Genomic DNA, 133,521 nt, shown 5'->3' with positions numbered 1-133,521 from the left:
CTCATTTTGTTTTTAAGCTAGTTGGCGCCAAGAAAGCATATGTTCTGCCAGTGCTGAGCTAATCTCTAGGAAAGCCTTTGCATGATGATTCAAGAAACTGGAAGCTCTCCTGCACTGACCTATATGCTTAAAAATGTATCCAAATATTTGTCAACACAGTTCAAAACTTATTAAAAATTATTTTCCAGATTTCTCTTTATTTTTTAAACGAGACTATTCGAAACTCAAAATCCCCAGAAAACTGTACCTCTTCCAACAAGCAATAATAAGATATAAAATCCTTGAGCTCTTATAATTACTAGAGTCTCGGATACATTACTCCGGAGTTCTCAATTTAACCATAATGTCTTGGTTAAATTATGATTGCAGTTACATGGCTTAAACATTTTCCTTATGATTTCAACCGGCTGTAATACACAACTTCCGTCTTAAACAGTTGTGCAGTGTGGTTACTAAACCAGCTGTCAGCTGCGCTTCGGTAGCTTCTCTTCTCTGTACGTCCGTCTAGGTCGGCAAAACGCTTTGAGATCCTCTAGGATGACACCACATTATCCCTTAAAATAAGATCTAAGAACGTGACCGACAAAGAGTGTTCAAGTTCACCACTCAAATGGACAAAAGGAAAGCAACTGAAAAGGATTGCACAATGCCCGATACATGTATTCGGCACTTAAAAACAAGGTGGCTGCTCAGTCGCTGTTTCCCTTTCTCCTGGAAAAACCCATGTAAGAAGCAGTAATTTCCTCTTCTTCCTACATTCACGTCCTCTCCGCACAACTCCCAGACTTGTTTCCCTCCCCCTCCCTGTCACCTCCCTTCGGAAGTAGCACCCGGTGAACAGACAAGCCAATATCTCCACTCCCCTCTAGCCTCCCGCAAAGCTGTCTACAAACACCGGCGGGAACGAGTGCGCGCGCCCGGGCACCTCCCTTCCCGCCTCGGCACCTACAGGCGGCGCCCTCTCGGAGCCACAGACACACATAAACACACACTCACACTCGGAGGCGCGCGCGCACCCACACACACATGCACGAGCACCATCGCTCCTTCCCTCCCCAGCCCCCGCCATATTACGGAAGGCAGCAGCGCCGGGAAACCTTCCGAGATAGGAGAACAGGGTAGCGGGGAGGAAATCCCTCCCAGCCTAGCAGCAGCCACCCCGCGGTCCTTCTCCTCCCGCCCCCTGCCCCGTCCTCTTCCCCACCCACCGTCCTGGACCCTCCCAGCACCGCCCCCCACCCCTCGAGCCGGCACAGTGACAGCCGCCGGTGCTTTGGCGGCCACACACACACACACACACACACACATACACACAGACGCAAGCGGCTCAGCCCTTCGCAGTCAGTGGCGTGAAGAGGGCGTCAGGAAAATACCGATGGGGAGAAAAGGGGAGATGTAGGAGAAGTGAGCCAGGGTGTTGTCGGGGGCAGGAGGTCCGGTAACGGTCACCCTGTCACTGCCCTGCCTACCACCGCCTCAGTTCGGCCCCATCCCCGCTCCGGGGACGACGAGCTAAATCAGTCTTGGGTTGGGATGGACCCATTGCCGCGGCTGAGAAAGGTGGGAGAGGAAAAGGGGGCGCGTCCTTTACCTTGTGCAGGAGAAGAGGGGGACGAGCGGCGTAGCAGGATTGCGGGGTCTCCTCCGGGGCACCGGGGAAATAGCTCTCAGTCGAGCTCCTCCTTCCTCCTCGTCTCCTTAGTCCCCGCCACGCCCCCCCTCCCCTTACCCACTCCTATCCAGGTTCTCGTTCCGTGCCCGAGGATTTAACCTCGGAGCCGGAGGCTCAGAGTGGCCGCTGTCCTGGTCGCCGTCACCGCCACAACCGCTGCTAACACCACTGCCGGGGTCGGGTTTGAAAACATCTCCTGTCTTCGCCCGTCCCTCACCACAACCTCCGAGCTCCCAGGATCAGCCCGGCCCCACGATTGGCTGCGGCTCTGACATGTGACTCACCAGCAGGCACGGGACACGCGGCGTGACAACCCCGCCTCCCGGCTGCCCCGCCCCCACTCTCTCTTCCTTCCCCTCCACTACCCTCTTATCCCCTTCCCCTACATCGGTACAGATAACAAGAAACGAACGCTGCGGCAGGGGGAGGGAATCGGAATATACCAACTGTAGAACCATGGCTTGGGCTTGAGGTTGGGGCTTTAATTCTTCCCTTTGTGCTTATTCCTCTCGCTGGGGAAGCAAGTAGTACCTCTCCCCGTCCTCCCTGGGGTGTCACCCGCCTTTTTCCTTATCCATTCCCTTTCTCCTCACTCCCCCCTATCTCCCCGTCTTTCGACACTAGGTGGGAGGAGGCGATCAAAAGGAGGGAGGTTGCAGCGCAGGCGCCGCTGACGCTGCGGCGCCAACTGCCTCCATTCTCGCTTTCCGGGGCTGCTGTGGCTTTTGCTGCGATTGGAAACTTCTGGAAATGCCAGCAGCAGCGACAAAGAAGAGCTTCTTTATGGGGTATACGTGTATGTTATATTTGAAGCGGGGGTGTTGTGGCGTGCCCGAGCTCCGGGAAAAATTGCTAAGTGACGGGGAAGGTGCGGGCTGAGAAATTCTCCGCCTCTGAACTGCCAGCTTTAGGCTGGGGCGGGAGGGGGTGAGGTGGAAGTCGATTGCGCAGTGAGTATTTCCACACCCGGCAGTGCGCCTGCGCTTGTATTTAAAGCCAAGTTAATTGGCCCTGGCTAGTGCCGAGGGGCGGAGGAGGCTGTAATAGCTCGGAAAGAATGGAGACTGCTTGCCGTGCCTGGGTAGTAATGCACTGTTGCGCCTGCGCCGTTCCCAGGCCAATGGGAGGAGAAGTGAGACCAGGAACTCCATTATATGGGAGAGGGTACTGCCCTTAGAAGGTTCGGGTGGAGTAGTTAGAATGATTAGGCGAGCCCAGTAGACCTCTGGTCAGCCGAAGTAACTTTATATTATTGATTGGGGAGGAAGATTTAAGTACACCCTTCGTAAATGCACTTTAAGCCATTTGGAAGCTAGATTGATGCCACATTCAGGTTAGCCACTAGAGGTGAATGTATCGAGGAAGATTTACTCTAACGAGGTCAATACTTTAATTTATTGGTTTTAATTATGGATTTAAAACATTTAGTCTGATGTAAAAGCCTTCTCTTCCTGGTTTTACTTCTGGTATTTATTGTAGTACTATTCATGGCACTTAGCCTATCCTAACATTGCAGTGCCTTCCCCCCCACCCGCCAAAGGGCAAGTTAAGTTTCCAAATAAACAAAGACCTAAGGATAAGGACCCTCATTTATGCTTTGTTATTCCCATGCACGTGCACTGTCACTGATGAGGTTGAGAAAAATCGGATGTGTTATATTACAAATCTTTATATAGAAACTACTGGTCTGCAGAACTATTTTCTCCTTTTATAATGTACTTTTCTCATGCCTACCTTATGACAATCACTGTGCTAAAGGAGCACAAAGATGAAGACATTTAATTTTGTACACATTCCTAGCATATCCCTAAGCATCCTCATAGCAATTTTTGAAAATGAAAAGCTTTGATGATCTTCTAGTCTAACCTCCTTAGAGGTCATTTTACTTAAAGCACAGAAAATCGGGAGCAATCGCTTACACTTTTGTTATTTACTAATCTGTGTACAGGCTGTATCCCTCAGAACAAAGGAAACAACTTGAGGCCAGGAACTGAATGTTTTTTAATTCTTTTTTCGGTCTTAGTATCCTCTGGACATAGATGTTTGCCTTGCACTGCTAGTAGATGTATAATAAATCTACATTAAGGATCAAAGAGACATAATTTAATGTTGATATGATTATAACGTTAAACTTTTGTAATCAATTACTTCCACAAAAGTAGTGCACTATTACAAAATTTACTGTTTTTTTGGTTGAGCTGTAAAATTGCCAGTGTGCAAAAAAAAAGTAGAAAATCAGGTTGTACATCTTAGTTGACAGCCTGAAGCTTCCCTTTGCTGCTAGCTAGGCTGTTGAAATAGTTGTCACAGAGAGACTTTATCAAAGAAATAGACAAAATCAATTTGCCTGTTTATATTTCTAGTTTTAAAAAGTATTTTGACTTAAACTGAAATGAAATCTGACAAAGTGAAATGAAAAATGAAGTTGAAGAAATATCTGTGGATTTAATTTATACTATCTTTAAACTTCATAATAGTTGGTTAGTGCTTGAGAGTTTAAAAGTAGATACTCTTAGCTCTATTTTAGAAATGAGTGAACTGAGGCTCAAAAGTAACTTGCCTAGGAGGGCACACAAGCTACAATAAGGAGGTGCCTGTTACTTAGTTCTCAAATCAGTATCCAGGGCTCAATCCACTACACATTGGTTTAAGAACAGTATAGCCCTAGGCATTATATGATACATACTCATTTAGTGGATCCAGTGTAGAATTTGTACACACAAAAAAGTAATAAGAAAATACTTAAATTAATGAGGGATCGTCATTTGAGGTTTGCATTAAACTAATAATGGCCTTAGTAAATGGAAGCTATGGAGACTTCATTTTTGTCAGTGAAACTCCTGTTTTATTTTTCATTGTGAAACTGGGATTACAAAACAAGTAATTTAGTAGTAACAGAAATTAATGCCAGACTTAGATAATAAAAAGTATAGTTAAATTCAACAAAGCATATTAAGTGCCTGGTCTTTGAAGAGCATTGTTGGTAGGTCTTGGAAGATACTTTTGCTAAGATAGTTAATAGAGGTATGTCTGGCAGTAAGGGGGCGATGGGGAAGCTTTTATTCCTCATTTGTACACTGCAATAGCTGATGACAGACAGTAGTGCCTTTCTTTGATAGAATCTTCTTCAAGGATTCTAGTAAAGACCTTTTTAAAAAAATTCATTATGTGTGCTAATTAACATTCAGAAACATAATATACCAAATACCTGATATACTTAAGGTTTTTCTTAATTGTAATTGAATTTTCAAGACATTTTACTGAATATATATATAGTCATCCTGATTGGGGAACTCTAACACAATCTCTAACAAATACAAAGACAGAAACTGGACCTGTGGTTTAATTCGTATAAGGAACTACAGAGTGACACCTTCTTTGCACTTATAGTCTGAAGAGTTGCTTAGAGCAAGTGATTTGTCCAGGGTTACTCAGCCAATAAGTATCAGAAATAGTATGTGAAGTGTAATAATTAAAATTATGAGGCTGATAGTAGCTTAATAACTTTATGTAGTAGTAGTAGTAGTAGTAGTAGTAGTAGTAGTAGTAGTAGTAGTAGTAGTAGTAGTAGTAGTAGTAAAGATAGGGAAAGATAGGAGAGAGGTAGAGAGATAACTTAGCTTTCCAATCTATTGGCCACCATGATGTGTGACTAAACTCTGACAAGGATTCCTTTAGCTCTCCACGTTCTAGCCAGAAGACCTCTACTTCCTCCTGGACTCTCCTTATAAGCTACTTTTTCCACCTACTCACTAGCTCTTACATGTCACATCTAAGGAACCAACCATAGTTCCTTAATTTGCCTGGGCCTCCCAGGGGTCAGTACCAGTGGAATCAGTTTCCTGAGGGCTTATCTATACCTGAATTTACTCAGTGGTCTTTGACTTCCAAGTCACTGAGAGATGCTATTAAAAAAAGGTGACATAATGGAGAGAGAATTTTGCTTCCAACAGGAGTCTGAGTTGGAATCAGTAGGATCCGGGATTCTTCTTTTTTTATTTTAAACCCTTAACTTCTGTGTATTGACTTATAGGTGGAAGAGTGGTAAGGGTAGGCAATGGGGGTCAAGTGACTTGCCCAGGGTCACACAGCTGGAAAGTGTCTGAGGCCGGATTTGAACCTAAGACCTCCCGTCTCTAGGCCTGGCTCTCAATCCACTGAGCTACCCAGCTGCCCCTTCTTTTTTTTTTTTTAATGTTTTATTTTTTTAGAAAAATTTTCCATGGTTACATGATTCTTGTTTTTACTTTCCCCTTCACCCCCCTTCAACACCCCCCCCCAATATCCAACTGGAATTTCCACTGTTTTAACATGTGTGATCAATTGAGACTTATTTACATATTATTGATAGTTGTATTGGAATGGTCGTTTAGTGCCTACATCCCCAACCATGTCCACATCAACCCATGTGTTCAAGCAGTTGCTTTTCTTCTGTGTTTCCTCTCCTACAGTTCTTCCTCTGAATGTGGGTAGCGTTCTTTTCCACAAATCCCTCAGAATTGTCCTGGGTCATTGCATTGCTGCCAGTACAGAAGTCCACTATATTCGATTTTACCACAGTGTATCAGTCTCTGTGTACAGTGTTCTTCTCCTAGTTCTGCTCCTTTCACTCTGCATCAATTCCTGGAGGTCTTTCCAGGTCACATGGAATTCCTCCAGTTTATTATTCTTTTGAGCACAATAGTATTCCATCGCCAACATATACCACAATTTATTTAGCCATTCCCCAATTGAAGGGCCCTTCCTTTTCCAGTTTTTTGCCACCACAAAAAGCTGGGCTATAAATACTTTCATACAAGTCTGTTTATCTATGATCTCTGTGGGGTACAAACCCAGCAATGCTATGGCTAGATCGAAGGGCAGGCAGTCTTTAGAGCTCTTTGGGAATAGTTCCAAATTGCCAGCCAGAATGGTTGCATCAGTTCACAACTCCACCAGCAATGCATGAATATGACCCAGAATTCTAATAAAGATTCTAATCCTGCCCCTGACACTTAATTATGTATGAATATAGGCTTATCAAAGTAAAACAAAAGGAAATCATAGTATATAGTTGAAGTAACTATAATTTTCCCTAATCTAATGAGATCTAACTATAAACTCCAATCCCCAATTTCTTTCCCACAAGGGAATGCTTTGTCCTTGGAAACCAAGGCTAGCCTCACTCCCTCTCTTATCTATTGAATTAATTCTGACTAACTTAGCCAAACTAACTTATACCTTCATTAATATAAATTCCTTATCAAGAAAAACTTCTCCAGCAACCACTCTGCAAAGATCAAGTGAAAGTTCATTTGTTTCACACAGCAGGGGTCCCCTCAGGTAGCTGAATTTGGAACTTCCCTGTCTGGGGAGATCAACTCCACCTGTGTCTGCTTCTCTACCTGGCAAACTCTCTCACAACCGGACTTCTTTCTTTTCAGGCTGTTGACTTTCCAGCTCTTGTTTTCCAAACTTTTCCCAAAGGGATTACTGGGAAAATAGTGCTACTCCTCTCTGAGTGTCCACCTCCCAGAGCAAAGTGACCGAGAGATCCAGAGCAACTGGTAAATTTCCAACTGTTCCTTCCTTACAGGTTTTCTTGGAATTCCATCCCTCTCTGACCCTCTTTAGAATTCCACCCTTAAGGGCTCCTCCAGTACATTTCCAATTCTCCATGCTAAAACCTTTACTTTTGACTAACCATCTATTTTTAATTAACCAGATTATTTAATAAGCTCTTAATTACCTACTTAATCTATCCCTCTGTCTCTTTAAGAGGCAGAAGAAGGGGATTTCTAGGTGGAGCAGAGCTGACAGGAGTCTCAGCCAGAGCTGACTATTCCATTACCAGGGAGATGAGAAGAGATATATAAGGAATCAGTTGGCAGTGGAGGTGTTTTGCCCTCTTGGTCTCTGCTACTGGCAGTTTTACTAATGACAGCTGAAGGATAAAACTTTTTTAAGGAGGTTGTAGGTGGTGGCTGTTGATTTATTAGTGTAGATAGTTAGTGAATCAATTTTAGGTAGTGTAGTTTAGATAGGCCTGGTTTGGCTAGGTGAGATGGACCTGTCCTGAGAAGACATTAGTAGGGTTTTAGAAATTTTAGTTAGTATTAGGAATTTAGGTATAGTCACAGGGTATTAGAATAATGATCTCTCTATTTTCTTTCTGTCCTACTTCTCAAATTAAACTAAGTGTTTTATTAAACTCCTACCATTTAACTCTCACTGTACTAAAGAGAATTCTGTATAGCAATTATTTTTTATAATTAATCTAGTCACAAAGAATAACAAATAATTCTTTTTGATAAGATTTTTTTTTAAATTTTCATCCTTATAATGGTCATTGCCCATGACAAATACTACAGTGTACTAATAGGGAAAAGGGGGGGGGGGAAGCTGACCTCTTTTTTTATTTTTTACATTTTTAAACCCTTAACTTCTGTGTATTGGCTTGTAGGTGGAAGAGTGGTAAGGGTGGGCAATGGGGGGGTCAAGTGACTTGTCCAGGGTCACACAACTGGGAAGTGTCTGAAGGCCAGATTTGAACCTAGGACCTCCCGTCTCTAGGCCTGGCTCTCAATCCACTGAGCTACCCAGCTGCCCCCCTGACCTCTTTAAATGACTAATCAGTTTACTGTTAAATAGTAGTAAATTCCCCTTTAATTCTCCCACTGAAAAAAACAAGAAAAATATTTAAGGGCAGGAAGTGCATGATGACTCCCTACTGGTTTCATAGCATCTTTCTTACCTAGGCCAATTTGCTACATATTCACTGGGGAACAGTTCTCATTATTAGCTTAGTAGTTTAGAAACATGATTTCCTGTTGTTTTGGGGGAAACAGTATAGATTTGTTAATTGAATTTACTCATATCAGATGATTTATCTCAACAAGCATTTATTTTAGTGCCAACTGTATGGCAGGCACTATTTTGCTGGGTACTGAGAACACAAAGAAAAGCCACAAGTACCAAAAGAAAGCACTTCTTGCCAGCAAAGGAACTTACATTTTAAATAAGTATATACAAAATTAATAAAGAGATCTTTTAAATTGGTGGCCTGTCTTTGGCAATATAAAGATGTAAAATTCAAGTGATAATCACATATGGTATGATAAAATGTGCAAATTGGGAGTTTTTGTAGTTAGAAAGCAGACTGTGATCTAAACATATTGTAAGCAAGAATTTTGCATTATTTTACACAAGTTGTGAGTTATCTGAAACTTTCATCCAAACAAAATTATCATCATATATATTAAATTATCTTTAGCATGTTTTCTCAATTAAAATCCTGTGATGCCTTATCATAGAGGTAGCACCCTAGAGTCCTGAAGGCTAAAGCAAAAAATAAATTCTATAGATCCTACCAAACCAGAAAAGCTTTGGGTATGGCTATCTGTATGTCTGTAGATTAATTCGGGAAGCTTGGACTAGCTAACCTATAGGATGATGAACTTTTTAGTCACTGGAACTCTTAAAAGACTATCTGCTAAATTATTTCATTGGTGAAAGACAAAATTACAGATCTTTAGATCACTAAGGCAACGGGGCATTTATGTAAAATGCTTTGTTCCATTCCATTCACGTTTTAATAAAGATTACTGCCTAATATACTTTTAGTCACTTGTTATATTTTGAGGTCTCTGTTGTTGCTTTTATTTTTCTAATTTAAAAACTGATGTCTGTATATTAAAGCATTAGACATTACTAATAAAGAAATTCAAGTATTTTTAACTTTCATTTAGGAATGGGTTAAGAAAACAGTTTTCATTTTTAGCTATTGTTGTTATGAAGAACTAGACAATTTTGGTAGTGAGGAGGGATAAGGTGATAGGATGGAGGAATGAATGAGGGTAGCTGAGTTAAGGGAATGAAAAGGCAATTTTTGGTATAGGGAAGAGTAAAGGGGTTAGGTGAGTAATGAAGGGATGAATGGGTTGTATATAGGAAGGTAAGGGAATGAATGGGAGTACAGAAGGGGCTGCTCAAACAGGCTAATCACTGAGGCTAGAGACAGAAGGTACTGGGAGGAAATAGGCAGGATCCTTCAGGCAGGGAAGGTATTTCTATGATACAAAAGAAACTGGGTCAGCTAGAAATGTTTAGATCTGGCTGTAGGGTTTCTATTGTTAATTTCTCAAGTCCCTGGAAGGAGGAGTCAAAAGGCTCCTCCCTGTACTTCCTGCCAAGATGGATGCCTAAGTTTCCCTCAAGAAATAAAAAGGAAAGTAATTTCTTCCCTCTTCACACTTTGCCTTAATATTCAATACAATGATTCACCAGAGGCTTTTGTAAAGATAAGGGGATTTATTAATGGCTGGGATAAATTGAGAGAGAGGGTTTCAGGGTTTATAGCTGCTGCTAGGGAGAAAGCTGGTGTTGGGGGAAGGGTCACAGGGAAGGTCAGACTGAGAGAGACCGGCTCTCCCAGTCAGGAAGGATTCACTGCTCTGAAGTAAAGTATTTATCTGATCACTAAATAATGGGGTAGCTTGATTTAAGGATGTTCTGCTTGTCTACAAAAGCTAAACCCACAATATCCAACCAACCACCAAAACCACCCTTCCTCCCAGGGCCCAATGGGAAAAATCAGGAAAACAGTAGGGATAGAAATGGAGAAATCAGGCTAGGTCCAAATGCCTCAAAAGACAAAAGCACAGGCCAAGGCAAAACCAAAAGCCAAAGCCAACAGGCAAAAGCCCCTCAGTTGGAGCTTCAGGATTATTTATACTCAGGCTCCAACTGCTTTTCTGTTAACATTCTAAACTTCTAACTGCCAGGTGTGTTACAGTTGAATTTGCAAAAGCAAAAAGCTCCTGCTGCAACCCTGCACTACAATGTTTGCTAGTAGAAAATTCAGTTAGTCTATTAAAAATAAGTGATTCTGAGGAACCCCCAAATAAATATAATAGATATTTGCTTGTGTACTCCAAGATAGAAGCTAGCTGTTGTAAGAGGGAGATTTTTAGGTATTTTATAAATATATATTTAAAGTGTGGCCGCCAGGAATCAACAATTCAGATTGATTCCACAATTAAAATAGACCCAAGTCAGCATCCAGTTTAAGGTGTAGTTTATTTACAATTAGGAAGGTAAAAGGTAGGTAAATAGAGAGAGGGAGAGGCCAGTCCAGGCCTGGAGAGGCCTGGAAGGAGAGAGAGGCTATAAACCTACTTAAGGCAGAGTTTGGAAGCTACCTAGGTAGGCCAAGGAAGTCAGCCTAACTTACCCACGTGACAATTCAGAGTAGAAGCATTCTGAGGTCTTGAGCACCTTCAGCACCAAGTCCAAAGCGTGAACTTCTGAACTCCCGAAATCCTAAACTCCTTCCAACTCACTGAACTAACTTTACCAGGTTGTAACCCACGCATTTAAAAAGATAGCGTCTCACGTCATTTCCTGTGGGCCACCTCTAATTCAAGTGGACCAATGGCAGCCTCTACACTGATTTTTTGGGCAATCCCTTGTTCTTGATTTGATACTTATTGTCCCGTGTTGTTAGCTTATCTCCACTTCCCCTGAGGGAGGTGGAGATGATATAATCTAGATTGTTAGGATAAATAGATTTTTGACTATGAATGGGCTAGAGTTAATTTCATTTACACACTGTTAACTTTTTCAATTCTGCAAAACTAATCTAATTGTATTTGTTAGTTTTCACTTGATTACAAAATATACTTTGTGTTGTTTTCTATACAGCTAACAAGAATGTATGACTTGCTAGTGATATTTCAGAGTCAAAAGAGCCAAGGACAACATTAGTGTGTCAATACATGATAGCTTTCCTTTTTAAAATGATGGCTGTAAAAACAAAGTAAGACAGTTTCCTTATCCCTCACCTGAAACATTCCTGGAGTGCTAATGTAATTGTTAGCTATCATCATCTTCATTATTATTAATTTTATAAACTGAAAGAAATGTTGCCATGAATAAAATTTAGCAGACATATGTGTTAACTTAAAACAACTAATTATAATAGCAATGGAATATAACATACAATTTTAAAAACTGAAATGTGATAAAACCATACTTAAAAAAATCTTATGACAGTTACTACTATTATGTCAAATATGAACTGAATATGCTGCTGAAATGGATATAGTTGGAAAAAATGTTTCTACTTAAACTTAAATAATAATGTCTTGGTAGCCATGGAACCCAAAGGTTTTAAGAGAATGTTTTGTGGTTTTTACAACTATGAATGTTATGTCACCACCGAGGTCAAAACAAACCAGAATATACAATATTAAAAATTTGCATAGTTGGGACAATTAGTTTTAATTTATTTTAAATATATGAGAAATATTTTTACAGAATTGTTTGAGATTTTTAGACAAATCCATACAAATCCCTTAGAGGCCTGACTGCACACCAAAACCAGGTCCTTTGGGCGGCTCAGTCAAAGATGTAAGACCACCAGCTGGCTCACAAGAGAAACGTCCACTCCTTGAAGAAATAAAAAATAAAATAATTTATTCAAGAGATTTACTAATAAAAAACCCCAAAGAATTTCAATAGTCTCAGCTAAACTACAAAGCAGAAAGATAGGAGATAATTTATTTCTAGGATTTTTGAACTTGGAAAAAAAAAATCTAACAAATTTTTATTGTTCACACATTTCAAAGTGAAGTATGGGATAAATTCTTACTTTACCACAATTCTACAAGGAAAAAAATGGTAGAAATAGATTAAAAATGGGAACAGACAATTATTATTCAAGGGATTAAAAAACAGTGGTAAAAATAAATTAGAAACCCTTTTTTTAATCCAGTTTGAAAACTTATAACATATATTAAATATGCTCTTAACTAAGCTGTCAAAACAAATCATTTAATTTTACTATGTCTTGGTTTCTATTTTTGTCCTTGGGATTCCCGAAGGTTGCTTTCAATTCTAAATCTATGATGATAGGATCTTAGTTTTGGAATTTAATTTAAAGTGAGACCTGTTACAATGAAAAGGAAGTATAATTGCATATACTTCTCTTTACAGTGATGATATTTGGACAGAAGTAATGGATTCTTTGTAGCTTTGAGAACATTTTCTGGGTTGTTTAAAAATAATACCTCTGGGTCATAGGAAGCAAAGTCAAAGCATACTTGTAATTTGCACTTTTTGATAAGAGGATATGTTGGTGTTAGGATTATCTAAAAATATCCATTGGATGAAGAGTACAGCTACTGGAGCAAGCAAGGTGACTAGCACAGAATTAAAAAACAAAAGGACACCGCAGATTCCAAAGAAGCAATCAATCAACCATCATTTTATTAATCATCTGCTAGGGGCTAGACCTGAGAATACAAATAGAAAGAATAAAATAATCCCTGCTCTCAAGGACCTTATTATTTTAATAAAGAGCTATACATAGAAAAGTGTTCAAGAACAGAGGTAACATGTCTTACTCCATTTTCAATTCTCTCCTGCCCCTAAAATCATTTTTCCAATCTCAACACTGTAACTTATACCCTATTAACAGATCCCAGTTCAAAATCTGCCCTCTTTCATCTTGCCTACTCGGTGACACTGCCTTCATCTTGGAAAGGCTTAGGGATACTGGCCCTAGGTTTGCTAAATCATATACTATCACTATCTGTGCAGCTCTCAGCTTTTTATGAATCATCTCTCCCTTAAAGGATACTTTCACAGGAGAAGGCAAGACGTATCTAATTTTAGTGTTCAGGTTTTCCAAAGTACTCCCTTGTTAGTTGATTTTATGCCTCTGTTCCACTTGGAGAAAAAGTCATTGACCTTTGCAAATATGGATTTTATCAGTTTCTTGGTACATGTTTGTTAACAGAAAAGAAAAAAATATTTAAACCAAGGATCTGAGACTCAATCTATTTATGCATCAGAAAAGATCAGAAGTTCCAAGAGGATAACAAACATAAAAGTTGACAATGTTTTTTGATTTCTTCAGTTTATGCTAGAATTTTCCCACATTAAAAGCTGTGTAAAATTGTTTCCTTGGTGTGCATACTTAAAATGCCATTTACTTAACAGTATTTTTTATTTATACCCTATTTCTAAAAGTAAGTTAATTTCCTCTCCCACTGACACCTTGACCTTAACTTCAACATATCCAAACTCTAAAATTTGATCTTTTGGGGACCAGAATAGTATAGAAAAAATAACATTTCATATCTAAGTACCTTAATTGATGACCCTTTGATGCCATTGTAGTTTCACCAATCTTATTTTTTACTATAAAAAATTTAAAGAGGTGCCTAAGGCCAAATAAAAGTAATCAAAAGGAGACTGGAACTCTGGTCCCCTGGTCTTAAAGGTTCTGTTCATTAATCCCCTTTTTCTTACTTCACAAAACAAGATTGGTGAAGAATTTAAATAAGATTTCAAAAACTTACTCCCTGACCTATAGCTAATAATCTTACAAAAGCTCTTTTGTAAGAGTTTTGATGTTTTGGAATATTAATCAGTATTTCTGAATTCACTTAAAAAACGATCAATCCAGAATTAACTTAGTAAACACTCTGAATATAATAGAGGCTCAAATGTTTGTTGCTTTGGTTTAAAAGTATTTACCTAAAACAAAAGAGAGGTCATGCTTTTCTATTTCTCTTGTGAGTTTACTCATTTACGAATAACCTAAAGGATCATAGATTTAGAGCAATAAGATCTTTTAGGTCATATAGTCCAACTTTCTCACTTCATAAATAAGGGAACTGAGACTTGTCCAAGATCCTATCAAGCAGTAAAGCAAGAGACGTAAAATTTGAACCCAGGTCTTCAGACTGGAGAGGCAGTTAAATGCTTTTTTGGGTTAAGAAGGATAATAGTTTTCCATTCTCAATGGAAACCCCCAAAATTTATTATTGTTAGTCAATTTAGAGGTGGTCATAGACCAAAAGAATGAGTTTTCACTAAATTTCAAAGTTTGGGTGTTTTGGGTTTTTTTTTAAACTCTTACCTTGCCATCTTATTAGCAATACTGTTTGCTGATTCTAAGGCATAAAAGTGGTAAAGGCAAGGTAATGGGGGGTTAACTAACTTACCCAGAGTCATACAGTTAGGGGTGTCTAAAGCCAAATTTGAACCAAGGACCTCTTGGCTCTCAATCCCCTGAGCCACCTAGCTGCCCCCACCAAAGATTTAAAAAAAGAAAAAATAAATAAACTTCCAGCACTGATATAGCCAAAGAAACGGTAATACCCAAGTTAGTGAATTTTGCTATTTAATTCTGATGAAAGATTTAGTAGGAATTGAAGTTTGGAGATTTCTGTACCTGGATTTCATTTATCTTTATGTCACATTACCATCAATTGAAAAAGCAGGTTGTTGAGGGGGCAGCTAAGTGGCTCAGTGGTTTGAAAGCCAACCCTAGAGACCAGAGGTCCTTGTTTCAAGTCTGGCCTCAGGTACTTCCTAGCTGTGTGATCCTGAGCAAATCACCCACTGCCTACCCCTTAACTGCTCTTCTGTTAAAAAGCAAAAAAGAAAAAAAAAGTTGTATATATTGTAAAACAATAACTATATGGGATATACTACATGGAAATTCACAAAGGACTATAATGTAAATTACCTGTAGTATAATAACTTAGAAGGTGAAGATTTCCATAGCAGTTTATCAGGGAGCTCACAACAAAATGAAAAAATCTCAATAAAGGTTATTAAAAAGAGGGGAATAATTAAAGAAACAAATATGCCTGAACAGGGAAATTGTTTTAAAATGACATCTCCAAAATATGAAATAAATACACTTATTCAAGAACAAATAACAAATATAGAACAAATCTATCAGAGCATTATCATAAAAACTAAATAAAGAATCCAGAAGGAGGAGGAGGTAGCTGGGTGGCTCAGTGGACTCAAGAGCCAGGCCCAGAGCCAGGAGGTCCTGGGTACAAATCTGACCTCAGACACTTCCTAGCTGTGTGACCCTGGGCAAGTCACTTAACCCCCATTGCCTAGCCCTTACCACTCTTCTGCCTTAGAACTAATTCTTAGTAATACTAATGATTCTAAGACGAAAGGTAAGGGTTTAAAAAAAAAGAATCCAGGAAAAGGTGAGACATGGAAAAAATAATACTCTAAAAGCTCATTTTTAAAGCTATGTTCAGAACAGTAAGAAAAGGAAATGGGTCAGGCCCACTGTTTAAGCCAGACATTAACATTAACAGATGAGAAGGAAAAAACCAGAATTACCCAGTTACTATGCATTAAATACTTTTAAAACTGAAAAAGGTAGAACCAACAAAAAAGAAAATAAAGTCCGACAAGGGTAAAGATGCAGTATTGAAAGCACACTACCAATTTTCAAGATTCAGATAAATATCACAGTGTACTGAATTTAGATGATCCTACAGAAAGGTCATGGAGGAAAAGTGACAAAAGACCAGAGATAGGTATATAATGTTTGTTTAAAAAAGAAAGCAAAAATATAGATCCAAACTAATACAAATGTTGGAATTAAAAATGACAACTAAGAAATTTAAAAACCCTGATATATATTAAAAAGTGGTTTATGAGCAATTAATGAAAGTTGGTTATTTTTTTTCCCTAAGAACATGTCATATAGAACTAATGTTTCCTTTTTTGGTGATGCTACTAGATATGATAAACAAGAACAAATCTTGATTTTTAGCAAGGTTTTTGGTGGTTTCATGATGTCCCTTTGGACAAGATAAATAAAACTACATAACAGTGGACTCATAGATAAGCTCTTTGAGCAATAAAACTCAAAGAACATTGATGAATAGATTGCTATCAACAGAAAGGACAGGTAAGCCCTATCTTATTCAACATTTTTACAAGACATGGAAAAACATACTCATCAAAAATGATGAGACAAACCTGGAATGATACATTAGTTGGTAGAATCTGAAGTCAAAAAGATATAGAAAAAATGGCCTTAAAGGACAGAAACTTAACAAAAAGAACTTTCATGTTTTTCATTTTAAAAAATCAACAGAAATACAAAATATTAGGCTAGCTTAATGGCATTCTACAGGAAAAAGATCTGAGAATCTGATCACAGATTCAGCATAAGCCAATAGTATGAAGTAGCTGAAAAAGTAAAACCAAAAAAAAGTAACCTGAAGTTCATTGGATAATGTATCCAGATCAAGGGAGGATAACACAGCTATGCTGAGCAAAGTACAATTCATAAGTTGTAGATCTAAGGCCATTTCTAATAATGTCACATTCTAAATATCCAGAGAAGAATGAGGAGGAAGTACTACTGGTGTTATGAAGGTGTGATAATTATGCCATATGAAAAAATCAAGAGGTACTTAGCATGGAAAAGAAAAAATAGAAGACTTAAGGAGAACATAATAAATGTTTTGAAATGCTGCAATGTAGAAAGAAGCAGGTTAAATATTTTGCATTGCTTCTAATGGTAGAATAAGAATCAGGAGACAAAAGATAATAAGGAAGGATATTTTGGCTCAAATAAGAACTTCATATGGGTTTCCTTTTAAAACAACATGTTTCCTATTACTGTTTTCAAGGAGAGACTGAATCTGATCGGAATATTAATTGTATTAAGAATTCCTACTTAGAGGAGAAAGTTGGATTAAATGGTCCCTAACATAATATCCTATGCCTATAAACTGAGGAAACAAATGTTTCCTTTAAAGATAAGTAAATGTTTAATTGTGTTATATAAATAAAAACATACCTTGGTCCAGGTTTTGGAACATTGCCAGCTTTAAGCTCATCAATTATCTCTTCAATATCCTTTGGTGTCAAATCTTCCTATAAGAGAAATATGAAAATTTTTAAATTCTTTTTAGTTGTTAAATATTTCATGATTACTATATCAACTATTTTTAATGAATACTTCTTTTGCATCAGATGAACAGTAAAGGCTATTTTCTTTTGGGGTAGCAGAAAACACTTCTACTGGCTTTATCAAGTGTACATGAAGGGGCAGGCAGGCAGCACATGAGAAAGCATACTGGAAGGAAAGTCTAGGAGAACACTTATCTGACCCCACTTCTTCCTCATCTATAATGTAGGGTTATTACACAGACACAAGTGTGACCTATTACATGAACATTTAGGTTGTACTGTTCAACAGACAGCTTGAAGCACTTGGCAACTATTTCTAATGCATGTGAAGATGGGATTAAACTCTCCCCTGCCTAATTTTAATCACCAGAAGTATATACACCCTACTTAACTCCTAAGTGGGAAAGGTCTACAACCCATGTGCTAAAGTGGGTGACAACTCAGAAATGACTGGCTGGCCCCTGGGCAGTCCTAAGCAAAGTTATAGATGGCAATTGGTTCCCTTAGAGTGGAGGAAGGGACAGGAAGTGATGTGGAAAAAGCACTATAAAAACCCTGAACTTCGTGTCCAAACACACTTTTTCTTTCAAACTTGGCTTTGGAGGAGCTCCAGCTTGGGGACCTTGGCTTAGACTGCTTCTGGGAAAACTGTTCTTGGATTTTCCCTTTGGACTACAACAAGGGTGAGTAAAAAAGGCTGACTCCTTTCCTGGCTTCTGGAGAGACCAATTGCTGGAGGAGGCCACACGGTTTTTCACCACCAGGTCCTCCAGCTAAATGGCCCTCTGGCTGAGGGTCCACCCGATGGGAGGGTTAACAAGCCCTGCCTGGTTTGAACCAGGATGGAATAATTATCTACTGTGATAGGATAGATACTCCCCCCCTTCTCATTTCTCTACTCTTTCCCTCTATTTTGTAAATAAAGATGTTTAAAAAGTCATCTGACTTGAGATATATTAATTTCAGCAATGACATTCTCTTACATTTAGTCCAACCTTAATTTTTAACTCTTACATGCATAATAACATTGTAAGTCACTATAATATATAATACACTCTGTCCTCAGACAAGAACGGCTTGTGAGCCCTGGTGGTACTTGAGATTGCCATATATAAGTTTCAATTAATTCTCTGACAACTTCCAAGTCTCTCAGTTATTTTCAAGAACAAATGTGTAGCAAAAGCAAGAATAAATCAATCACAGTAACTGAAACAATAAATATTAAGAGTCAGAACAAGTGAAGATCATTTATCAAAAATGGATAAGAGAAATGGACAAGTATTTTGGTCAACTGAAAACTAACATGTCATTTGACAAATAAATTCAAACAAATAAATTCAACATATAACATGATTTAATTTTTCTGAGAAAATGCATTTCAGTGTCTCACAGTGAATCTATAGCTTTATAAACATCACTGTGGGGTGCTAGAGGTATAAAGAGCTGTCAAACTGAACTTCAATGCTGACCCTTTGACTATAAAAATTCCTTTTTGGAAAACTATAACAAAGCTCATTTGGAAGAACAAAAGACCAACAATATCAAGGGAAATAATGAAAAAAATATGAAGGAAGGTGGCCTAGCAGTACGAGATCTTAAACTGTATTATAAAGCAGTAGTCATCAAAACAATATAGTAATGGGGGCAGCTGGGTAGCTCAGTGGATTGAGAGACAGGTCTAGAGAGGGGAAGTCCTAGGTTCAAATCTGGCCTCAGACACTTACCAGCTGTGTGACTCTGGGCAAGTTACTTAGACCCCATTGCTTAGCCCTTACCACTCTTCTGCCTTGGAGCCAGTATACATTATTGACTCCAAGACTGAAGGTAAGGGTTTAAAAAACAAATAAATCAATATAGTACTGGCAAAGAGCCAAAAGGGACGATCAGTGGAATAGACTTGGGATAAGCAACCTCAGCAAGACAAATCTATGATAAACCCATAGAACCCAGTTTTGGGGGCAAAAACTCACTAATTGACAAAAACTGCCAGGAAAATTGGAAAACGATATGGGAAAGACTGAGTCTAGATCAACATCTCACACCCTATACCAAGATAAATGCAGAATGGGTGAATGACTTGAATATAAAGAAGGAAACTATAAGTAAATTAGGTAAGCACAGAATAGTATACTTGTCAGAACTCTGGGAAAGGAAAGATTTTAAAACCAAGCAAGAGTTAGAAAAAATTACAAAATATAAAATAAATAATTTTGATTACATTAAACTAGAAAATTTTTGTACAAACAAAACCAATGGTACCAAAATTAGAAGGGAAGCAACAAATTGGGAAAAAATCTTTATAACAAAAAACTTGGACAAATGTCTAATTACTCAAATATATAAGGAGCTAAATCGATTGTACAAAAAAAAATCAAGCCATTCCCCAATTGATAAATGGGCAAGGTACATGAATAGGCAATTTTCAGATAAAGAAATCAAAACTATCAACATACAGAAAAGTGTTCCAAGTCTCTTATAATTAGAGAAATGCAAATCAAAATAACTCTGAGGTACCACCTCCCACCTAGCAGATTAGCTAACATGACAGCAAAGAAAAGTGGTGAATGTTGGCGGGGATGTGGCAAAATTGGGACATTAATGCATTGCTAGTAGAGTTGTGAATTGATCCAACCATTCTGGATGGCAATTTGGAACTCTGCCCAAAGGGCTTTAAAAAGACTATCTGCCTTTTCATCCAGCCATAGCACTGCTTGGTTTATACCCCAATGAGATAATAAGGAAAAAGGCTTGTACAAAAATATTTATAGCCGCGCTCTTTGTGGTGGCAAAAAATTGGAAAATGAGGGAATGCCCTTTAATTAGGGAATGGCTGAACAAATTGTGGTATCTGTTGGTGATGGAATACTATTGTGCTGAAAGGAATAATGAACTGGAGGAATTCCATGTGAACTGGAATGACCTCCAGGAACTGATGCAGAGTGAAAGGAACAGAACCAGGAGAACATTGTACACAGAGACAGATACACTGTGGTACATTTGAACATAAGGGACTTCTCTACTAGCAGCAAGGCAAGGATTCAGAGGGACTTACGAGAAAGAAAACTAGCCACATTCAAAGGAAGAACTGTGGGAGTAGAAACACAGAAGAAAAACAACTACTTGAACACATGGGCTGATGGGGATATTATTGAGATGTAGATACTAAACCAGGAGTTGGCAACCTTTTTGGCCGTGAGAGCCATAAACGCCACATTTTTTAAAATGTAATTTCGTGAGAGCCATACAGTGCTCACAATGCGCGCTCCTGTAACAGCGCCTGAAAAAAAAATGACTTTATGGCTCTTGCAGAAAGAGCCATACGTAGGAAAAACTATAACAAATTTCATTTGGAATAACAAAAGATCAAGAACATCAAGGGAAATAATGAAAAAAAATGTGAAGGAAGGGGGCCTAGCAGTACCAGATATTAAACTATACTATAAAGCAGCAGTCATCAAAACAATATGGTACTGGCTAAGAGACAGAAGGGAGGATCAGTGGAATAGACTTGGGTAAATGACATCAGCAAGACAGTGTATGATAAACCCAAAGAGCCCAACTTTTGGGACATGAATCCATTATTTGACAAAAACTGCTGGGAAATTTGGAAAACAATATGGGAGAAATTAGGTTTAGATCAACATCTCACACCCTACACCAAGATAAATTCAGAATGGGTGAATGACTTGAATATAAAGAGGGAAACTATAAATAAGTTAAGTGAACACAGAATAGTATACTTGTCAGATCTCTGGGAAAGATTTTAAAACCAAGCAAGAGTTAGAGAAAATTACAAAATGTAAATTAAATGGTTTTGATTATATTAAACTAAAAAGCTTTTGTACAAACAAAAACAATGCAGCCAAAATCAGAAGGGAAACAACAAACTGGGAAAAAATCTTTATAACAAAAAACTCTGACAGGGGTCTAATTACTCAAATATACAAGGAGTTAAATCAATTGTATAAAAAATCAAGCCATTCCCCAATTGATAAATGGGCAAGAGACATGAATAGGCAATTTTCAGGTAAAGAAATCAAAAGTATCAATAAGCACATGAGAAAGTGTTCTAAATCTCTAATAATTAGAGAAATGCAAATCAAAACAACCCTGAGGTACCACCTCACACCTAGCAGATTGGCTAAAATGAAAGAAGGGGAGAGTAATGAATGCTGGAGGGGATGTGGCAAAATTGGGACATTAATGCATTGCTGGTGGAGTTGTGAACTGATCCAACCATTCTGGCTGGCAATTTGGAACTATGCTCAAAGGGCTATAAAAGAATGCCTGCCCTTTGATCCAGCCATACCATTGTTGGGTTTGTACCCCAAAGAGATCATAGATAAACAGACTTGTATGAAAATATTTATAGCTGCACTTTTTGTGGTGGCAAAAAACTGGAAAAGGAGGGTATGTCCTTCAATTGGGGAATGGCTGAACAAATTGTGGTATATGCGGGTGATGGAATACTATTGTGCTCAAAAGAATAATAAACTGGAGGAATTCCATGTGAACTGGAAAGACCTCTAGGAATTGACGCAGAGTGAAAGGAGCAGAGCCAGAAAAACTATGTGCACAGGGACTGATATACTGTGGCAAAATCGAATGTAATGGACTTCTATACCAGCAGCAATGCAATGACACAGGACAGTTCTGATAAAGAATGCTACCCACATTCAGAGGAAGAACTGCAGGAGAGGAAACATAGAAGAAAAACAACTGCTTGAACGCATGGGTTGAGGTGAACATGATTGGGGATGTAGTCTCGAAACTACCACACCAATGCAACTAACAACAATTTGGAAATAGGTCTTGATCAATGACACATGTTAAAACCAGTGGAAATGTGCATCGGCCATGGGTGGGGGAATTGCGGGGGGTGAAGAGGAAAGTAGGAGCATGATTCATGTAACCATGTTAAAAATGAATATTAATAAATGGTTAAAAAAAAAAGAGCCATATGCTGCTGACCCCTGCACTAAACAATAACTAGTCCAACTATCAATAATATGGAATTAGGTCTTAATCAATGATACATGTAAAACCCAGTGGAATTGTGCGTCAGCCTAGGAGGGGATGGGCAGGTTTGGGGGAGAGGGAAAGAACATGAAACATGTAACTATGGGAAAATATTCAAAATCAAAATTAAAACAAAAAATAAATAATTAATTAAAATTTAAAGATTTAAATTCCTTTTTGGAATAAGTCTATTATCAATGTATATACTTGTCTCTCATGAAGCAAAGATATTATTCCTTCATATCTAAGGGATCATCAAGAATACAGGATAGCTGCCCAAATTACAATTGAAAAACAAACTGCTGTGATTGCATGTGGAATTTTTAGCCAATTGGCTATCATCCTCAATATAAAGCTTAGACACATCCTTGTGGTAACAACTGCCCACACTTAGTTGAACATAAGTTAAATATACCCTATATTTCAGAATTTTCTAAGTTATTCTGCAGAGAAAATTGGAAGAAAAAATTGGATAAGTTCTACATTTATTTTTTAAGATTTTCTATTTTAAGTAGTTCTAAAATGTCAAGTTAAAGACTGAAGAAAAAGATTTTTGTTTTGTGATGAGATAGACATGGATAGATTCTAATAAAAATCAGGGGTAGTAAAAAAAAATCAGGAGTAGTAAATTGAAGGCAACCTTATTAAGAAAGACACTTACAAAGATTTTTTCCCAATTTGTTGCTTCCCTTCTAATTTTGGTTGCATTAGTTCTGTTTGTACAGAAACTTTAATTTAATGTAATCAAAATTATTTATTTTATATTTTGTGATATTCTCTATCTCTTGCTTGGTCTTAAATTCTTTCCTTTCCCATAGATATGACAGGTATACTATTCTGTTCACCTAATTTACTTATAGTTTACTTCTTTATATTTAAGTCATTTACCCATTCTGAATTTATTTTGGTGTAGGGTGTGAGATGTTGATCTAAACCTAATCTTTCCCATACTGTTTTCCAATTTCCCAGCAGTTTTTGTAAAATAGTGGGGTTTTGCCCCCAAAGCTGGGATCTTTGGGTTTATTGTACACTATCTTACTGAGAGCATTTACCCCAAGTCTATTCCATTAAAGATTTGGAACACATCTGAAAAACAACAAAATAAATCCTGAATTTAATAAAACCAATAAAAATTACATGATCAATTTAAGACGTTTTTATGTCTTTGACCTAAATATCCTGAGTTATTTATATAATAGAGTTAAGCAATATCCAAACCATGCATTAAGAAAACCTAAAGTGCCCTTCTAAAATAATCATGTCCCCTTCAAACAAGAGAAATAAAACTTAAAAAACCCTTCAGACTTAAAAGGTTATTATGCAGTAATTACAGCACTTCAGTGTTGAAAGTTCTCTTTGAGATCTTTTAGTCCAATGATGTCAAACTCAAATAGAATCAGATTCCTGTAGTTGAATACTAAGAAAACTATAAATTAAATTATCCATGTTGTAATTTATTTTTATTTTATTAAAATATTTCTCAATTAATCTGGTTCTAAGAACACTCAGGAATTTTGTGTATTTACAACTAATTTTAGTCTATTCCCACCCATTTTCAGATGAGGAAACTGACAACTCAAGGTTAAATGTCACAAAATTATTTACTGGTAGCATAAGGACAAAAACCTAGGACTCTTAACATTTAATTCATCTTCTGATACTGTACCACCTAAGAAGGGTAAGTATATACTCCACCATACTACTTTACCATAAGAAGGTGACAAAAAAAGTAGAATGGAAGGATATGGAACTTAAGAGAAAACTTCTGCTCGCCTAAAGTAGGCCATAGGTATATTCAAGTTAAAATACTAGAGAGTCCTGAGTTTAATAAGTTAAATCTACATGGGACAGGGAACTAGGTGGTTCAGTGGATTGAGAGCCAGGCCTAGCGATGGAAGGTCTTCAGTTCAAATTTGGCCACAGACACAAGACCTTGCTATGTGGCCCTAGGCAAGTCACTTAACCCCAATTGCCTAGCCCTTTTGCCTCTTTTTGCCTTGGAAATGAGACTTTGTATTGATTCTAAGAATAAGGTATGGGTTCAAAAAATCTACATTAGATACCTAATTCAGTCTTAGGAGAAATTGAGGTTTTTTTTCATAGTATGGGTTATGGTATATTTGTTACACTTTATACAAGTCTTAGCTTCATGGGAGATTAATCATCAATATTACTCTAAACCTCCTTTCCTTAAAATGTATATTTTACTTCTCTCCTTTCTGGCTAACCTACCAAGATTCTCTTCTCCTTTGATGACTTATTACAAAATCTGTGTGACCCTACAAAAATCACTTAACTTCTCAAGACCTCACCTCTAAAATGGAGATGGTCACTAGATAGATTTAAAAACTATGACATTATGATCCTTTTTTTCCCTTCACATAGATTCTATCCTAATTCAAGCCCTTACTGCCTTTCCAATTCATCCCCCAAGTAGCTGCCAAATTCGTGTTCCTAAAGCATAGACCCAACTATGTATGGCTATCCCTAACCAAGCCACTCAACATCAGACTTTCTTATGTCTATAGGATAAAAGGTCAAAACTTCAGCCATCATCTTGTTCCAGTCTATTTTTCTAGTCTTATTTCATACTACTATTCCCTTTTACAATCCCTTCTTTTCCAGTCTTTGATCTGCTAGCTGTTCTCTGTTCATTTGCACAGGTGGTATCCTAAGTCTAGAATATAGTCCTCCCTTCCACTCATCTCTACCTCACAGAATCCTTAAGTATCTTTAAAGAATAGCACAGGTGCTACTTCTCCATAAGGCCTTTCCTCATCTCCCTGAATGATCTCTTGTTTATAATTACTTTGCATTTAATTCAGTATATGCTGTATCTCCTCATAAAAGACTGTAAACTCCTCTTTTGGATTTCATTACACTTCTGTCTTCTGGTTTTCCTACCATTTGAACCATTCCTCAGTTGCTTTTGCTAGATGTCCTTTACAGTCATGATTTGGATGTTCTCCCAAGGCTATCTTTGGTCTATTTTTCCTTCTATACTAGCTCAGGTTTGGGAATTTTCAGTTCCCATGGGTTCTCATATTTACAGAGATGATTCCTAGATCTAAATAGCTAGCACTAGACTCACCTGAATCATCATGCCTTTTAGGGATCTTGAATTGGATATCCCATAAGCATATCAAACTCTCAATGTCCAAAATCTCTGTCCTCCAATACTACGCCCTTTCCCAGCTTTCCTATTAATCCTGAAGACACTATTATCAAATTTTGTCATTTCTACCTTCACAATATCTTTCGTATGTTCCATTTCCATTACTCACAAAGCTACCAACTATATTGTAGTCCCTGATCATCTCTCACCTAGATGACTGAAATAACTTTTTAATTCTGGGGTTTTAAATTGGGGGGGGGGGGCCAAATGAGGGGGACAGCTAGGTGGCACAGTGGATAAAGCACCAGGCCTGGAGTTAGGAAGACTCCTCTTCCTGAGTTCAAATCAAATCTCAGACATGTACTAGCTACGTGACCCTGAGTAAGTCACTTAACCCTGTTTGCCTCAGTTTCCTTAGCTGTAGAATGAAAGAAATGGTGAGCCACTCCACTATTTTTGCAAAGAAAATGCCCAATGGGATCATAAAGGGTTGAATATAAATGAAAAACAACTATACAACAATAAAACTTTTTTGAATGTCATGGTTCCCTTTTGCAACCCAGTGAACTATGGAATCCTCAGAATAATATTTTTAAATGCCTAAGATACACAAGATCACAAAGGAAACCAATTACATTGAAACAGTTATCAAGATACCTAAAAAATGGGTTCACAGACCTAAGGTTAAGAACTCCTGCTCTAATTCATCTCTCTGCCTCAAGTCTCTCCTAACTAACTATAATCCATTCTCCATTTAGTTGCCAAAATGATTATCTTACAAGTATAGGTCTGACATGTCACCCCCCCACACACACACACACACAAACACACTCCTGCCCACCCTTCTGTTGCAGGCCTTACAACTTCCTAAGTGTTTTCCCTCTGAGATTACCCACCATCTTCTGCACATATCTTCTCTCTCTATTTTAAAGGTGAAAAAGAGGTTTTATGGGTTCAATATATTTAAGATGGTCGCCAGGGGATTGAACTATTATCAATCCTCAATTAAGAATAATCTCAAACCAAAATTGACTTTTATGGAAATTTATTTACATAAGAAGAGAGAGAGGAAATATGGAGATAAGAATCTATCTCACTAATTAATCCAGGTAGATCTTAACCCTCAGCGGAGGGTTAAAGGGCCTAAGGCCTGGAGGTGAATGGAGCAAACTTCATTCACAGAGTCTATAAAAGGAAGTTTCTTAATAGAAGTTCCGGAAGATTCAGTCTTTAAACTCACCACATGGAAGAGTCTCAGTCACAGTCACAAACCAGCAAAGCTCCCTCAGGTCCTCTTCCCGAAACCAGCCACAGCCTCATTCACCCCACTCCCTCCTTGGAAGCGGCCACATATGCGTAGGGGGCGCTCTGTTTATTCTGATTGTTACTCACTCTAGCACATTGTGGGTTAGGACCTCCCAGAATTGGAAGGTGCTCTCACCTTTGGTGATTAAATCTAAAGATGGGCAGTGTAGACTTAATTTAATTATCACAATATCTAGTGTATACCTGGTCATTTGCACATTGGCTCCCATTAGAATGAATTCCATGAAGCAAGAGCAATGTTTTTGCTTTTGCATCTCTAGTGCCTAGCACACAGCGCCTCCCACCCACCAAATACTTGATAAATACATTTTCATTCATTCATTGTAGGTGTTTAATAAATACTGAATTACTCAAAGCAAATTATGGAAATCCAAGAAGGGGAAAAACTTGTCATATTTTAATTTCTAATTGTCATTATGAAGCATAGGAATGTGTAAGGTGAACTTTTGAACTTATTTTGTTAAACTACAAATGAAGTGAAAATATTTTAGGAAACACTATTCCTTTTTAAACCTTCAAGAACTAAAGTTCCTTAGGAATTTAAGACCGGGAGCAGCTGGGTGGCTCAATGGATTGAGAGCCAGGCCTAGAGACAGGAGGTCCTAGGTTCAAATCTGGTGTCAGACACTTCCTAGCTGTGTGACCCTAGAAAAGTCACTTAACCCTCATTGCTTAGCCCTTACCACTCTTCTGCCTTGGAACTAATACACAGTCTTGATTCCAAGATGGAAGGTAAGGGTTTAAAAAAAAAAGAATTTAAGACCAAGCAAGAGATAAAGAACATTACAAAATGTAAAATGAATAATTTTGATTACATTAAATTAAAATGGTTTTGTACAAACAAAAACAAAGCAACCAAAATTAGAAGGGAAGCAACAAACTGGGAAAAAAGTTTTATAACAAAAACCTCTGACAAAGATTTAATTTCTCAAAGTTATAGAGAACTAAGTCAAATGTACAAGAAATCAAGCCATTCCCCAACTGACAAATGGTCAAGGGACACGAATAGGCAATTTTCAGATGAAGAAATCAAAACTATCAATAATCACATGAAATAGTGTTCTAAAAGAACCTCCAGAATTGATGCAGAGTGAAATGAGCAGAACATTGTGCACAGAAAGTGAAACATTGTGGAACAATCCAATGTAATGGACTTTGTTACTATAAGACAATCCAAAGGAACTTATGAGAAAGAATGCTGTCCACAATGAGAGAAAGAACTGTGGAAGTAGAAACACAGAAGAAAAACAAATGACTTATTTGTTTATATGGATATATTATTGGGAGGGTTTATTTTAAAAAGATTGCTCTATTGCAAAAATGAATAATATGGAAATAGGTATAAGTGATTAGCATTTGTATAACCCAGTGGAAGTGCTTATTGGATCCGGGAGTGGGGAGGTAAGAGGAGAGGGAAAGAAAATGAATTATGTAAACATGGAAAAATATTTTTAAAATAAAATAACATAAAAAAAGGACTAAATTTCCTTTCCAGAAAAAAGTTACCTAAAAAAAATTCATTTAAACAGGAAATACATTCATTGGTAGTTCAGCAATACTACAAAAACCATTGTAGTCATTTTTAGAAATTTCTCTCCTTTGCAAGTTATATAAAAGTTTCAAGTTCTAGTCTAAACTACCACCAAGTACAAATCTGTTTTCAGTATTTTCACCCAGTCTTAGAAGTATAGTTCAAGACTTTGACTTTTTCTTTTAAATTTTTTTAATTCTAAGATTTTTCCCATGATTATTTGATTCATATTGTCTCCCTCCCTTCTTCCCTCCCCCCTCCCAGAGTTGACAAGCAATTCCACTGGGTTATATATATATTATCACTCAAAACCTATTTCCATAGTATTCATTTTTATAATGGAGTAATCTTTTAAAACCAAAACCCCAAATCATATACCCAAATCAACAAGGGATAATCATGCTTTCTTCTGCATTTCTACTCTCACAGGTTCTTTCTCTAGATGTGAATAATATTCTTTCCCATAAGTCCTTCAGAATTGTCCCGGATCAATGCACTGCTATTAGTAGCCAAGACTATTGCATTTGATCATCTCACAATGTTACATTTACTATGTACAGCAGGGGTTTCCCAAACTTTTTTGGCTTACCGCCCCCTTTCCAGAAAAAATATTACTTAGTCCCCTGGGAATTAATTTTTTTTTAATTTTAATAGCAATTAATAGGAAAGATAAATGTATCTGTGGCCATCACCGCCCCCCTGGATCACTGCAGCACCGATCAGAGGGCAGTAAGGCCCACTTTCAGGATCACTGATATACAGTGTTCTCCTGGTTCTGCTTATTTCACTCTACATCAGTCCTTGTAGGTCTCCAGTTCTTACAAAAATCAATCAATTCATTATTCCTTATAGAACAATAGTATTCTATCACCATCATATACCACAATTTGTTCAGCCATTCCCCAATCAAAAAACATCCTCTCATTTTCCAATTTTTTGCCACCACAAAAAGCATAGGTACAAATTGTACAGACAGATCCTTTCTCATTTTTTTTGTCTCTTTGGGATACAAACCCAGTAGTGGTATTGTTGGATCCAAGGGCATGCATTCTTTTAAAGCTCTTTAGGCATAATTCCAAATTTCCTTACAGAATATATGGATCAATTCACAACTCTACAAGCAATGCATTAGTGTCCCAATTTTGCTATATCCCCTCCAACATTTATTATTTTCCTTTACTGTCATATTAGCCACTCTGCTGGATATAAGGTGGTATCTTAGAAATGTTTTGATTTGCATTTCTCTAAGAGGGATTTAGGACATTTTTTTATAATTATTGATAGTTTTGATTTCTTCATCTGAAAACTGCCTGTTCGTATCCTTTGACCATTTGTCATTAGGAAGTGATTTCATTTCTTATAAATTTGACTTAAGTTCTTTGTGTATTTGAGAAATTAGACCTTTACCAGAGAAATCTGTTATAAAATTTTTTCCCACTTTGTCACTTCCCTTATAATTTTGGTTGCCTTGGTTTTGTTTATACAAAACCTTTTTAACTTAATATAATCAAAATTATTCATTTTACATATTATAATGTTCTCTATAGCTTGCTTGGTCTTAAATTCTTCCCTTCTCCATAGGTATATGATTCCACATTCACTTAATTTATTTATAATATCACTCTTTATGTTTAAGTCACACACCCATTTTGAACTTATCTTGGTAGAGGGTGTGTGATGTTGATCTAAACCTAACTTTTCCCATGCTGTTTTCTAATTTTCCCAGCAGTTTTTGTCAAATAGTGAGTTCTTCTCCCAAAAGCTGTGATCTTTGGGTTTATTGAACACCAGACTGCTGAGGTCATTTACCCTTAATCTATTCCATTGACTCACCCTTCTATCTCTTAGCCAGTAACAGATTGTTTTGATGAATACTGCTTTATAGTATAGTTTAAGGTCTGGTACTGCTAGGCTACCATCCTTCACATTTTTTTTTTTAGTTCCCTTGTTATTCCAGTTCAAGACTTTTTCAAAGTTTTCAGATAGTCTAGTCCAGCCCCTTCATTTTACAGATAAGGAAACTGAGGCCTAGAAAGAAGTAATTTGTCCAAGGTCATAGAGGTATTAACCTACAAAACTAGAATTCAAACCCATGTCCTCACTCCCAACCTTGTGTAATTTTCATGGAGCTTCAACACAGTGTATTTTAAAATCAGGATACACTGATAACCTTGATACCTGTAAATATCTGTTTCTCCACCTTAGCTTAATACTTCTAAGGTTGAACAATTATACATCACTGTCCCATGCTCATCATGGGTGCTGGCCAAACTTTTCCATGATAAAACTTATTGGGTAAATTATGGTAAACTATTCCATGATAAAACTTATTGGAAAGTATGTTTTAATATAAGTTTAATCTTTGTATGAAAAAGAAAATTTTTTCTATGAAATTGCAACCTTATAACATGATATGGCAGAAGATTAAGGATTATTTTTGTATTTTTTTAAATCACCAGGCATGTTGCAGATTCTGTCCAAAGAATGAAATGTTAATGTTACCAACAGAAGAATATATCATCATTGTGAACTGGCACTTGCTAAGAATATGAAACAATGTTTCACAACTAACATCTTCAAGTATTTCAACAGTGTTTTTGCACAGATTTGGAACACAGGAAATCAAATCTCTACTTATTTAAAATCATCTCAAAATACCATTTCCCATAATTCTAAACTTAATGAAAGTGAAATACTCACGTAATAATTATCATTTATTTGAACCATTGGCGCATTTACACAGGCACCTAAACATTCCACTTCTATTAGTGTGAAAAGCTTGTCAGGCGTAGTTTCCCCAACCTTAATACCTGAAAAAGAGAAATGATTACATATTTTAACATAAAAATTGGCCTGCTGGGATTTGACCAGTTTTTAGTTAGGTTTTTTTTTTTAACCCTTACCTTCCATCTTAGAATCAATACTGTGTATGGGTTCTAAGGCAGAAGAGTGGTAAGGGCTAGGCAATGGGGGTTAAGTGACTTGCCCAGGGTCACACAACTAGGAAGTGTCTGAGGCCAAATTTGAACCCAGGACCTCCTGTCTCTAGGTCTGGCTCTCAATCCACTGAGCCACTCAGCTGCCCCCTTTAGCCAGTTTTAAATACTGAACAAAGAACATTTCAGAGTATTATAATTCTTAAAAAGGTTAAGTTTTAAAATAATAGCTACTAATATCAAGTAAGGTTTTTTTAAATTAATTTTAAAATTGTGTCTACTGTACACAAAAATCTCAAATTTATCTTTGCTGGTTTACCTTGTCAGTTAGCAATATAGCAATAACCCAGAATTTTTAGTACATAACTGTGATTAAGAAATTTAATGTGAAAGTCTGAGTCAATCAGAATCAGGAGATCTGGGTTCTGGTCCCCAACTATTTCACCTGGGGAAAAATCAATTAAATAAGCACCTACCACACACACACAGTATCATGTGCAAGGAGGCAAGGAAGGTGAAAAACTGTCATTGCACTCAAAGACCTTACTGTTAACAAGCAGCTTAAGATAAGTATAGAAAGGAATATGATGTAATGTAGAATATGATATGGGTAAAAAAAAATAATCTAGACAAGAGTACTAGGAAAATCTAAGGAGAGATCATTTTTAAAAAAAAATTTTTTTTAAACCCTTACCTTCCGTCTTGGAGTCAATACTGTGTATGGGCTCCAAGGCAGAAGAGTGGTAAGGGTAGGCAATGGGGGTCAAGTGACTTGCCCAGGGTCACACAGCTAGGAAGTGTCTGAGGTCAGATTTGAACCTAGGACCTCCTGTCTCTAGGCCTGGCTCTCAATCCACTGAGCTACCCAGCTGCCCCCAGGAGAGATCATTTTTAACTCAGGATGGGGGATGAGTAGGTTGATGACAATCAGGGAAAGCTTCATGAAGAAAGGTGTATGTAAGTTGGGTCTTGAAGAAAAGGATTTCAAGAGTTAGAATTCTGTTTATAGCTTCAGTGAGACAACAACAGGAGAGAAATGAAGGTAAAAGGACAAGCAGACATAACTGTTGAGGTTGAAAAACAAATTATCAAGTGGAAATTTGTGACAATACAAGAAGGCTCCAAGTCGGATGGACCGAAAGAAAATTTTGAGGAGCTAAAGTGGAATAGAGGAAGAGGAGAAAGCAGTCAGTAAGACATGTGATAAGGAGCTATGTAGGTAAGGAGAATTCTTCAGGAGATTTTGCTAAGAGAACTACCAGAAAGACAGAAAGCCAAAACCTTATTTCAAAAAAACATGAAAAGCAAAGAGGATTTTGCAAGTTTCTGCTCATATCTGATGTTTGTCTTTCTGCCATGGCTATTATTGTGACCTAGGTTCAAAGTGCAGGCTGATGTTTTTCCCAAAAGAGAACGTAAAAAGGCTCAAAGGACACCTCTCTCTACTCTGCAGGTTTATCTAGTCATTCCAGGACATATAACCAGGATCAAATAGAGAACTCCCAAGATTTTCAAACTGGATGACTACTAGTCACTTCTGGCAATTTAAGGAGGCACAAAAGATTCTGCTAGCAGGAACTTACAAAGTATCACTAAACATTAAGAACTCCTGGGCAAGAAACTGAAGTCCTCAGGAGCACTGAAGATATTTTAATTACTATGCAAAAGCTTCAGAAGAGAAGCATATTTAAGAACTGAAGTACTGATGAAAAAGATGATATCTGATAATAGGATTTGAATTCTAGACCCAGTTTGAAATACAGAAATAACTGACCCATGACCAGGGTCTGTTAAGAATATATTTGCCTGAATGTTAATAATATGGAAATAGGTCTTGATCAATGGCACATGTAAAACGCAATGGAATTGCTCATTGGCTACAGGAGGGGGTGGGAGGAAGGGAGAGAAAGAACATGAATCATGGAATCATTGGAAAATATTCTTAATTAATTAAATAAAAATTTTCAAATAAAAAAAAGAATATATTTGCCTGGAGTCTTAAGGACATCATTTAAAAGGTTATTAAATAAAAAGGCAAAAGAGGGAAAGAGCCAATATGTATTTACTAAGCTAGAGGGTGGAGCTAAAATGTGGTTTAATAGCAGTAGAGAAGAATGTGACATTCACAAAGGGAAAAAAATCCAATAAAGGAGCCAGAAGCAATAATGCTCATGGCCTTAGATGTAGATATAAAAACACAAAGTATGACTAACAGGGTGAATTAAAGAGATTCAAGGAGTTAAACTTGACTTGAGTTAAACAAGTATCTCTGAAACTTGACAGGGTAAGAACCATACTTTCAACAGGGCTCTAGAAACATATACTTTATTCAAAAGGAGCAAGATTAGGGGACTGGAAGGAAGATAACAGTAGTAGTGTATCTTCAGAAAATACAAAACTGAGGAAATAAGAGAGACACAAAAGTAGGAACAGAAAACACTTGGGTAAAAATGGACAGAGGTGAATTTAGGTTTGATGGAAGAGAAAAGTCTCAACAATAGAGCTACACAAATATAAAGAGGGCTGCCTTAGAAGGTACTGAGTTCTTCCTCACTGGAGAACTTCTAGCAAAGAAGTTCTTATCAGGGATAAGAACCACTTATCAGGGATGATTTATGGCCTCTCAAGTCCTTTCTACCTGTGACATTCCATGACAAGTGGAGAGAATGTGAGCAAAAAGCATGGTGCCAGGGTATATACACAGATGCTGAAGAATACAAGCAGTCAGGTAAGAGTTTGGTGAAAAATTAAAGTGCATAAAGGGACATGAGGTAGGGAAAACAATTTAAAAGATACCTAGTTGGGGCAGCTAGGTGGCTCAGTAGATTGAGAGCCAGGTCTAGAGACAGGAGGTCCTAGGTTCAAATCTGGCCTCAAAACCGTTCTCAGCTGTGTAACTCTGGGCAAGTCACTTAATCCCCATTGCCTAGCCCTTACTGCTCTTCTGCCTTGGAACCAATACACAGTATTGATTCTAAGATGGAAGGTAAGGGTTTAAAAAAAAACTAAACAAAAAAAAAAGATATCTAGATTACACAATGTCTTACACAAAATGTAAATGTTTTTATAATTAGGGAAGTGGTATAGTCAAATCTCTCTAGTAATAAACCTGCTTCTGCAGTTCTGTGAAGAACCTAGGTAAAAAATAACTAGGATGGTGACAGAAGCTTGAGCAGAGAGGAAGAATGGATATGAAAAGAATTAATATTTACTAGCCAAATAGATATAGGCAAAAGAAAGAACTTTTCTTAGCATAAGTTCTTCCATCCATAAGATTAAGAAGTTGAGCCAAAATTCACTTTAAAATATGTTTAGAGCAAATTTAGTTACAAATGAATTTATTGTGTAAGCCTTTTTATGGAGCATGTGACACTGACATAACATTTCAGATTTCTCTCATTGAGGCAATCTAGTGCTTATTGAAATACACCTATTTCATTTGTTCAATGGTTCCTTAGGTAATGCTATGGAGAAAATGATAATGTAATAATTTCTGAGATTTTAGAAGGGGAAAAGTTTTGAGGCTGAGAAAAGGGCAAAAATAGGGCTGAGATGCGTGCTCTTTGTGGTGGCAAAAAATTGAAAATGAAGGTGTCCATCAATTGGGGAATGTATGAACAAATTGTGGTATCTGATGGTGATGGAATACTATTGTGCTGAAAGGAATAAAGAACTGGAGGAATTCCATGTGAACTGGAATGACCTCTAGGAACTGATGCAGAGCAAAAGGTACAGAACCAGTAGAACATTGTATACAGAGACTTATGTAACAGACTTTTCTTCTAGCAACAATGCAATGACCCAGGACAATCCAGAAGAACTTATGAGAAAGAATGCTATCCACATGTAGAGAAAGAACTGTGGGAGCAAAAATGCAGAAAAAAAAACATATCCTAGATCACATATGTAACTGTATGGACTGAATTTTGCAAATGAGAGCAGGCAATTGGAGTTGAAGCATGAGTTTCTGTTTGGGAGGGGCCAGTGAAGGAGGGAGTTTGGTGAAGATTTTGAAGATTCTAAACTGTCAATGGCCAACTGCCAAAAACTCCTGAGAGGACATTCAAGCTCTTGGGTGGGCATGGGGTTGATGGTTGTGGGTGGCTGGATCTGGACAGGAATTTAGCTCTTCTGAACCCAAAATTCAGGGGCAATTTGGAGATTTCATCACCTAAACCTTTCTACTGACTTTAGTGCTAATGAAGAAGATACTGAAAGAGTTGTGCTCCATAACTGGCCATAGTGCCCAGACTCTGGAGGGAGTGGACACTTAGGGGACCTTCCTTGATCCATCTTGTACCCTTTCCTTTCAGTTATTCCCCTGTTTGTTTGCTAGTGTTAAGGATAGGATATTATTGTAAGGAGAGGGAGAGTCAGTTTCTGAGTCCAAGCTACAGAAGAAACCAGAACTGCTCTCTTGTTGAGGGGTTCATAGATGGTAGAGAAGTTATCCCTGTACCCTCCTTCCTCAAAATCCATAAATAACCCTTACCCTGTTATCATTCCTTTATTCCTTCATCCTTATAATAAATTTTTATTAGTTCATTAGTGGTAGCTTGGGGCTGTTACTTTAAGGAGAGGAAGACCAATCTTGTGGCTGAGGGGAAGACGAATATCAAGTACCATCTTGAAGGGCAAAGCGACTAGAATTTAGGAGTGTGGAGGCTTGTCTCAGCATTACTGGCACTGAGGGTGGGATCCAACCCACTAGGGTCACAACTGAACCCCAACACCTTCCTTCAACATCCCCACTATAGCTTTGCCAGTTTGGGAATCTCTTTGAGTTTATTCACTCATGTTTTCCCTGGGGTGGGGGTGAGTGATTAGCTGCTCTGGCCCACTGAATAGCTATCGGGTGGGGGTCCTGATAAATACCTCCCACACCATCAATACTCGCCCCCATACACATAGTTCAATAGGGATATAATTAGGGTTTTGATATTAAAAGATCACTCTACTGCAAATATGAACAACAAAGAAATAGGTTTTGAACAATAATACATGTATAACCCAGTGGAATTGCTTGTCAGCTCTAGGAGTGGGGAGGGGAAGGGAGTGGGGGGGGATCATGAATCATATAACCATGGAAAAATATTCTAAATAAAAAATTAGTGCTGACTGAGATGAAGAGAAGCACATTACGAAAGTAATTTATTGGAAAGAGATATTAAGTAGAATAGGCTAGTGTTATTATGAAATCTGTATTATTGGGTTTGATTGTCTTAGTTTAAAAACTTCTTTAAAAGCTAGTTTATGCTTTATTTCAACAAAAATATAATGTTCATTTTTTTTATACCTGCAAATTATATTGTATACCAAATTACATCAAATCTCTCCCAAGTATATCTTTTCTTTTTTTAATGGTACAAATAAAATCTGTCCCCTACCAAGCTTTTTCTTAATGGCCTCCAGTATGCTGTCAGAATCTCGAAGCATGCAAGGTGTAGTGGTACAGACTTGAATATGATACTTTCCAACTGGCTTTCGATTATACATTGTATAAAAAGTTGCTACTTCATACACTCTCATTGGAGGTACTTGCAAAACTTCAGCAACCTAAAACATAAGAAGAGCATTTTAAGAAAAATCAACAAAATATTTATTAATCATAAATTAATGCTTTGAGGTCTGTCCAAAAGTTCTTGATTTTAGAATTGGCTTAGTTTTACAGCAGCCAAAAAGTTCTCAAAGGCCAATGGTTATGTCTGTTGATTAATGAGGGGAAAACTATTCACTTCAATTGTTAGTAAACTAGAAAAAATTTACCAAATATATCTTACTATGTCCCTCAATGGGCTTCATAGTTTCTTTCCTCAATTTTTAATTTACTATTTACTCTTAAGTTTTTGTATCTTTTATGCTTAAGGTTTGGTTCATCCTTCTTGACCTCTACAGAATTTGAAACCAGGCAGGTGTCATAGTGGATACTGCACTCTTTGAGTTTTAAATTTGGCCTCTGGGGCATCTAGGTAGCATAAGGGAAGAACTCCAGGTCTGGAGCCCAAAGGATATGGGTTCAAATATGACTCAGACATGTATCAATTCTAAAAGAGAAGATAAGGGTTTAAAAAAAATTGGCCTCACATATTTATTGGTATCTTGGTGATCCTGTGGTTCCTGTCCACCTCAGTTTCCATATCCCAGAGTTGTTTTGAGAATAATGAAGTATTTGAAAAGCACTTTTTAAACCTTTAAAGTGCTAGCTAATGACTACCCACAGATATTCCCTCCTAGTTGTTCTTCCTACCTGACTCCTCCTCAGTCTCATTTACTGAATCATTATCCATGTAATACCTACTCTTCAGTATCTCCCACATCTCTGTCCTAGGTATTCTTTTTTTCTATATACTTCAAGTCATTTGATCTTATCAGCTCCTATGGATACAACTATCTCCATGCACAATCTAAGATCCCCAAATCAGAATGTCCAAAATAAAACTTACCTACTCCTCAAAACCTATCCCTCTTAAACTTCTATTGCTATTGATAGAATCAGGTTTGCAACTTCAGTGTTATCCTCTTATCAATCTCATTCACCTCAAACATCCAATCAGGTGCCAAATCTTTTAAGAGCCTCCACCTGTTTCCTGTTACACAGCTATCATCTTATTTCAAGACCTCATATTTCATCTGGACCTATACCAACTGTCTAATGAGTCTCCTTGAATCAAGTTCCTCCCCATACCCCACCATAGCTGCCAAACTCATTTTCCTGAAGTATAGATCTGACTATACCACCTCATTTTTCAAACTCTAGTAATTTGCCTCATATCAAATATAAACTCCATAGTTTGGCTTTTAAAGCTTTTTACTACCCAATTCTTAACACATTATTTCCCTCCATACAACTCCACAATCCACATAAACCTCTATAAACCCTACTTACTACTACTTCACTCCATATTCCATTTCTACAATAGTGATCCCCCATTCCTGGAGTAACCTCTTAGATTCTCTAGTTTCTTTTAGACTCAGTCTGCAGGGCTGACCCCAAGCTCTAAGTACCTTTCCTATGGCTAGCTTCTATTTATACTATTCGTCTTGTATATATTAAGTTCTTTGAGAAAAGGGACTAACTTTTTTTTTCTTTGTAACTCTAGGAATGAATAAATACTTGTTGACTACATACTACTTACACTGTTAAGATGTGAATCACAAAAATTCACCTACAATATTTAAAGCAGTTATTCAGGGTCTTTAAAAAATTTTGTTCCTTTTTAAACCACAGCACAGTGAAGAATTCTGAATGTAAGAATCAAAAGTCTTGGCTTTCAATCCCTGTCTGCTTTTTAATGTGTGCAACTATGAGGAAGTGACTTCATTTCTCTGAGCTTGTTTCCTTAACTATAAAATGGAAATAATGATAATAGTTATAGTTCCAACTCACATAGTTATTATGAGGGAATTGCTACATAAAAAAAATAAAACTTTTAACAACTTTTTCAACGGAGCCTAACAATTTCTTATGAGAAGAGATATTCCAACTCACATATGAGAGGGTGAAATTAACACACCTCTTTTTTCTAAAAGGAAAGTTTTGAAAATCCAATTTGGTCTCAGCCCCAACCTTTGATTGGGTTGGGAATTTGAGACTTATCTGTATAAGGAGAAGCCTCTGGCTCCCTGGCATCCTGGAAGATGTTTGCCTCTTACCCCTGGTGTCCCAGAAGATTCCTTTGGCAAAGCCTGCCTCTTGTTCCATATGGCTCCTGGCATTGAGAAAATTAGCCTCTGACCTAGACTGAGGTCAAGTTTGTCCAACCAGAAAGACCCAAAAGGGGTGGCATTACCAGGGTTACAAGTTATGGATCAAGGAAATTTGTGAGCTCTTGGCTAGGAAGTTTCGGGAGTGAACTGGACATTCAGGAAGCAGCTAGCTTAGGTTAGTTAGGCAACCAGCCATGTGATTATGTGCCTTTTCTCTTTCCAAACCACTCTCACTATCTAATAAATAATTACAAATATAGTCTCCAGAGAATTTTAATCCTAACATAAGAATACTCTTACCATCTCTTCACAATTTAGATTCTCATTCCAAATGTTCTTTTGAGTCCAAGAATGTGCTTATTACAACCTCATTTAGTTTTAGTTTTGTTTTTTAAAACTCTTACCTTCCATCTTGGAGTCAATTCTGTGTATTGGCTCCAAGGTATCAGAGTGGTAAGGGCTAAGTAATGGGGGTTAAGTGACTTGCCCATAGTCACACAGTTAGGAAGTGTCTTGAGGCCAGATTTGAAAATAGGACCTCCTGTCTCTAAGCCTGGCTCTCAATCCACTGAGCCACCCAGCTGCCCCAGCTCATTTAGTTTTTTTAAAGGGACTCCTTTATTTTTTTTTTTGTACTTCTCACTTCGATAATCCAAAACATCTGCATTTCATACAAAATGAAACTAGCTTTTTATTGTAGTTTAGTCATCTCAAAAACTGCCCCAGTGATCTAATATTATTAATTTAATCTATTAAGTTTCATGATTCAACTCCAAGCATTCTATATCCTATCATGTCAGAGCTCAACAAGATATTTAAGGTGAAAATTATGGCCTTTTCCAGTATTAAAGATACTAAAAGAAATAAAATCAAGTGGAAATTTCCAGACCTTGAGCAATATATAAGATAGCTTTATCATCCTTTTGTGTGCCTATATCCACTTTGTGAAAGAGAATTCTTTACTCTATTGTCTATCCTCAGTTAACACTAACTTAAGTACTTCACTAGAGACTGAAGTCAGGATTAACTCTCCTTTGTCTACCATTTAAATTGAATCAACAAAAGATTGAACACCTTACTTAGTGCTAGGTGAGAAGTCAGCAAGATACTTGGAGAGCTCCACCCATTTTTAAAACTCAGTCAGAAACTTGTGAATTCTTTTAAGAGTTCACACAAGAGTTCACACTCTTAGAAACTGTTCAACCAGGAAACTGTGAACCTTTTTGATGAGAATTTGACCTTCAGAAGGTGAGAAGTCAATCCCACAGACACTGCCCTCCAGGCAGTGCTAGGCAATTTGGAAGCTGTGACTGGCCCTTGTGAAAAGGGGAAGGGTCAAGAAGCCGCTTATGGTCCTTAATTTCTGGGGCTAGGGAAACTGACTCCAAGAAGGAGCTGGACTTCAAGAAGGAAGTCAGCTTAAGGAAGAAGGTCTGCTCAAGGAAGAAAGTTGGCCTCAGGAGTCACCTTCAGCTGAAGTCATTGTCCTGACCTGCCTCTTGGAGGGAACTTGGGTGAGTAGATAGCTGGCTTTCCCTTCCTATCTTCTGGAGAATTTGATTCGGGTTGAAGGTCAACAAGTCCTGGCTAAGTGGAGCACTGGAGCAATCTTTAGTTAGATAGGCTAATGTCTTCTCTACTCTTTTGTATTTCTCTGCTTTCACTCTTTCTACCTCTTTTGTAAATAAAAGTCATTAAAGTCATTTCAACTTTGAGTAATAATACTTTGAATCAGCTACCACCTCAATTATTTATAATCTTCATATATTTCAGTCAAGCCATTAATTTTTAACCCTTACAACTTAGAAGCAATCACCATGGGCATAGTTAAAAAGTTTGTGAGGGTTAGTTAAGGAAGTAAACAACCCAAAGCAAAAAAAGCATGAATAATCTCACTTTTGTAGCTCTTTTGGACCTATTATAAAACATGCTTTCAAATGTTGTGCCTTATTTTCTCTTTGGAAATCAAAAAAAAGTACTCCTTTTCTCCAGAAGTGTTTCTATGTTCACCTTCATGTTTGCATATTTCTAGCTTAATTTTCAAAATTACTCATTATGAAGTGGTAGTGAAATTAGAAATCTTGATTCAAAATAAGACAAAGCAATATTTTAATGTCTTCATATTGTCAGATGTAATTTTTAACTTACCACATCCAGTTACTATACTTGAGTAAATTTCTGTCTTCAGAATATCATTGTCAGAATATCTGAATGTCAATATAGTTTATATCTTCTGTATAAGTTTTTAAACTAAGTATATATTATAATTTTTTCATATATTCTATAACTTTTCTTCCATTATATATTAAAACATAATAACTTACATTAGGAAGACTATCATCACTATTACATCCCTATCAGAGCAAAAAGCCACATCTTTCCAAGGCCTGTGAGACCAGTATAAGTACAAAAAAAATTGTCCCATGGAAATTCAAATTATAAATTTGAATTTCTAGTCTGACACTAACTTTTATCACATAAGAGTTTCTACATGAAAGCTACTACTTAAATCCTACTTATAAAATAAAGCAATAAAATTGTATTTAGATACCTTGTTCATGGCAGAGACTGGCAACCATCCATTCTGCCTCTGGGCTAAGTCCAGTACTGGAAGCACAGCTGCTGCTTTATGTCCCTCTGGGTAACTCTTTACAATTGCTTCTATCCTCTGCATGAAAGAAAAAAGAACTTGTTATATCCAAATGAGTCAATGTTTTCTATACTAAATATCTTGTTATTTATTCATACCTTGTAGTTTTCTGGTGTGAAATCAAATGGAGTATCTGGGTTATTTTCAGGAGTGTCTCTGTGCTATATATAGAGAAAAAATTGTTTTTAAATTAATTATTTAAAGCATAATTTTCTCAAGAGTATTTCAAGATTTTAAAATTCCTTATAGAAGAAACTATTTTAAAATTTAGCTTTGACACACCAAAAGATGACATGTTCTTCAGTACCCCTTCCATTCATTGATAAAACTCTCAAATACTCCATACCTTTAGTAAATAAGTTGCCAAGGCCAAAAAAAAAAAAAAAAAAAAAAAAAAAAGAAAAAGAAAAAGAAAAAGAAAAAAGGAAAGGAAAGGAAAGGAAAGGAAAAGAAGAAAATCATCTAATTGGCTAAGTTTCTACTTATGAACTTTTTTTAACTTATCTAGGCTGCTCTTTGGACAATAAGGTCCATACTTAAAGAAAGCCTTCCTTCCTAATATTGTAAGAACTTGCCAGAACTTTTGCTTCACTGTGTAAGAAGGGGGGCTGCAGATCATTGGGATGTGTTTTGGTAACACCCTGAATGAAGATTAAGGGCCAATGCTACTCACACACCACCCCTCTTTACTAGGGAGACACTTGAGGTTGCTAAAGGAGTGGAGGTTCCCCAATATGGATATGTAAGGGATGAAAGGTTAGAGGGAGATGTTGTCTATTGAAGGGGACCCAAGGGACCCCTGTCAATTACTCAGAGCCAATGTATTTTGACACAAGCCTCCCTACTCTCCGATGCTGTTTAAAATGGAGAGCTGCCTTCCTTCCACCCTCAACCTACAAGGATTCTGTCTCCCTCCCAAAATAACTGTTCAGATCTGACTTGAATCTCTTAACAAGGGTTTATTTAGGAAAACAGATAAATGGGGATTGACTGAAATGGGTACTGGGGAAAGGGGGTACAAGGGAACCCTGAATTCTTATTCAGTCCTTGACTGGAATAGGTAATAGCAGAAACACATCTGCATTCCCCAAATCCAGCTTCTCTGACCCAAAACCCAAATAAGTTATCCTCAATCCTAATATTTTGGCTATCTATAAGGGCAGTTTGATAAAGAAAAGGTTCAAGCAAGGTGGTGGCCCACAGGGGCCAGCTCCCCCCACACCAGAGTCCAGGCCCCCTGGCCAAACTGAGGAACCATGATATTAGGTCTACCAAGGTGTTCAAGGATGTTGATGAATCAAATAGACTGATTGAAGCAGCTGAAGGTTTCTGGGAAACTTCTGAAGGTTTCTGGGAAACTTCAGATTTGGGATTTGAGGGTACTGCAGGTCCCACAAAATCTCTGCTTCCCACATCCCTGACCCTCCAGAGCTACAGAGATAGAGTTGAGTCCCGATTGCTTTCTTCCTACAACTCTTGTCCCTTAGGCCAACTGTCATCCTTCCTGGGTCATTCTGTGTTCCATCTGAGAATTTCAAAACGCAGGCTTGTTTGACCTCTTGCCATATCTTGTCTAGTTTGTTACAACTGACATAACCTTTTGAGAATCATCTTCATAATTAAGTATCCAAGTAGAATTTTCATAGAGATCATTACTATCCTCAAATTAGCTATTTCTTTAAATCCACACAACACTCTGGTCAGTATATACCTCTTCTTACTTCACAAAGTTCTTATTTTCCAACTAGACTAAGTTCCATGAGGACAGGATTCATGTCTTACTTTATACATTTTTCCTTTCAGCATATAGCACACCAAATGCAACTCTTTACTCAACAAATGTTTGTTAAACTAATGTTTTTGAATGCAATATATTTAACTATATGAGAGAAAATCTCCTGGTGTTAATATATTTCCATTAGCTTATATAGCAATGACAATGGCAGATTAAAGCTTTTATTAGGATGAAAGGGATTCCTCATTTAGACTGACTGAAAAATTAGGACTGAAATCTAGAAACATGGAGAGTATGATTTTACCAGTCTATAAAATTATAAATGGCATAGGTTAAACAGATTCCAGAAACACTATGAACACTCCTTAAATTTTGGAAGTTCATCTCGGGATAAATGAAAGAAGCTATTTATCTTAAGAGAAAATGGTTGGGGAAATCGGGTCTCTAAAATGTTTAAATGTTATAAAGCATATTTAGTATTGCTATGAAATTATTTTGAACATAATTTAGTCTTGCTACTTTAATTGTTAAAGAAATAAAATTTTAAATCTGATAAATCAAAGAGTAAATTTATGAAATTATGAAAAGAAATAAAAGAGGTTTGTAGAGAAACAGTTTCAGGAAACATTTAGATTAATTCATATATGGTAGAGGTTTGTAATGAATGATTACAGAAACCCAGGAATTTTTTGGAATAGATTCTTAACTTTTAAAAAGCAGATGCTATGAAAAGCTATATTGCCCTCGTATGAAAATAGGGAACATCCCCCTTTGTGCTATAATTACAAACTGAATACTGGGCCTGACCAATGAATCACAAAATGTTAAGAGGCAGATAGTATCTCAAACACGTCTAGTCTATCCTCATTTTCCAAATTGGGAAACAGATTCAGAGTAAACTGAGGACTATAATAAAGTTCTCCTGATTCTTAAAATCGATATTCTTTCCACTGTATACCAACCACACTATTCCAATGATTGGCTGAGTATGATACCTGTGTCATTAGCATCAGATAAGAGCTAGAAGGGATTCTAACAACTGCCTCATTTTACAGATGAGGAAAACTTTGTCAGGGGAACTTAAGATTATTCATTTTATTTTATCTGAAAATTTTAGACATTTAGGCATAATGACATTTTTCTACATAAGAATTTTAGTTACATGGCTACTATTCCAATACAAAAACCTCATGGCAAAAATCTTTTCTTTTAACAGATATCTCATTATTTATTCACTCAAGTCCCCTTTTCTTTGTCTAAATCCTATCAGAATTAAACTCTCCAAATCCTTAACTTAAATTATTTTATATGATTTTTGGCTGAGCTGCTAGATTCTTCCTTTCTCTTCTTGTATCTGAGTGACTAATTTTAAGGAAAAAGAAGTCAAGAGGGAGCCTGGATCAAAATGTTTGTTTCTATAGGGACTGGTACATAGGATTGATGAAGTGTATTGGGAAGGGAAACTAAGGCCCAAGAAATTTAGGTGACTTGCCAGTAGACACAAAGGTGATTTAAATGTTTATATTGACTTTTCTCAATTTATTCCATTCCCCATAGCCCAAATCTTTGATTGAAGTAGTTAAGTAATTACATACTCAAAATTTCTCAGGAAATAGCCTTTTAATTTTTTTAAACCCTTACTTTCCAGAAACTACAAATCAACAGGAAACAAATCTCAATTGAGCTTCACATTTAAATGGCACTACCATCATATACATTTTTTGGATGGTGAATATAACATCCTAATGATTCACTCAAGACATAAATTTTTAAAGGTTTTAAACTTTCATGGAAGGAAAGAAGCATTTATTAAGTGCCTATTATGCGCCAGGCACAATGCTAACCCCTTTACAAATATTATCTCATTTAATCATCACAACAACCTTGGGAGGTAGGTGCTGTTAATCCTCACATCATACAGCTGTGGAAACTACAGCAGACAGATGTTAAGTGACTTGCCCAAGGTCCCAAAGCTAGTAAATGTCTGAGGCTGGATTTGAACTGAGGTCTTCCTTACTCCAGGCATAGCACTCCATCAAATGTGTCACCTAATTGCCCTTCAAGAAAGGGAGGGAAATGGTGCTTTGGACATAACCACATATTTGGCATTTTTAATACATACAAATGTAATATATTGAGTAGCTAGTTTTTGGTTTCATGGAAAATTACTTAGGGATATGGGAGGAAGCAAGACATGAGGGAGGAGTATTTTTATCCATTAACAGTTCAAGAATCATAAAAATACACTGATTTAAATAATCTCTATGTTAAAAATATAAATTGCATATGTACATGGAGATTTATGGATACTTAAAGCTCTTTCTCCAGGAGAAAGGATTATAGTCTTTCTGAATGATAAATTTACTAATGTAAAATAATATTCATAATGTTGTGGGAGAGAGCTTTAAGGTTAAACCTTGGATCTGGACAGATTGTCCTTGTCAAGAATGACAACTCCAATAGCTAGTTTAAAAATAAAAGAGATGTATTAATTTGAATGTAAGTGAAATGGGATGGCTGAGGGAGGCAGAGAGGGTAGAATGCTGCCTCCTCGAGGAGATGTGTTCTGGGCTTTATATATCCTTTGGACAACAGGGTCTATGGGACTAGAGATGGGGTGATGATGACATGTTACTGGGTCTTTGGAACCTGAGATGGGTCATGGGTTATGTCCTATACCTCAAAGTAAAAAGGAGGTGAACAGTTCAGTTTAGAGGATAATCAGATATCTGGGATAGAAAACAGATGCTTATCAGGAGCAAGCTTGGAGGAGCCTATCTGTGCTCATCAAGAATGAGGGAAGAGGCCAGAGGGGATATTGCTCTCAGCTCAAAATCACCTTCCCTTAGCACTGCAGGAATGCAAGGAAAAATTAATACTCTCTGACCTGGGACACTTTCTGGGATTTTGGGGTGTCTAGGGGAAGCCTGTACCCCTATATCAATAATAAACAGGAGTATTTTGAAGAAGGGTGTCAATTATGAAGACAAAAAGACCTCTGTTATAAAACATGGAAATAAATCCAAGTCACACGACCACTGGACTAGAGACATTCCTATGCTGATACAAACTAAAATTGAAGAGTCCAACTAAGGCTGCCTCTAGTAAAGAGTGGTCCAGTAGGCAGTAACTTAAGGGTAATAAGGAGGATAAATGGTCAATGTAAAAAAAAAAGGGACTACAGTTTCTAAAAACCTTAGGAGTTACTAATGAATGCTATGGGTTTGACCTAAGTTTCAAATATTTGTCTTTACCTTTCTAAGAAATAATCTAGGAAATGACTTACCACAAATAAGGCTCCTCCAGCTCCACTTTGCACAGCTGTTTTGTGTAAACCTCTCATCTGTCTCCCCTACAAATAAAATTAGGTTTCATAAATTGCATGTCTCGGGCATAATTTTACACTTTTATCAGACCCAGATTAGAAACCCAATCATAGAATTAAAAAAAAAATTATTTAGAATATTTTCCCATGGTTATAAGATTCATGATTTTCTCCTCTTTCTTCCCCCCTCCCCAAAGCTGACAAGCAATTCCAATATGTATCATTGTTCAAAACCTATTTCCATGTTATTCATATTTGCAGTAGAGTGATCTTTTAAAATCAAAACCCTAATCATATCCCCATTGAACTGTGATGGATCATATGTTTTTCTTCTGTGTTTCTACTCCCACAGTTCTTTCTCTGGATGTGGGCATCATTCTTTCTCATAAGTTCTTCTGGATAATCCTGGGTCATTGCATTGCTGCTAGTAGAAAACTCTATTATATTCAATTGTGCCACAGTATATCAGTCTCTGTGTTTGGCTCCTTTCACTCTGCATCAATAAATACCTGGCGGTCTTTCCAGTTCACATGGAATTCCTCCAGTTCATCATTCCTTTCAGCACAGTAATATTCCATCACCAACAGATACCACAATTTGTTTAGTCGTTCCCCAATTGAGGGACACCCTCTTATTTTCCAATTTTCAATTTCCAATTACAAAGAGTGCAGCTATAAATACTTTTGTACATGTATTTTTCCTTATTATCTCTTTGTTTGGTTTATACAAAACCAATAGTGATATGGCTGAGTCAAAGGGCAGGCATTCATTTAAAGCCCTTTGAGCACAGTTCCAAATTGCCCTCCAGAAACCTGGACCAATTCACAACTCCACCAGCAGTATACTGTGTAAGGTTGGGATTTGTGCAAGGGGGATGGGACAAAAGGAGTCATAGAAGGAGTTGGTAACAGTTACTGACATTTGAAGGTAGCAGAGAATTCTGGGTATTTCTCCAAAAAAGAAGGAGAGAAGACCTTAGTCCGCAGAGGACTGGGAGGAGAGAGGAGGAGGAGACCCTAGCTCGGATCCAGTCCTGAGGGCTTCCTGAGGATCTTTCTTTGGAAATTGAAACCCTGATTCCCTGCTCAAAGCCATTCCATCGAATCTCACCCATCAAAACTTCAACCATCGAGTTAGCTAAATTTTTGGACTCCATTTTGGGAGTGAACTCTTAGTCTCCTTCTCCTATTACCCAACCTTGCTGAGAGACCCTTTCCGGTCTTACTAACTTACAGAAAAGGATAGAAACAGAAAAATAGAAATAGAAACAGAAGGAGAAGAGGTGAGGGAAGATGCTCAGGAGTGGGAACCCCAAAGGTTCCCACCCTAGTGACAGACCCCATAGAAATAGAGAAGAGGGCACCCCAAAATCCCTCTGCCCTTCACCCCTTTCCCCAATCCCTGAATTGTGAATAATAAAAGCCATTCATTAGTCGGATAGCATTCCAGAGTGCCTGAGAGACAACAAGGAAGAGGGGAACCACAGCTTGTTCTGGCTGCCTCCTATCTTGAAGCCAGACCACCCGCTGTGAAGTTGACTGACCTCGGGGGAGGCTTGTGTGAACCCCACCCTCATTCAGAATTGGACTGGGGTACCACATACCTCATCTTATAGGGAAGCCTCACCCCAACTCCTGTGGGGCGGCGCAACCCATCCAGGTCACCCAGTTTCAGAGTGACACCCTCTCGAAATCTCCCAGAGTATATTCAGCAACAGAGGAGAACTGGAGGAGAGAGTCACCAATAGACTTTCTCTCCCTTTCTATCAAACATTGCTTACTGGCTCCTTAATTACAACTGGTGTCCCAATTTTGCCACATCCCCTCCAACATTTACCACTTTCCTTTGCTGCCATATTGGCCAGTCTAATAAGTATAAGGTGGTACCTCAGAATTGTTTTAATTTTCATTTCTCTAATCAGGAGGGATTTAGAACACTTTTTCATGTGCTTTTTGATAGTTTTGATTTCTTCATGTGAAAACTGCCTATTCATGTCCAATCATAGAATTATTTTTAAGTTGGTTGCTGAATTCAAACATCAACAATTATCTATCAGTGATGGGCAAACTTTTTAAAGAGGGGGCCAAAGGAAAGGAAATGCTCATCTGTCAGTATGCTTCTAAGGCAACTCTTTTGAAGTTTCATTATATTGTATCCTACTCATTGTATTCGTCAGATTAGGAATAATGTCCCTCTGCCAGATAGAACATTTCAGGCGGCCGGAATCTGGGCAGTGGGCCGTAGTTTGCCCATCACTGATCTAATCTAATTCCTCATTTATCAGAAAATAGAATGACTAGTCAGTCATTTTCCACCACAATTTGTTATATAGAAACCCAATGTATCACTGACTTGTAACTTCCCTTTATGATCAGTTTAAGGGCCAGTTTCCCCCAAATAAATAATGAAGCTTGGAGCACTGTAAACGTGTCTTCATTACATAATAAAATAGATATTATTTTGTAAGTTTCAACTATGGTCCCCTTCAAATGAATTAAGTCACTCAGGTTTAGAAATAGTGCCTATAAATTAGCCACTACACTAATAGATATTTGACATGTGGATTTGTTTTGGAAGTTATCAGATGGATTATTCCTTCCTTCATTCCTCTAAGGCATAAGCAGCAAAGCTATTGTTATTTCTCCAGCTGGTGAGACCTAGCAACAAAGATTCTTAATTGCAGTTACCTATACGAGATTAAGGAGCAAACTTTAGCTTCATAGATACAGACATAAAGGTTGTATTGTGTAAATTCAAATTCAGTGAGTTTTAATAGCAACAGACTGCAGGCACACTGGTTTCAACCTAACAGTGAAGGGTTGTGTAACTCATCAAGGATAAACAGAAAGCAGAAATGAAGTAAGAATTACTAATTACCAAGAGGAAAAAGGACTTCTAGGTCCAAAAGCTTTTAGCTAGGAAAAAAATAGAAGGATGTAGGATTAGTATTTAGACAGACCAACTGGCTTTATTTATATCTAGAATAACTGAAAAAACAACAACAACAAAACCTATGGTATACAGCGGAAGGCACCGATTTATAATTAGATTGTCTCTGTCTTAATAGTTTTTAGATTGCCTACCAAATTTCTTATTTCTTTCTCTTCCCACCAAAGTTGTCATTAACAGAATCTGGACCTCTAGAGTCAAACAAAACAATAGTTTAAGTAGGTTGTAGAGTTGAAGGTTCAATGAATAGCTAAAAATTCTCTCAATACTATTAAAAAACCAAGCCTTCCATATCTCATTGTAAACCAGAATTCCCTTTGCTATAAAAGACTACCACCTGACTCTTTTTATACAGATCAAGTTGTTCAACAAACATTTAGTGAAATCCTATCAATGCAGGGTCTGTGCTAGGCCTCAGGGGAAGAAATGGCTTTGAATAGAAAGTTGAAAACCTTACCCAAGTAGCATATGCAGTAAAAAATTGAATGAAGCAAAAAGTGCATTAACTCCAAGAGGCAAGAAATTTTTTTTTATAAAATGAGATGAAAATAATAATTAAAATTAGGAAAAAATATTCAGACCAAAAAAGTAGCACTGCAAAGTGGTAGCAAGTCAGATCAGCTAGGAAGACCTGGGTTCAAGTCCACTCTTTGACCATAACTGTGTGACTGGTGAATTCACATATTTTTAGTATCCAAGACATCTATAGAACATTTTCTGCCCTGGTACGGGAATTATCCTCACCAAGAGTTCTCTATGTCAATGAAATTGAAGATCTGCTGTAAGAAAAAAATTCAAACAATTGCAAATATTCAGGAAAAACAAAACACTTTGTCCCTTGCTGAAAAAGCTATAGTGGTTTCTTTCCACCTATTTCATCTTCACATGCTCTACAATGGGACAGCTAGATGGCACAGTGGATAGTGCCAGGCCTGGAGTCAGGAAGACTTCTATCTGGCCTCAGCTGTATGACTCTAGGCAAGTCACCTAAACCCTCTTTGCCTAATCTGTAAAATGAGCTAGAGAAGGAAATGGCAAACCATTCTAGTATCTTACCAAGAAAATCCCAAATGGGGTCACAAAGAGTTGGATACAACTAAAAAATAACTACACAACAAAATACTCTACATTCCAATAACTTACTTTCTGTACACATTTTTTAAATATCTTATCTACCCCTCCTGGCCCTTATACAGCCTATATATATTCATATATATATATATACACACACACACACACACATCTATATATTCATCTGTGTATAGATATACACACATACACCACCCTCCAGTATCTATATGCATCTATATATCTATACCTATATCCATAGCCCCTGTCTAGAAGGCTCTTCTCATCTCTGTCTCTTATAATCCACAGCTCTCTTAAAGGCTCAGCTTAAGTATCACCTATTGCAAGACAGGTCTTTTCTGATGATCTCAGCTATTGGCATGCTCCTTCAAAAATATTACTTTGTTTTCACTTGCTTGTATAAATACATATTGTTTCACCTTCTCCTGAATGGACTGTTTTATTTTTGGCTGTGCATCCTCAGTCACCTAAGAACAAAGCCTTGCTTTATTGTAAGAGCCACTTAGTAAATGATTATTGAGTTGAACTGATAAGTGCAATGGATTTTTAAAAATTTGGTTATAAGACACATTTTAAGCTGCTCCCTCCCCCCCATTTACAGAAAGAACAGACCATTGAAATCTTGCATTTGTACATTTTTGTGTAGGATGCTTTGCAACCACAAGGGTCTTAAAATTCTTTTGGCTAAATCATAAGTTATTTGGATAATAGCTACTTCCTAATGTAATTCATTCATATTGCCACCAACATAAAGATTCCAGGTGCTGGTATACCACCTGAAATAAGACAATCTCCCCATTATATTGTGAGCCCCTCTAAGGCCAAGATTATCTTTTGCCTTTCTCTGAAACCCCAACACTTAGCACAGTGTCTGGTACATAGTAGGTACCTAATGTTTATTGACTGAGATCAAAGATTCAGTGAAGTAGTAAAGTATACATCTCATTTCTTGGATAGCTGACATTGCTAGATGAGAAATTTATAAATTTATACCTATTAATATATACAAAATATTCTTGGATAACCTGAGATCTAAAGGTTTCTCTTCCTTAATATCCAGCTGAGTTCCAAAGCCCCTGCCATAGACATCCCCTGCTTTTCTCCACTTTCCTCTAACATGAAGCTCCTGGATTATCTTCCTCCCTCCCCTAAGTAGAATAAGTTAAACTAGTGTAATCTACCTGGAATAATTAATAACTTTAGTAGCAAGAGAAAGGAATAACTTCTAACAAAACAAAAAACCTGGCACTAGCTGCCTCTTAAAAGTAGCTCCAAATATTTATTCTGAGAGGCAGACGTGGTGCAGGGGATAAAAAACACTGTGTGAGAAATATGATTAGCAGGCTCCTTAACCTAATAGAGCCTCAATTTTCCCATCTGTAAAATGGAGACAATACTATTTTTTGTTTTTCAGTCATTTTGGATGTGTCTGACTCTCTGTAACCCCATTGGCCTTTTTAGCAAAGATACTGAAGTGGTATGCCATTTCCTTCTCTAGCTCACTTGACAGATGAGAATACTGAAGCAAACAGGGTTAAGTTACTTGACCAGGATCACAAAGTTAGGAAGTTTCTAGGGTCACATTTGAACTCAGATGTTCCTGACTCCAGGCCTGGCATTCTGTCTAGCATGCCAACTACTTGACCCATAACTGTATCACCTACCTCAGAATTGCTTCAGGAAAAAATCTATATAAATTTGAGTTATTCAGAAATAGTGACAATAGCTACCATATCTATACTACTTTAAGGATTATACAACAATTTACATGCATTTTTATTTATCACAATAACCCTACATGTAAAAAAGATTGGCAAGCTTTCATGCCAGGTGCTGCACTAAAAGGTAGTATACGTATAACAGCATATATGTGCCCTCTCTGCCCAGAAGGTGGTCTTTATACTCTTCTGGATTTCATCGTGACCACTGGTTCTGGAGTAAGAGGACTTAGATTCCAATCCTTATTCTGAAGCTTACTATCTATGTAACCATGGGCAAATCATTTAACCTCAATGGACCTCAAGTTCCTCAACTGTTAAATGAGGGGCTTGTGCTAGATGAACAACTGAATCCCAGACCAAGGTTATTCCTGATTCCAAGACAAGAAAATATTGTGCCTCTCAATCTGATTATTTTGATAGCTTCAATGTTCCTGTAGAACAAGATAAATCTGAAAAACTAAAAATATTATCATAAAAAAAACTAAGAGGCACGAGGGATAGGAAGATAGTTTAGATAGATAACAATAGGTTGGCCTTTCTTGAACTATGTTGTTCCTGACAACGCAAAGTACATATCATCTACCGTTTTTATATTATTCTTGATGCTGCTCTTCCATTAATGCATACAATCCAGAATGTTATTAAATAGAATACATCTTTCCAAGAAAGGACTGGATCTAGAGTGATATGGTTTGTTCACTGGTACTACATCTGATCGTTCTGACACACCTAAATATAATTTAAGTTTACCAAAACTGACATCATCTTTCTTTAGGAAACTGTATTAAAATTAACTTCTGGGAAATCATGCAAATAAGCAAATGCAGTTATACTATTGGAACAAAAGGAAATTTTATCAAAATTCTCCCTCTTTTCAGCAACAGAAAAAACACCAGAGACATTTCAAACTGAAAGAATCAAATTGTATAATCAAGGAGAACAATAATTCTTCCAATTATCTGATCCTGACAACACAAGTTCCAGCCTCTGTGTTTTTGAAGAGATAATGTACTAATAGAGATTCACAATTTCATGCACAATCTTCATCTGCACTACTTTGTATATGGAAAAGATCACTTTCACTTTTGGTATTTACATTTAGAATAAAACAATTTTTGAAAAAAATTTTGCAACAAGCCATTCCCCAATTGATAAATGGGCAAGGGACATGAATAGGCAATTTTCAGATGAAGAAATCAAAACTATCAATAAGCACATGAGAAAGTGTTCTAAATCTCTTATAATTAGAGAAATGCAAATAAAAATAACTCTTAGGTACCACCTCATACCTAGCAGATTAGCTAACATAACAGCAAAGGAAAGTGGTGAATGTTGGAGGGGATGTGGCGAAATTGGGACATTAATGCATTGCTGGTGGAGTCGTAAATTGATCCAACCATTCTGGATGGCAATTTAGAACTATGCCCAAAGGGCTAAAGACTGTCTGCCCTTTGATCCAGCCATACCCCTGCTGGGTTTATACCCCAAAGAGATAATAAGGAAAAAGACTTGTACAAAAATGTTTATAGCCACACTCTTTGTGGTGGAAAAAAATTGGAAAATGGAGGAGTGTCCTTCAATTAGGGAATGGCTGAACAAATTGTGGTATCTATTGGTGATGGAATACTAGTATGCTCAAAGGAATAATGAACTGGAGGAATTCCATGTGAACTGGAATGACCTCCAGGAATTGATGCAGAGCGAAAGGAGCAGAACCAGGAGAACATTGTACACAGAGACTGATACACTGTGGTACAATCAAGCATAACAGACTTCTCTACTAGCAGCAATGCAAGGATTCAGAGCAAGGCTGAGGGACTTATGAGAAAGAACGTTATCCACATTCAGAGGAAGAACTGTGGGAGTAGAAACACAGAAGAAAAACAACTGCTTGAACACATGGGTTGATGGGAATATGATTTGGGATGTAGACTCTAAACGACCACCCCAGTGCAACTATCAATAATATGGAATTAGGTCTTGATCAATATAACATGTAAAACCCAGTGGAATTGCCCGCTGGCTACAAGGAAGGTGGGAGGCAATTTGGGGGGGAGGGAAAGAACATGAATCATGTAACCATGAAAAATATTTTAATAATTTTTTTTTTGCTTTTGCTTGACTTAAAAGCAAAAAATAAATTATTTGAATTCTCATTTAACTAAAGAAAAACTGATATCCTAAGCATCTGAATAGCATTTTTTGATGGACAGTGGTACCTCATGAAGGTAAAAGAATAAGTTAGAAGAAGGTAGTAGGCTTTTGGTAGAGAAAAAAGCCTAGACAATCTGGGTTAACTCCAAGTATATAAAGTTTCTTCTACTAGACTATGAAATGTTTACAATTCACTCAATAAGTTCCAAATAAGAGAAGTATAAATGTTTACAGAAAATCCAAATAAGTTTCCTAGTAAGAACATGCCATGGTATAAAGCAGAATAATGTAGGCTCCAATTCCAGCTTACTCACTTTAACCAGACTGCCTCATAAGGAATAAAGAAAATTTTAACATTTCTTACAGCAGTGATAGCAAACCTATGACACACATGTCAGCACTGACATGCATAGCCATTTTCGATGACACGCAACCACATGCTGAGGATGAAACATTTGCTGTAGTGTTGTAGACACTCTGTGCACTATGGATGACAATTCTACCTATATTAATTTACCTATTTTGGGTTATAAAATACAGTTATATATTACAATTATAAATTTTTGTTATTTAAACTATAAATATTGTGAAATTATGGTTTTTTTCTCAAAGTGACACACCACCTGAATTGTGCTCAGTTTTTTGGTGAATTTTGACACACCAATCTCAAAAGGTTGCCCATCACTGCCTTACAGTATATACTGTTTGCAGCAATATGTTCTTTGGAGAGTGTATTATTTTCTACTCAGGATTAATATTCTCTCACAGCAAAACTAAGAGCTTCAGAAAGGACAAAATTAATTATATTTTAAAGTAAACTATTTCGAGTTACTAAAATTTTTTCTGTTCTTGCTTAAAGGAGCTATCTCTACATTCCCTTCATACATTTCACTAACTTCATATTTAGGATTATAGATTTAGACCTGGAAGGTCCTTTTAAGATCAGGTAGTCCAGGGGCAGCTAGATGGTTCTATGGACAGAGAGCCAGTTCTAGAGACTTGGGTTCAAATCTGACCTCAGATACTTCCTAGTTGTATGACCCTGGGCATGTCATTTAATCCCCATTGCCAACTCCTTATGCTTTTCTGATTTGGAATAGACACTTAGTATTGATTCTAAAACAGAAGGTAAGGATTAAAAAAAACCAAAAAACCAGTTAGTCCAAATTTTTTTACAAATGGGAAACTGAGACCTGGAAACATTAAGTGGCTAGCATATGATCCCACAGGTGGCAAATGGCTGAGTTGAAATCTGAACTCCAATCTTCTGACTCCAAATCCAACATTCTTTTCATTGCTCTATATCACACTATTGACTAATACTGAACTTGCAGTCCCCTAAATTCCCTAGTTTTTAAAATTTGGCTAATATGAAATGAGAGCTGTCCTCACTCAGATTAAATTTAGAAATCAAAATTTTAAAAACCAAAATATAAGCAAGACATTAAAAAAGATTTTTTATCTTCAGCCTAATATTCTATCTATAAAGTCAAGATCTTGTCAATCATCCAATCAGCAGTTCATCCTAGTTTTGTGTCATCTGCACATGTGACAAGCATGCCAAATATAACTTATCCAAGGATCTGATTAAAATGGTCAACAACACAGAAAGCAAATTCTTGGGACACTCTCTTCAAAACTGCCTTTGAAATTAACCATTTAATGACTACTTTGAAGTTTGACCACAATGCAGAGGTACCTGAGGTAAAACTGGAAATAGCAGCTACCCAAGTGTTATTTTTAACTTCCTGACACTACACAATTTTTTCATCCAGATCTTAGCAATCCTTACTATGCCTCACCAAATGTCACAACATTTATATTTTATATAGACAACTCTTGGTTTTCAAATATAAAAACAATAGTAATAGTCATATTTTCATTATGATTTAGTAAAAAAAAATCTTACAATAAAATGCCTGTGATTTCATTCAAGTACATACTCTTTCCACCAATACAAGCTATAATCCCTCCATTCTTCTGTACAGGATTTCATATATTACTGCTATCAAAAAATTATTAATCACCTGGTGACCAACCATTTTGTGATGATTAGTTCCAAATTTAGTTAAGCTGGTCTTTCGCAGGAAGCATAGTAGAAGCCTTTTCAATTTAGTGAAATCTGCCCAAACTTGCAAAGTCCTTTTAGAATCCAATGAAGAGAGATTTTAAAATATTTTAAAATCAACATAAACTAAAAAATTAATAATAATACCGAGAAAATGACTTTTGTATTTGGTCAGGAGATAAAAATGACAAGTGTTTGCATAAAACTACTATTATACTCCAGTCTTGAGCACTAATAACCAGGATAAACATCAAAACTTACAATCCCTTAAATAACTCATTCATAAATTCTAATCTTTTCACCATCATATGAACATAGGAAGCCTATCCCTCCTCCCCTAAACTGTACCTAGGTCCTACAAGACTGCCAGAAAAACAGAGCTAGCTTAAAGTAAACAGGTGTATAGCATTCAATCCACTGATTCCAATGGTACCATCTTTTCTGATTATTTTCTTGGCTGATTTTCATCTTTACTAGTAGTTACTGGTTTGTGTCAACCACATTCAGAGTTCTAGAAAACTACATAATTATCTAAAGAGATGTTAGTCTAAGTTGAGAAAGCTTCCTCTTGAGATACTTCTATACACATAGGGAGAAAAACTGGCAAGATTTTTTTGTGTGTGTCAGAAAAAAAAAAGATAACTGACATAAAAAAAATATGTTCAATTTTACATTCCTTTCCTGGGAACAGGTGGCAAAAGATACCAGGTGCTGTGATCTATATTACATCTCTTTTGGCTACTACTGACCAGAACTCAATAATGGCAGAAACAGGAGGATGTGCCTATTTCTAAAGAAGCAAAAATTAAGCAATTATCTTTTCATTATGACCTTTTCAAATAAAACTTTTGATTTTTTAAACTGAAAATTTGAAAAATTGTTCTTTGATTTCGTTGATTACTCTTTGGTTGGTAAAATATTACATTATATTTACCTGAGTTTGTCCATCTATTAAATGAGGTGCTAGGTGTACTCTAAAAACCTTTCTCCATTTTAATTCTTCTAGTTAAGAACATCCATTAAAATCCTACTCCAATCTTATTGTTATGGAAGTAACTCTTGACTCTCCAAAATTATACCAGGAGAACAAAAGTCCAGTTACCAAACTGGAAAAGCAACATATTAGGTTAGTTATCTGAGAAACAGCCTAAATTCAAAGACCTCAAATACCAAAAAGTTAGCCACCTGATGGTATTTTTTTCCACAATAACTCAGACTACTAAAATGTAGAGTAGTTATGATACAAGCTCATGAATGGAATAATCCCATTGAATACACCACAAATATCCAATGAGTTGTCAAATCTTGTCTTATTTTCTCACCTCTCACAAATGTCTCTCTCCCTCTCCCACAAATAACTATCACCCTAGTTCAAGCTATCATCACTTGGCTTACGATGGTTTCTTCTTTCATCTCAATGAAATCAACCTTTCCTTACTTGAAATTCTCCTTCACACTATTGCTAAAGTGATCTTCCTACAGCACAAGTCCAATAAAGGTTTAATCTTGTCTTTACTGAGAAAATAGAAATCATTCAGCATAAGCTCCTCCTTTATCCTACTCCTGCATCTCAAAACTCTGACATAATCCCCTACTCTCTCCTCCTTTACTACAGTCTATAACAGCAATTGCCCCTTCTCCCCACCCCCAAGGCCAATCCTTTTACTTATATCTTAGATCCCATTCTCTTCCTCACTTCACCCCAATATGGATTATAGGATCCTAGAGATTTGGAAGGGACTTTGGAAGTCCTGAGTCTAATCTCCTCAGTTTTACAGATGAGGAACTAAGGTTCAGAAAGCTTAAGTGGTTTGTCCATGGCCATACAGCTAACAAATGTCAGGCAGGATTTGAATCCATTTTCCTTATTATAGATCTAGCGCTTTATCTAATACACTGTGCTCCTCCTTGAGTTCTTATGTTGTACCTCCCCCTAGTCCCAGTCAAAATTCTAAAAAATGCTATCTATGGTTATTGCTTCCATTCCCTTTACTCTCACACATGTTTCAACCCCCTGCAGGCTTGGCTTATGACCTTATAACTTAACTGAAACTGTTCTTTCCAGTCAGTAATGATTCTTTCCTTAACTGCCCTCATAGCATTTCTCAGTCTTTATCCATCTTGATTTGTACTCAGCATCTGACACTGTTCAAATGGTCTAAGTTACTGGGACTCCTCTTCATAAATGCTTCTTCTCAGCCTTTTTTGCTGGATCTTCTAACTTGTGGATATATTTCAGAGAGCTCTCTCTGTTCGGATCCCACATTATCAGGGGTCTAGTGCAGGGGTCAGCAATGTTTGGCTCTTTCTGCAGGAGCCATAAAGTCAATTTTTTTTTCAGGCACTGTTACAGGAGCGCGCACTGTGAACACTGTACGACTCTCACGAAATTACATTTTAAAAAATGTGGTGTTTATGGCTCTCACGGCCAAAAAGGTTGCCAACCCCTGGTCTAGTGAATATCTAACACTGGGTCCATGACAGAACTCATTATCTTTCCTCCTAAACCCACCCTTTCCCCTTATTTCTCTATTTCTGTTAGTTATTTCTGTCAGTCCCACCACAATCTTTGTAGTCAAGTGAACAAGTATTTACTAAGCACCTACTATGTATCTGACATTGTGCATGGGGATAGAAAGTAGTACACTCACTGCTCTCAAGGAGCTCAGTCTAATGAAAGAGAAAACATACAAACAATAATGTACAAACAAGATATATATAGGACAAATTGGGAGATAATGATAGAGGGAAGACACTAGTATTAAAAAGGATCAGGAAAAGCTTTTTATAGAAGGTGAGATTTAGCTGGAAAATGAAAATAATCAGGGAAGTCTGTAGATAGAGTAGAGGGAAGAAAAAGAATTCCAGGCTTGGGAACAACCAGAGAAAATGCCCTAAGTCTGGAGATGGAGTGCTATGTTTGAGGAACATCAAGGGGGTTGAAAAGGTAATAAGAGCCCCAAAGGCCAAACTTGATCCTAAAGATGAAAGGGTGATAGAATTTAGGTGATGTTGTGGTCACTTTTATTTTCAATGAATGGAAAATGGACCAGAAAGGGAAGACTTAAAGCAAGGAGATCAAACATGAAGCTATTTCGATAATCCAAGTCTGAGGCAAGGATGACTTGGCCAGTATGGTGGCAGTGTCACAGGAGTAAAGGCCACATATATGAGAGATATTACAAAAGTAGAAACAATAAGACCAGGCAACTGATTGGATATATAGATGAGAATACCAAGGAGCCAAAGGATGGCACCTACTGAGTCTGGTACCTGTCTATAAAACATCCAGGTAGAAAGGACCAATAGGCAACTAGAGATGTGAGAATGAAGGTTTAAGAAAAAAATTAGGGATGGATAAGTAGAACTGAGACTTGCTAGTACTTAGTTAACTGAATCCATAAGAACTTATTAGATCACCAAGAAAAGTAGCATTGAGGGAGGAAGGCCCAGAGCAGAGCTTTGGATACACATCGTTAACAAGCATTACCTGAAACAATATATAGCAAAAACTACTGAGAAGTAGTAGTCAGTCAGGTAGAAGAACCACGAGAAAACAGTGTCATATAAACCCAGAGGAAAGGGAGTATTGAGGAAAAGAGGTTGACCAACAGGTTTTATAAAGGTCAAGGATAAGGATTGTGAAAAGGCCATCAGACTTAGCAATAAAGAGATCACTGGTAACTCTGGACAGTAGTTTCAGTTGAATAATGAGGTCAGAAGTCAAAATACAGAGTTAAGAGGAAAGTGAAAGGAAAGGAAGTGGAGACCTCAAAAATAGATAGCTTTCTCAGAGTTTAACCATGAAGGGATATGACTTAAGCTTATAGGATATGACTTAAGCTACCACTTGCCCAGACTATTGTAAAAGTCTCATGATTGATTTTTCTGCCTTTAGTCCTCCCTTCTCCAATAATTATAATTTGCTAACATAGAACTTTGGGGTTTGCAAAGCATATGATATATATTCTCTCATTTGATTCCCAAAATAATCCTAATGAACTATTATTATCTCCATTTTATGGATGAGGAAACTAAGGGTAAAAACCTGAGGCTTCCTGACTTCAAGTCTGATGCTACGGCACCATGCTACCTTTCCAATCCATTCTCTATTCACCTGCCTGTCATAGTCCTAAAGCAAAAATCTGACCAAGTTATGCCTTCCTCAAAATCTGATACAAGTTAATAAGTAAAATATAAGCTCCTCGGAATTTAAATCCTTTCATCACCTGACTCTGGCTTAGCTCTTCAGGCTTATTAGAGAGTACTCCCCTTCTCACAGTCTACTTTCCAGTCAAATAGCTCTCACTATTCCTCACACGTTTCATTTCCTGTCTATAGGCCTCCGGGCGGACCGTCTCCATATCTGCAATGTACTATCTCTTTATGCTTCTTTGAATCAATAGCTTCTTTCGAAGTTCAGCTCAAGAGCCAGCCTCTATATAAGACCTTTCTCAGCTGCTAGGGCACTCTCTTCCTGAAATTATTTTGCATATATATATAGTTAGATGTGTATCTCCCCCCAGTAGAACTTAAGCTCCTTATTCTGTTTGTTTTTTTATCCCCAATGCTGGGCACAGTGCTTAGCACATAGTGATAATATGGTTTCATTTCTAATGCCTTCCTGATAATTCCTAAATATTTAATTACCTAAGGAAAAAAAACAGGTAAAAAAAGATGACCTTTTCTTTTAAAACATCAGATGGTATCATTTCACACCTCTCAGGCTGGCTAAAATGATAAAAGGGCAAAATGACAAATGTTGGAGGGAATGTGGAAAAATGGGGACACTAATACACTTGTTGGTGAACTGATCCAACCATTTAGAAAACCAATCTGGAATTATACTCAGTTATAAAACTGTGTATACCTTTTAATCCAGCAAAACCATATTAGATTTATTTCCTAAGATGATCAAGGAAAAAGTTAAAAAACATATGTTCTAAAATATTTGTAGCAGCTCCTTTTGTGGTGGCAAAAAACTGGAAACTGAAGGGATGTCCATTAATTGGGGAACTGCTGAACAAATTATGGTATATGATTGTAATGGAATACTATGTGCCATAAAAAAATGACAAACAAGTTGATCACAAAAAATCCTAGAAAGGCTTATATGAAGTGACTCAAAGTGAAATTAACAGAACCAGAAGACTGTTGTACACAGTAACAACAATCATGTATAATGATCAACTGTGAATGGCAACTATTATCAAGAATGCAAGGATCCAGGACAACTCCAAGGGCCCTATGACAAAAAAGAATATCCACTGCCATGGAAGGAACAGATAACATAGACTGAAACATGAAATTCCTAATTTTATTCCCTTCATGAATTTTTCACTAGGGTAAGTAATATATGTCTTATTTCACAACAAGACAAACAGGAAATATGTATTAATATGTAGAACCTATATCATGTTACCTGCCTTCTTTGGGAGAAGAGATGGGTGGGAGGGAGAGAAGAGAACATAGATTGCAAAACATCAGAAAATGAATATTAAAAATTGTAATGTAATTGATGTATAATCTGGAAAAAAAATTAAAAAACAAAACAAAACACCACATACCACACCCCCCATCCCCCATCCCAAACTGCAGGGTATAGTGGAAAGAATTTTGGATTAAGTCAGAAGACCAAGATACTAATCCCAAATTATGTCTCTTCCAGTTATCTCCAAATCTAAACAACTTAAAGAAGTCATAGGTGTTTGAGCTGGAAAGGACCCTATACATCATTTTTAATTGAAGCCTTAATTTTACAACAGCTAAAACGTAATCAAAATAAACCCACCAGAGATCAGAGTAATAGGCAAATCTCAACTCTGTGAACTTCAGAGACCTCTTTTATAAAAGGGAGAGAGAAAACTACCTGAATTGATGGGGTTGCCTTTAAGATTAAAAATGAAATAATGTCTCTCAAGAGCTTTGTAACCATAAAATCCATATAGTCTTCTGTTTTCTCTTGCGCTAACAATTATGCATAATTTTATGTTCTACATCCCTGAATCAGAATCATGGATTTTTTCCTCACTAACCATAATCTTTTATCTTTCAATCTCTCATTCTGCCTTACCTTTCCTAAATCTCACTGTAACCTCTAATTCTTCCTCCATTCCTATCCTTGACTCTATGATTGACTAATCCAATCATTACCTATTAGCTACTCTCTGAATCCCTTGTCCTCTTGCCCTAACTCCTGCTATCCTCAATTCCTTTCTCATCTCCACTACGACATATTTCCTTCACTCTCTTTATCTACTGGCCCCTACTCTGCAGTCTATATAAATAACCTACTGTGCTATCTTGCTTCTCCCTATTCCAACCAAACTTCTAGAAATGATTATCTGGATTTTCTGATTCCAGACACACATCCTCTCCTTTAATTCATTTCTTAATTCCCTGTAGTCTGGAATCTGAACCAACCACTGCACTGAAACTGCTTCTTCCAATATTACCAAAAAATCTTTGAGTTGTCATCTTTCTAAACACCTACTCCTCCTGGATACTTCATTGATCTTTTTTGATTCTCTTATTACCTGCCTCATAGCTCCTGCTGCCATTAAGTATGGGCATCTCTAAGCCTCTTTTACTAGGTTCTCCTCTCTATTCAATCTCTTTTGGAGATCTCATCAGGTCCCACTTAATTTTTTAAAATTATTAACTCTACCTAGAAAATTCTCAGATCTATGTAACCAGCCTTAATCTCTCAAAACTCTAGTCCTGTATTACCAAATGCCTGCTAGACATCTCCACATTTATGTTGTCGTAACATGTGTTACAAACTCATCATGTCCAAAATGAAACTCCTTTCCCCCCCAAAACCTATCTTTCCTTCACATTTCCCCATTTCTGTCTATGGTAAGACCAATCCTTCTACCCACTCAGTTTCAAAAACCTGAGGCAAACCCTTCTGGGCTCTTCCATCTCCTTGACCTCTCAAAGCCACTCAGATGCCAAATTTTATTTGATATTATCTCCATATAGCTTAAACATATTCTCACCTCTCCATTCACAGACCATCACACTAATTCAAGCCCCCATCTGTTCTATAATAGATTCCTAATTGGTCTCCTTGCTTCCTTATCCCTCCCCAAATCACTCTCCACAAAACCATCAATCATATTCCTAAAACACAATTCTGACCATGTTAAGCTATTATTAAAAAACCTTCAATGAAGCCCTATTACCTCTAGGATAAAAATTGAAAATTCTCAAGTCTAGCATTTAAAACTCTCCATGATCTGGCTCCCACCTACCTTCCCATTTTTGTTTCATTTTACTTCCCTTCACATATTGTTCAAGTCAAAAATGGCCAGCTAGCAACATGACACTGTTTCACACTTCCATGCCCTTGCACAAGTAATCCCCCATGTTGTGAATGTCCTTCCTTTCACTCGTGCCTCAGAGTCCCTGCTTTTAAAAGCTCAGCTTAGGAATCTAAGGGGCTCAACTGATCTCTTTCCCCTCCTTTTTAAAATATACTTTTTTCTTGAAGCTACTTTGTACTTATTTGTCTATATATGGTATCCTCTCAGAATGTAAGCTCTTTTAGGACAGGGTATTTCAGTTTTTGTATTTGTATTCCTAACACCTAGCACAGTGTTTTCTTTGTACATAGCAGGTGCTTAAAAAATTTGGGGGGATCAAATTGAGTAAAATGAAAAATTAATATTGCTCCTATTTTCAGGGAACTGATAACTATTTACATTTCTCCTGCTTGGACTGCAAATTTTAGCTCAGACTTTAACATCTCATAAACATAATTCTTGTTATTCTTCCCCTAGATTTATTACTTTGCCTTCCTTTCTACTGAAGTTCATGTGCTCCTTTTCTGCCCACTCACACAGCTGGATGAGATAATTTTGTTGTGGTCCCATTAGCTATGCATTATTCCTCTAACTGGAAGAGCTTAGTATCATCTACAAATATGGAGATTTCATATTTCCACCCTCACCCTCCTAGATCATTTATAAAATGTTAAAGTTGCTCCCAGAACTGATCCCCAGAGATCCTAACATGTCTTCATTCAAATAAATGTTCCTTTATCCTATCCTTTGTTTTGTTTTTTAAGCCAGTTTGCAGTTTATGACAAACATCCTCCCACTCCAATTCCATAACTCAATTTTGTTTTAAGAATCATTGGAATTACACAAAGGGTTCTCTTTTGCCCACATACTGACTACCTCAAATAACTCTAAGAGATTAGTGATTCAAGAGATTCTTTTTACAAAATATTGTCCTCCAGCAAGTTAATATTTTTCCTATAATTCATTATAATTAAAGAGAAATAAAGGATTTGAAAGAACTGCAGGCTCAATCTGACAAGTTAACAGTATCTTAAATTGCACATAACATTAGAGGTCATCTAGTCTAAATTGATCAAAATTCTTTCTACAGCATTCCTCACAAGTCAAGGAGTTTGAACACCTCCAGTGACAAGGAACTCAATACTTTTCAAGCAACCTAATCCATTTTCAGACACCTCCAATTATTGTTATTCCTTATGTTTTAGTTAAATCTATCTTCCCCTATCTTCTAGCCATTGGCTCTGATTCCTCCTCCTAGGACCATACATAAGTCCAACATTTCCATCTTCCACAAAACAATCCTTCAAACATGAGTCAACACAATCATATTCAAGGCACAAAGAGACTGTTCCCTTTTCCAGGATGATAAACCATAGTTTAATGAAGTTCATTTATTTGGTATAGGTGTATACAGTTAATATAGGTCTACTAAAGACTACACCAAAAAAATGCTGCTGGTGTTTTCCTGCATCTATGGCATTTATTTGCAAACAGCCAGGTGACAACTGAGGATTCAACGATCTCGAAGTACCCGGTAAGGTCAAAAAATTCCCTACCAGATACAACCTTTAGTTATCTTCACATCTCTGACCTTTGTTTCTCGCCAATCCTTCTGCAAGATAAAGTGAATCCCTAGACAGTCCCCACAAGTATTTTTCAAAAATAAGGCACAAGGTCACCCACGCTTCGCAGTACAAGGACTACACAGCTAGGACGCCCCCACTGGGACGAGAAGAGACTGAGCTGGCGTGGGCCTCGGCCAGCCGGGGAGGGGAGGAGAGGGGAGGAGAAGGGAGATGGGTTGCTCGGGACGTTCGATTGTATACCTAAGATGATGTCGAAAAATTGGGCCAGAGAGGTAGCCCCTGCATGGTCAATCTCCCTCCAAACAGGAAGAGGGGGTCCTCGGGGCGCCTCCGCTACAGCCCAGTACTAAAGGCCGCCCGTCAGCCCGGCCTGCGGCGGCAGCCACCCTCGGGAACAAAGCAAGGCCGCTACGTCCTTGCCGGGATTGCGGACCCGCCCAGCGCTCGTTAGGCTCCAGAGCCCAAGCTGAAGGGAGGGACCGGAGGGCAGAGGACGGGCGGCGGCTGTGCAAGAATCCATCCCGAGCCTCCTTACCCAGTGGGCGATGAGACCGGCGGCCCCCGCCCGAAATGATGAGGAGAGGAACATGGCGGCTCACACTCTTCGGCTTCCCCCAGTGGAGTCCCAGGCCCGCAGGCACGAGCCTGGAACGCACGGCGTGCGCGCTCTCGACACCTAATCCCGACCACCGAACGCAAGGGCCCAGGCGTGGCGCCGTAACCGCTCCCAACGCTGCGGGAGAACGAGTGTCCCGGGCGGGGCTCCACAGCAAAGGACCCCGGCTTCGCCGGGAGGGGTCTTTCAGGTGGGGGTCAAGGTCACCAAAGATAGGAGGCGCAAAGTGAAAATGAGCTCTGACCAGAGCGGCCACCTGCAAACTCGCGGACAGACCCAGTGAAGAGTTTCCATGAAGCCTTTAAATCTGAGAGCAGAGGATTGTTGTTCAGTCCTTTCGTTGGGTCCGATTCTTCCTGATTCCATTTGAGGTTTTCTTGGCAAAGATAGCAGAGTGGTTTGTCATTTCCTACTCCAAGTCATTTTATAGATGAGGAAACTGAGGCAAACGGGGTAAATGGACTTGTTCAGGGTCACAGCCACAAAGTGTCTTTGGCCAGATGAATCTTCTTGACTTCAGTCCTGGTGCTCTATCCACTTACCCCTCTCTGCCCCTAAAGAGAAGAGGACCTGGTGCATTAATTTTAAAAAATGATTTTCATTATGGCTTAGAGTAACACGTAGGTCTCACTTCTCTATGTTAAAAAATCAAAGCCAAAAGTCTGGAAACATAAAAAATGGAAATAACCCTTGCTTTCAGAGAATGTGATATTCATTTGGAAATCAGTTTACCTTTCAAACAGATTGTTAAATTCTTTTCTTTTGCATTTTCACTTTTGGAGTGGACCTTGTTGGAAGAGTTATGATTGTTGAAAGGGATGGGAATACAAACTTCTTATTGGATTATTCCTTAGAGGAAAGAAAAGGGAAGTTAGATAACTAGTGAATAGGTAGTATTATGAATGAAGTGCCCATCAAGCTAACCTACAATAAGAGAAGCTTTCTGATTGCCTGAAGGCAAGCCTAGGATTTAAAAATAGAGCATATAGGTGAGAAACTCCCAATACTGGGTTCATTCTGTGTGGAACAGGCCATTCATTTCTCTGTAGGCCACTAGGAATGAGGGGAAAAAATAAAAAGGAACATAGGCACTGGAATCAGGAGTTCATATGGAACCTCAGACCCTAACTGAGTGACCCTGGAAAAGTTACTTAATCTGTATGTCTTGAAATGCTAGAAAAGGAAATAGCAAACCATTCTAGTATCTTCATCAAGAAAACCTCATAAACAATATGATCCACAGGGTCAGAAGAGTTGGACACAACTGAAAAACAACTGACCCAGAAAAAATTCTAAAAGTTGAACTAGGTCTGGGGACCTGGAAAGATTAGTGTGGAAAGCATTTGTAGTATTCAGCCTGGGTTTGTACAGTTGTCTTTTTATGTTCTTCTTATTTTCTATGATATATGATTTTTGAATTTGTATATTTTCTTTTATTGTGTGTTATAAGGATGATATTAGAAAATAAGTATTGTTTTATTAAAGATAAGAAGTGGAGAAGCTGGCTTGAAAAAGAATTGGAGTTTCAAATAGAGCTGAGAGGGAGTATTAATTTCAACTGCTGGCATTTATAACCATTATTCTATGACAGTTTTCACTGGCTAGGTGTAGCATTCCAGGAGTGGGTTTCTGGCAGTTGACAGAACCACATGTAGGTTCTTTCTCTCTCAGGGCTAGAGAAGGTAACATCTTTGCCTCTCTCTATCTCTGTCTGAGTGAAAAACTTGAAGGAGTAGAGTGTTTTCTTTTCCAACTTGGGAAACACTATTCATTTAACTGGTACTGTTTATAGATTGGTTAAACTCTGAAAAGACCAAACAAAACCTGGTGTTTGATTTGGACTCTGAGTCTGTTAAGGAACAGAGTCCTAAGTTGATTCTTGTGGAGTCTTAACCAGCTAGCCTTGGTTATCTTTAAAACTTAAAGGTGAAGTTAAGAGTTGGAGTGGTTAGGTTTATTTAGAATAATATAAATTTGGTTAGTTAGATCAGGGAGGATTAGTGTAGCCTGTGAACCACAGGAGACAGTGGTTCCTTGCAGGACCTGGGAGTTTATTTGGGTGGAGTTAGAATCTCTTGGAATTAGAAATCCCTTTTCTCTTATATATATTTAAATAAATAGCTTATTTTTCATAAACAAGAGTCTCTTTAGCGTTCCTTGCGCCTGGCCCTGAAGGGAAGTTCATCTTTGAACTTCACTTCACTTACCACAGAAGATACTTTGATAACATCTATCAAAAGTATCTCAAAACAATTTTGAACCTTTATTTTCTAGTGCTTTGTCCTTTATTTGTGTGCTCGCTATTATTATTTTTACAAAATAAACCCTAGAAAAAGAACTCTAGGAGCAGACAGGGGTATGAAGAAGAAAGAATGGATGCCAGAGGAAGTAAGCATCCAACTTTTTTTTTTTTTTTTTTTTTAACTAACGGTTAAACATTAGATGAGGGAGATCTCTGAACCCAGGGTATCATGCTCAGGGAATAAGAAGGTCAGAAGACACAAGTGCTGTGAGCTAAATTTTAGAAATTTACAATCTGATAGAAGATCCATGAGAGAGTATCAAGAAGATGTGGATCTGCAGTATAAAAAGCTGCAGAGAAGTTAAGAAGAATGAGTCCTGAGAAAAGGCACTGAAGATAGCAGTTATGAGATCATTATTAACTTTGGAGAGAACAGTTTCAGTGGAATGATGACTTTAGAAACTAGAGTATAGGGAATTAAAGTGAGAGAAGAGGAAGTGGAAGCACTTATTGAAAGTTTTCAAGGAACTTCTCAAGTTGTTTAGCAGGGCAGAAGAGAAATAACAAAAGTCAGCTGGATTCAGTGAGCATTTTTTTGAATAGGGAGGTAGGATCATGTTTGTAAACAGAAGGAAAGGAGTCAATAAATGGGGAGAAATTGAAGATAAATGAGAGAATAGGGAAGACAGGGAAGGCATTCTGGTGGAGGAAACAAGAAGTAATCATTTTCAGGATCACTTGTGAAGGTAGAGGGGTTTGCCTCTGTAAGGAGTAGGATCACCTCTTTGTGAGACAGCAGTGAAGGAAATAGTGGCAGAAGACATCTGAGTGATATGAAGAAGAAAGCATATGGCAAATGGCCTTAATTTTTTTTTTTTTGGTAAAATATGAGGCAAGGTTCACAGATGAAAGTAGGGGAATGAAGGAGAGCCATAAGAGGTTTGAGAAGGGATGAACCACTGTGGATAGTGGGATAGTGGGTTGAGCAAGTTGATACAGTAGAATGGCAGCAGTGAAGGCTCAGTTGAGAATGTTTAATATAAATTTGTAATGGACCCAGGCAGAATGATTACATGAATTTCTTTCAGTCAATAAAACATTCACTTTAAGAAAGAGGTAGACATTAAAACCAGTGGAAATGCGCATCGGCTGTGGGGTGGGGGTGAAGGGGAAAGTAAGAGCAAGAATCATGTAACCATGTTAACTTTTCTAAAAAATAAAAATTATTAAATAAAAAAAAAGAAAGAGGTAAAAATTCTGTACCTTAATATATACCATATTATATACCAGATGGCTTCTTTATACATCACCATTTTCTTCAAATATTATGACATTATTGCAAGTACCCTCGCTATTTAGAAGTTTCCTTCTTCTGGGTAGATTTCAGTTTATCAATACTCTCCCCAAAATGCAGGGACCAAAACTAGAACAAATCTTCAAATATAGCCTTAACTACATTATATTTCTGTCATTCATACTTTAGCTTTCAGTTTCTGCCTCTTCTGTTTTGTTTTGTTTTTTAACCCTTAACTTCCATTTTGGAATCAATACTAAGTATTAGTTCCAATGTAGAAGAGTGATGAGGGCCAGGAAACTAGAGTTAAATGACTTGCCCAGGGTTACACAGCTGGGATATGCCTGAGGCCACATTTGAATCTAGGATCTCCTGTCTCTAGAATCTCCTGGCTCTGTATCCACTGAGCCGCCTAGCTGCCCCTATTTTTTTTTTTTTTTGAAGAGTCAGATATGATTGGAAAAGAATTGAATTAGAAATATAACTGTTTGCAGGTGTCATTCAATACAACTTTACCATGGTGAGGCAAGCTATCACTTAATGTTTTTAGTTTTTAATTTCAGATTTTACAAAAACAAATGAAACAAGCATTTTCATATACAAAGAAAAAGAGGATAGTACACAAACGAAATTGTAAAATGTTTAGCTTACTTTTCTTCATATCTACATAATAAATCCCACCCACTAGAGTCCAAGGTTCTCTCTACCCTCACTACATAACAAAAGATATTGTCAAGTGTTATAGGGAATGAAGCTGTCCCTCCATTCTGGTTACCATTATTAACATTCCCTACAACAACCTGACTATACTTTTGTCTTTTCTCCAGTTCTTATCCAATTCTGAATTATGTTGATACTAGGGGCTTGCAAGCTTTGGCAGCATGCATTCTGGCACACGAAACCATTTTGCTGTCCATATCCACGAATATTGTTATTATTACTATTCCAATTATTTCTCCTATTGTTGTTGTTATAACCATAATTTTTATTGTTTCTTTGCCCATCAACTGTCCCTTAAATCTGCATTCACAAACAAAATGCCCAATTCAGTTACATAAAAAGCATCTCTTAGGCCCTTGGTATCTATTATTGTTGTTACCATTAGTATTATTATTGTTTCTATAGGTGGTATTCTTTTGGTCCACTGGTTGTACTGCTCTTAGTGCCTCCACTGCTTTTATCTCTCCTATTTCCTTCTCCGGTATTTCTTGACCAGTCTGCTTTGTCTGCTCAAATTTTCCCTAAGCATTTGGCCAATGGGAATTGTTCTCCATGACCTTCAAAACTGACTTCTGTGTGTAAGAAATAAAATTAATATAGAGTGATAAAATTTTAAATATCATGATTTCAAAGGGTTTATTGAAAGCCATTTAGAAAAATGAAGCCATGTGCCTGTTGAGTTATTTTAAAGGGACCCACCATTTACCAGCTCCTCGCATCCTCCTGCTGCTCCACGATCACAGAAAAGAGGAAGTACCAACCCCGTCCTCAGTCTTTATACTCCTCTTTATATTATTACACTTCCTGCCCACCTAATTATGCAAGAGGAATCATGGGAAATATAGTTTGAAAGAGATCTAACTGTCCACAGGAAGTTTAGATCAGGGACCTCAAAATTAGTTCAAGGACTCCCAAATTTCCAATATCACATGAGCTTGTTTTAGAACTCTATAGTTGGCAATGGAATTTAGATCTAGCTCTCTTCAATTCTCTGGCCATGGTGTCAATCCCTGTGTTGTTTATGTGTCAGCCAAAAACTTGTCTCTTTCTCTCTTAGTTAAAACTTCGCCTATCCAAATCATGCATCTTGATCACGGTTCTGAGCTCTTTTACTACTTTATTTGGTTCATCCAAGAAGGTAGGAGTTCTGCGTTTAATGGCTACTATATCCCCTGCACTAAACTGTGTTGTTTCAAGTGGAATATGTCATTGTCCATTGTAATCAGCATGTCTCATAATAGCAACAGTGTAACTGGTTCTTTATCATTATTCAGAGCACTTTGTTCTTTCTCTAATTTAGTTTCATTATTGGTATAACCAGAAGCTTCCTCTAGTTTCCCTTTAGCTTGACCATAAGTATTGCCATGTTGTATATATAGCACCAGATTATCTATTTTTGTTTGAATTAATTTCAACAACATTTTGACTTCAGAATCTTTGCAACACCAGGTAATCATTACTTTAAAACAATACCCTCAACAAAAAAATATCCATTTGACCTTATATTCCATGTATCCACTTAATATAACAATTGGCATGTGTGCCAATATATCCAATATAATGATAGTAACAGTTGTGCTATTTCAAAATTAATTGCTATTTAATAATATTTGGGTATACACTTAAACCAAACGTAAAGTATGAACAGTATACCTTGCCGCAGAACAAACAGCAAGTAATCAATAAACTCCTCCATTACAATCTTGCCAATCATTGACACAACTAACAAATTAGACACAAAAACAGTGGAGTTATTAACCACAATGGAAAGACTAGTTCAAATGCAACAATTCCTTAATACAGTAGCAATTTACAAAGAAATTAGATGACAAAAGCAGCAAAAAGAAAAAAGAAAAAAAATCAAGAAAAAAACCTTGTTCAGGGGCTATTTTATGCTAGATACTAAAATTGGCTTCATTCAGGGTTTTGTGAATGAATGTGGTTAGGGAGTAATCAACTCTGAGTGATGCAGCTCACTCTCAGGACCTTCAATCAGGAGCCAATAGCTATTACTCTCCACGGAATGTTCACCTCACTGCTACTTCCAATTACTCTTTTTGCTCTCAGGGAATTCACTCCTCCTCTCCTGCTTAACCAACCTATCTGGGGTTGCCAACTGAAAAAAGTAAACTATGTGGGAAAGGGGACTTGATTGACAAATGGGTGCCAGCCAGGAAATACACAAATTGGGAACACACCCACACCCCACAAGGGAAAGGACTGACAAGATAACACTGAATAACCACACAGGGGATGTGGGGAATGGGGAATGACAGTTGACAGTTGAACTGTCCACCAAATAGCCAGGGATACTAGTGATGTTAAGGTAACTCAATAGTGGGTCCTTGTTGGTGTAGAAGAGACAAAGGAAGAATAATAAAACAGATTTTAATGTTGGTAAAGAGGGAAAGTGGGTGGAGGATTTCTAAAACTAAAGAAATAGCCCAACTGGCTTAGAATGTAAAGGATTAGCTGCCTTTTTTCTTATACACTAGCAGATAGCTCTAGCTATATTGGAGAGGGCTGGAGTTTGAGATTCTCACTGCTCAGGATCAAGCTGCTCCTAGATGATATCAGAAACCAGGAACAAATACTTGAACAACTATTAAGTCCAAAGGAAGCTCTAGGGAGAATAGGCTATCTAAGAGCTGTCCACCAGCTGCAGATCTGAACCATATCTCTACCCGGGCTGAGTTGATTGATGGTAACTTCAATCTTCTGCTAAAACCCCAAACTTTAGCTTGTTGAATCTCAGCAAGCTGGACCACAGATACACTCTCCTTATCCCAGCTTAGCCAAGAAGTTCACTCTCCTTTTCAAACCTCTGGCTTCATTCCATCCTGGAATGTCCATGCATTTCGCCAAGGCTTGCTTTATAGCTGTCAGCTTTCTGTCCCAACTTAAATCTATGTCTACTCTTTAATTTTCCTATAACATAAGGCATCCAACATGTGCATAACAATTAAGTCATATTTCACCTTTCTGTTTGGTTTCTGAAGGTAACATTCATAGTTTATTCTTCTGGGATTGATTCTGTGGCTTTGTATAATGTTTTCAAGGTTCTACTTATTTCACTGTTCATTATCTTGTGCAGTTCTTTCCAAGTTTTTTAAAAGTCAGTGCTCATTGTGTAATGCAGGGTTGCAGCAAAAGCTCTTTCCAACTGTCAGGGCTGCTGTAGCAGCCCTGACAGTTGGAATGGGTTAGAATGTTGACCCTGGGCTCATGGGAAAACCATTAGAGCCTGAGACTATAAATATCCCTGGAGTACCAACTGAAGGGCCTTTTGCCTTTGGGGCTTTTGAGCTTTGCCTGATTTCCCTGGACCTCTCCCTAGACCTCTCCTTTGACATCCTGCTATTCCCTGGATTTCCCCATTGGGCCCTGGGAGGAAGGGTGATTTGGTGGGTGGAAATTGTGGGAATTAGCTTTATAGATAGGCAGGAATAACCTACACCAAATCATCACTTCATCTAACAATCTGCTGAATCTTTACATCAGGGCAGGGAAATTACCTTTAGCTGAAGGAGCTGGCTCCCTCTGCCTGATCCCCTTTTTCAGTGACCTCTCTCCCAGTACCACCTTCTCCTTTTGCAGCAGTTACCAAACCCTAATCCCTTGTCCCTTCAGCTTACCCTTGGCAATAATAAATCCCTTTGATTTTATACAAAGAGTTTCTGATGAATCATTGTATCCACTAATAGGGCAAAGGCTGAAGAAGGAAAGGAATGACCTTTCTTTATTTCTTGAGGGCAAACCCAGACATTCATCTTGGACAGGAAGTGACCACCTGTCACTTCCTGTTAGCTTTCAGTTTCACCAGCAGGGAGGGGCCTCTTGACTCCTCCCTCAAGGGAGCTTAGAAAATAACAGCAGGAGGCTGAAGAAACCCTTGAGCCAGACCCATACTATCTCTGGCTGACTCAATTCTTCTTATATTATAGAGAATAACCTCCCTGCCTGAAGGACCCAGCTTCTTCCTCCCAGTACCCTCAAGTACCTAGCCTCTGTGATTAGCTTGATTGAGCAGCCCTTCCTATATTTTCCTATTCATTCCTTAACTTCATATCTCCACTTTCATTCCATAAAAATTGTTCCATTTGGCACAATAGTATTCCATCACAATCATATACCACAATTTGTTAAGCCATTCCCCAGCTGATGGGCATCCCCTCAATTTCCAATTCTTTGCTACCACAAAGAATATTTGGAACATATGGGTTCTTTTCCTCTTTCCCTAATCTCCTTGGGAAACTCAGGATATATACAGTTTTATAACTTTCTGGGTATAATTCCAAATTGCTCTCAAAATGGTTGGATCAGTTCACAGTTCCACCAACACTGCATTAGTGTTCCTGTTTTTCTATACCCCCTCCAATATTTGTCACTTTGCTCTTTTGTCATTTTAGTCAATCTGATAGGTGTGAGATAATATATCAGAATTGTTTTGGTTTTTGTTTCTCTAATAAAAAGAGATTTAAAGAGAATGTATTTCCCTCTTGATGGAGGTATCTCTTGTCAGTCTGTGATGTTCCTAGCCAGTATTAGCCAGACAAACCTCCCCCAGAGCACCTCCCTGTTTCAACTGAAATTCAGTTTACAAGATGGAGGAATCTTCTCAGGTAAAGCAGCAGGCTTGTTCACTTCCTTGATTACTTTGCTAGATGGACCAAAAGCTATATGAGGGAAGGGATGTATGACAAAGGGAAGAGGGTATAGGAGACAACTAATGATTATTGCCTAACAATAATTTTTGTTGTTGCCTAAGGAGTCCCTGGCTCAGTTAGGGCAAATTGCCCTAAACTGAGCTTCTCTCCCCTTCCCCACTAAAATCCTTGTTACTACCTGTCTCAAGGTAAAATTATTGATCAATGGAGGGATTATTGAAAGGGGGCAGATGATGATATCTGTGGTAGAGAGTCAGGCTCTCAAATGAGTCTCTAAATCTCTCAGCTGTTGTAATAGAGCAGGGTCAGTCCTGGCAGGAATCCAAAAATGGCCACAGGAACCATTGGCTTGGGACAACAAGGCTTTGAGTAGTCTTGATCCAGGAGTTGCAGGTTTTCCCTCCTTCTCCTTCCAGCTCCCCAAAACCAACTCCTCATGTTTCTTTTATACTCCTGTTTCCAATAGACTTCAACTCACCCTGCTTTCTTAGGGTTCCACTACACCGCAGTAAAATATCACCTTTACAGATATTGGTCTAAATCTAGTTTCTGCCAAACTAGTTTCTAGTTACCTCAGAAATTTTTTTCCAAACAGTGATTTCTTATCCCCCAAACCTGGATCTATGATTTTCTCAAATAAAAGAATCTTTTGCTGCCATTCGTTGTGTGTCTATTCTGTTCCACTGACTGTTAAGATGATTCTCAGACTGCAGAATGATTAGCAGCTCCACAGCTCAACCTGCGGGGATTGGGCAATCTTAGGGCCAGTTATATCAGTCCCTCAGTAGGCAGGAACTTAGAGAAACCTTAACAAAGAGGGCCCAAGGTCAAAGGCTCCCCTGTGGATTTCAACTAGTTATCTTTTCAGATGTTATATATGGCTAAGATGATATACTGCCAATAGTGTTGATATATCAAATTGATAGGGAATAATTCACAGGCTAGAACTTGTGTGGAAAGCCTATGAGAATCCCCCACAGTAAGGAGACTCCCCCACCTGCCAAATTCAAACAGTATGGAGAAATTCTCTTGAAGGTGAAGGATCAAACAGCAAGATGACTAAAGCTTCTTTAAATCAGGTAACTTCTTTAATTAACTAAGGAAGGTATAAACTAAGGATACTGGGATCTTGGGTAAGATGGGGAAGGAGGATTAAGGGAAGTCTAACACTAAATTTAAATGAGTAAAATCTAGGCTGTCCCCTTTCAGAGAAAGCCTTTGTGGAGTTCCACACTCAGCTTGGTTACAGCTTCTGTCCACTAGCTGATGGATGACTGAGCTAGTTAGGCCAGATGATGATAAAATAGCTGATGTTGGTCTTCTGAGATGATTTGTTAAAGTTGTTGTAGAATATAACTTGATGATATATATATATTACAGAGTGCAGGTTATGACAGAGATTGACTAGAACTGTAAGACATAGCACTATGGATCAGGCTAATCATGATCCTGGAAAGGATTACTAGGGTTCAACAAAGACCTACCCCCAAAACCTCCCTTCCACCCTTTCACCCAAACTCAGGACTGAGTTGGTTTGCCTGGGATTCACTTCCTTTTATAGTGCTGCTCTAATGGTCTTTCAACTGACTCCTGGCTTCTTTGGGGTTCTAAACTCTGAACCCCAACTGATGTTGCTTGTAGAGAATGGCCACTTGTAGAAAGATGGCTACATGACCTACTGTTCTATTTCTTAGCCAGTACTAGATAGTTTTGATAATTCCTGCTTTTAATACAATTTAAAATCTGGTACTGTTAGACCTCCTTCCTTTCTGTTTTTTTTTCATTCATTCCTTTGATATTTTTGATCTTTTATTCTTCCAAATGAATTATTGGTTTTTTTTCTAATTTGATAAAATAATTTTATAGTAATTAAACTGGGGTGGCATTGAATAGATAGTTTAGCTTAGGTAGGATTCTCATTTTAATTATATTAGCTCTGCTCATCCATAAACAATTAATATTTCTCCATTTATTTAGATCTGTTTTGTTCATCTTGTTCCTGGGTTTGTTTTGGCAGGTATACTCTCAGGTATTTTATTCTATCTGCAGTTATTTTAAATGGAATATTTCTTTCTATCTCTTCTTGCAGGTTTTGTAAGTAATATATTAAAAATGCTGATGATTTATGTAGATTTATTTTATATCCTGCTACTGTGCTAAAACTGATAGTTTTGGCTAACTTTTTAGTTGAATTTCTAGGATTTTCCATATATATCATCATGTCATAAACAGACAGAGACAGTTTTGCCCATTCTGATTCCATCAGTTTCTTTTTCTTTTCTTATGGCTATTGCTGGCATTTCTGATACTATGTTAAATAATATTGGTGGCAATAGGCATTCTTGTTTCACTCCTGATCTTATTGGGAAGGCTTCTAGTTTCTACCCATTATAAATAATACTTCATGATGGTTTTAGGCAGATGATTCATATCATTTTAAGAAAAAATGTATTCATATCCATGCTTTCCAGTGATTTTAATAGGAATAGAAGTTGTATTTTGTCTAAGGCTTTTTCTGCATCTATTAATATAATCATATGGTTTTTATTACTTTTGTTATTGATATTATCAATTATGTTGATAGTTTTATTCCCTGCATTCCTGGTATAAATCTTCATTGGTCACAATCTATTATCTTTGTGGAATATTGTTGTAGTCTCTTAGCTAGTTTTATTTAGAATTTTTGTATCCACATTCATTAATGATATTGATCTATAGCCATGATGTTGAACCTATGGCAAGTGTGCCCAAAAGGGCACACATAGCCCTCTCTGTGGGCTTGCCTGTAGTCACTTCTCCTCCCACTCTCCATGCATCTAAGGACATTCCTCACTTCCCCCACCCCTCTGCCCAGCAACCAAAAGGAACACTTCCTCTCTTCCCTATTTGGGGTAAAGGGGAGGGCTCACATACTGTGTGAGGCAGACAACAGCCTGTTGAGTCTCTGGTGAAGGTTATTCTTGTGGTGGGGTTAGAGAGGAGCTAGGTTTAAGGGGAGCAGAGCTCTTAGTATGACAAATAGCTAGAGGGGAATGGAACTGGAGAGGAGCAGAGTGCTCAGGTCACTCTCCTCCCCCTCTCCACACCCAACTCTCATCATTTAAGGTGGGGAGGGGAGGGTGGCAAGGTGGGGGGCAGGGCAGGGCATTTGGTCTCTGGTGGGTGTTAGGATAAAATTAGATTTGGGATAAGTTAAGGAAGTTTTAATAAGTACAGAACATAAGGGAATTCTGCAAAGCTGCCCCAGGCTCAGCTTGGAACTTGAACCAGGATTCTGTGGAATGTTGGTGTGGGGGCTGAGAATTTAACTGTCACTTGTGGGAGTTGGTTCTCTGTCGTTCTCTCTGGAGCTAACTGGTTCTTGTGAGGTGATAAACCCAAACTCTATGGTGTATTTCCTTGTTCAACTTGTGAAAAAAACAAATCTACAGTTTGGGAAGAGCAAGTCAATGATTTGATAGTTGTGGAAGTAAGAAGACTGTAAGAAAGGAGCAAGATCTTTCTTTCCTTGTCTATGTGTACTTGACTGGGTGGAGACAGACTCTTGGCCCAAAATGGCCCACTAGGGACTACCTTGGAGGCAGCATATAGTTTGATCAATAAGGATATTTGGAAATAGGTCTAGATAAGATAGATATTGGGAATTAAGATAGAATAAGGAGCATAGGAACGTATTGAGATTACTTGAGACATGAAAATAGGCCGTGAGGCCCAAAAGGGAATAGGAAAAAGCTTAGTCTTAGGTAGGTCTTAAGTAACCCCTTATCCTTCAACCTTGTTGTCTTTTAGTTCTTTACTACTTTAATATATTAAATATAGATATTTTATATATCTGTCTCTGAGACTTTGTATAAGCCCAAGAGTGTATCAACTTACCAACATCACCTGGCCCTTATCAACAAACAAGAAGAAATTATATATAAGTAAGGATACAGTTCCAATATTATCCTTACATGGGGTAGGCACAGCACTTGATGGGGAGGGGGGGGGGGACAGGGCCCAGGCCCAGTACTCTGTTACTGGCCAGCAGTAAACATTAACATGAGTGGGTTCTTGTGACTTGTGGAGGGAAGCCGGGGACTCAAAATGAGAGGCAAAGTAAAAGAATAAAATGAAAGACCTATAGAGAAAAGACACAAACACATAGTTTAGAAAGCTGCCTAAGCCAAACTGCTTCCATCCCCAACTGCTTAGGATTTGTATTTAAATGTTCACATTTAAATTCACAAAACAAAAGAGAAAACAAATGTTTTCATACTGGTGTTACAAGATTTTACAAAGGTTTACAAGATTTGTGAGAAAGGAAGCTGATTTCTAAGGTTGTTGGTTGAAAAGTCAGATACCTATGTAAAACTTATTTCCTGGATGTTGTGACTTTGTACCTATTCAGGGATCTTCATGAGTCTTATCTTACATGCAGGAATTCTTTTCTGCTAACCCAGAGAAGTGTGAGAGTTTCCTGTGAGCTTTTAGAATTTTATAAATTAACAGTCTCTTTGTCACTGTAGGAAATATAAAATGTCCATGACATATATTATAGGTCAAGATAAGTTCAATTCCTTGCCAAATAATTTAGCCCAAATATAATTCTCTGATATAAGGATCCAATACAAATCAATCTTGTGAATTATTAAATATATAACCACAACAAGAAAATTGCTATCACTGATCCTGAACTCTTGTTCATTGGAATCAGCTTTGACCACATATTCATAATTCTCAGGATTCGTTTTATCTGATTCCTTCACACTCCATCTCTAAAAGGTTTGCCATCACTGGTCTATAGTTTTCTTTCTCTGTTTTTGTTCTTTCTGGGTTAGGTGTCAGCACCATATTTCTTTCATAAAAGGAGTTTCAAAAAACTCCTTCTTTACTTGTTATTTCAAATAACTTTTTTTAAATATTGGAATTAGTTGTTCCTTAAATGTTTGGTAGAATTCACTTGTGTATCCATCTGGTTCCAATGCTTTTTTCTTAGGAAGTTCATTTATGGCTTGTTCAATTTCTTTTTCCAAAATAGAGTTACTATTTCTTGTTCTGATAGTAATAGCAATTTATTATTTTTTTGGACGTATTCTTCTATTTCTCTTTCACTGTTAAATTTACTTTTAGGTAATTGAGCAAAATAACTGCTAATAATTACTTTAATTTCATCTTCATTGGTGGTATATTCACCCTTTTCACTTTAATGCTAGTGATTTTGTTTTCTTTTCTTTTTAAAAAAAATCAAATTAGCCAATGATTTATCAATTTTGTTGATTTTTTTCATAAAACCAACTCCTAGATTTATTTATAAAATTAAATGGTTTTCTTATAGTTGATTTTATTGATCTCACTTTTAATTTTTAGGATTTCTAATTTGGTATTTAATTGGGGATTTTTAATTTGTTCTTTTTCTATTTTTTAAACTGCATTCCCAATTCACTGATCTTTTCTTTCTCTATTTTATTAATATAAGCATTTAAAGATATACATTTTCCTCTAATTACTGCTTTTGTTATATCCCCTAAGTTTTTATATGATGTCTCATTATTATCATTCTGTTTAATAAAATTATATTGTTTTATTAATTTGTTCTTTAATATATTCTTTCTTTTTTAATTTTTTAAATTAATTTTTTAGTATTTACCACCAATACCAGAACAAAATATTTACCTATATAAATGCATAAAATAACCACAAATTACACATTGTATACAAATATAAATTATATTTACATTATATTATATTGTATACAAATATAAGTTATATTATTGAAATAAAACCCTTCCTCCAAAGGGAGATAGATTGTTTGGGAAAGGCCTAGATGGATGGGAGATGAGAAACACCCACCTAGGGACCTTCCCAGGACCAGCAAAGCACAAAACCCTTGGGTTTTTGAAACCAAGTTTATTTTGTTAATTTAGGTAAAGGGAAAGAGTAAGAAGGGACCTAAAACTACATATCTAAGCTCCACCCAACTTCTAAGTACCATGAGAGAGGTACTTTTCTGTTGTTTCTGTAGGCCCTGCCTATCCACTCCCTGCTCTTACTTAAAACCCAAAAGCTATCTGACTATCTACTAATCTAACTACCCAAATTGTCTTTAAGAGGGATAAAGATAAGAAGCCTGGGGTTGGCTTCCTAGGTAACCTAGAGTCCCAGATAACAAACCATTGGATTACCTTAGGCAGGTGGATCTCTGACTGGTAGCTCTCAAACAGGTGAATTTCTGTACTCCAGGGAAAAGACAGTTTGCTCCAAGGCAAATTCTCCAACCCAGGAATCCCTAACCTTCCACAAGAATAGGTCTTCCAAGGGATGCCAGAGCAAAGATCAAGCTTCCAGCTCAGTGGAAAGCTAGCTTAGGAGTGACAGTTAAAACCAGTCAAATTCCAAAAATCCTCCTCTCCTTCCAGAATCTTTACCCACCAGGGCTTGTATCCAAATTCTCCTCCTTTCCTCTTAAAAACAATCCATACTTTTCTTATCCCTTACTTACTTTCCTACAGTATGCTAATACAAACATCTGTTTTTGACTTCCATTTGGATTTATTTTGCTTGTATACTGTAAGAAATAAAATGAATATAAAAGGATAGTTTTTTAAATAGTATGGTCTTAAAAGATTTATTGGTAGCCATTAGAAAAATAAAGTCACATGCCATGCTAGCTTAGGCTATTTGAAAGACCTGGCATTAACTGCCACCACCATGCTGCTTCATGAGGAAAAGAGGAAGTGCAAATCCAGCCACTTGATTTTATCCTGTCTACATCATTACAGAACTGTCTATGTCATCATGCAAGACAGGAAGCCAGTGAGCTCATGGGAAATGTGGTTTAAAACCCCCTAAACTTCCATAGGAAGCCAATGAGCTAATAAGAAATTTAGTTCAGAGATCCCAAAATTTCACACAACATTTTTTCTCTTGACTTTATGACTATTTTTTTAAAAATGTAATCATAGTATGTATATTCTTATGTTCTTTGCTTTGCTTTTCATCTCTTCATGTATTTCCATTATTTTCTTTATATTCTCAATATATGTCATTTCTAATATCATAATACAATTCATTGCATTCAAATATCACAATCAATTCAGTCATTTCTCCCATCCATCAATTTGTGTTATTTCCAGTTATTTTGTCATAACAAACAAAGTTTCTTTGAATATTTTCATATTTACACAGCTTTTTATCCTCTCAATATTACCCTTAGGACCTGACCCTAGTAATGAAATCTCTAGTTCAATGAGCATTTTTTTAGAAAAAAAGATGGAAATATACATTAAGAGCACTCATTCTTTAAGATTAAGTTATTTAGTCTCCAATTAACTTTTATTCTTTGTTTCCATGGTCCCTTATATATAATTTTTATTGCATGATGGTCTGAGAAGATTGCATTTAAAAGTTCTGCTTTTCTACATTTAACTATAATATTTTTGTGCCCTAATATATGGTCAGTTTTTGTGAAGGTGCCATGTACCTCTGAAAAGAAGGTATAGTTTTTTCTGTTCTCATTCAAATATCTCCAGATATCTATCATATATTTTTTTGTTACATTTATCTAGTTGTGAGAGGGAGAGACTAAGGTCTCCCACTAGTTTTGCTTTGTTAACTATTTCCTCCTGTAACTCACTTAATTTTAAAATTTGAATGCTCATTTAAAAATTTGGATGCTATAAGATTTGATGCATATAGATTTAAAATGGATAATGTTTTATCATCTATGGTAACTTTTAACATAATATAGTTTTACTATTTATCTCTCTTAGTTATAACCATTTTAGCTTTAATTTTATCTGTGATCATAATTGCTACCCCTGCTTTCTTTGTATCAGCTGAAGCATAGTATTCTAGAATAAGTTAGGGATGCCCTGGTTTTTTAGGGTTAGTTGAAAGAAGGGTATTTTGAGATAAACTCTGGGAAAGGATTCTGGGTAAGAAAGGAATTATGGGTCTACAACTGAAAAATAACTGAACTTCATTTCCTTCTTGGATTTTGACCAAGCTGGAGGGAGGTTTTGTCTCTCTACCTACAATTCCCATCAAGCTGAAGGAAGGTTTTTCCTCTGAGAGATTCTTCCTGGAAAGTCAGGATTTCGTGGAGAAATCCTTGGCATCTAGGTAGAGGATTTACTTGGAGGAAACAAATTTCCCTGAGTCCAGTTTTCATCTGCCAGTGGTCCAACTGCCAGAATTCCTATTGGTTAAGGTAATCCAAAGCTTTCCATTTATAACTTTGGTTACTTAATACAGCAGCCAAACCCAGGGTTTTCCCCCTTTCTTTCTTATTAATTATTGGTAGTAAGTTTAGATTAAGTCAGATAGCATTGTGTGTGTGTGTGTGTGTGGGATTTCTTAGATAGAATAGGGAGCTGTAAGCAGGGCCCAGAGAAGAAACATAGGCTCTCCTTAAGCAGGAGACTTAGAAGTTGGGTAGAGTTAGTTTGGGTAGTACTTGGGTCCTACCTACCAGTTTCCTTTATTCCCTTTTAAAAATAAACTTTATTTCCATAAGCCAAGGGTTTTTGTGCTTCATTGGCCCTGGGGAATTTCTAGGTGGGTTGTAACATCTAATATCTGTCTAGGATACTTCCACAATACAGTATATTCTCCAGCCTTTTATTTTTACTCTATATGTGTCTCTAATGTTTAAGTGTGTTTTTTGTAAACAACATATTGTTTTGGGGGGCTTTTTAAAAAAACACCTCTTACCTTCTGTCTTAGAATCAAGACTGGGTATTGGTTCTAAGGCAGAAGAATGGTAAGGGTTAGGCAATGGGGATTAAATGATTTGGCTAGGGTCACACAGCTAGGAAGTGTCTGAGGCCAGATTTGAACCTAGGTCTTCCTATCTCTAGGCCCAGCTCTCAATCCACTGAGCCACCTAGTGGCCCCATGGTTTGGGTTTTTGATTAATTCAGCTATCCATTTCCATCTTATGGGTAAATTCATCTCCTTCGCATTCAGCGTAAAAATTACTAGTCATGTATTTCCCTCCTTTCTGTTTTTCATCAAAACCCTTACCATTCTGTTTCTTTCTTTTTGCTTTAGATATCCAATCTCTTCTGTTTACTCTCTCTCTAATTTGTAGCTCTTAGAAATTTTCTGTTATCCTCTACCTTTGCTGTTGTAACTCCAAATTGGCCCCCTTTTATGAGTGTTCCTTCCTTGTCTTTCCCCCCTTACCTTTTAGTTTTTATTCTATACACCTTTCCAAAAGTCCCTACCTAGATAAGAGAAAAGACAGAACTTAAGGAGGAAGTCAAAATGGAGGGAAATACACAGACAGTAATCATAACTGTGAATGATAATGGGATGAGTTAGCCAATAAAAAGGAAGCACATAGCAGAATGGATTAAAAAACAGAATCCAACTATATGTTATCTACAAGAAACACACTTGAGGCAGATAGATATACACAGGGTGAAGGTAAGAGGGTGGAGCAGAATTTACTGGGCTGCAACTGAGACAAACAAGGTAGGAGTAGCAGTAATGATCTCAGACAAAGCTAAAGCAAAATTAGATTTCATTAAAAGAGATAAGGAAGGTAATTACATCTTGATGAAAGGTGGTATAAATAATGAAGAAATATCAATACTCAACAGATATGCACCAAATGGCATAGCAGTCATATTTATAAAGGAGAAATTAAAGAAGCTTAAGGAAGAAATAGATAATAAAACCATACTAGTGGGGGATCTTAACCTTCCTCTATCAGAACTAGATAAATTGAACCAAAGAATAAATAAGAAAGAAGTAAGGGAAGTGGATGAAATGTTAGAAAAAATAGAGCTAATAGATATTTGGAGAAAAATAAATAGGGATAAAAAGGAATATACCTTCTTTTCAGCAGCTCATGGCACATATACAAAGATTAACCACATACTAGGATGTAAGGGTTAAAATTAATGGTTTGACTACAATATGAGAGAATGTGGTCACTGAAATTATAACTCAAGTAAAAAATGACTTTTCAGCAGCTTTTATTTACAAAATAGAGGGAAAGAGTAAGGTAGAGAAATGTGAAAGAAGGCAGAGTGAGAAGTCTGGCTCATCACTCTAAATATTTGCTCTGGCCCCTGGCTCTACTCTAGTAGGGCTTCAAAAGCCCCAGCTGGAGGGCCCAGAGGTAAATTAAGCAAGGATTTCACCCACATGGCCTCCTCTTAGAGGGAGGCCTATCTGGTGTTAAATCTTTCTGGAAGTCAGGAAAGGAGGTTCAGCCTTTTTCCACTCATCATTCCAAAATCTAAGAGGAGAAGATCCCAGAGCAGTCCTACCAAATGCTAGAGACCAAGGTCCATGCTGAAGAATATGATCCTCCACCAGCCTCCACAGCTTCAAAAGAGCTCAAAGACTTCCTCACAGGAAGCTGCCACCACTTTTAAAGATGCTTCTTTTTGTCACTTCCCGTGCCTTCCTTCACTTTATGGGGACCAATTGCAGTTTGTAACTTTGCTTAGGACTGCCCAGGGGGTACTCAGTCATTTCTGAGTTGTCATCCACTTTAGCAAGTGGATTGAGGACCCCTCCCCATTTTTGTGTTAAGTAGAGTGTATATGCTTCTGGTGATTAAATTAAAAATAGGGGAGAGTTAATCTCATCTTCACAAGGCCATAAAAGCATTGCAAGTAAATGTAGGAAAGCAGAAATAATAAATGCAATTTTTCAGACCATAATGCAATAAAAATAATAATCAATAAAGGCTTATGGAAATGCAGATTTAAAACTAATTGGAAGCTAAATAATCTAATTCTTCAAAACGGGTTAATCAAAGAACAAATTAAAGAAACAATTACTGATTTCATTGAAGAGAATAAAAATGAGGAAACAACTTATCAAAATCTATGGGATGCAGCCAAAGCAGTACTCAGGTAAAATTTATATCCCTGAGTACATGTATCAACAAATTAGAGAGGGAAGAGGTCAATGAATTGGGCATGCAAATTAAAAAACTAGAAAGAGAACAAATTAAAAATCCCCAAATAAATATTAAATTGGAAATCATAAAAATCAAAGGAGAAATTTAGAGCATCCAGACAAGATCTAATAGCAACCTGAGTCAGATAAACCTTTCACCCTTAGTTCTCAGCATTTCCTAACCCTCTTTCCACTGCCTTGTTTTCATTACTCCTGTTGTCAATGAACCCCTTAGCCTTAACCTGAGAACTTTGTGGTTTCTGCCTACTATCTAAGGCCTCTGTTTCAGTCTCCCCCTAGAGCATTTTACTCACATTTGCTGGATAAGTTATTCTTGGTTGTAAGCCCATATTCTGGAATATTATATTTCAGTTTTTCCACTTCTTAACAGTGATGGCTCTGAATTGTGTGTGATTCTGACTGTGGCACCTTAGTACTTGGATTCTTTCTTTCTGATCATATGCATTATTTATTTTTTGACCTGGAAGCTCTGACTTTTGACTATGATGATCTTAGGAGTGTTCATTTGGATGTTTCTTTCAGGAAGTAATGAGTAGATTCTTTCTCTTTCCACTTTGCTCTCTAGTTCTAAGAGAGTGATACAATTTTTTCTTTAACAATTTTCTGAAATAGGATGTTGAGGTTCTTTTTTTTATTTTTGTCATGGCATTCAGGTAGTCCAATGAGTCTTAAATTTTCTTCTCCTTGATCTATTTTCTAGGTCAGTTGATTTTATTATGAGATACCTTACATTTTCTTCTATTTTCTTTTCTTGTGGCTTTGTTTAAATATTTCTCATTGTTTCATGGCTTCTATTTAGTCCATTCTAATTTTCAGAGGGGTTGTTGCTTGGTCATGGTTTTGTGCCAACCTGTTAAAAATCTATTTCCACTTTTTTTTTATGGCTTTCATTTCTTTTCCATTTTCCCCTCAAGTATTCTCATTTCATTTATAAAAAATACTTTAAAACTGTTTTAAAAACTTTTGCTTCATCTCTACCAAAAGTTCTAATTGAATTTCTGTCTAAGTCGCATTTTGTTTTTGAGATTTTGTTTGTACTTTTGGATTTATGTTTTGAGCATCCCTGTCACTACAATAGCTTTTTAATAGGTTCTTTTTTTTCTTTTTATGTTTATGTGCTCAGTCTTCTATCCTATCTAACCTCTTACTTTAGTTCTGAACAATAAGACATCTGCTGTCCTTAGCCATTATCAGTCAGGTGGGAAGTTCTTTGCTGGTTAAGAGACAGAACTAAAGGCCTCCACTTAGGCTGTAATTTTTATCTTGGGTATTCCTCTGCAGACTGTGTCAGAAGCTGGAACTGAGGCCCATTTCTTCCCTTAGGGAAGTGGGTCCTAAACCACATTGCTGCTGCTACTTGCTTCTGAACTTGCCTTTCTCACTATACTTTCTAGGACCTGCAACTGCTCCTTACTCTGGAATGCCTCCCCTGGACACAGTTTCTGCCTCAGTTGGCCCCAGGTCTGTGACCCATTACTGAGTAGTGTAAGCATTACTGCAAGAGAGAAGCAAACAGGAGTTCAGACTTTGGAAACCCAAGAACCTGAAGGTAGTTGAAGGGCAGTTAGAACTAGACTATATAAGTGGGTGATTCCTAGGCAGAGGAAGCTCATTCTGGGTTTGGGTCAAAGGGTAGTGGGAGGTCTGGGCAAGACTCTCCATTGAACCCTAGCTGATCCATACCAGGAGCACCATTAGCCTATTCCTGTTGTTCAGATTCTAGCTGTGTCAGTCAATCCCCATATTAGCCTGATCTCTGCTGCAGTTATAAATCCTGTTAGTTGAAACCAATATTTAACATCACCAAATCACTTCAGAAGATCTTCAATCAACATTTGATATCATCCTGTTAACCTTATTCATTTATTTATTTAGTTTAATGCTTGAGGCAAAAGTTAGGAAGAGAGAGAAACACTGTGAAGAGGCCTAGTGCTGTTGGGGGTGAGGCTAGCTTTTGGTCCATCTTGATTAGTTAACAGAGATCCCTTCATCCCTCTTACCCAACCTTTCAAATCTATACCCAATATACCTTGCCTGATTATACCTTCCTTGATTTATTAAAAGAAGTTACTTAACTGTTTCAATAGCCTTTGGATTATACAGTTGAATAGGCCATAATATCTCTTATCCTTGTCAGAATTCTTCCTTCACACCAAGGATTGACAGTTGGTGGTGGGGACCTTCATTACAGGGAATCCTGTTGATTTCCTTATATATCCTTGTCAAGTAATCATACCCTGATTGCCAGTAACATCCTTTCTAGTGGAAGAGCACCTTCTTCCAACCAAATCACCAGTTAGAGGGATTAGATCAGATTCCCTCTGAGAAGCCATTTTACTGTATCCCCTCTGCAAGGATCTGTTTCTCCAACCTCTTGTGGGTACATAAGAGCTGCTGACCTGAAGACTGCCCATCTCCTGAAAGAGGTCTGAGTGACTACAAACCAACTTCAGCCCTGAATCATCCTTACAGTAGTGAGCAACAAAGTTGCCAATGGGCACCTGTTTCCCTTTGCAGATCCCTAGTAGGGTCCTGGGTCCTCACCATCCCTGGTTCACAGACTCTCCTTGGGCACTGTAAAACTTCAAAACTTCAAAAACTTCCCCTGGCCAGACCCTGCCCCTAGTGACTGCACAACTCGTTTCCTGTCTCTCTGTGTCAGTACGCTCTGGAAAAATGACCCGTTGTAACATTTTCTTGGATTCCCCATCAAGGATCCATCTGACATATTCTCCAGATTTTGAGTTTTTTGGTAGAGGAGTTCACCGTACATATTCCTGCTGCTATTCTTACCATCTTGGCTCCACCTCTGAGATATGTTTTGTTTTGTTTTGTTTTAACACTTATCTGCTGTCTTAGAATCAGTACTAAGTTGAGGCAGTTAGATGGCTCAGTAGATTGAGACCCAGGCCTACAGTAGGGAGGTCTCAGGTTCAAATCCAATCTCAGACACTTCCTAACTATGACCCTTGTATTAATGGCCCAAATAGAGAGGGGTTAGGTGAGAAAGAGAGATGGGTCAGTGTGGTAATTTTCTCCTCCCTCTGTAGTGGTGCCACTATTACTCGAGTAACTTGAGAAGGTTTCTCCCATATGGTGGCCTTCCAGGGAGGGTGTGCCAGCCCTCAAAGGTTAGAGGAAAGGCTTCCACGCAAGATAAGGTATAAGAAGACCCTGTCCAATCTGGCCTAGAACCAGGGTCCCTAAAAGTCTCCCCCTATCCAGTTGTGGCTCCACAGGGGGGGTCTGGCTTTGAGTTGGATTCATCCAGGCAAATGCTATGAGATCCCCTTCCCCTCTTGTCTTGAAATAAATCTGGAATGCTATCTTACTGCTATTGTATTTATTAAGAAGATCACGGTGATTGATGAAGGTGGTGGTCAGAGGGAATTAGGTTGCCCTAAATGTCTAGCCCAAGGTCCTTCACTTTGGGGAGTCAATTCAGGCTACTACCCAAAGCTTCTCCTTCCCTTCCCTCTATCTTTAGTTCTAGTCTGTATACTGAAAAATAATCATGTTGAATAGTCTCTCAGTAAGGCAAGGGTGAGGATGGGGAGATTTGGGGGTCTGCTCCCAGATAGAGTCCAGACTCCCCAATGGACAAGATATTTTTAGTCTTGGTCATGAGAATATATGTCTGCTGACAGAGAACAGGGTTTCTGGATTCAACTCTGATTGGGGAAAATCCACAGGTTCGACTTTGGTTCTTTCAGAGCAAATTCGAAGCTTCCCTCCTTGAGCTCCACAAACCGAAGACCCCTTCCTCAGGAATCCTTCCTAGAATTCTCCGCTATCTCCAAATGCCACTCTTGTCTCATGCTCCTCTCGTGCAATATTCTGTCCCCCCAAAATTCTTTTTCCTTACCCTTCATCCTTACAGTCCCCAAAATTCTTTTCTTCATCCTTACACCCTGGGCAAGTCACTTAACCCTCATTGTCTACCCTTACCACTCTTCTGCCTTGGAAGTATTAATTCACAGTATTGATTCTAAGACAGAAGGTAAAGGTTGTTATATTAAGAAAAAACCACAAACACAAATGATACTAAATATTATTTCCAAGGCAGAAGAGTGGTAAAAGTAGGCAATTTGGTTTAAGTGACTTGCCAAGCTAGGAAGTATTTGAAGCTTGATTTGAACCTAAGACCTCTGGTATATAGCCTGGTTCTTTATCTACTGAGCCACCTGGCCCCACCTGTGATATGATTTTAAAGACATTCAAGGATCTATTTTCATGGTATCTAAAACTGGTGAAAATTACAAAAAGAATTGAAAAGATAATGTATAGTACTTACACTAAAAAGTAAGAGAGCATCTGAAACTATACATCATGACTAATTTTTATACCTATTTTTGTAAAATCTATGTACATTTTCTTGATGAAAACGCAAGGGGAGAATGTATGGGTTTTCATGTTCAATTTTTATTAAACATATCTTCACTGTTAAAATAACTGGATGAAAGGTGCACCAATGTTTAAAATATGATGTTTACTATGTTTAAAATATGATTTAATTTGAATTTTTATCAAATACCATCTAATAACTGAATTGTTGCATAAAACAAAGTATCTCTACCTATGTATTACAAACAATTACATCATCACTTAGGCTGTGGGATTAAAGTAGTTATTAGGATAGGGTAAAGTTACAGACTTTGAAGTAAGAGCCTAAAAGAAGTAATGAAGAAGTATTAAAGAAAATGCAAAAGTGCCAGGTAACAATATTCACTGGTCTCATAACCTAGTTTGTGCTAATGTATTAGCAGGAGAAGAGTAAGATGAAGTCATCATCTTTCCCCTTCTCAAGTAACATATTCATTCATTCAGTCAGCCAACAAGCATTTATTAAGCATTTCCTGTATATTCTAGAGGGCAGCTAGGTGGCACAGTGGATAGAGTGCCTGGGGTCAGGGAGACTCCCCAAATTAAAATCTGACTTCAGATACTTACTAGCTGTATGACCCTGGACAAGTCACTTAACCTTCTTTATCTCAGTTTCTTCTTCATCTGTAAAATGAGCTAGAGAAGGAAATGGCAAATCACTTCAGTATCTTTTGCCAAGGAAATCCCAAATGGGTTCACAAAGGGTCAGACACAACTGAAAACAACTAAACAACAATAACATACATGCTAGGCTGTGGGCTAAGGTTGGGAATTAAAATAAAGACAAAAGAAAGGCAATTCTTGCCATCAAGGATCTTACATTAAAAATTTTTTTCCATGGTTCCATGATTCATGTTTTCTCCCTCCCCTCAGCCCTCCCCCAGTCCCAGATAAGCAATTCTACTAGATTATATATAAATATGTTATCACTCAAACCCATTTAAATATTATTCATTTTTGTAAAAGAGCGAGCCTTTAGAACCAAAACCCCAAATATAAATGAGTGATGAATTGCATATTTTCCTTTGTGTTTCTGCTTCCACAGTTCTTTCTCTAGATGTGGATAGCATTCTTTCTCATAAGTTCCTCAGAATTGTATTGCTCCATTATGCTCCATTTACTTAGTAGCAAAGTCATTTGATCGTACCACAAGGTTACAGGCTCTATGTGTAATATTCTCCTGGTTCCGCTTATTTCTCTTTGCATCAGTTCATGAAGGTCATTCCAGTTCTTATAGAAATCCATCAATTCATCATTCCTCATAGCACAATAGTATTTCATCACCATCATATACCACAATTTGTTCAGCCATTCCTCAATTGAGGGACATCCCTTCAGTTTCCAATTCTTTGCTACCACAAAAAGCATAGCTATAAATATTTTTGTACAAACAGTTCCTTGACCAGTTTGTTTTAAGGGATCTTACATTCTAATGAGGAAGACTATATGAGGAAAAGGGGATGGAAAGTAGAGATTGGGTACCCTGTTTGGGGGCTGGGGATTGAAGGGGTTTTGGTTGGCTGACCTGGATGTCTTCCTTCAATGGAGGTTTTGAGCCTCCACCCTCCATTAAAAGGGAGGGACTGAGAGGCAAAGGATATGGGTACTTTTGAAATGTGAATTTCAAGGCTAAAGTGATTTTCCCAGTTGAAAAATTTGGTGAGAGCATGATGAAAACTCCAGAGGAATGTAGCCAGGTTAGAGAGCAGCATAACAAGTTTCATTTGGAGATGTGCCTCTCTAGTATCTTTCTGGGAAGAGTAACTGTAAAGCCAGTAGACCAATCAATGTTGTTGGTAATGATGGCATTATTTTTAGGCCAGATAGGGAGGTATGACACCATGGTACATAAAGATGAAGAAGGAAAAGAATTTCTAAGTGAATTTTGGAGTAAATGTAGTTGGATAAGAAGTCAATTTTTTTCTTCATAGCCACAAGTGGGACATGCTTTGGAATTGTAAACTTAGAAAATTGGAGTGGATTTTAGAGATCATCTTACATTTAAACATGAAAAAAAACTGAGGCCTGGATAGAGATGTTAGGCAGTGTGCTGAAGAACATACTGTGTAGCCATCTACACTGATAATTATTAAATATTAATATGTAATGATACATCATTATATTCTGTAATAAAATTTCATAGCAAGTGACTCTGGTGCATGTCTATAATAAAGAAACAATGTTTTGGTTTCTGCCTTCAGCTTATCTATAACTGATTTATCTTGGCAAAGTTAAGCTACTAGCTAAGACACATTTGTATTTTCTATAGCTTCAAAGTCTTTTTTATGACTTTCAGGGAAAAAAAAGTTCCATTTATTTAGGACACCTTCTTATATGCTCTGCTTGTACCTCTTGGAAACCCCACTGTGGTCCTCATGGAGTACACAACCTGATTCTCTCTCAGTCTTCTAAGAGTGCTGTTCTCAGCCATCCCTGAATGATTTAAATCATCCAAAGCAGGGCAATCCACGATCCTGAGTTCTGAAAAGTATAGTTCTTTTGGAGAATGAAGAAAGCCATTCTTTCCCCTTCAGACAGATAACAAGACAGCTAAGTGAGCCAAAGAAGATATAATATATTCCTTTCCTTCTCAAGAACCAAGTGTAATAAAAGGTAATAAGGCTTCAGGAGAGTACGAAATGCTGAGACACAAGAGGATCAAGAAGTGTTTTGTGTTAGTAGATGACTTTGGTATGATGCAGTAGCATAAGATTTCATTCTGTTGCATTAGAAAAATTACATCATCTCTGGTCACTCACAATATGTTCCAGATTGAGTGTCATCATTAAACTGTGTAACCATGGGAACATAAAAGGGGCACATTTTATTATGATGTCAAAAGGGGTTGTGTCTTCAGGAAATCCTAATTTTGATTTAGGGGTTTCAGATTTGCAGTCACTAACATAGCCAGTTTTGTCCCACCCTAAAATGTTGAAAACTCATGAAGAGCAATAGGGACAGCATCTATTTATTCTCATTCAAACAGTCTGGTTTAGCAGGTGGCATTTATTTGTAAATATTTTCTGGCCTAAACATCATATGTGTTTGTTATGGTCAAAGAATGGCTTTAATAAACCTGTTTTCTTCCATAGTATTTCCCAGAAAAACAAAACACATTTGTGAAGTGATTGTCATTTTTAGAACTAGACAACCAAAGCAAATAAGAATTGGAACATTTGGGCCAATATTGTATTAAATCAGTTCCTGGGCTTGGACCTTCATTTTAAGACTTAGATTGGAATAAGCTGAAATATCAGCAATTTGTTGTCCATCTGTACTTTTTCTCTTCAAAAAAGTCTCTCAGCACAAAACTGGAATGTGGAAAAGATTCTCAGTTGTGAGACTCAGCATTGATTTCTTATAAGTGATTCTTCCTATGTGGCTAGTGTTTCCTCTGGGACTGTTGGTGAGGTGCCAAATATTTTCTTTAGCTGAAGTTCTGAATTTATTCAGGCATTCCAAAACTTACACTTCAGAATGACATGTGGAAACTACTATATTTGGGATCAGCAGATCTGTATTTGAATTTCAGGCCTGACACTTAGTTTTGGGAGCTTGAGCAAGGCAACTTATCTGGGCTTCATCTGGAAAACTAAGGAAACAGACTGTATCATCTCCAAATTCACTTTCAATTTTTAATCTGTGATTCTGTGACCATTGCTGTACAACTGAATTGATTTAAAATTTTAATAACTCTCCAAATGCCAGAAATCCTGAACTTTCCTGAAGCCCTGGTTCCCAGAGCAGGACAAGGCTTTCTAGTTGTAGAGATTTAAAAAATTTCCCTTCCTCCCTCCTTCTCTCCCTCCCTTTCTCCCTCTCTTCTTTCTTTCCTCCCTTCCTCTCTTTCTTCATTCTTTTCTTCCTTCCTTCTTCCCTTTCCCTTTAAAAAAAAGCTCTTACCTTCCATCTTAGAATCAATACTGTGTATTGGTTCCAAGGCAAAAGAGCAGTAAGGGCTAGGCAATGGGGGTTAAGTGACTTGCCCAGGGTCACACAGTTAGGAAATATCTGAGGCCAGATTTTAACCCAGGACCTCCTGTTTTTAGGCCTGGCTCTCTATCCACAGAGACACTCAGCTGCTGCCACCTGTGCCGCCGCCCCCCCCCCCAGAAGTTACTTTTTTCATTTATTTTCAAATTCATTTATTTATTTAAAACTATTTTTCATAGTTACATGATTCAGGTCCTCTCCCTCCCCTCTTCTGGAGCTGACAAGCAATTCCACTGGGTTATATATGTATTATCACTTGATACCCATTTCCATATTATTCATTTTTGTAATAATCTAAAAGAAGTGATTTTACAAAGAGACTTTTGCACATGAAGATAACCTTTAGTATTTTAATGTTTGTTGTTGCTAATTCTATTCAGATTTTTATTTCTCTTTGGATGCATGCAGAGATCAACCCAATTTGTGAGTGAAGAATGTTTTGCAGCAATACCTAATATAGAATATAAAGAAAAAATAGAAAGGAATATAGAGAAAATATACCCAATATATAGCCATTATTGTCTGTGCTCCTCACTGGAGACTCATCTCATACTCCCTTGCATTAGAACTTGTCTTTGTTTGTGTGTGTGCTTTATCTTTTTTTTTTTTAACATTTATTAATATTCATTTTTAACATGGTTACATGATTCATGCTCCTACTTTCCCCTTCACCCCCCGCACCCCTCCCCCCATGCCAACGTACATTTCCACTGGATTTATCATGTGTCATTGATCACGACCTATTTCCAAATTGTTGATAGTTGCATTGGTGTGGTAGTTTCAAGTCTACATCCCTAACCATGTCCACCCCAACCCATGCATTCAAGCAGTTGTTTTTCTTCTGTGTTTCCTCTCCTGCAGTCCTTCCTCTGAATGTGGATAGCATTCTTTTCCATAAGTCCCTCATAGCTGTCCTGTGCTTTATCTTTTGTTTTTCTTTTTAAATTTGAAGCACTTACCTTCCATCTTAGAATCAGTACTGTGTATTGGTCCCAACGCAGAAGAGTGGCAGAGGCTAAGCAATGAAGGTTAAGTGACTTGCAAGAGACAAGTTAGTCAAGCTAGTGACAACTAGGAAGTGTCTAACATCAGATTTGAACCCAAGACTGCCTGTCTCTAGACCTGGCTCTCCATACCCTGAGCCACCTGGCAGCCCTAAGCGTGCCTTATCTTTACAATATAAGAATAAATGAGAGCTAGCAACCAATGTTATGATAGAAGGGGAGAGAGAGAGTCTATGAGGAAGACTTTTCTGGCTCTCCCATTCCACCAAATATACCCTAGGAAACTTCCAGGGGGTGTCACCCCGAAACTGAGTGACCTGGATGGTTGTGCTGCTCCACAGGAGTTGGGGATGAGGCTTCCCTATAAGATGAGGTATGGGGGACCCCAATCTGATTCTGAATGAGGGCAGGGTTCACGCAAGCCTCCCCAGAGGTCAGCCAACTTCACAATGGGTGGTCTGGTTTCAAGATGGAGACAGCCAGACCAAGCTGTGATTCCTCTCCTCCCTTGTCTCTCAGGTACTCCTGGAATGCTATCTGATTAATGAATGTCTTTTTATTAATGTCAATATAGGGATTGGGGAAAGGGGTGAAGGGCAGAGGGATTTTGGGGTGCCCTCTTCTTTCTCTATTTCTATGGGGCCTGTCACTTGGGTGGGGACCTTTGGGTTTCTTGCTCCCAAGTGTCTCCCTTCGCCATTTCTCCTTCAGTTTTTATTTCTATTTCCAATTTCTATCCTTTTCTATAATTGCAAAGTCAAACCAGAAAGGGTCTCTTGGTAAGGTTGGGTAATGGGGGAGGAGCCTAAGAGATTGCTCCCAAAATGGAGTCCAGACACTTAGCTAACTCAATGATTGAAGTCTTGCTGGATGAGATGCAACAGAATCTTTGATCAGGGAATCAGGGTTTCAATGTCCAAAGACAGATCCTCAGGAAGTCCTCAGGACTGGATCCGAGCTGAGACGTTCTCCTCCCTCTCTCTGTCCTCTGCCAGAAGTCTTCCTCCCTCCTCCAGATAATCACCCAGAATTCCCTCTCTGGTCCCAACTGTCAGTAACTGTCACCAATGGCCTTCTTCTGGCTCTTTTTGTCCCATCCCCCATCCTTACAACAATTAGATTGTAACTCCTTAAAGACATAGACCATGTTTCTTGTCTCGTATTCCCCACAGCACCCGGCATGGTACACACAGCGACTGCTGGATAATTGCTTGTGGAATGAGAGCACCCATCCTAAAATAGCAGGAGATGACCATCTGTATTTGTCATTTCAAAGGGCAGCCTCTTGTTAAGATAATTATCATGACTTCAGAAACATTATAAGCTCTAGCAGTATAATCCCACATGTATGGCAAGGGTCTGTACAGGCAACACCAAAAGCTGACAGAGAACTTCTTTAAAAGCCTCCATCCATAACTACTTATCAAGAAAGCTAGTCCGATCTTGTTAAGGGAGAAAGAGCTCTCCCTCAGTGCCATGTATTGTGAGCTAGAAAAGCCCATTGGAGGTCGTCTATTTTGCTTCAACATTGCTATCCAAGATCCACAGTAGACCACTAGTGAATGGATGTTAACCAACTTCCAAAGAAGCTTCCTAGATTTTTGTTTTCACTTGGGAGTCATGAGAGTTTAAGTTAAACTTTTATTAATAAAGCATTCAGCTTTACCTTCACCTTTTTTAAACTTCAGCTACACCCATCACTTGATACAATGCCTCGCACACAGGAGGTGTGCTTATTGATTATTTGATTGATGGTTGCTCTTTATTTCCTTACATTGCCAGCACTTTCCATCAGTGTCCCAGTCTTTTCCCCCACCAAGAGATCCTCTCTTGAAATAAAGAAAATATAGCCAAGCAAAATGAATTGATCCATTGGCCATGTCTGACGAGGCAGGCCATATTACCTACCTATATTCCACCACCTTTCTATTGAAAGGCAAGAGATAGGGTAGTTGGACAGACAGAGCCTCAGGCCTGGAACCAAGAGGACCCGGGTTCAAATCAGACTTCAGACACTTCCTAACTGTGTGGCTCTGGACAAACATTTCAGCCTTGCTGCTTTTTTGTCTTAGAATCACTACTATGACAGGTTAGGGTTTTTTAAGAAAATGCAAAAGACACACTTCATAGTCAGACCTCTGATGGTACTACACTGATCAGAGTTCAAATCTATGACTGTTGTTTTCATTTACTTTACTGGGGTCGTCATGTAAACTGTTCTTCTAGATGTGCTTATTATGCTCAGAATCACTCATGAGCATTCCCATGTTTCTCTGAATTCTTTATATCTGTCAGACAACTATGCCTGTTACTTTTGGAGCAAATGTGAATTAACTTAGGACATTTCCATTGAGTCCAAACTGTGTACTATGCTTGGCAAAATTGGATACAAAGAAAAAGACTTTGTTCCTGGCCCTTATGGAGCTCCCAGACTAGTAGAGAACGTAAGAAATGTGCACACGTAATCTTAATACAAGGTGTGAGGTTACATTACAATAAGAAACATACAAAGAGTTGTGTTAGTTCACAAGAGATTATTAATAATATATATGTGCACATATATATATACACACACACACATACATAGAATTTGAGGATGAGGGAAAAACTGATCCAAACAAAGGTCATAGCTTAATGCTTTTCTGATAAAGTGGATAATTGTCTTAGAAATCCTAATGTGGCAGGTTGAAATGCCAAACCTATGCAATTCTGGCTCCATGCTTAGGGGTTCTTGAAGGTTATTTCTTCTTTTCAGAACAACTTAGAAGTAGGTCACAAGATGGCTCAACCCCCTAAGCTTAATCTCTTCAGCTCCTGTGAAACTTCTAAGACAATAGCTGCCTTGTTTTCCCTTTGACCTCTTACTATGGGTTATTTTCAGCTACACAGCTAGCACTGGTCATTAGTCACACAAACGTTGAAAGTCTTGAAGGATTCCAATAATTATAGGACTCTGTTTGGGGACACATGCATATGTCCATCACTTTAGCCAGGATAGCTTTGTGGAATTTCAAACTTGGATTGGTAATACAATGCTCTAATTTTATTTAAATTAATTTGATTTGGTAACATCATGTTCTAATTTTATTTTAATTTGATGCCTCTGATTTAAAGTACTTTTAAACTAGAAAATTTGCTGTGCTCTAACACATGGGGAACCTACAGACTCACTTGGTTTGGTAAATAGACCAGCAAAAAAAGGAGGGGAGCTCAATTCCAAAAGCTTCATTTGTGGAGTCAGGAAGTTCCCGAGCATGATCTAGAGAAAGGTGAAAAAAAAAAAAAATCTAGTCCTAGGCTCAGTGACCATTTTAATTTTCTTCTTTTACCTGTAGTTTTTTTTTTTTTTAAACCCTTACCTTCCATCTTGCTGAAGAGTGGTAAGGGCTGGGCAATGGGGGTTAAGTGACTTGCCCAGGGTCACACAGCAAGGAAGTGTCTGAGGCCAGATTTGAATCTAGGACCTCCTATCTCTAGGCCTGACTCTCAATCCACTGAGCCACCCAGCGGCCCCCTTACCTATAGTTTTTGACCTAATCTATAATTTCTTCTTCTTCCCTTGAGGAGACCATACAGTATCTAGATGGCATAGTAGATAGAATGTTGAACCTGGAGTCAGGAAGACCACAGTTAAAATATGGCCCCAGACTCTTATAAGCTGTGTGCCCCAGGGCAAGTCATTTCACCTCTATTTGCCACAGTTTCCTCATTTGTTACATGGGAATAATAAAAGCACCTACCTCCCAAGGTTATTATGGGGATCGAATAAGATAATATTTTTTAAAGTGTATGGTGTGGCATTCAGCACGTAGCAGGTGCTATATAAATGCTACTATTGTCTCCATATCTCATAATGGAGTTTAATAAGTTAAAACACTGTCACTTCATAAAAAAATCTACTTCGGAGTCATTTTTGCTGGAATTCAAAATAAAAGATAGCTGCCTGAATCCAGAAAAAGTTTGGGCCTCTGACAGAGAAGACCATTTTGATATATTCTGCCACTTGAGAGAAAAGAAGTGATTGTATAAGCCAACTTTTGTACACAAAGTTTGCCCTTCAGTATTTTAATGTTTGCTATTGTTAATGTGACTCATGTTTTTGTTTCTCTCTGGATGCATGCAAAGATAAATTTGAGAGTAAAGAGTGTTTTTTTTAACAGTACCCAATATAGAATGCAGTGAATGAGAGCAATATTTTAAATGTGTCAAACAGAATCTGAATCCTTATTTTCCAGCCTTTAGGATGCCAGTCCTTAATTTTATTTCTGGGGGTACACTTTAATATAGCCTAGACACTGATAAAATTTGCTCAGCCTTTATATACATACCCTATAACACAGTTGGAATAGATTTTCTAAACATATTTAATTTTTATGTCTATAGGTCTCTCCTCTTTATTATAAAATGACTCTAAATCTAAAAAAAAATGAGTATCCAGAATGATCTAATTCACATTTCTATAATATTTAAAGGTTTACCTGTGTTTTATTCACTGTAACCCTGCAAAATGTGTAGTTAAAATGTTATTATGCCTATTTTACAAAGCAGAAACTGAAGCTCAATCAGTCAAAAAGCCTTCTATAGGTACCAGGCTTTGTGCTAGACATGTGATACAAATACAAAAGGAAGATGATACCTACTTTCAAGGAGCTTACATCTCCTGAAGGAAGGCAATGTCTTCACATATAAATAAATAGAGAACATATACAAAATAAATTTAAAAATTATTTCAGGGGCTAAGGGATGGGCCCTAACAACAGAGGGAATCAGTGAAGGTCTCCTGAAGGAGGTACTTCTTATATGAAGCCTTGAAGAGAACTAGAGTTTCCAAGAGGTGGAAGCAAGGAGGGAAAGCAAAAAGAGGGGGAAGCCTGTGCTTTCAAAACCTGGCATGGAAGTCAGAGTGGAATAAATTAAGCACCTCAGAAAGGTTAAATGACTTACCCATAGTTATACAGCTAGTAAAGTTAAAATCACTATAGTAAGGCTAAGGCAAGCCAATTCTTAGCTAAGGCAATGTGAACCCATTGCCCAGGGTCCCTAAGTTCTGGTTATATATATATGATCTGGGTCTGATGGATACTCACAACTCCTTAGTTCATTATACTCTTAAATAATCAAGTGGATATGTGACCTTATCAAGTGAGATGCTCCTTCCAGTGGTATAGACCCCAAAGATATTCATGGTTAGCCATCCTTCTTCCTCTTTGTTTTCCCTAGAGAATCTAACTGACATGCTGAAGGCCTTCGTCACTTTTTGCCACTTTTTGCCACATCTTAAGAATACTCCCACTGTCTACCATCTCTCATTCTTGTCATATGATTAAGTCTATTTTATGCTCTTTATCAGACATTTCCCTGATGAAATCTTTTATTCCTGTTCTTTGAAATTTCTCATTGGGCAATCCACCCAGATGTTACTCTGGGAAAATCTCCAAATTTATCTCATGTCTGGGCCTCCACTGATGTGAAGAAAAGACTGCCAGATTCCATACACGTGCCCAAGATAATTTATGTTTATCTAACTATCTGGATATCTATCTATATTCTATTTATCTACCTGTCTGTCTGTATTGAGTACAGGATAGCAATGATTCTATCCTCACAGAAAATGTAAAAAACAAAAAACAAAACCACAACAAAAAGATTCACAGTAGCCCATAAATAATTTAGTAAAATACATAAAGGACTCACAGTAGCTTATAAACAATGAATGTAATTCTCCTTCCTCTTTTGTGACTCCCACTTTCCACAAGGTCCTAAATTTCTCCATCCACTCTGTGGTATGGAGTTTCCTTGGAAAGTAAACAAATTTGGGGTTGCCAGTAGAACAACTTCTTCCCTTTAGATTTTGTGGGGTCTCTTTTCTATGAGGAAGTATGGAATTCCTTGGACCTATACTGCCACCCTGTGGATTGAACTCACCTGTGAAGGAGAACACACTTGTAATTGCTAGACAGAATGCAAAGTGTAGGGTTTTGTTTTTGTTTTTTCTTTTTCCTCATATTGTGGCTTTAGTTCCTTGCCACTACTTGGACTTTAGGGTCCACGTGCATGATTGCTCTTGGAACTCTTGGATGATGTGGTTCCTGTCTCCAACAATTACCATGTTCTAGGCTAAGAGGTTATGTCATTGCCTTTCCAAGGGTAAGTTCTGAAATTGTTTTGCCAGAAACTAAAAACCATTTGCCACAGCACAATGCTTGGCACAGAAAAAGTTGCTTAATCTTGGGGAAGTGCCAAGAGAACGTATCATACCCTTCATAGAGAGATACTCTCAAAAATTCAAACAAAAGCACCTATCCCTATTAATTTGTCTAGTTGAGCTCCTTAAAACTGAACAGCAATTATGATTTTGATATCAACAATCTCCTCAGCAGAATTGTGATTAGATCAATTACATCTCTATAATCTCAATTTGCTTTTGTGCAACTTCCATATTTTTTGCCAGAATTCTTCACACGTTACCAATTTTAACATTTAAATCATAGCATTTTTCAGCTATGCATCAATCAAGCAACCACTAAACATTTGTTCCAGGCACTGTGCTAAGCACTGGGTTATGAAAACACTGGTCATTTCCAGAACTCAAACCATTTAACTCTTAATACTTGGAGGCGGCTGGGGCATAGAGGGAAAGAACGTTGGACCTGGAGTCAGAAAGACCTGGGTTCAAATCTGTCCTCAAACGCTATCTAACCCTGTGACCTTGGTCAAGGCACTTAATTTCAATCCTTCAATCTGATTAAATAGAATGTAAGTTTGTTGACAGCAAAATAGATTTTAAGTTTGTTGACAGGAGGGGCTATTCCTCCTTTTGATTTTAGAGGCCCAGCAGCTAGTATAGTTCCTTGTACTCAGTAGATACTTATATGCTTGTTGAATTGAAGTAATTAATTTTTTTTATCAATTGTTAATTAATAAAAGTATTTTATACATTATTGATTTTATTTTATTTTACTGTGTTGCTTAGCAGTTTCGGGGGTTATTAATCATTTTGCTCTTTCCAGCCAAAGGCTTAGTTCTAGACTAAGTTCTCAGTGGAACTAACTTCATAATCATGTCTATTGTCAAATAAGGATTGTAGAAGGAGAACCAGACTAAGAGTAAGAAGACAAGGCATCTCACCTTCAAGGCCTGTCTCTAAGTAACCTGGTTTTTTGGCAAGTTACTTTGTCTCTTATTTTGTGCCTCACTTTTTCTCATCTGTAAATTAATGAAGGTGAGAGTGAGCTTCAAAAGAATTGGTTTCTAAGTCCCTTTCCAACTTGAGGTCTCTGGTTCAGTCAAAAGAAGAGTCAGTCGCCCAGGGATTTCCAGCTCTCGGCTATAACCAGGATTGTGTAAATAGACCAAGGTGAGTCAGAATGGCTGAGTTGTGCGCAATTCAGCCCTATCCATTGCCCTCCAACTAGTGCTTAACTGCCCCCTCCGTCCCCAAGCGCCTAAGGATTCTACTACTTTAGTAAACCCTTTCAAAAGAAGCATATCCTAGAAAGGGGACCCTAAATAAAATATGCTGAAAAGTGTATTCTCGTGAGCCTCAGAAAGAGTTTCAAGTAATCTTTAACATCCACAAATGTTCTGACTGTAGTTTTCTATTTCACTTAAAAGACATTGTTTTTCAGATAACTCAGTCCTGCTTCTATAATGCTTTCTACCTGACCTCCTTTATTAAACAGGCACAGGACGTGGCTGAACTCATGCTTTCGTGAGCAGAATTCGCTCATGTTGCGCACACACCCACATTATAATTAAAAAAAAAGAAAGAAAGAAAAACCACAATGCAGCATATTCTTTTAACCTCAGTGTTTGTCTCATGGTATAAGTTCTGCTGATGTGGCAACATCAGTGCACATGGCAAGGCTGGATGTAGCTCTGTTCCCATTTGCAGATTTACAGACTAGACTTTTGCACTTTGGGCACATGCTCTATTTCAATCTAGGATATTTTGGTTCCTTTGCTAGATTTTAAACTCTTTGAGGGCAGGGCCCAAGTCTTTTTCTTTTTTACCTGCTCCTATTTGTAAAGCACTTAACATATCTCTAGGCTCATTTAATAAGTCATGGTTCCTTTCCCTTTCCCCAAGCAATGGACATATGTCACAGTGCATAGAATAGTATTCTGCATAAAGTAGCTGGTGAATATATGAATGAATGAAATTCTAATCTTTCCTGTATATAACTTGTTTGGATATAGTTGTTTGCATGTGGTCTCCCTCATCAGACTATGAGCTTCTCAATGGCAGGAGCTCTTTTGCCCCTTTGTATCCCCAGCATTTAGCAAAATGCCTGGCATAGAGTAGGAACTTAATAAATGTTTATTTACTGATTGAAGAATAATATCTTTAGCCCCTATGCTAAGGAGCTCAAGCAAGTAAATTCACATATATGTATTGAAAAGTAAAAACAACATAGAACCATAGCAAGAGTTTTTGCTTAAAAGTCTCCAAAACTGGTGATGTTTTCTGGGTAAATAGGTGAGTCTTGTCTGATCAGAGACTATAAGTCCACTTTCATGTATTCATTCTATATCTGTTGTTGGCTATTTTAGTTTAGTTTCTCAGATTCTACTTTGAAATTGGCCTCAGGCTTTCTGACTTTGAAGATCCTTGATTTCATTGGTGCTTCCTCCACTTTTACAGACTGAATCACCTCCATTCCTTAGTAAATGACTTAATAAGTTTCTATGATCCCCAAATTAATCACCCAGTGATCAATTCTGTGATGATGAGCTTCTTTTTAAAAAAGTAAGACTGTTCTTTGGATAAATGATATATTAGTCCATTGATTAGGGGAAGGCAAAGAGAGCAACAATTTATATCTAAAAATGTGCTAAATGCTTTACAAATGTTATCTTATTTGATTCTCACAAAAACCCTAGGAGGAAGGTATTATTATTATTATCTCCATTTTGGAGTTGAGGAAACTGAGGCAGATGTAGGTTAAGGGACTTGCCCAGGGTCACACAGCTAGTAAATGTCCGAAGCCAAATTTGTCCTCATGTTCTCCAGACTTCAGAGCCAGTGCTGCTCCATTCATTTTGCTACCAGCTGCCATTAATGGCTCTGTACTTGCCAGAAAAAACTCATGACTATCCTCTCCCAATTGGCTGGCATCTCTGTGTGCCTTGGGGAAAGAAGGAAGGAAAGATATATTAGGACAGTAGCTACAGAAACTCATTTCAATTAAGAATTCTGAAAGAACAGAAGATATAGAGTCAGAACACCTGGGTTCAAATTCTTGTTCTAAGATTTACTAGCTATGGGGCACTGGGCAAGCTTAACCTCTCTTATATTTTCATCTATAAAACAGAAGATACTACCTGTTACCTTGCAAGTTTGATGCAGAAATCAAGGAAACATTGTGAAAGGGCAAGAGGAAAGAAAAGGCCAGACCTGAAAAATAAAAATTAAAAAAGGCAGGAAATGAACAAGCAAGAATTTCAACTGAAAAAAAAAAAAAAACAAAACAAAACTACCCACCAAACAAGTTTACTTGTCATTGCCCATACATGGCATTATTTCCCATGTCTGTGTCTTTGCATAGGCTGTTTCCCATGCTTAGAATGCCCTCCTTTTTACCACTCCTTCAAAACTCAGCTGGAGTGCTGTCTCCTAAAGGAGGCCATCTATATCCCCTCAGTTGCCTCTGCTCTCTAGGAAGTTATGTATTTTCTATTTAATATCTGTGTGTATGTATTGCTTCCCCCCAATAAAATGTAAACTCCTTGAGAAAAAAATTATTAAAAACTGGAAAAAAGTATTGTAGGTTGTTATAAATGCACATAACGAATATCATTTTAAAAACCTACCCATAAGACTGACTTAAATGATAATTTATTGTATGTAGTGACTCTTTACATAGCTAAAAGAGACCAATCTCCTTTGGAAACACAGTAGAAAGCAAGCAGAATGGGAGAGTAGAAAAAAACATTGGCCTGAGAACCACCAAAACCTAGATTCAAGTTTTGGCTCTCTTACATACAAGCAAATCATTTAATCTCTCCCAGCTTCCATTTCCTCATCTGAAAACGAGGGGGCTGAGCTATATAAGCTTTTAGGGTTCTTCCAGTTCTAACACACTATGCATCTATGACTCTCTTTTGCAAATAAGGAAGCAGCCACAAGGAAGCTGTGGTTTGGGTGAAATCATTCTTTACTAGGAGAGTAGGATTAGAAATGAGAAATTCATATTTCCAATCCTACGTTTAATCCATTGGATAACACTTCCGTACTCTATAAAAGGACTCATTAAGATAGGTTTACAAAGGTCACTTTCAGGACTAGAGTTCAATTTCTCTGAGAGAATGTAGGTGGAGCTACATGAATAGTTGCAAAACCGGATTTGTTGAAAGATTTGGAGCTTTGCGGTGTTGCTGCAAATCTAGGCCTCCCTAGACCCACAGAAACCTAAGAGTTATAATGTTTACTGATTTATTCATGAGATTTGGCTGCACAGAATTTGTTTTAATTCAATCCAATAAACATTTATGTGCAGAGAAGTTAGGCAATGCAGTGGATAGAGTACTGGACTTGGAGTCAGGAAGAACCTGAGTTTAAATCCAGCTTAGATATATGATCTATGTGCCAGAGCAAGTCACTTAACATCACCTGCCTCAGTTTCCTCCTCTGTAAAATGAGCTGGAGAAGGAAATGGCAAACCACTCCAATATCTTTGCCAAGAAAACCCCAAATTGGGTCATGAAGAGTCGGATATGACTGTAAATGACTGAACAACAACACGTGTAAGAGCACTGTATTAGGTCTTAGAGAGACAAAGACAACTAAATATTCCTTGCCCTCAGAGAGGAGATTATACCTATTTTCTGCTTGGGGGTGGGGGTAACAAATGTGCACATAAATAATTACAAATTATATATAAAGTAATATGAAATAATTTCAAGAGGAGATGATTAGGAAAAGTCTTGGGTATGTATCTGAATTGTACCTTGAAGGAAGTTAGAGATTCTATGATGTAAAAAGCTAAGGTAGGAGCTACTTTTGCATAGTGTTATAATGATAATAACAGATAATTTGGAGAATCAGATAAGTGTGTCAGGGCCAATAGACCTTCAAGTCACAAACACTGATTGACAGGCTTCAGTGAGAAAGGAGGGGGTTAGACACTCCTGGATCTCAAACTCCTCCCCCTCTAACAGTTGCTGCTTCAGTTGGTAATGGAGACTGGATAAGATTCTTCTGGTAAGTTTCTGTTATGGCTGAACCCCAATGATGTTCCCTTTCTTTAATTTATATTCCTCACAGGTCTTATAGAGGAATAAGTAGAAGCTAGCAATCTAACTGATGATGACAAAGATAAATGATCTTCTTAAAACTGGCAGCAGACAGGATTCAAACTAGATGTCCAGACTGAGTTGTGAGTATTCCCCAAATAATTTCCAGGCACAGATATTGAAGGTAAAGGTTATATTAAGAAGTAAAAAGGAAAACTAGAGGAGTTAATGAAGGTTTTTGGATAAGGAAAGGTGACTCTGAGCTGTTAGGTTGAAGCTGCCCTTCCTCCCCCCCTCCCCCCCAACAGGAGAGGATGAAAGCACTTAACTAAAACTGGCTCTCTTGCTATTAATGAATATTTTTACTCTCTAATCACTAAATATTTGTTGTATTGAAGTTGACAAAGATCAACCCTATTAAACAGGCTAACCCTTGTGTAGAAACCACACTGGCTTATGCCTCAATGGCCACTCAGGTGAACCCCCAAGTCAAGACTGGAGTAGTAAGCAGAGTGTCCGCTCACTTCAACCCCCACAAAGTAACTGCCAACTCCTCTCAACTGCCCCCTCACCCAAAGTTCCCCCAGGGGGGTCCCCTGGAATTCTGGGTGAGGCTGTCCCTGTATCTTTGCAGGGATCCCATGCATCCATCTTTTCATAACAATAGGCATGAAGATAAAGAAAGAATGTCATGTACAAGTATAGCAAATATGCTGCTCTAGTCTTCTCTTCCAGAGCCAGGCAGGCTATACCTGGAGGTTTGAGGACATCTCTTTCCTCTGTCATTTAATGTCTTAATATGGAACAGCTTTTACAAAAAGACACTTACTTCGTAGATATAACAAGAACCAAGTATAAATATTCCCCTGCAATACCTTGTGAGCATAATCTCCCCTAATACCATTTTGTCTCTGTATCTCTGGATACTTTGTCTTAGTATCTATTCAGTCTCAGTATCTATACAGATATTAGACTTAAAAACTTAGCTCAATTCTCATAAAGCCTTGTCCCCAAGTTCTTGTTCAGAGGTGGCATTGCTATAGGATGAATCCTTCCATTGGGCTGGGATCCTAAAGTTTACCCCCAAAGGTTGTTCTTTGCTCCTTGCTTCTCTAGGTATCCATGCTGGGCTGTACTCATCACAAAACCTAGCCAGGATTCTGATGCCTGGGTTTCCACAGCTTGCACTCCCAGGCCTGATCAGGACTCCATTCCCCACTTTTAGAAAAAAATGAACAAACAGGCCAAAGATGTCCCCATTTTTTGGGGAGGTCATATGGATTCAGAGGGGAGGAAGGGCTCCTTTCTACTTCACTTTCCAGCATAATCTCTCACTGGAACTGAGAGTGAAGGAGTCACATCTTTCCTCCAAACACAATTGCAGCAAAGATAAGGCTGGATATGATTTGGGCACTTTTGAAGATGCTTAAAGTTACAGTTATGTAGGCAGTGGTTAAAGACTTCTTACAACCATATGATGGGCCAACTGGAATCAGTTACTAAGTGTCCACATGTGCTCCAATCTTTCTAGGGCCCTTCCCTTATACATCATCGAAATTCTCCCTAGTGTTCTCCATGTCTTCCAGATATTTCATCTTAGCAAGTTGCTGGGGTTAGCATGCTTAATAAGTCAGGCTCACATTATTCAAAGTTGCAGGCCAGTTTGATTAGAACAGAAAACATAGGAAGAGGAGTAATACAAAGTTAAGACTGGAAAGGTAAGGTGGAGCCAGATGGTGGATGGAGATGCTTAAATAGCAGGCCAAGAATTTTGTACTTTATCCTGAAGGAGAGAGAGAGAGAGAGAGAGAGAGAGAGACAGACAGACAGACAGACAGACAAACAGACAGACAGACACAGAGAGACAGACAGAGAGACAGACAGAGAGAGAGAGATTGAAAATGTGTGTGAAATGAGCAGGTTTGTATTTTAGGAATTAACTTGGCAGCTTTATGGAGAATGGTAGGGAGATCAACTAAAAGGCTATTACAGTGAAGACTTGAACCAGGAGAGAGGCCGAATGAGTTGAGAAAAGGGAATGGAATGAAATGTTATAGGGGTAGGAACAAGTCTTGTTAACCAATTGGGTATGGGGGCAGAAAAACATGCACACATACACATAGACAGAGAACTTGTAAGATTGGAAATATAGTGATGCCATTAACAAAAATCAAGAAGTTTAGTGCAGAGGCAGGTTAAGGAAATATGAATTCTCTTTCCATCATGTTAGGGTGAAGAGATCCAATAGGCAGTTAGGGTAAAGATATTCTATAGACAATTGATAAGATGGGACTGGATCTAAACTCATTAGGAAAAAAATTAGGGCAGGATGTATAGATTTGAGAATAATTTACATAAAGAAGACATAGTTGAATTGATGAGAACCTCTTGATGAGATCACCAATGGAAAAAAAGTATAGAGAGGAAAGAACAGAGGTATAGTCTCGGGGTACCGAAGGTTTTCAATAAGAAGCCTAGCCCAGTAGGTTCCAGAAAGAAGTTTGAAGGAAGTTATCTTCTTCCTTCCCTGGAATCATCTCCTGGGAATACAGCTCAGAGAGAGGAGATTGTAAATTAAGGCTGTGGTGTCAGTTGAGGAAGAGCTAGAGAGGTGGAGAGCAGAGCACTTGGGCGGCTAACTTGCTTTGTTTACTGGGGCAGACTGATCAGCTGTGCCCAAGGGTAGGGAGTGTCAGATTGTTGGTGAACTTTCCCCTGGCTGAGAACTAGGCAGTTTAGAAGCCACTTTCTCTTTTCCCTGATTCCTTTCTGTTGGAGAGAGTTGGTTTATAAGTCAGAGTTTTCTGTTCTTTAAAGTTGTTTATTTGCTTTCATAAGTAATATTTTTAAAAGCTCACTCTCTACAGATAAAATCTGACCTATTTTACTTTTGATTCATGTATGTTGTAATTGCAAATAGGGGCTAAAGGAGTGCTTGGTTTTTGTAAGCTACCCCTCCCTCTTCTTATGGGGAAAACCCTAGCCCTTCCTGCTAGGTCTCCTAAATAATAATTAAGTAACCTTCCTCACAACACTCCTCCCCCCCCAAAACACACACACACACACACACACACACACACACACACACACACACACACACAAAAGACCAAAGTTTAAGCCATGTTCCAAAAGTGCCAGGCTATGGAGTCAGACTGAGAGAGAATCTTATGGTTTTGATTAATTGATTTTTATTTTTTAAACAATTTTATTCCTTCAATTACATGAAAAAACAATATTTTAACCTTAATTTTTTTCTTCTTAACTTTCATTGAAATTCTGACCTCTTCTCCTTCCCTCTCCTGTCTGCTTCTTGAGATGGCAAGCAATCTGATATAGATTGTACATGCATCATAGCGGAAAATACCTTTATTAGACTGATTTTTTTTTTAAACCCTTAACTTCTGTGTATTGGCTTCTTGGTGGAAGAGTGGTAAGGGTGGGCAATGGGGGTCAAGTGATTTGCCCAGGATCACACAGCTGGGAAGTGTCTGAGGCTGGATTTGAACATAGGACCTCCTGTCTCTAGGCCTGGCTCTCAATCCACTGAGCTACCCAGCTGCCCCCTAGACTGATTTTTAATAAACAACTTGAAAGACAATTAAAAGGATTCCAGAGTTTTTCTTGTATCCATCAGCTTAAAATGAGTCACGGGCACCATTTTGCTGACTAGGGTAAGTATGGATCATCTGGTCCACATGACCTCATTCACTCTTCCTTCATACTCCCCTCACATATGCATCAGAGAAGGCTCTCTGCACAGATGAGAATCCAGGGAGATGACTTGAGAGTAGGAAGTGCTTAGATGAGAAAAAGTGTGGCTAATCCTGGCTGGTAGCACTCAAATTCCAAATGTGGGTGACAGAAGTGGGAATATTTTTTCTTTTTTGGATTGACCCTAAACTTCATATCCAGACAGGAACAAATGTTACAGGGGGACACCCACACTTGGGGGGGAGGGGAGCTATGATGAGCCGGTACATAGTCTGAGAAGGAGTGATCATGTACAGGTAAAAGATGAATTGAGAAGTGGGCAGCTGGGTAGCTCAGTGGATTGAGAGTCAGGACTAGAGAAGGGAGATCCTAGGTTCAAAGCTGGCCTCAGACACTTCCCAGCTGTGTGACCCTGGGCAAGTCACTTGACCCCCATTGCCCACCCTTACCACTCTTCCACCTAGGAGCCAATACACAGAAGTTAAGGGTTTAAAAAAAAAAAAAAGAAAAAAATGAATTGAGAGAGCAGCATCACACTAAGCAAGAAAGAAGAAAGTGTTCAGAAGGAAGCAGTGGTCAACAGTGTCAAAAGATGCAGAGATTGAGAAGGATGACTAAAAAAAAGACATTTTCTTTAGTAGTAAGAAATTGTTGGTAATTCAATTTCTGTTGAGGGATAGGTTCACAATCTAGATTGCAAGGGATTAATAAGTGAGTGGGAGATTAGAAAAAGGAGGCCAGGAGTAAAGACAAGTTTGTCTAGAAGTTTGGGGAACAAAGAAGAGATAAAAGTGATTGTTTGGGGAAATGGATGTGTCAAATGAAGGAGCTTTTAAAGAATCTAGAAAACCTCCGGAGCAGGTTTTTAGTCATTGAGGATAAGACAATGGTTAAGAGGAAAATGAAGATGAGGGAGTCAGACAGACACACAGACAGACACTGAAAGACTGAGACAGAGAGGCCAAGATAGAGACCCAGAGAGACAGACAGAGAGACAGAAAGAGAGAGAAAGAGAATAACAAAGGAGGTAGAATCCAAGAAGAGTCAGAGATAGGAAGAGATAAGATGAAGTAGCCAAAAAAAGGTACTAAGGGAGGTATTAGCTTTGGAGAAGGCTTACCTTGATATCAGAGGCTGGAGCAAAGGTTTGGATAATGGAGAATGTTAAGTAGAGCTTTTGTGTATGGCATGGGGGAAATGAAGTAACTTGAAACAGGTAATGAGGATGTTGGAAAGTCGGTTTTGGAGTGGAGGGCAGAGTCGATCAAGGAAGTGAAAAGGATTGCTATGCTTCAGTAAGTACCCAGCTGAAATTATGTAATGTATCATAAATTTATAATGAACCTTGTAAAGAGTGAGAGTCTGGGAGAACTAAGGGTGGTGAAGGGATTAGAAGTCACAATGTAGATGCAACACAAATTTAGTAGGGATGAAGCAGAAGTAGAAATGAGGATAGATAGGGAGTTGTGGTCAGAGAAAGGAATTTCATGGTTTTACATCATGGACATAGAAGAATTAATGATCAAACACATGACCTGTGTGTGGCCAGGAGAAATAAATGATAGAAGGCCAAAGGAACTTAGGAGGGTGATAAATTGGAAACCTAGCGTGTTGATAGGAGATACTAACATGGATGTTGTAGTCTCCAAGTATGAGGACAGGGGTTGAATTTGGAACTGTGCGTGATAGGTACTAAGCTCCTTCAGAAAAAAAGAGAGAATGATCTGGGGATAGGTTGATAATGACAACCACGATCTCAGTTGACAGAAATAGATTGAGTAAAGTTTAAAGTTGCTCCAAAGGTTTCTGGGTAATAGGGACAAAGGAATTTTGGAAGTGGAAGTGAGAAGCACTTACTTCTCCTGTCCCAGTTTTTTGGAGCTATGAGAACAGTTCAAGAGAGGATGGCTTGGGGTGCAGTGCTATTTACTCCAAGATCTGTTGTGAGGATCAAATGAGGTAGACTTATATATGAAGGGGAGTATTGTGCAATAAGACTGAAGAGGTAGACTGGAGCCACATGGTGAAGGAGCATGAATTATTAATTTTAGATAACATTTATTAGGTTTTGCCTACTCTCTGTATAGTATGCTTTTCTGCATATATAATGGTTAGTGGATTTCAGCTCTTCATTTGTCTCTTTAGACATATGTGTGAAATGTAGCAAAACAATTTGTGATAGTAAGCTTAATGTGACAGTGAAATAAATGCTATATGGTTTGGTTTTATCTTTTTCTTTGTATCCTGGCTCTTGGCACATATTTTTAGAGTTTAGTAACTGCTTATCAATTACTTAATTTTAAAATGAAGCTACATTCCTAGTTTCAAATCTGACCTCAGATACTTCCTTCTTCTGTTGCCATGGACAAGTCACTTGACCTCTACTGTCTAACCCTTACTACTCTTCTGCCTTGGAACCAATACACAATACTGAATCTAAAATAGAAGGAAAGGTTTAAAAAAATAAAATGAAATGAAACTACAGAAGTTAGTTCTTCAAGGTTTGAAGCCACACAAACTGACTCAATTAGATTAAGGAAGATAATCTAGTTGAATAAACTTCTGTGACTTTGAACTTAGAACAACCAACATCTGTAGTTTTATTTATTAAATGATCTATACTGTTGCAGGGCAGTTGGGTGGCAAAGTGAACAGAAGATGAAATTTCATTTTCCTGAGTTCAAATCCAGTCTCAGACATTTAATGGCTGTGTGACCTTGGGCAAATCACATAACTCTGTCTCAGTTCCTCATTTGTAAAATGAGCTGGAGAAGGAAATGACAAACCTCTGCAGTATCTTTGCCAAAAAACTTGAAATGGTGGGCAGCTAGGTGGCTCAGTGATTTTAGAGCCAAGCCTAGAGATGGGAGATTCTGGATTCAATTTTGGCTTCAGATTCTATGACCATGGGCAAATCACTTAACTCCCATTGCCTAGCCCTTAACACTCTTCTGCCTTGGAACCAATATTTAGTATTGATTCTAAGACAGAAGGTGAAGGTTTAAAAAAAAAAAAGAAAACTCAAAATGAGATCATGAACAACATCAAAAACAACAACAAAAGCATTGTTACAGAAGCAATTAGATGGCACAGTAGACAGAGCACTGGATCTAGAGTCAAGAAGACCTTAAGCTTATATTTGACCCCAGACACTTACAAGCTGTGTGGCTCTGGGCAAGTACTTAAATCTCTCTTCATTTAAAGTTTTGTCATCTTAAAAATGTAAAACAATAGTGCCTAATTTCTAGGGTTGTTGTGAGGATCAAATGAGTAATATTGTAAAATGATTAGCATTTTATTGGCACAGTTATTGTTATTCAGTTGTTTAAGTTGTGTCTGACTCTTCATGATCCCATTTGGGGTTTTCTTGACAAAGATACTGGGATGGTTTGTCATTTCTTTCACCAGCCTATTTTACAGATGAGGAAAAAACACCAAACAGGGTTAAGTTACTTGCCCAGGGTTCCAGAACCAGTGTCTGAGATCATATTTGAACCTAGGCCTTCCTAACTCCAGACCCAGTGCTCTATTCACTGTGCCACCTAGCTGTCCCTTTGTCTTTCAGAATAACTACTTTCCTTCAAGACTCAGTTCAAGTGTTACCTTCTACATAAAATATTTCTTGATTCCCCTAGATGCTAGTGCTTATCCTACTTTAGAATCTGTATCTATGAAAGTACAGATCCTGTGGGAAAATTATAATAATTTTTAATTTTGCATTTCGATCATTGTTTCATAATCTACCTGTGTAGAAGCACAAGGAAATAGAATCTGGATGAGGAAAGAGAGTTGTGTGTTAACCTATTGTAAAGAGGGTGAACAGAAGAAGTTCTGTAGGAATTAAATTTTAATGGTTTGACTAAAACATATAAGAATTATAAATAATATGGTAGTCAACGATTTAAAGTATTATTGCTCAAAGTCAAAATGACTTTAACAGTTTTTATTTACAAAAGAGGTGGAAAGAGTGAAAGTAGAGAAATACAGAAAGGTAGAGAAGACATTTAGCCTATCTATCTAAATATTGCTCCGGTGCTTGGCTCAGTTAGGACTTGTTGACCTTTAGCCAGGATTAAACTCTCTCCAGAAGACAGGAAAGGAAAGCCAGCTATTCACTCATCCAAGTTCCCTCCAAGAGGTAGGTCAAGACAATGACTTGAGCTCAAGATGACTCCTGAGGCTGACTTTCTTCTTGAATCCCACTTCCTTCTTGAAGCTGACTTTCTTCTTGAAGCTGCCTTCCCCCAGCCCCAGAAATTCAGAGTCTTTTATGGTGGCTTCTTGTTCCTACCCCTCTTCACAGGGGCCAATCACAGTTTCTGTGGGATCCTCTTCTCACCTTCTGGAGGGGTAAATTCTCATCAAAAGGGTCCAGTATTCCTAGCTGATTGAGTTTCTGAGAGTGTGAATTCTCTAAGTGGTTTGGAGCTCCTCCATCTAGTTCAAGCTTTTGTTAATTCAATCAAAAGCTAGACAAAGGAGAGTTAATCCTGGCTACACAATCTAGTGAGGTACTAAGTAGGGGAATTTAAGTTATTGTTAACCAAAGTGTTAACACCAACTAGACAAAGAGAATAAAGGGTTCCCTTTTTACAAGTGTAAACTCAGAGTAGACAAAGAGAATCAAGAATTTCCTTTCATAGTTCTGATCAATTTTTGATTCTCCAGAGATGATATTACAGAGTGTGGACTTTTGCTGAAAGGGTTCATCTCTTATAGAGAAACACGTGCCCAAGCTCCTTGGTGAAAAGACTACAGAAAACTCTTCTCATTGGTCCCTGGTAAAAGGGGGCCATGTCAAAGGTATTGGTGACTGATAATCAGAGAAGGGACTCCTGCTGGAGGGAGTAGCATCTCTTTTACTCCTTTGCTTTCAATGGGCTTTCTTGGACTTCCCAACTAGAGTACTACAAGATTTTGAAATAGAAAGTAAAGTATTTTTTTCTTATTTAACCATAATAGCTGCAGAAAATGTCAAAGTGGAAGGGAAGCACATTATAAGGGTGTCCAGGTAAGCCTGAGTCTGGAGTTCTTGGACTTCTCAATTCATGACTTCTCTCTCTTTTTTTGTCCTTTTTTGGTAGTGTAGATCAGAGTATGATTCTGAGAATGGATGTTTCCACTGGAGAATTTCTATGTTAACTGGAAAAACTCCAGGAATTGATGCAGAGTGAAAGGAGCAGAACCAGGAGAACATTGTACCCAGAGACTGATATATTATGGCACAATCAAATGTAACAGACTTTTTCTTCTTTTACTGAGGAGGGATGTTTCCAGTCTTGGCAGTTACCTTCTGGGTAAACCTGAGATGAAGACTATCAGATTTTGAGAGCAAAGCACCTGATGCCCTGAAGAGATTTCCTTAAAACAGGAAATCCTGTAGCTGAAAGATTAAAGCCATGGGAGGAGGAGCCATGAAACCTGGACCTTGTCAATCCTCCTTGATAATTGCTGTGAGTAGTTTACAGTGAAGGTCTGACATATATAGGATGTAATTGTTAATCAGTAGCACAAAGCATCTTTTCCTTTCAAGGGGGAGTATAATGAGTCTAATGACCTCTATGAGTGTTTTATGTTTCCTGAATTTGTTCATGTGCACCTGTGAGATCTTATGTAGTTACTGTGAAAGTTGCCCCACACTTGATATACATTGTGTACTTAGTATCTTTGTGGGAGGAACTATATTATTCAACAACGGGGAAACCCTAGACACAAATCATACCTAAACTTTGTTTCAGATATTTCCCTTTAGATGTACTCCATAATGAGAGCACTAAAAATTTAAAGCCCTTAGAATTGAATTTGATCTTTGTGAGCCCACATTCATTTTTTCCCCCATTGGGGAGGAGAGAATTTGTTATGTACCAGTTAGGAAAAGGGGCCTAATACAAATATTGAATGACTTCTAAGCCTTGTGTATTCCATAAATGTAAAACTCAACATAAAATTGACTGGTCAGAGGACATGGGTTTAAATCCTTTGGCACTTGCTACTTGTGTACCCTTGGGCAAGTCACTTACTCTGGGCCTCAGTTTCTTCATCTGTAAAATGGGGAGTTGCATTAGATGGCCTCTAGGTTTATGAAACTTCCTTTCCTTCTGAGCCCCCTACAAAGGTTCATGATTTCCCATTATTGATATAAATTATGGATTTTCTATATTTTAGTAGACAGTTTTATGAATTGCTATGCCCAAAATAATTAGCCATCTGGAGGTTAGCCCCCACAGAGGACTCTCTACATACTTAAACAGGTTGTAGCATGCAGCCTGTCATTGGCTCCATAGAAGGAGCCCTTCTAACTGGTAGGAGCTTTCATTTCTTTTGCTAAACTGCTATAACTTTTGATAACCTAGTCACCTCCAACCCATGATGAAATAACCAGAACTAAATTTGTTTATTGTGCCCAACAGAAATAATTCTAGCTACTTTACATTTAATATTTTATCTTTGAATATTGTTTTGATATCGTTTTGTAAAATTATCTTCATCCAAATATGTGATTTTAGATTTCACTATATTTTGACACTCAATATTATGTCTTTATAATGTGTTTCCCTAACAAAGGAACATATTTTCAGCTTTATAAAGAAAAATGGAAAGTTGGATTTAATGTACATTAATTTTCACTACAAAAAACTTCAGGAATTAATTTTCTAAGTGGGATACACCCACTATAATCCTTTTTTTTTAATGGTGAGGTGATGAGAGTAGTTTAGAGTTGAAAGGAAACCTAGAGACCATCTAGTCCAACCAGTTTTATTATAGTTTAATTATACATGTAGCACCAACAAGCACTGACAAGCAGTAACTAGCTTGTTCAAATTGTTTGCTTCTGTTCTGTGAGTATTAACATTTGTACAAAAGAACAGTATTCTTTAGCCTTCAGAGTGAAATGTTCCCTCTTTTACAGAGTAAGATTTGGAATACTTCTTAGATTGCTCTGTACTACCTTCAAGGGACTATACAAAGAAAGAGACCTACAGCAGTCACGAAACACTTTGTGGAGGGATGGGAACTTGAACCGGGCCTTGCAGAATAAGTAGCATTTCTAGAGGTGGAAAAAAAGGGAGAAGGTACCCCTATTGAGGAAAACTGTGGCAACAAAGAAAAAGTACAAAGGGAAGAATGAGCTTATAGTATTTGGGTAACTTGAGGAAATGGGCCCAAGAGGATTTACATTGGAGCATGATAGAGAAATTTCATTGAATATATACAATGTGTAATGTAGCTGTAATGTGGGTACTATTAGGAGCACCCAAAGGGCCTAGGCAGATGTTGTTGATGGAATATGAAGGGAAGGGAATCCCAAACCAAGGCTGTATGAGAGTTAGATAATCTCTCACAGCAGCTGGGTCAGGTCCCCTTTAAGCCCAAGATTCTTTGCTAATAGGCCCAGGGCTTGGAACCAATCCAGTTAAGACAGTTAAAAATGTTTCCAGGAAGCTGATTGAAACTTCCTGAAACCTCAAGTTAGAAATGGATAACTGGCTTGGAATGGCTTTCTCCCACTAAGTTGTAAAGTGGATCTGACTGCTATTAAAAGGATGGTTGATGCTAAGGTAAGCAAGGCTCCAAGACTTTAGGCTCAAGGTTAACCAGGGTTTATTTGTAAATAACTGAGGGAAGGAAAAGGTAGGTAGGTGGGTGAAGGAAACCCTAAGACCTCACCTAAATTGTTGATGTTGATTAATCCTGGAGCAGAGTAATGAGACAGCCTTGAGGGCAAATCCCAACTCTGTTGCTTGTTGCTGAGCCCAGAGACTGTGAAGTCCCTGGGCCAAGTTGCAGTTGTTCTTGGTTATAGCTGTTCTCTTTAGCTAGTATGTAAGGATGTTATCTATGCCAAGAAAGCATTGAATATTTGGCTAATAATTGAATAATTCCTACCTTCCTAAGAGAAACTCCCAAAACCACCCTGGGGTCCCCCCAAAATCCCTTACCTTCCTCCCTAACCCTGCAGTCAGAGAAGTGAAGTTCCCAGGTGTTAGGGGACCTCTTTTTATACCCTGTCCTTAACTGACCCTCTGGCACAGGGCCTGGGTGCTCTGCCAGGTTGTGTGTTCCAAAGTGGCCACTGCCAGCTTGCACCCCTAGAAGTATGGCTACTCATTTCTGGGTATTACAAATGTAGGTAAAACTCACTTTATGAAATAAAATTTTTCCTGAAAATGACATAGGCCTTGATGGGATCTTCAAATTCATTTAATCTATTGCTCTCCTACCTTCCCCACTCATTTGATAAATCATGAAATTGTCCCAGAGGAGCCAAATGACTTATTTATTGAAAGTCACACTGGTAAAAGAAGTGGGATTTGAAACCTGTTCCTCTGATGAGACTAGAAATATTCTAAGGGGCAGCTGGGTAGCTCAGTGGATTGAGAGCCAGACCTGGAGACAGGAGGTCCTAGGTTCAAAGCTGGCCTCACACACTTCCCAGCTGTGTGACCCTGGGCAAGTCACTTGACCCCCATTGTCCACCGTTACCACTCTTCCACCTATGAGCCAATACACAGAAGTTAAGGGTTTAAAAAAAAAATAGAAATATTCTAGAGCAGCAGTTCTCAAACCATGGTAGTGGCAGGGAGATCTTTAAGATTTTCAGGAACCTGTGAGTTCAAAACTGCTTTTATAATAATATTAGTATTGTTATTATTATTAACTATCAAAATATTCCCCCCTTTTCCAACTACATGTCTGTGAGGCCAGATTTTCTTCAATAAAATAATAGATCTTAACAGACTGATGCAAAAGCAGATATGGCATTCCAGTTGTTTTTTTACTGTCAGACACTAAAGAGATTTGCAAGCATATGTAATACTGTGCTACTCTTCTCACTAGGTTACTTTTATTTTGGGAAATATAGGTCTCTTTCTTAAAAATGTTATTTATGTTAACATGTAATGGATTTTAAAAATAAATAAATATACATTTAAACATTTATCAGTTTTAATTTCTATTAGGGTAAATATTAATAGCTGTAGCCCACATAAAAGCTTTTGGGGGGGTGGTGCTTCAAATTTTAAGAGTATAAAGAGGTTCTGAGACCAAGAAGGTTGAGAACTGCTATTCTAAAGAAGATCTAAACTCAAAGGTCATCCCTAGAGCTTGGCCAGAACCTGTGTTTGGAATGAATGGGAGCTGACTTTGGTAGCACAATAAATTCATTTATATGATATGATATGATATGATATGATATTACTTATTTTATTATTTATTTGTTTTCATTAATGAATTATTCTGGGTTATATATGCATTACTATGCAAAACATATTTCCATATTGTTCATTTTTGTAAGTGAGTAATTTATAAAAACCAAGGCCCCCCCCCCCAATATAAACCCAAATAAATGAGTGAAAATTCATAGGCTTTCATCTGCATTCTGACTCCAGCAGTTCTTTCTCTGAAGGGATCTGACTTTTGAAAGAGGTAGTTACTGGATAGTTATCATATTTAAATATCTGCTGGACTTCCTAGCTTCTTTCCCTTCCCTTCTAATTTTTTTAGTGAGCCAATGATAGAATGAATTTGTAATAAAATCCTCCAATGTGTCATTCTAATGTGGAGGTGAGACTAGATTCTCAAAGACTATGCCAGAGGAGTATAAATTAGGATAGGTCTTACCCTGCTGTTAAGTCTCTCACCAGCAGAGTAAGTACGAGATGTTAGGAGCCCTTTTAAGTCCTCTTCTGGGCCTGAACCAAGTTCTTTTGCACTGAGTGTAGCCTCTCGCTAAGAACTATGGGCACATGGGAGTCACTCTTTCCCACTCATTAAAGGGGTTGGACTAAAACTAAGATGCTAAAACCAGAAGCCTTATCCCAAATAGCTGTTCTCTCAGATCTTTTTTCTCTCTGGCTGGAGGCCCAGGTTCAGTTCCTAATGAACCACAAATCTCCCTCTTGCGAAGCGGAATTTCCTTCTTGTCTCTTATCTTACTTCTCTGTCTGAGCTTGAAGTAAAAGATGACCAACAGTTCAGAATTTCAACTGGCCAATATAGTTATTATATTTTACAGTTTAAAAATGAAAGTCAAGCCTAAAGTGTTACAGGCACTACTATCCCATCAGTTTTCTGAGCAGCCTGGCAGGGAGAAGGGGAAGCCAGGAGTTTAAATTGAATAGATAATGCATAATGCATTAGATCCACAACTCCTCCCCTTTCCACCATCTGAAAAGGGAGAGGAAAAGGATTGCCACTGCCTCTTACCCGAAGTCATGCCTGAGTAACATAGCAGATGTCACCCAATTCATAGTTAACTCTAAGATGTCCCCATCGCTCTGACTCAGTACTCACTGAAAATAATAATAATAATAACAATAATAATAATAAAGAAAGCAAATTATTGAACCTCTTTTGATCTGCTTCCCAATTTATAAAATGGATATGAGAGTATTATCCACCTCATAAAGGTTTTGTGAGACTAAGATGGCACACTAGAGGTGAGTGCAATTCATAAATAAAAGTATCATTCAAATGTAAGGAATTGTGATTATGAATAAATGCTATTTGATTTAAAATTATTTCCTATAAATGTGTTTTAAATGGCATCATTCATAAGTAATAAAGCTTTTCTGTGTGTGTGGTTTGGGGACGATAAATTCTTTATTTACCAGCTATCATCTTTTACAGAGAAAATAGTTTTCCCCAAGACTTCCACTTGAACAGAACAGCCTGGCTCAGGTGAGTAAGATGAAATGAAACAGGTCAGCGATTCTGTAGTGATTAGAATTACATTACAGATGTAGAAATAGTTAACAGGAGAGAATAAAGCAAAATTGTCCATAGTATTTCTTAATTAAAAAAGTAATTAAAAAATAAAAATTACACAATGAGGAGAGTCGTGGACTAAATGGTTCATGTTTATCCTGTGGTTTCTGAATAAACACAGGCTGCCATTACAAGGGCTTTGACTTCTTACAGCAGCCATTCATCTGTACTGCTACCAGGAAACAGCGAGGGAGATTTTCTAATTTTTAAATGCCAGCTTGTCAGCAAGTATGGAGCTGAAATGCAGGAATATACCAGGAATAGATAGGCGAAAACATGCCCAGAGCGTCATATAACCTTTCAGACTAAAATCATCTGAATAACTCTGAGTAACCTTTGATTTCTAAGAGATTTCAGAGCATTCAAACCTCAGTCTCATAGGAGAGAGGAAGGGCTGCTCTTGTTTTCTAATGCCATCTAGTGGATACTGGGACCAATAGAACCTTTGTGTGTTCGCCTTGATGGAAGGAGAGTGTCCTAGATGTTTACATGGTTTCCTTTTGCCCTATTTCTTTTGGAATCTGAGAATTTGTGAACCTCCTGAGAATTCTAACCTTAGTGATGAGCTTACAGGCAGAAGTTTCTATCATGCGGAAGTGGCATTTGCATGCTTCTCTGTTTAGGAATTAAAAATATTTAAGAGATATTGCGAGAGATGTTTCTCCTGGATATTCAAATTAACTAATTAATGACTTCTCTCTCCTCTTTCTCTTCTCCCTCCTTTACTTCATCCTCTTTCCTCCCTCTTCTTTCTTCTACCTCCCTCTCTCTCCCCCTCCCCTCTTTTTCCCTTTCAATCTTCTTTCTCTATCTCCTCCTCTCTCTCTACACTCCCCCTGCCCTCTCTTTTCTGTCTCATTGTCTCTGTTGCTGTCTGTCTCTGTCTGTCTGCTTGTCTGTCTCTATGTCTCCCTCCCTTTGGTCCTCTCTCCTTTCCTCCCTTCCCTTCCTCTTTCCCCAGCATACTCTAAGTAATAATGGTAAAGTCTTATTAAGCTTTTACTGATTTTTTTCAAAATGTTTTAGTATATAATTTGAAATAAAACTACTTGCTAACCAACAACTTACTCTATTGTTTTTAAATTAAAAAAAATACCAGAGCAAAAAAAAAATGATAGAAACAAAGATTTAGCAGTGGAAAGGCCCTTAGAAATCATCTAGTCTAAACCTCTCATTGGACAGATGAGGAAATAGAAATCTTGAGATGACAAATGACTTGTCCAAGGTGACACAGGTTGGAAGTAGAAGAACCAGAATAGTGTTAGCACCTAGACTGAAATCTGATGTGAAATCTTTCCTTCTTTCTACTACCTCATATTACAGTCTTATAATCCAAATTTGATTAATATGATCTTTTATCCTGTTCCCAATTCTTGTAGTGAATTTTCCAAGACTGACAAGTTATAGAACATGCCATGATATTATGGCAATGTGCAATAAGTGGCAAACAGAATAGAATGGGATATTAGTAAATGGAACTATATGACCCATGTGCTAAGCCATTCTTTTCCTTTGAAGGAATCATAGATCTTCACATCCATTAAAAATCTCTAAGGTCCTTTTCAGCTCTATTAGTCAAAAAATTTTTGGCATCCTTTAAAATGTTTCTAGTGATTTATCTGTAACCCACAAACATCCAAAACTTTGGATATCACTATAGAGAACTCTAAAATGGTTTAGAGCTTATAATTAAACCAAAGAAAATTTTTCTTCTCTTGTTGCAGATATCAAGTTCATCTCAGAGCCCAACTATGCTTTAAGATGCATTTTGTCCTTGGCTCTGCCTTTGATTTGCTACACATTCTCCTTTGTGTGGTTTCTCTCATTCCTTCAGCTTTTTTACATAAAAAGAATTATCATTTGTAAAGTGCTTCACAAAACTTAAGATGCTACATAAACCTTATTATTATTATTATCTCTTGGAGAATAGAGACCCTTTGAAACTTCTCTTTCTTGGAAGTATGGTATCACTTTGGTTGTTTTTCCGTTTGATAACTTACTGGGTAACAGAATCTACTGGAGCAAAGGAAACATGGCAAAACAGATGACATTTTGTTTGTACTACCTAACATTTTTTCTCCCTTTTCAACATTCTCTTGCCTACTTTTCTGTGCTCCCTGACACATCAAGTATCTAGTACTTTCCTGCTGCCTTGTGACCAGGAGCAGAAAGAAAACTAAGATTTTGGTGACTTGATTTCTTTACTCTTATCCCAACTTTTAATTTTATATTTGATGGGAAATGAGGGCAAGTTTAACTTCCAGAAATGAATATTAAGTGGCATAAATCCAAGCACTATGGCAATTTAGGTATGGGAGATATATTTTCAGGTTGAAGAATCTTTGTGGTGCTTGGGAATGAGGATCTGAGTTTGAATCCCGACCCTGGCACTTATTGTACGACCCTGAGCAAGTTGTTACTTACCCTTTTCGAATCTCAGATTGTTCTTCTACAAAATGAAAGGGATAGAGTAGATGACTTCTCAGGTCCCTTCCAAACCCAGACCTATCATTCCACAATCTTATTTGTGCTCCATAAATTACACTGTGCACGTCACTGCTTGTGACGGAGACTAAATCTTTGTTTGAGCAGCTGCAAGAACTTACATCTAAGTGGCCTATTGTCAATGTTTGTTTGAACATGGTTGTAAAGTAGCCAGCTTATTGATTAACTCATAAATTTCTCATTTAATATTGTTTCAAGCAGATTAATGAAACACTGAAGACATTGAAGACAACTTTGACTTTATAAAATCACAGCACAACTATTAAAAAATTTACTTTTCCACCCACTTGGGATCTTTGTTGTGGTGATCCTCCTGCCTCTGTGTATGTGGCAGCCTCTGAGATATCAAATACAAATATGAAATTGTGTGGCAAGGAAGAAAAGAAATGCCTGAAGTGATGAGAGAGGACACTAATGGAGGGAAATAAAGGGTTAGAGAAGAACAAAGGAGAAAAAATGAAAGGTGATATGGAGAGAATAAAATGAGAAATGATTTGGTGGTCTAAGTATCTCAGTAGTATTTATTGCTATTCAGTCATTTCAATCTTGTCCAACTCTCTATGACCCTGTTTAGGATTTTCTTGGCCAGGTTACTGAAGCAGTGTGCCATTTCCTTCTTCAGCTCATTTTGCTGAGGGAAACAAGAGTTAAATGACTTGCTCCAGATCACATAGCTAGTAAGTTTCTGAGGTCAGATTTGAACTTTCTGACTAGATCCAGCATTCTATCCATTGGGCCACCTAGCTGGTAATGAATTGCCTCTGTATTCACTCAAAGAAATAATAGCCTAACATTTACATAATATCTCCAGGTTTACAAAACATTATCTCATTGAGCCTCGCCAACAAATTCTTTGTGAGAGGCACAGCAGGTATTAGGAGCCCTGTTCTATAGGTATGATACCAAGGAAGAGAGGTTAAGCTACTTGCTTTTATTGCCCAGCTAGTAAGTATCATAGGTAAGATTTGAACCCAGATTTCTTCTGATGCCACATCTAGCACTCTTTCCACCACATTATGCTGCTTTTGCAGCTGATTTCGGGGATGGGTTCTGGAAAAGGACAAGGGGAAAAAGAAACAAAGTGGAAGAACTAAATGAAATAGTTGATAAAACAAGGTCAAGCTAATTTAATAACCAGGACCTTGAGATACAAAGAATAAAAGGGAAGATGACATTTGACATTTGACTAAAAATAGCTGAAGGGTCCCAGTTCAGGGTCATTTCAGGCATAGCTGATCACAAGTTTATTGACAGTGGAATGAAAACCACTTTTGGGTAATAGCAGTGTTTTAAACTAAAACGGGAAAGAAAGAATTCTACGATTCTTGAAACAAAAGAAATTCTAGGCCATGGACCTCCCCTGTGGCATAGGGTAGTAAGACTGAGCAGTGGTGCCTGATGGGGTGATTCAACTTTATATCTACAGAAAGAGCCAGTTTCCTATTTACTTTCAAGGAGGCCAGGTTAGGTCAGGCTGATGGAATGTTCGGCTCCTTTGCCATTGCAAAATACCCTCTTACCTCCTCAACAAGCCTCTGTCTCCAGGAGAGCAGCCTGGGCAGTCAGTGATGGTTATCCAACACCCTCAGTGTGGGGTGTTAGTAGAGTATACTAGTGAAGGATTACCAAGCCCTTACAGGAACTTGGAGAACAATGCCAGGTAGGCTACTCTGCTTTAGTAAATATTTACTTTTTAAAATAAAAAAACCCCCCACAACCAATTAATTAATTAAGAATAGTTTTCTATGGTTCCATGATTCATGTTCTCTCCCTTCCCCCCTCCCATAGCCTATGAGCAATTCCACTGGGTTTTACATATATCATTGTTCAAAATCTATTTCCATTAAATATTTACTTTTTGAAACCTTCAAATTCAAGGATATATGATTTCATCAATGTATACTTTTGAAGACAAGCTTAAGAGTTGTTATGAAAGAAAAAAGTTCATTACCTTATAACTTGGGGGCTACGATAACCAGCCCTTTGGGTGCTCTGTGAGAATCAGACTGCTCTTCAGACCACAAACCTGCAGGCTATTGTTTGTCACCCATTCAGAACGTTCATCTTGGTGGAAGAAGCAAGCCCTTATGTTCCTTTGACATAACTGTGAGGCACTGGAGGAGAGAAACTAGTGGGAGAAACACCTGTGATTGTGTCAGTGATAGAACTTTCCCCCTAATACAGATTGCAAGCCAGTTATTAGTTGGAGACTTAAAGAATTTTCCAAGTTTTACAGAGGTTATGAAATATGCCCAAATATAGAGAAATATGCCCAAATTCATGCAGCCAATAAGTAGCAGAGACGGGATTTGAACAGAATCCTTTCTGAAACCAGATCTAGAATTCTACCACACATTGTTTTTCTAGTGGAGGAAATAATGCTGTTTTGGGGGTAGCTGGGTAGCTCAGTGGATTGAGAGAGCCAGGCCTAGAGAGAGGAGGTCCTAGGTTCAAATCTAGCATCAGACACTTCCTAGCTGGGCAAGTCCCTTAAGCCCATTGCCTAGCCCTGACCACTCTTCTGCCTTTGAACCAGTATACAGTATTGACTCTAAGGTGGAAGGTAAGGGTTTAAAAAAAAAAGACCATTACGTGATACTCATTACAAAACTGATCATAAGAATCATAGGAAAATTAAAAAATAAAAAGTAAACACAGTATGAAAATTTAATATTATATATACCATATGAAGAGTGAACCCATTTTTGGACTTCTTTAAGCTATTTAGGAACAAAGATATTGTTTAGGAACAAAACACTGTGTTGAAATTAGTTATTTAAACAGGAGGGATGGAATGAAATAAATTTCTTGAAACTTCTAACATAACTCCCATACTATTCATTACAAAATACAGCCAGCAAACATTTATTAAGTACTAATTATATGCCAAGCATTATGCTAAATTTCTGGGAATACAAATATAAGTAAAAAGAAAACAATCCCTGCCCTCAAGGAGTTTACATTCAAATGTGAGAAGACAACTAGGAAAGGAAAAAGAAAAGGAAAGTGAAAAGCCTGGGTTGGTGCAAAGGAGTTGGGATGTGGTGGTGGAAAAGAGGAGGAATTTGAGGGAGAAGGAAGTCAAGAGAGTCAGAAGTGGGGCCTGGATTGCTGGGACCCTTCCTTAAAATGGAGGTTCTGTGAGGAGCTGACTAATCAGAGGAAGGGGCCTCACAGACAGAAGGGTCTTCCAGGGTGAGAAAGTGGTTAGTGGAAGGTGGTAAAGGTATTTTCCAGGATGAGAAGACTGCTGGGACAATGGTAGACAAAGTAGTTTGGTGAAAAGTAGAGCCCAAAAAAGAATGGAGTGAGTAATATTGCCCTAGATTTGACAGTGCAATATAGATTCAATTTCCACCATTGATTAATATGAATGATTTCTTGCAATCCTACTTTGGTTCCTCCAACTCTCATGGCTACCCAACCTAAAGTAGATCAGGTCGAGAAGACTGAGAAGTGAGGAGCATGAATAATTTTTTAAAAAACCCTAATCTTCCGTCTTATTATTGGTACTGAGTATGGGTTCCAAGGCAGACTATTAGTAAAGGCTAGGCAATTGGGGTTAAATGACTTGCCCAGGTTCACACAGTTGAGTGTGAATAATTCTTTACAGTCGTTGCACATAAAACAGAATAAGAGAATGCTTCTCCATTAACAAGACTAAAATGATCTAAATTCAGGTACTGTTCATTTTGCTGTACCTCTTTGCCACATGTTCTCCTTGGGTTCAAATCCTGATTCTGTCACTTATAGTGGTATGCAAATTACTTGGGGCAAGGAGTAATTTTGATAAGATTTTATTTTGTTATGGTAGTGTGTGTACTTCTGTCCTAGACTGACTCAAAATGTTCGACCTTGAAACTGGGTTGAGTCAGTTTCCCCTACCAATAGTTCTCTGTAAGTTGAATCTAGATTTTATGGCATGCAAACAATTTAGGTGCCTAATTTTGTTGTGTTCTTAATTCTGCGGTTTATAAGAATTCTGTGGTTTATAAGGATATGCAAAAGTTGTAGCTTCTAAAGATCACACTTTGATGGCTGTTCCAGCTCTTGCAAGCCACTGTTAGTGTGAGGAAATCAAGTGTTTCAAGGATAATTCAAACTCACAGGGAAACAGGATCAGTCACACTGAAGGGCAAAGAAAAGTAAGGTTGAAAACAGAAAATAATGCTAATAACTGACAAACTATTGCTGTTCAACAGCTTAATTAATAAAAACAAAAACAAAAACAAAAACAAAAAACCAAGCAAAGTCCTTCGAAGGGACTGTCTGCTCGAAGTGTTGGTACTGATTCCTCTCCAGTGTGTATAGGCCTCTTAAAATGGGAAAAATCAGTTGAAAAACAGTTGCTTGCTAAGAAGAAAAAGTTCTTGTCAAGGTCAAGTCAACACAAGGTTTAGAGTACTGAATATGGGAAAAATTTTACTGATAACACTCACTTTTTCATTCAAATATATAACAAAACCACTGTCAGAAGAAGTCCTGGTGAGCCCTTTAAAATCTCCATCAGATTATAAAAGATCCACCCAAAAATGATTTTGATATTTTTTTAAACTTCAGTGAACCTGGAAATTTTGTCCCCACTGAAGGAATGATGAAATTAAAAAAAATATATTGACTTACCAAGATGCAGAAGTTTTCAGAATTATCTAATGGAGATGGAATACTGCAACCCATCCTAATACTATGCCACATGTCACAAATAGTTAAGTTTTCCAAGATATGAATGCTTTAATGGCTTGGGAATTTGTTTGATTTAAACCTACTGAAAACCTATGGGCTATAATCAAGGTTAGACTTGGGAAAAAATCCATTATTTGTCAAAGTAATACTAAGAATTAATAATCACATCAATATAATTACACAATAATTATATTACACATAATTTTATATGAATAATTATTGGTAATGAATTAATATTTAGTAAGATGTATGGTTTCATGATGGAGAATTAATGAATACTTTTTGAAAATATGTAAATTAAATGCCAATTTAATAAGCGATTGTAGCACAAAGACATTGCATTTAAACATTTTTTTAGATGTAGAAAGTTGCAAGGTTTATTATGTAAAGTAACACATTTAATTTTCTTATTTTGATTCAAATAGTTGATACATTGAAATCGAATTTTTATCAGCATGACTATTAATAAATCAGTTAACCAATCCTATATAATTTTCTTCATCTGTAAAATGAAGTGGTAGGACTACATGACCCCTGAGGTACCTTTCATCTCTAAAACTATAATCCTAAATCAGAAGAAAATGATCATTTATTAATCACCTACTTTGGGCCAAACCTTGTGCCAAGTGCTTTACAAATATTTAATTTGATCCTTATTAACCTGGAGAGGGGTGGGTACTATTATCACCTCTATTTTATAGTTGAGGAAACAGGCTAGCAGAGGTTGAATGATTTGCCCAGAGCCACCCAGTTAGTAAGTTTCTGAGACCGGATTTGCACCAGAACTAGAACTTTAGGTCTAGTACTTTATCCACTGTGCCACTTTGTTGTAGAAAGCTACTTCATGGGGAAAAAAAACTGCAGAAAGCATATTATTATTGCTTATTTTAAACAATATTATTGTGTCTTAGCAAAACCAGAAGTTGTGATGCTTTTCTCCCATATACAAATTTATCCTCTGTGCCATACTACTCTGCATATGGCTCCGCTATTATATACATTTGCATATAAAAATAGATGTAAAATCCCAAATTGAAATATGTATCAGCAATAAATGATACTATAATTTAGATTCTAAATATTTCTATTCTCTTTTCCTACTGTGTCAGACAAAAGGAAATCCATTAATTACAAAGTCTCCAAATCACTTTCCATCACTGGGTGAATTAATGGAAATTTCTCCATAATTAAAAGAGATGAAGAATACCAATACAAATACTTCTTGTTTCTCTGGAAATGACTTTGTGGCTAATCAGAAACTGTCTGAGTCTAAAGATAGGGAGATAATTACTTTGATCCTGGGGGAATGGTCATGAGAGGGAGAGAAACACTTTAGGTATTGTTGTTGGGAAGCAGTGACAGTACTGGGGAAAGGAAGGAATCCTTTTCTCCAGTCTTCTAAGTCAGAGTTGTATTGGCAAGATAAAGCAGCATTTGCCCTAGGGATGTTTACCTCAGTCACAGGGTTTCTGCAGCTTACCGACCTGTTCTCTAACATTAAGAGATCCTAAGAAAATCATAGATTCTTAGAGTTGCAAAATATCTCTAAGGTTATCTAATTCAGCTAACACATGTATAAGAACCTCATCTAGTAGCTAAATACCTCTTGCTTTAGTCGATCTTCACCAAGTCTTAAGGCCTGTTATCATTTTCGTCACCTTCCTCTGGAAGGTCTCTAGCATGGCAGTGTCCTTGCCCAGAAATGTCTTGCCTAAAACTGAACTCAATATTCCATAATGGTTTGACTAAATTATAGTAAAATGGGACTATTATCCCTGACTCCTACGCACTGTACTTTTGGATAGCATTAAATTACCCAAGAAGAAAATATCCCATATTAAATGTCTTCTGTGTGATTATTTCTAAAACTATAGCTCACAAGCCCCCACCAATACTTTCATTTTTATTAATCAGACAGGTGGTACAATTAGCCCAAAGTAAAAGTATCCAAATGTATGTAAAGAATAGTAACAAAATTTCCTCAATAAATTTGGGGCAGCATTATCACCATTATTATTTAATATTGTACTAGAAATGCTAGCTATAGCAATTAGAGAAGAAAAAGAAATAAAGTAGGCAATGAGGAAACTAAACTATAACTCTTTGCAGATAATATGATGGTATACTTAGAGAATCCTTGAAAATCAACTAAAAAGCTAGTGGAGATAATCAATAACTTTTAGCAAAGTTGCAGGATTCAAAATAAGCACACATAAATCATTAGCATTTCTATATATTTCCAACAAAATCAGCAGCAAGAGTTAGAAAAAGAAACTACATTTAAAATCACTCTAGAGGGGACAGCTAGATGGTTCAGTGGATTGAGAACGAGGCCTAGAGAGGGGAGGTCCTAGGTTCAAATCTGGCCTCAGACATTTTCTAGCTGTGTAACCCTGGGCAAGTCACTTAACCTCCACTGCCTCGCCCTTACCGCTCTTCTGCATACATAGTATTGATTCTAAGATGGAAGGTAAGCATTTAGAAAAAATCACTATAGACACTATAAAATATTTGGGAATCTATCTGCCCAGGCAATCACAGGAATTATATAAATACAACTACAAAACACTTTTCACATAAATAAAACTAGATTAGAACAGTTGGAAAAACATTAATTGCTCATGGGTGGGAGCTAATATAATAAAAATGACAATCCTACATAAATTAATTTACTTATTCACTGCCATACCTATCAAACTACCAAAAAACTACTTTATAGAACTAGAAACAATAATAACAAAATTCATCTGGAAGAACAAAAGATCAAGAATATGAAGGGAACTAATGAAAAAAAAATGTGATGGATGATGGCTTGGCAGTACCAGATCTTAAACTGTACCATAAAGCAATGATCATCAAAACAATCTGTTACTGCCTAAGAGATAGAAGGGTAGACAATGGAATAGACTAAGGGTAAATGACTTCAACAATTTAGTGTTTGATAAACTCAAAGATGGGCATGCCCTTTGATCCAGCAATATCACTACTAGGTTTGTATCCCAAAGAGATAAAAAAATTGTTTGTACAAAAATATTCATAGCTGTGCTTTTTGATATGGTGAAAAAATTAGAAAATGAGAGGATGTCCCTTGATTGGGGAATGACTGAACAAATTGTGGTATAGGATGGTGATGTAATACTATTGTGCTATTAGGAATGATACACCAGTTGATTTCTTTAAGAATTGGGAAGACCTACATGAACTGATGTGGAGTGATATAAGCAGAACCAGGAGAACACTATACACAGAAAGTGAGACAAACGTAATAGACTCTGCTACTAATAGCAATGCAATAATCAAGAACAATTCCATGGAACTTATGAAAAAGAATGCTGTCCACATCTAGGGAAAGAACTGTGAGAGTAGAAATGCAGAAGAAAACATATGATTTATCACTTGTTTATATGGATATGTGATTTGGGGTTTTGGTTTTAAAAGATTACTGTATTACAAAAATGGATATTATAGAAATAGATTTTAAGTGATCACATATGTATAATGCAGCAGAATTACTTTGTCAACTCCTGGAGGGGGGGAGGGAAAAGGGAGGCAACACGAAGCATGTAACCATGGGAAAAAAATTTTAAAAATAAATGAGGGAAATTAGATACAAGAAAAAAAGTAAATCTGGAGCAGATTTCTCCATATACCCAAATCATACACAAGGAACACACATGGCCAAGACAACTCATATCTCAGGCACTGCAGGACCCTATTATTTTTTTCACTTTGTTATAGCCTCACAATGTTTCCCTGGGTGCAGTTGTCCGAGTTGGACAGGTTGCTCTACTTGGATCATAGGATCATAGAGTTAGAGCTAGTAGGGACTAGGTGTTGTGGTAGATAGAACGCTGGTCTTAAAATCAGGAAGACCTGGATTCAAATCTGCCCTTAGATACTTATCAGCTGTGTGACTTTATGATAGTTGCTTTACCTCTGTTTGCTTCAGTGTCCTTGACTGTAAAATCGGGATAATATATTTTGCAGGGTTGCTATGAGGATTAAATGAGATAATATTTGTAAAGCCCTTAGAACAGCACCAGGCACAAAATAGGTGCTATATAAATGCTTATTCCCTTTTCACTTCAAAGGTCATTTGCATTCCTCATTTTGTAGATGAAGCAACTCAGGCATAGAAGAGGTTAAATGATGTGTCCAGGTTTACACAGGTAGAACAATAGTAAAAAAAATGGATTTGAACTCAGGTCCTTTGATTGGACTCCCAGAGCCTTGTCCTCTACAGCTCAACATTCTGGACCTGTTCTCTGTTGGGCATGTATCCTCTACTGGGAAAGTTGATTCCCTGCAAGACATCATTGTGAAGGGGAGAGAATAGTAAAGTAGTATAGAATCTACCTCAATCTTGCTGTCCTCTTGGAGAGACTGCAAGGAAAAGGAAAAGAGCAACTTTTTAAGAGTTATTTTATTCCTTCATATCAGACTCCCTTCTAAGTTGCCCATGATAACTGTCTTCTCAGAGTTTGCTCATGCTTTTTTTTTGGTGGGGGGTCACCAGGGACTGCTTGATTCTTCAACCCCTATAATTCCAACAAGTTGATTGATAAATTTAATGCCCTCTAAAAGAGTAAAATAGTACAAATACTGCTGTATACTCCCTTTAGGGCTACTCCCAATTTTGTACTTTTCAAATAGGTCACCCCAAGTTGTGAGCAACTCCTATTTTCATGCCTTTTACAAGTTTTGAATGCAACCATTCAATGTCTGAAAAGGACAAAACCATAGCATTTCATTGTCTCTGTTGTTGTTCAGTCATGAACAACTCTTCATGACTTTGTACGGGGTTTTCTTGGCAAAGATACTGGAGTAGTTTGCTATTTCCTTCTCCAGAGAATTAAGAAAGAGGTTAAATGACTTGCGCAGGGTCCCACAACTACTAAGAATCTGAGGCCAAATTTGAACTCAGGTCTTCCTGACTCTAGGTCTAGCAATCTAATCATTGAGCCACCTGGCTACCCATCTGTAATTCTATTAGGTGTGTAGGAAGAACTCAATTGACCTGAAGTCTCCAATTATCACCTGCTTTTCCACTGTGCTTTTCTTAAAAGTATTATTGAATGGCACGAGAGATACTGGGTGAATAAATCAATCAATTATTGGGCACTCTGTACATGTCAGCTCACCAAATTATAAAGGGG

At 37.7% G+C, this 133,521-nt stretch overlaps 2 protein-coding genes across 2 annotated transcripts in view; both read right to left on the bottom strand.

Moving 5' to 3' along the window:
* Positions 1 to 1,865, bottom strand: part of ANKRD12 (ankyrin repeat domain 12) — a 225,126-nt gene extending 223,261 nt beyond the window's left edge. Inside the window, exon 1 of the mRNA XM_044683126.1 lies at positions 1,592 to 1,865. The gene's annotated coding sequence lies outside the window, so the exon portion shown is untranslated. The remainder of the gene's footprint in view (positions 1 to 1,591) is intronic.
* A 10,051-nt stretch (positions 1,866 to 11,916) lies between these two features.
* On the bottom strand, positions 11,917 to 66,260 carry NDUFV2 (NADH:ubiquinone oxidoreductase core subunit V2). The gene is made up of 8 exons (XM_044666835.1): positions 66,158 to 66,260; positions 46,710 to 46,775; positions 41,787 to 41,849; positions 41,590 to 41,706; positions 36,719 to 36,887; positions 31,096 to 31,205; positions 17,292 to 17,368; positions 11,917 to 12,100 (listed from the first exon to the last, which is right to left on the bottom strand). The coding sequence occupies exons 1-8, from the start codon at positions 66,209 to 66,211 to the stop codon at positions 12,007 to 12,009; spliced, it is 750 nt and encodes a 249-aa protein (XP_044522770.1). The 5' UTR covers positions 66,212 to 66,260; the 3' UTR covers positions 11,917 to 12,006.
* Between the last annotated feature and the right edge of the window lie 67,261 nt (positions 66,261 to 133,521).

This window comes from Gracilinanus agilis, chromosome 1 (genome assembly GCF_016433145.1).
Source record: "Gracilinanus agilis isolate LMUSP501 chromosome 1, AgileGrace, whole genome shotgun sequence".
In the NCBI taxonomy this organism is placed as follows: domain Eukaryota; kingdom Metazoa; phylum Chordata; class Mammalia; order Didelphimorphia; family Didelphidae; genus Gracilinanus; species Gracilinanus agilis.
This window is presented reverse-complemented; position numbering and strand designations above follow the sequence as displayed.

Excerpts from the sequence above, each read along its gene's own strand:
- NDUFV2 (XM_044666835.1), bottom strand. The coding sequence starts at position 66,211 with ATGTTCCTCTCCTCATCATTTCGGGCGGGGGCCGCCGGTCTCATCGCC. Across the intron at positions 36,888-41,589 it reads CAGTCTCTGCCATGAACAAG|GTTGCTGAAGTTTTGCAAGT; the intron begins GTATCTAAATAC and ends CTTATGTTTTAG. Across the intron at positions 31,206-36,718 it reads GGCCATTAAGAAAAAGCTTG|GTATTAAGGTTGGGGAAACT; the intron begins GTAGGGGACAGA and ends TCTCTTTTTCAG.